Source organism: Neltuma alba, unplaced genomic scaffold, assembly GCF_004799145.2.
Source record: "Neltuma alba isolate B1F8T4 unplaced genomic scaffold, ASM479914v2 tig00001827_pilon, whole genome shotgun sequence".
NCBI lineage: Eukaryota > Viridiplantae > Streptophyta > Magnoliopsida > Fabales > Fabaceae > Neltuma > Neltuma alba.
In genome coordinates, this window is record NW_021632634.1 from 40,897 (window position 1) to 182,394 (window position 141,498).

General features: G+C 33.2%; 12 protein-coding genes across 17 annotated transcripts; 5 read left to right on the forward strand and 7 right to left on the reverse strand.

Moving 5' to 3' along the window:
- Window positions 1–1,721: 1,721 nt before the first annotated feature.
- LOC114712382 (ycf3-interacting protein 1, chloroplastic) lies at window positions 1,722–5,899 on the forward strand. 2 transcript variants are annotated; one of them, XM_028896917.1, is made up of 6 exons: window positions 1,722–2,098; window positions 2,223–2,267; window positions 2,741–2,854; window positions 3,044–3,124; window positions 5,199–5,363; window positions 5,572–5,899. In XM_028896917.1, the coding sequence occupies exons 1-6, from the start codon at window positions 1,841–1,843 to the stop codon at window positions 5,572–5,574; spliced, it is 666 nt and encodes a 221-aa protein (XP_028752750.1). In that variant the 5' UTR covers window positions 1,722–1,840; the 3' UTR covers window positions 5,575–5,899. The 2 variants fall into 2 exon arrangements, with proteins under 2 accessions (XP_028752750.1, XP_028752746.1); XM_028896913.1 differs by having other exon boundaries at window positions 5,729–5,885.
- Window positions 5,900–6,476: 577 nt separating this feature from the next.
- LOC114712314 (uncharacterized) lies at window positions 6,477–7,669 on the forward strand. Its single transcript, XM_028896837.1, has one exon. The coding sequence runs from the start codon at window positions 6,632–6,634 to the stop codon at window positions 7,667–7,669; it is 1,038 nt and encodes a 345-aa protein (XP_028752670.1). The 5' UTR covers window positions 6,477–6,631.
- A 1,104-nt stretch (window positions 7,670–8,773) lies between these two features.
- Window positions 8,774–22,089, reverse strand: LOC114712355 (tubulin-folding cofactor D-like). 2 transcript variants are annotated; one of them, XM_028896876.1, is made up of 17 exons: window positions 21,789–22,089; window positions 21,031–21,578; window positions 20,599–20,701; window positions 20,170–20,346; window positions 19,075–19,263; window positions 17,310–17,426; window positions 17,002–17,106; window positions 15,590–15,760; window positions 15,293–15,508; window positions 14,209–14,407; window positions 13,680–13,885; window positions 13,350–13,571; window positions 12,691–13,266; window positions 12,361–12,606; window positions 10,839–10,883; window positions 9,496–9,681; window positions 8,774–9,288 (listed from the first exon to the last, which is right to left on the reverse strand). In XM_028896876.1, exons 1-17 carry the CDS (start codon window positions 21,996–21,998, stop codon window positions 8,995–8,997), a joined length of 3,810 nt encoding a protein of 1,269 aa, XP_028752709.1. In that variant the 5' UTR covers window positions 21,999–22,089; the 3' UTR covers window positions 8,774–8,994. The 2 variants fall into 2 exon arrangements, with proteins under 2 accessions (XP_028752709.1, XP_028752717.1); XM_028896884.1 differs by lacking the exon at window positions 8,774–9,288 and having other exon boundaries at window positions 9,549–9,635.
- Window positions 22,090–26,135: 4,046 nt separating this feature from the next.
- On the forward strand, window positions 26,136–32,199 carry LOC114712367 (putative RNA polymerase II subunit B1 CTD phosphatase RPAP2 homolog). Its single transcript, XM_028896893.1, has 7 exons — window positions 26,136–26,192; window positions 27,192–27,811; window positions 28,036–28,926; window positions 29,016–29,209; window positions 29,301–29,564; window positions 30,786–30,944; window positions 31,639–32,199. The coding sequence occupies exons 2-7, from the start codon at window positions 27,214–27,216 to the stop codon at window positions 31,741–31,743; spliced, it is 2,211 nt and encodes a 736-aa protein (XP_028752726.1). The 5' UTR covers window positions 26,136–26,192; window positions 27,192–27,213; the 3' UTR covers window positions 31,744–32,199.
- Window positions 32,200–44,666: 12,467 nt separating this feature from the next.
- On the reverse strand, window positions 44,667–47,546 carry LOC114712296 (galactan beta-1,4-galactosyltransferase GALS3). The gene is made up of 2 exons (XM_028896814.1): window positions 46,304–47,546; window positions 44,667–45,215 (listed from the first exon to the last, which is right to left on the reverse strand). Exons 1-2 carry the CDS (start codon window positions 47,494–47,496, stop codon window positions 44,870–44,872), a joined length of 1,539 nt encoding a protein of 512 aa, XP_028752647.1. The 5' UTR covers window positions 47,497–47,546; the 3' UTR covers window positions 44,667–44,869.
- Window positions 47,547–59,703: 12,157 nt separating this feature from the next.
- On the forward strand, window positions 59,704–62,796 carry LOC114712324 (uncharacterized). Its single transcript, XM_028896845.1, has 3 exons — window positions 59,704–59,901; window positions 60,376–60,747; window positions 60,837–62,796. The coding sequence occupies exons 2-3, from the start codon at window positions 60,389–60,391 to the stop codon at window positions 62,794–62,796; spliced, it is 2,319 nt and encodes a 772-aa protein (XP_028752678.1). The 5' UTR covers window positions 59,704–59,901; window positions 60,376–60,388.
- Window positions 62,797–64,452: 1,656 nt separating this feature from the next.
- Window positions 64,453–65,599, reverse strand: LOC114712334 (uncharacterized). The gene is made up of 4 exons (XM_028896854.1): window positions 65,277–65,599; window positions 65,035–65,116; window positions 64,848–64,937; window positions 64,453–64,749 (listed from the first exon to the last, which is right to left on the reverse strand). The coding sequence occupies exons 1-4, from the start codon at window positions 65,516–65,518 to the stop codon at window positions 64,453–64,455; spliced, it is 711 nt and encodes a 236-aa protein (XP_028752687.1). The 5' UTR covers window positions 65,519–65,599.
- Window positions 65,600–82,685: 17,086 nt separating this feature from the next.
- Window positions 82,686–86,431, reverse strand: LOC114712343 (uncharacterized). The gene is made up of 8 exons (XM_028896865.1): window positions 85,698–86,431; window positions 85,424–85,610; window positions 84,774–84,868; window positions 83,972–84,631; window positions 83,373–83,853; window positions 83,139–83,267; window positions 82,917–82,978; window positions 82,686–82,803 (listed from the first exon to the last, which is right to left on the reverse strand). Exons 1-8 carry the CDS (start codon window positions 86,429–86,431, stop codon window positions 82,686–82,688), a joined length of 2,466 nt encoding a protein of 821 aa, XP_028752698.1.
- A 7,527-nt stretch (window positions 86,432–93,958) lies between these two features.
- Window positions 93,959–96,955, forward strand: LOC114712455 (uncharacterized). Its single transcript, XM_028897002.1, has 3 exons — window positions 93,959–94,086; window positions 94,170–94,307; window positions 96,694–96,955. Exons 1-3 carry the CDS (start codon window positions 93,996–93,998, stop codon window positions 96,705–96,707), a joined length of 243 nt encoding a protein of 80 aa, XP_028752835.1. The 5' UTR covers window positions 93,959–93,995; the 3' UTR covers window positions 96,708–96,955.
- Window positions 96,956–98,060: 1,105 nt separating this feature from the next.
- LOC114712350 (LRR receptor-like serine/threonine-protein kinase GSO1) lies at window positions 98,061–101,954 on the reverse strand. Its single transcript, XM_028896871.1, has 2 exons — window positions 98,516–101,954; window positions 98,061–98,426 (listed from the first exon to the last, which is right to left on the reverse strand). Exons 1-2 carry the CDS (start codon window positions 101,952–101,954, stop codon window positions 98,065–98,067), a joined length of 3,801 nt encoding a protein of 1,266 aa, XP_028752704.1. The 3' UTR covers window positions 98,061–98,064.
- Window positions 101,955–119,132: 17,178 nt separating this feature from the next.
- LOC114712463 (peptidyl-prolyl cis-trans isomerase FKBP13, chloroplastic) lies at window positions 119,133–121,004 on the reverse strand. Its single transcript, XM_028897013.1, has 5 exons — window positions 120,588–121,004; window positions 120,386–120,478; window positions 119,740–119,800; window positions 119,586–119,654; window positions 119,133–119,413 (listed from the first exon to the last, which is right to left on the reverse strand). Exons 1-5 carry the CDS (start codon window positions 120,969–120,971, stop codon window positions 119,349–119,351), a joined length of 672 nt encoding a protein of 223 aa, XP_028752846.1. The 5' UTR covers window positions 120,972–121,004; the 3' UTR covers window positions 119,133–119,348.
- Window positions 121,005–132,577: 11,573 nt separating this feature from the next.
- Window positions 132,578–134,665, reverse strand: LOC114712431 (uncharacterized). Of its 4 annotated transcripts, none has more exons than XM_028896991.1 (3): window positions 134,629–134,665; window positions 133,460–133,627; window positions 132,578–132,847 (listed from the first exon to the last, which is right to left on the reverse strand). In XM_028896991.1, exons 2-3 carry the CDS (start codon window positions 133,625–133,627, stop codon window positions 132,650–132,652), a joined length of 366 nt encoding a protein of 121 aa, XP_028752824.1. In that variant the 5' UTR covers window positions 134,629–134,665; the 3' UTR covers window positions 132,578–132,649. The 4 variants fall into 4 exon arrangements, with proteins under 4 accessions (XP_028752824.1, XP_028752808.1, XP_028752802.1 ...); XM_028896975.1 differs by having other exon boundaries at window positions 133,460–134,405; window positions 134,629–134,664; XM_028896969.1 differs by having other exon boundaries at window positions 134,650–134,663.
- Window positions 134,666–141,498: the final 6,833 nt, after the last annotated feature.

Sequence of the window (141,498 nt, forward strand, 5' to 3'; positions counted from 1 at the left end):
AGACTCATAACATTAAAATATTTGTGAATATCAAATTTATCAATTTTGACTCATCTATTGTAAAAGGAATGTACTAAAAATATTTTTTTATGTGCATCTAGCACCATAAAATATTTTTTGGTGCATCTAGCATCTCAAAAGATTTTTTTAGGTGCATCCAGCACCCAAAAATATTTTTTAGTGCATCTAACACCTAAGTAAAAAAATACTTCAAGGTGCTAGGCCCTCGTAAAAAATACTTCAAGGTGTTGGATGCACCACAAAATACTTTAGAATGCTGGTTGCACTTGAGAAAATACTTTGAGGTGTTGGATACACTTTAACCCTTCTAATAATCCAATGCATATGATTGCAGAGGATAGTTTAAAGAGATCAATACACATTTGTCACAAATAATTCATTCAACTCATTTTTTTAATATCCCCAAATTAATTATCTATTTCTTATATTAAGGATTGGAGGCAGTATATTGATATCCAAAATTTACTTTTTATTTACTAAAAGATATAATACTTATTTTTCAAATAAGAATATAAATATGTTGGTTGAAAAAAAAAAGAATATAAATATGTATCGTTTCACCTCATTGTTTGCGTTTCATCCTCTGATCCTATTTATAGGATAGAGGGATAAAGTTTTCTTCGTCCCATTTATAAGTAATTTCATTAAAATTTTAACATGAATCTACTATTTTGTTTTTTATTTATTATAGCATAGATAATTATTTTTTTAAAAAAAGATGCATAGTGTTAAATAGGAATGAAGTTGAAAAGTTGTTATATTTTAATAGAGAGTTAATACAATTTAAGTTTTTACTTGATCTGTGTAAAATATATTGGAAGTGCTTTATAGAAAAAATCAAAAGAGTATTAGTTAAAATTAGTTAAAAATAATAAGTAAGTTAAAAATATACTTTTACTTATAAATATATCCTTGTAATAAATAAAAAATAGTGAAAAAGAATGTGTTAGAAAATGTGATAAGAGATAGTATAACAAATGAGAGAGAATAAATAGTTAATAGCAAAATGAAAAAATTATGACAAATTCAAATTAAAACTTATAAAATAAATACTATTTTTTAAAATTTGAAGTCTATAAATAGGAGTGGATGGAGTACCTTTCAATAGTTTCTTATTTGTATTTAATTTACATAAACCTCAAATTTTGGCAATATACATGAGCCCCGGCTAGTTGGGGGAAAAAAAACCTCAGCCAGTAAAATGCCTGAATTGCTGGCCAAAAAAAGGTAAAATGCTTGGATTACCTCATGATTGACGTTAACAATGCACCTTAAATTTATAACAAACTCAAGCATAAAATATATATTTCACAAATTATTTAACAAGATAAACTCGTAATGAAAAAATAGGATAAATTTGAAAATTTTTCATTATTCAAAATTTAAAAAATCCATATAAATATATAAAAGATGAAATTTAAAAAAACTTGGGACAATGACAAAAAATGAAGTTGAAATTTTATAAACACCAAATAAGGAATGCCCAACAAAAATTTGTTATCATTTACAAATTCAGATTTATCAATATCAAATAAAATTACAATACCAAACCTAATTTAGGATTTGTAATTTTCAGTTTCTTTTCTTGTTATTCTCTGTTAAAAAAATTATTTATCTTTAATATCTTAGTTTACTGGGAGCATATTATTTTTTGAGCCAAGAGGCCAAGATAAGATGGGGGCTAATGGCTGTGCAGCCGGGTGATACCTCAGATGTGTAGATGGTTGAGTATTAGATTATCGAATCTTTTTTGAGAAATTGGTGACGGAAGAAGCAGGAACCAACCGAAGATGATAGTAGCAGGCAAACATTCTTAGACATGGCATCCCAATTGTTGCCGCTTTCGCTTTCTTTCTCGTCTTCGTCTTCTCGTCTTCCAGCGTTCCTCCACCGTACTCCGTTTCGCAATGGAGCATTCCCAAGGCACAGCCTTGCCGTCCGCTATCGCCAACGCTCATCCACCCTTGTTGTGCCCCTTGTGGGCAAGGAAGACACTGAACTGCGCGTCTCGTCTGAGCAGGATGAGGATGCCGACCCAACCCCTGAAGACCTTCAATACATCGACCGAATCAAAACGGTATGTATACATCTTATCATATTGTGAATTCTGAAATTTGTTCTCCCTCTACTACTAATCCTTCTGTGATCGATCTTTCAAATCGCTTCCCGCTTCTTAATTGCATTTCCGTGCGCGCTTGTAGGTGCTGGAGCTACTGAGGAAAAACAGGGACATGCTCTTCGGTGAGGTACTTCAACTTGTTTTGTTCCTTTAGCTTCATGCTGTAACCATTTTGAACAATTTTCTTTGTTTCGGTTGCTAAGGAAGCATCTTAACTTGGGAGTAGTGAGTGGGAAAAGGGGCAGGGGAATGGATAGAGGCTTCTATCATGTGTGCTGCCTCTTGATTGGCTTAGATTCTCATTACTTTATGGCTTAATTACTTATGATTTGCACGTGTCTTGAGTAAAGACGAGATGAAATGGGAGAACAAAAGAATTTAATTTTAAAATATAAAAGATATAGTCTAAGAAGCTTTTATTTCCATCATGTTCCTTCAGAGGAGGGCCTCAGTTTTCCCACGTTTTTTGGTCGATTATGCTGTTTCGGCCTGTTTTTTTACTCCAAACTTTATTTTTGCTTACTACCCATTGCGCCCCAAATTATATAGTCTTTATGACCTTGCCGATAATGATCCAGCGATTCTTTTTGCTATATATAGGTTAAATTAACAATAATGATTGAGGACCCCAGAGAAGTTGAGAGAAGAAGATTGCTTGGCATTGAAGATCCTGATGCCCCAACAAGGGATGATCTAGTTGCTGTTCTGGAAGAAGTAAGTTTGGCCTTCTATGGCTATGCTATGTCCAACTATGAAACCGGACTTGTAGATCTGCTTTCTACTGGAAGTAATTGTGTTAAACCACCTTGACACCATTGATTAACACATTGTTACTAGTATGGTCATAATTTTATTTACTTGACTTCTCCGTAAGGTTTAATAGTGTGACCATTTATTTGGTAGGTGAACGAAGGAAAAATCCCAAAGGATAAAGCTGCTCTCAAGATGCTAGCTGAGGAATTAAATTCATGGCCTAATTTAGAGGTTTGCTGACACTTCCTTTTCTTGGACACAAGGCATGCTTAAACTGAAACAAGTGATAATAGCCACTCCAAAATGTCCTGTGAAATGGAGGTGGTTAATGTTTCCAATGTCTTTTAAAATACTACTTTCGGTCTTTAATATAAAAGCTAGTTTGACATTCAATTTAGTCTTAAATATAAGATCCCAATCTACTTTGTCTCTTATATTTATCTATTTTTTCCAAATAGTCTTTATAATAGATACACATGTTAAATGTTCTATCAAATGGTAATTCTAGCTAATACACATAATTAGTAAGGATATTATAGGGAAGATAATATCTATTTATTACAAATAACTAACTTAACAAATTTTTTAATATATTCAAATTAGTTAACTAGCTCTTATATTAAGGATTGGAGGTAGTACATCGGTACAACAGTTTTTTAAATGATGGAAATTGGGTCCCTACCAAATAAAACCTTCTCAAGATACCAACGCCCGTGTATCTTAATATGGCCTCATAGTCACCGACATTGCTACCTTACCTTGATAGCATAGATATTTCTTTCTAGTATTGCAATTGAGTTGAGATTTGAGAACTGTGTTGAATTGGCATGAGTTATATCTGAAGTCTCAAGAGTCAAGTTTCCTTGGTCGGTCTCATTTTTCATTCTTCTTTCTATGTGCGAACTGCGAAGGCCTTTTGAACATTTTCTATTTTACAATTTTAACAACCCCCTATAAAAGCCTTAGCCTAGCATGACCATTTAAATTTTCTTGGCTTTTTCTTGCTCAGGCATTCTAATAAATGAACTTAGAATTAATCATCTTATCACCTGCTTTACTGTAGTATCCTCTCCCCTGAATCAAGGATTCCAGTGATAATGTAAACCGTATACCGTTCAAAAGGGAAATTGAGCTCCTACCCAATGGTCTTGTATAAACATCAAGCAAGTTAACAAAATCAGATGGAAAAAAAAAAAATTCAATGAATCATGTTGTCTTAATGTTACTACGTAAAACTCTTTAAGTGAATTGAAGACACTACTTTTCCAAATCAAGCTTAAAGGATCTGGAAGCAGCAGAATGAGGCAAGAGCTAAACTTGGGAGATGAGGATGGCAAGGTGTCCCCCCGTTTTTAGGGTTGCTGGTCCACCCATTTGCACCTTTTTTGGTATGTGTTTTGAAGCATGGCCTGTATGTGGGTTTTTTTTTTTGGCCAGAAAGCCTGTATGTGGGTTTACTCTCGCAGTCAATGTGAGTTTTTCATGGTTAATTAAGTTTACTGCCACTGTATTGAGCAGCCGCATCATTCTCTCCTCACTCATTAGGTTTAGCAGAAAAATACCTAGGCAACAGGCCTGCCCACGTAGCGAAGGATCTAGGAGAATCTAATATAGGTTGAACGTTATAGAATCGTGACAGAAAGCAGCGACTAAGTCCTAGGCTGAATAAAATAATAAAAAGAATAAAAATAATTAAATGACATATAGGCCCATGTTACGTTCGGCGACTTCCAGCAGTTAGACCACCCATGAAAGAGCCAAACTTGGGAGACGATGGTGGCAAGGCTGCCCTAAAGTCCTTAAAAGCATTTAGTCCACCCATTTGCACTTTTCCCAGCATGTTTCTTTGGCATGGTCATGGCCTGTTTGTCGGGTTACTTGTACAGCCAATTTCTCTTTTGTGTTTCCAGCCTAGTCAACATTATGAAGAAATTAAGTTGAGAATGTGGCGTGTTTAATTTGCACTTTGCAGTAAAAAAAGTCGGTTTGCCATAACCAATTACAATACTTTATTTAAAAGAAAAAAAAGAAAAAAAGAAAAAGTGGCCACGTTACCAAACTAATTTAGATGTAGAAAACACATGCTTGCTGGGTCTCTTGCTTGTACTTTTAGATATGTCAGTATGTTGAATCAGATGCCTCTCAAATGATGTAACTACTCGTGAAATACATATTTGCGGCTATCATATATAGGTGACTGACTTGGAATTATAAAGATAATTCTTCCTCAGGTTTCTTATTCAATTGATGTTAATTAGTAATTAGTAATTACTGTATTTTTCCCTGTGGGGAAAAAAATGTCTAGGTCGAAGCCCCAAAGGCAAAGCCCGGCAAATCCCTGTATGCAAGAGCGACTGACACGGGAATCAATCCTAAAGAGGCTGCAAAGAGACTGAATATTGATTGGGATTCAGCTGCTGAAATTGAAGAGACTACGGGAAGTGATGACGCAGAAGTGCCCCCTGCTGTGGTCAGTTTCTAGTCTTCCTCCAATATATTTTGCTATTCTTCTGTTTGCCTGACCTCTGTCATAAACTATAATTGGTGTGGGTTACAATGCTGTGTGTATAGATTCATGTAACGTTTAGTGCAAACATAGATTTGTTTAAAATTTGCAGTTAATTCTACACTCCATGATTGTTCCTTCACAATATATTGTTTGACTTATGAACATGCAGTAATTAATGGGAGGACACAAGACTTTCTGGGCTATGAACAGTCCAAATATGTTGGTGCACCATAAGGAGTTCCTAGATGTCATTATTAAGTGTAGAATCATTTTCTTTTCCCCAAAGAATTTGAGCTTTTCTGCTGAGGAGGTTCTTTATCCTGCAGGGTTATGGAGCGCTATATTTGGTGACGGCTTTTCCCATAATTATAGGAATATCTGTAGTTTTGATTTTGTTTTACAACTCTCTCCAGTAGGAATTGTTAATTCAATGTACGAACACGAGTTGTTATCAATGGAAATCATCAGCGTATCTTATGTCCACGTTTGGGTATTTCTATTTGATGCCGGCCACTTCATATTTTATCTTTGGCATTATTTTTCTCTATGGACGTCTTCATCATTATTTTATCATGTGCATGCGCTGCCCATTATTACTATATTCGAGTTGTTGTTCACTAGCTAATAAAGATTGACTATGTGTGTTAACCAAAGATATTTTCCTTAAACAATAAGAAATTTCGTTTTTTTTATATTTTGAATTAGAAAAGAAGGTACTAACGGCTTGATGTTATTAGAATTAAACCAACATTCTTCTATTTATGAGAGTTTTCATGTTATTAGATACGAAAAAAATTCCTCGTCCCCTTTCTTTACAAAGAGATGCAAAGAACTAATAAGAATCCTCAATTTAAATAATGCATAAGGATACTGCCACTTGCAACATTTATTTGAACAGTTTTTATTACTTCATACATTATTATAACTAATTAACATTTTTATTTTTATTTTTCCTAGGAACAGTCTCATAGATTCCTTTTTGTTATTCTATATAGGGGAATAATACTTACATTTATAGTTCTTTAACAAAGAGTTGTTATTTATGAGTCGTCAGTGAAGGCATCGTTGGGACAAAGTCATATTATGATTAGACATATTTTAGAGATAGGAACATGATCACCACGATTAATTGAGACGTGCATGGACGTGCTTTGCACGCACTTCCCTTTCTCCTTCTCTTCTCTATAAATAGTGTTGCAGCCGCCTTTCTTCTCCCAAACTCCATTCCCATGGCGCCACAGATTTCTGATGCAACCATTCCTATCATCAGAAAGCACGCCACCATACTCACAACTGAGGATCATCTTCTTCATCATTCTGCTATAACCATGATCAAAGAAAGCCTGCAAAAACAAGAGAAGCAGATTGCAGTGGATCCTTTGTCCCTGAAACAGCAACAAGTAGCTACTTCTCCACCACCATTACAGCCTCCGAAGTCCAAGTTCTTGAGCATCAGCCAACCGAATTCTGCAGCCTCTTCGCCGCGCTTTGCCTCCGTTCTTTCCAAGAAGAAATCCAATGTTGATAGCCCAGAATCCCCCCCATGCCCTGCAGAATCTTGCTTACAGAAGAGCAAGTCGTGTGGTGAAGGAAGAGCATGCCCACCCTCAGATGAGTTTGATCTTTGGTCCGTAATTAAACACGATACCACCAATATTCATCACCATGGAAGCTTCACGAAACCTGAAGCCATGAAAGACAGTCCGCCGAGAAGTAGTAGTGCTATTACTCGCAAGAACATTGATCCTCCTCCTCCTGCAGATAAAGGATTCAAATGCAGTTGTCTGTACATTCCAGGATTTGGAAAGGCTAAGCTAGTGAGACCTAAAAAGGAAGAATCACATTCTTTGAGTATTGATGGTGTAATATCAAGAACAGTTTCTTTGGAGAAGTTTGAATGTGGCTCCTGGGCTCCATCACCCAGGGCCATAAACCCAGTACTGGATCAGGTGGAAGGAAACGACTCTCTTAGTTCCTATTTCGATCTGCCGTCGGAGTTGATCAGATGTGGCGCCGGCGGCGAGGATGCGCATTCGCCGGTTGCGGCAGCTTTCGTGTTCGATAATAAGGACATCAAAGGAGTGCTCAAGAATGGTACCGCGAGAGGAAACGGCGGCGGCAGAAAGTCAGATGCGTCGCCTCGCCATGTTCGATTTTCGACTCCGTCTTCTCCGGTTTCTCCTGCATCGTCGTGCGTTACTCCTCGATTGCGAAAGGCAAGAGAAGAATTTAACGCCTTTTTGGAAGCCCAAAGTACCGCATCGTGAGAAGAATAATGATAATAATGAAGATCACTTTAGTTTGAGGGTCAAGTCAGATATTTTGGTCAGAGATTTAAGAATTCGTACGTACATTATGGTTTTTGCTAGTGGTACTGGTGGATTGATAGCTCATTAGCTCTACAATGTAAAGCCTTGTTTTTCTTGGCTTCTCCATTTGATTTGAGGCGTGCGTAAGGCAATTTTTGAATTGCAAGCTGTTTTGTTCTCTCTCTCTCTCTCTCTCTCTAGTTTGGTTTGAATTATATGCAATTAAGGGATTACTTTATTATCAACTCATCTCATACTATTTATAAGCCGTTTTCACAATATTTTATATAGATCATAAAAAATCATAAATTTCATTAACTTCATATTAAAATTCAATATTTTTTTAATTTTATTCCTATTTAATATATATTATATCCTATAAAAATAAAGTCAATATAATAATAAATGAATAATCAAAATATATACTGTATCTGCCTTACAAATAGGATAAAATTCTTTCTTAAATAGGAATAGAAGAGTTTTTTTTTTTTTCAATATTGGATGGCATGGTTATTTTGCAATTTCAGAGTTATGTGTTATTTTACTTTCTATTTCATTCTTCATTTTTCACATATACGCACTATATTAGAGGAAATACCGAATGCGGAAGAGGCTTCACTTTGTGTAACCAGTTATTGATCTCTGCTCCCCGTACATATCGCTTGACCCTTGTCCTGAATAGAAGTGTGGGGCTCTTCTTGGTTGGCCATTTATCCCCCCCACTAGAGTGCAAAGTCCTAGTATACGATGTTAGGCAGTACTTACCTAGGTTTTCTGCCCCCCCCCCCCCCCAAAAAAAAAAAAGAAAAAAGAAAAAGAAAAACCCCCGCCCCCACTCCCTCTTTTTGTTAACTTGTAAGGTTTTATCAGGAAAATAAAAAAAAAACAAAGCACTAGACATTTGTTGTAGGGCTCTGAATTCTAAACATTATTCTCATGCCCATCTTGGCTTTCTGATCATTGTTTAGTTTCTTGAGCGATGCATAGCGAATAATTTGATTTATGTTCTAAATTGTAAACTTTGTTCTGTTTTTCATTCACGTTCAAAGCATCCAGATTCAATAGAGTTTAACTCTGCTTTTTCAAAGTAAATTCATGAGAAGTTAAAAACTATTTTGATCCAATGAAAATATAGCTACTCTTGAAGGTCATGACGGGTTTACACAACAAACAGAGAAGGAAACAAAATTGTTGGCATTTGTCAACTGTAAATACTAATGATCAAACCCTAGCAAGCAACAATGTACACACAAAAACACACTTGGTGGTATATATCACAAAAATCAGAAGCCAGATGAATCAACCAAGGAAGAATACGAAGCATTTTCATCCAAATCTACCTGCTTCTTGTTGCTGCTTTTACTCGATGCTCCATCACCACTACTCTTGCTTACTGGCCCCACATCCAAACCTAAGAAGTCACACAACTCTATTCTTTTATGTTTTGCAGTATCCATGTCACCGTCCCAGCAAGTCTCAGAAACAACTTCAAGAGCTTTCTCTATCTTGTCTTCTCCCACAAGACTCTCATTTTGTAGGAGGACAAGGTAAACTTGTTCCGCTGAAGCTTTTCGAATCTGCCTCGACCAAGAAAAAAAAAAATGGTGAGCAAGAAATCTTACTATCTATCTACCTTGGCTTTCTAAGCAAATCTGCTACGAGATTTTTTAACTGTTTTTGGTAGAAAAAGAGAGTAATATTAACCTTAACATGTAACAAAGTACAACAACAGTATATAACTTAGACCCATAAAAGGCCATATTAAATGAATGTTTGAAAATTACCTTGGGAAACCGATGACCAAGAAAGGTCAGAAGATGAGAAAACGCCCGAGTATTGATCGGGTCTGGCACTGAAGCCACATAACCAAGTAATGCAATACCAGCATATAACTTAGAGAAATCCTTTGATCCCTTTAATTCAACTGCTAACGAATCCAAAACGCCAGCACAAAAAGTTGTCATGTAAGCCTGGAAACAAAATCTTACACTTGAATAAAATCTCACTAAAAATTTGTCAAGGTGAAAAAATTCAATAATAGAGCCTCAAGCTTTCAGCAGTTTTTACTAAACAGTATAAATGACTCATGATTCCTTTTGTACATTAAGTTAAATAAAAAAGCCTGGTCCTCTTAAATCACGCTCAAAAATACTTGAATCTCACAAAATTAGCATTAAACCCATTTAAGAGAATAGCATATATTATCCATGAGCATTAATGAGAAAAGCAAGGCAAAACAAAAACAAAATCCCCCTTAGAATCCACCTCCCCTTCCAAGCACAACTCCAGCCCCGGTCTACATAATTTGATCTTGAAAAGAAGCTTTATTATTAATCAGTTCTACGATATTAAAGATTACTTAAACATTTGTAAAAGAACACGACAATACTGATTATCATAGGGAACCAGCGTGAAGTATTCCTTCCTTTGGACAATGCAAAATTCATTACTGACAAAGATAACACAAGATGCTGCCAAAATTAGTGGTCAGGACCTGGCATGTTATGGGCTTAATATCTCTGGATTCGTTAGAAACCTTAAAGTGCCTTTGGGTTCTGGATACGTTTCCAGCTTTCATTCTCTATTTTTCATTTTTTAAAATCTAACTTCATGTGCGAGTTTCCAATATTTTAAAATAATTGTCATATGAATCTAAAAACTTGTTGGTCTCCATTTTCAATTTGAAAAACCTTAAATGACAATGCATTTACTTATTTTCAGTTTGACCATCAGTAGATGATCAGAGTCACAAGGTTGAAGTGTAATGGGAGTGAATTTCTTGTAAAATTACCTAAATTACACGTTTTGTTAAGTGGAAACATGGAAATCTTTTGGACATTTCCGTTTCCATTTTTCAACAAGCTTATCCCATTTTTAAAATCATGCATGTTTTATGTTTCAAGTGAAAATGAAAGCAGGAAAGGAAAAAACCAAATGGACTTCAATTTTCATCTTCCTTTCTCTTCACAAATTCTATCCCATTAATTAACGCACAAGCTGCGACAAACACATGGAGATATGAAGAATTACTTAACCATCAAGGGTAATCCGTAGAGACAAAAGATGGACAAAGGATTTTATAGCTCCAACCAGCATGATAGACTGAAAACAGGAAAGCCAAACTAACCTCCAAATTAAGGAATATCTTTTTGCTGAACAGGATCTCAATGGTCTGAAATGCAGAAAATTATCAATATATCAGGACTTTAAAGTGAATGCTCGAAGCAATCGCATTGAAGAAGAACGCAGCAGATGCTCATTATATAGTTAGAGTTCTGATTTATTGTAGAAGAAAGTTAGGGTTCTGGTTCTACTAGTTTCACAAAGTCTGACTATAATTATTCGCCTAAAAGAATGCCTGAGACCCAGCTTATCATTAACTTCATTCTAAAATTCCAAATCCCTAAACTCACCCAAAAAGGCATAGAAAACCAATTCTAGAACTTTAGCATCTATGTTGCAATCTAAATTTTGAATTTTTGCAAGTCAAGAGCAACCTACAAACATCCCAGTGTAAAACCCACTAATTAATACAACATTTAGGACTAAAAGTGAACCATAAAAGGTATTATCTTATAAGTTTTTCTGGGGACAAGATATCCAGGCTTTATCCCAAGAATATGATTTTCACCTACTAACAACAAAAAGAATGACAATACGCCAGGCCAGAGTGTAGCCTAGGAGAATAAATTTAAGCAATAAAAAACATTATTTTCCATCCAGAACGAGTCATCAGCAAAAGATGAAAAAGTAATATAGAAAAAATAAAATCTTTTTTAATGTTGATGATGTTGTGATTCACAGCAATTAATAGACAAATGAAGAGGAAGGCTTGATAAACAGGGACATGACAAACATGAAGGTGAATAACGAAAGCTTCCATCTGCTATTCTAATATCATTGAAGAAAAGCATAAACACACAAAACAGTGATAAATTACAAGACTGACATCCTGATCTATAGAGAAAGAAACCAAATATTATCATCTATGAGGATAATAGTATCCATGATCATTAAGCACTATGTAATACTTAAATATAGTTTTGATAGGTTTTTAATATCAAACCTCAAGCTGAAAATTAACCAGCTAAGAGTCAATCACCAGAAGAATTTTAATTGGCATTGCCTTGCAGCCGAATAAATTTCACGTACAACTTCTAAATTCAACAGTTTTATGAACTCATAAGGGACTTGCAATGAACTTTTAAAAGAATTCAAAGAACCACAATTTGCAGAAAGACCGTTGAACAATCACTAAGTTGTTCAATAAACCACAATTTGTAGTATGACCTCAACCAGTCAACAAATTTACATAAACTAACAACTGCTTGCATAAGAGCAAAATCCAACTATAATGGGCTCAAGCAACAGACAACAAATGACAAACATTGATCAGGCCATCCGAAATTCAAACTTCAACAATTAATAGAACTTTAAAACACTGAAAGGACTTCTAGACCCTTACTCTCCTCGAGCAACACATTTTCAAGATTTTTCTATTGGAAAACTTGTTACACAGAACCAAACAGCAGAGTACCTACTATCATAATTTTTGGAACCAAATGCCTGAACAACCAGCCAATTTCTCATTCATGAATCAGTGTAACTGAAAGCTACATGAAAATAAAAGCTTGATGAAAGCTAATTACCTTCAGAGTGGGTATTATAACCCTGTCATGTTTCTTGTATTGTTGAAGAATCCACAGAATGTCACCAGAAAACATGCACTCCCTGGTTATTGACCCTTGTAGATAATCTAACAGTGCGGAGAGTGACACCCTCTTCAAAGAATCTTGTAACCCACCTATTGATATAACTAAACCTGATAGCAAATGTCTACTATAACAACCAACTTGAAGCAACTGTACAAAGCGCGGATATGAGTAGGTGGGGACCTGCAAGGAAACAATTCATCTTTCAATGAAGAAAAAAGCTATTCTACCCGTCTCATGAATTGATAAAACAATCTCATCACTAACCATCCATTTCGCATCTGCTTCTTTAGGAACAATTTCTTCAAGCTTATCCCTAAAAGGAATATGAGGAATATAAACCATCTGGTTGTACAAAATTCTGTAAAGAACATTTGCAGCTGCTTCTCTTAGCTTATCCATCTTCTCCACAGCTTGCTTAACAATTCCTCCAATCAAACAGGTAGCAAGGTTTTCATCAAACAATGGAAAATATTGATTGTTCTTGACAATGTCATTAGTTAACTGCTGCTTTACAGATTCAGTAGAAGTTTTTCCTGGTCTTGCGCTCAAACAAGCCAAGTCTCTCTTACAGAGCATGTATGTACATTTCTCAAGTCCATCTAATGCAGCCTCACGAACCCAAGAGCCCACATCACCTCTGTTATCAACAGAATAGTCATCTAGAGCTTTAAACAAAGTCATCATCACTTCATTCTTTATCAAAAGAAACAGAGAGAAGTCCCCCTCCTCCATGAGAGAGGTAACAGAATCTGTTCTTCCCTTAATTAATGTTTCACATACAGCTACAAGCCCTTTAACAGCATTTACACGTGCTTCAGCATCCCTATCTTCAGGTTTTTCCTGCATTAAAACAAAATCATTTTAACAGCCATCTAACTAACATAACAACATAATATGTAAAATCAGTAGCAGTGAAAATGCACCTCAATCGTACAGCAGCTACAGAGCTTCAAAAGCACATTTCTCCACCTACTGGCTAAAAATTTGAATGGCAAAACACCTATTGCCAGAGCAGATCCTCTTCTTGCAGCAACATTTGGATCATTCAACATATTGAGGTACTTTGATATAACATCACCCATGACTTTATCATCAACAAGCAGATATGCTTGGACAAAGTATTTCAGGGCCTTAACAGCAGCATTCTGTTCATCAAAACACAATTTTGATTCAGGGCCTTAAATGGAATATCCCAATGAAATAAAGAAAGAAATAAACAGATATATATAACTCTTGTTTTAAAAGAATGAAACCTGTATCTGAGAGTTAGGATGTCTCAAGTTCTCATTCAGGGTGTCAAGCAAGCTTTTTTTTATCTTTTCTGTTAATGTTATGTTAAATACAGAGATGCATTCAATGAACCGAGAAACAGCTGCCCGCATTATCTCCCCTCCTTTTCCACGATAAAGTCGTGCTTTCTCAATCGATGGAACTACACCAGCAAGGGTTTTCTGCTTATCTGTCATGAAGAGTTCAAAGCGTTGAGGTCTGTCAACATGTTTTGAAATTAGTTACCTAACAGAAGATGAAAATTCTAGGATAACTGATAATGGAAGTATGAAAATGCAAAGAACATATGAATGTTATAAGGATTCCTCAATAGAAAGAGTAAGAGATTAATCATGAGATCATCCATTAAGGAGTCATCATTAACTGAAATTTATAGATTAAGATTTTGTAATCACATCTATATGTAAGATTTCTATTTTGCTTATTTAAAAGAAATATGATTTGCATCTATTAAGAATAGTTGGATCATAAGTTTAAAGAAGAATGTGTGACCTGAGGAAAGAGTGTAATTGCATTTATGTAGTGCTAAAACAACTTCACCGGTTGCTAATGTTGCACCATGGCGCATGCACAGATCAGATGAAAGAGTGCAAGGAATTAACTTTTCCATGACCACATTTGCGAAATACTCAGGATCATATTTTACGAGAGAAGAAAGGGCCTCCGCGGCAAGTTCTCGCAATCCTTTATCCTGAATATATAATTCCAAAAAGTATTACTAAAAAGTACCACTCAAGAAAATTGAGCAAACAGAGACACCAATAACAAAGTTCCTGGTGCTGTGGAAACAGTAAGAAGGACAACAATGCGACCTTAATTTAGTCCTTAGGATATACTGTTTAAACTTACAATTCAGACTAGCAAAAACAAACAATAAACTAGTAAAATTGCATATCAAGATATTATTCATTTTCAGCTGCTAGAAGTAAAAGAAACCACTTTAGAGGAGAAGAAGTACTAATAGGAGGTAGAAATAACACTGGTCACATGACTCCAGACCTGAATAAAATCATATTAGCAACAAACATGCATATAAATATTCGCAATATCATTATTAGACAAAAACCAATTTTGGACATCACATGCACAAACAACCAAAGATTTTCATATGACAAAACCAACGAGGAGGGGGAGGGGGAGCCAGTTCACATACTTAGGAAAAGGAGAAATAAAAAAAAACAAATTAAGGAAATTAGAATATTTCATGTCTTCAGCAAATCCTGATAAAACTGAAGTTATATAGAAGCCTGAGTATTCCTTCAATAATGCTGAGATATCCGTACAACATCATTTTTGCGGTTGGTTTCTTGGGCTTATCCCGTCTCAACTTTGAGATGTCACTGATTCCTTTGCACCACAAAGTGCAGCTCAGCAAAAGGATCAGGCTAGATTGATTTATAGCTTTTCTTAGCAAGCAAACAATAATGCAGAGGCTATGTTTAAAAAGTGAGCACAATGTTTGGCAGATAAAGTTTCATTTTGTAGAAAAAGAAACTAAACACTCCATCAACACTTAATAAAGATATAGCTAAGAAAAAACTAGAGAGAGAGAAGGAGAGATTAAATTTGAGCATACCCAGTGACAGATTTTTCTATCAAGTAGGTCATCCACGAATGGGAAAAGATATCCTTCGAACTTAGCAATGAAGACAGCAACATCAAGATAAGAGTTTACTCGGGAAGCAAGTGAAAAATAATCTGCAGTATTAACTATGTCAATGCCATGCGGATAATTCCCTTGCCTTCCAACATTCTCCTGAAAAGCAGCTGCTGCTGCTCTTCTGCAGTTAACCTAAGCATCATTAGCAAATCTACTCAGATGACAATTCATGCATTTAGCATTTAAAAATAACTCATTTGATGGAAAGGGCACCTCACGGTCATAGCATGCCACTGTTAGGAGGTGGGGGGCAAGTTGTTCTAAGATATTTTTCATTTCCTCATGATAATATGCCCGTCCAAATGCCCAACACACATACGCAGCAGCATCACGTACATGAGATCCAACACTATGTGGACCCCTACGAACATCATAATGTAGGGCCTGTACAGTAATTTTGCGCATTATTTCCATCAGTTCATAGCAGGTATATCTGAAAGAAGCACTCAACTTCAGTTTGCATTTAGCAATGTCAATAATATTAATAGAAATCAATGTCCTCTCTCAAAAATGATTTATTAGACCTTCTTTTTGGTTAATGATACAACACAAACAATAAGAAGGCTATCAACAACCAACTCATTAAATAAATTTTTACTAAAAGATCCCATTCGAAGACATTCTTTTTAGTTAATGATAAAGAAAAAGAGGTTTTGTAAAGAGAGGAAATCACACCAAATAGGAAGATAGTAAATCCTCACAACAACCAGTACTGACGCAATGTAAAATCATATGAAAGTCATAAAAAGGATTAGAGCTCCTATGTTGAGACAAATGGTATTAAAGCACACGTATCACCCACCATGAATCCTAACCCCAATTTCCCTTTAAAAAAGTAAATATAGAATTTCAGATAAATAGGCTCTAAATACTTCTTATCACATTGGGGGGGGGGGGAGCACATATACATGAACAAAATCTACAAACTAACCACAAGATCCTGTGAAAACAGCAACAGGATAAAAGGAAATAAAAGCAGAATAAAATCAAGAAAGATCAAGAGCAGAAAACAGGATATAAGGCTTAAATTTGAAAAATAAGATAACAGAACTAAAGGCTAATAAACCCAGAAATATATTAAGAATTATTCAGGATAACAACAATTAAAAAAAAAAAAAGAAGAGAAATTCCAGGTCATGGATTCTGATTGATTAGATTTACCTCCAGGAACACCAAAGTTTAGTTCCATTCACATTTTTTCTGTTTTCCACGCCACAAAAACCACTAGCTTCCAACAAAGAGCCACAGACATGAGTAACCCCTCCCATTGTTCATCAGATTACTCAAGTTATGAGCACAAAATCTTCAATATCAGGTTTAGTATCAATATAAATACTGGCAACGACATCAACAATCTAGGACCATGTCCAATCTATTTTCATTTTCATCATATCTTCCTCTCCCATGATAATATGCACCATTTTTCCCCCCTTTAGGCACCATATGCACTAGTTATTTACTGGGCAAGTTGCCATCTATTCAAGCTTCTAAATCTTGGACCTCTGGGTAAAACATGATCATGTGTTTTGACAAATAAAAAAATTATAAGCAGCTAATGCAATTTAAAATAACAAATCAAATATCTCTGCACTTAAGCATATCCTCGTAGCAAACAGGAATACCACCTTCACAATGAAAGGAACAACTTTGGAAAGACAAGCAGGCAAGAGGAGGCCTCTACGAGCAAGTTCAGCCAAAGCTAGACAACCTCCATGCCATGAACCATCACCCTGGGGAAAAAATTTACTTGTGAGCAGCAGCAGAAGAAGCAGTGCCTCGTCAAATTTGATAGTGACATTCAGCCAAGCGCTCATAGTGATGTTGGATTCATATAGAGTACATCCATACAGAGATAAATGTAAATGGGAACCATTTAACTACCATGACTAGCATAGGAACGGTCAGCAAAGGAGGGTCAACCGTCAATGCATACCTCACCAGGTGAAAACAACTCAGAAACAGATGATAAAACGTCCTCAGCAAGAGAAGATGTCAACCGTGAAGTTATGCGACCTATGCCTTTTGCTGCAGACCAACGGACAACAGTATCCTGAAATCCAGCAGTAACAAGTGATAAAAAAAAAAAAAATTAATCAGACACTAAAACACAGTGAAAATATAAAAAGCTTAAGTTGCTATTAGATGCAAATCCATGTGAAGCTTATGGTTGTCTTTTGAAAGTCACCAGAAGATACCAGATAAAGAGAAGCTATTTCTAAACAGCAGTATGCCACCAGTAATGTTTTGTGTTTAGATCAGTACACACCTCATACACACCAACTTCAAATAAACAAACAACAAGGGAGGAAAAGAAGTCAATGATAGATAAAATTAAGTAAAACTGCCAGTTACTACAATAAGTTCATCATGCAGGATTTTCTGTTCTCTTGTCTAACTAAATTATTTGCATAATTAGATCCATTGACGTAAATGCATAAGCTGTCAAGCAAGAGATCATTAGTTATTGCTTTAAAGCACTATAATGAAGACTAAGATAGTAAACGATGTCTAAGTTTCACATAGAGTAGTATAAAATACTCTATCACATATTTTAAGTAGGGCACTTTTCCTGCCTCAATAGCTAGCTTTTGAAAGAGAATCCCCCACCTCACTTGGATGCCCATCAACTGTAATCAAAGCTAGTGTCAACAACTCAAGAAGGGACTGCCGAAGGAGGGTTCGAACTGGTGATAGAGTCAAGTATGTGTCGCCAAGCAAAGTGTCACAAAGCTTAGCCATTGGGATCTTGTCTCTCCCAAGGTGGGCCAATTGATATAAATCTAAGAACTAAGTCATTGACCATTAAGTAGCGTGGGAATGCTACATGGGGTGCTTAAATGACTAGTGCTCTCATCCCAGTATCTAACATATGGGAAAAGGTTCCCTACCATACCTGGGTGCCCATCATACAACATCATGGGTAAGCTTACAGGTAAATTGATAAAGTGCATTATTAAATACATTATCTTCAACTAAAAACTAAAAACTTCTTTAACTAAAATATAAGAATTATAAGAAAAGAAATAAGGATCAAACCACAACATCATGTCAATTGAACGCTAGCATGATTTGTAGTGTTAACCCTAAGAGATGAGGTTTGCTAAGCAAGGGACCAAGAATTATTTTGATAACTTGAGCATAGGCTTCAATAAGTAAATTACACTCCCATCATACCTCTAACATCTTAATCCTTTCAAGATTATTGATTTGTTGACATAATATCAGAAGGAGTTAGAACTTGCGCCCTCAATGTCCTTAGTAGATGAAATTTTCGCAACAGCTATGCCAGGCATGTGCCTTATCCACATGCAGCCCTCAATGTCCTAAGTAGATGAAATTTTAGCAACAGCTATGCTGGGCTTGTGCCTTATCCACATCAAGCTCAAAAGGACCATACTGTTTGCAGATCAATGGCACATAATCTGCAAAGATGCATGCGTTTTCTTCTTCTTCTTTTTTTCTTTTGAATACATCAACCATGTTCATGAATGGCTTATACGAAAAATAACATTAATATAGTTAATCCAACTTCCAATAAGATACATGGTTTATACAAAATATTTTCCAAAAGGCTTACTTTCAAAGAAATCACCATTGGCTTACTTCTAGACAACACCAGACTTCTCCCCATCTTAGCAAATTTTAGCATGAAAGAGAAAAACAAAATTATCAATAAGAATCTCACCCTTTGGACATACCATATCCCTCAAACCAGATAGCAACATCTCAATGATCTCCTCAACAATTTCTGGAACATCCATGTCTTCTTCATCTTGTGCCACATCTATAGCTTGGGTTATGTTAGAGGAGCCATCATTCACAACATAATTGCCCTGGTCAATTTGACCGGTTTTATTCAAAGCAACATTTATAGAGGTGCTTCTTCCCTGCATGATAGGCATACAGTTAAAACTAGAAAATGGTGCCAATCAATTAGCTCCTAGAAAAGTCTTCAGCAAAAGAATGAAATGGACTAGAACTTTTTTTTTTTAAAAAAAAGAAAGATAAATAATATTAAAATACCAAAAATTATATTTGTAAGAGGGGAAAAAAATCATCAGAGAAGTTGAAACCATTGGAACAGGTATAAGAATGAACTCTGGAGTACATATCAACGAGACCATTGCCTTTTGTGGGAGGATCATACAACTTCATTCTAATAATTTAAATATTTAAATAATAAACAACAGTGCTGACATCCTTGCAAAGAAAGCATAAGTCAAATGCAACTGGACTCATCTGGTCCGCCCTCCTGAGTATTGCAGGAGCCTTCTGCTGAATGATTTAACTTATTAGTGCTTAGTTTTTTAGTTTGGATTTGTTGTAACCTTTTGTTCTTTCCTTCAAGCTTAGCACTTGCCTTCTTATCCAAAAATAAATAATAACAATAACAACAACAACAATAATAAACAGTTAATTGGATCTGTTTCTGTATTTTTATTATTTTTAACATGACAAAAAAGCAATTCATTCCTAGTAGCTGCTTCATTTTTTAATGGGACAAATCTAAGATCTAAGTATCAACCTCATAAAGTCTGGCTCCAAATAATGAATTCGTTGAATCCATAGCAAGGTGTAGAATTTGAGTTCCACATCAGAAGCATTGCCATTTTGACTTGGTGTTACAGAGACTTTGTGCTCTCCAACATCATGAGCTATCTTTTTGGGCAAGCTCTCCCAAAGTTTCTTATCAAAATCCCCTAGTCTAAACATCCATTTTTGCCAGTTACAGAACTACATATAGCTGATAAGATGTGAGATCACATCAAAGATTGTAAAAGAAAAAGACTGACCACATAACGCCATGAAGGCAAACGATGAGGAAGGGCAGTAAGCCCAATTCGCTGAGTTAGCTTCATCAGATACTTGCGAAGCAAAGGACTTCGTGCTGCAGTTGAGGACTTGTATAGTGTCGAAGTGTCATTCCAAACAACAGGAATTACATCAAGCAAGAGTTTACGACTACCAGCCTGCATACAAATAGATGCCGCAAGAGGTAGAAGAGATGATGTTAACAGAGCAATTTTCCAAATGACCACTTTCATAAAAGCAAAACTAAATATCCTAGATAGCCAATCTTTCTATTGGTTAGATGCATATCATGAAACTTTTCCCCACATCCGTACCTAAAAGAAAGAGAATCCATTTGCGTGAATATTTATAACCAAAACAAGGAAAATATTTGCATCTGAGAGTGTAGATGAAAATAACGAAAACAGAACCTTAAAAATGGTGGCCAGTGATTCAACAGCACCAAGTAATTGGAAGTGATGAAAGACATCCTCCGTGACAGAAGACAACACTTCATGTGTCCACTCAACAAACCTGAAGACATCAGAAAAACTAGTTTATGCAGAAACCGAAATGATTCTTTTTTTTATTAAACAAAAAACAAAAAAAAAGAAAAGAAACTGAAATGATTCTTCACTCTATATCATTATTCAACCAGCAAGGGAAAGGGCCTTTGCTTTCCAACCCGAGAGCCTGTTCTGTATCTTTTCCTATACGCATTTATAAGTATCCTTGGTAACTCTGTTGTGAAGCAGTGGAACACCAAGGTACATGCCAAGATGGTCGGTGCATTGAAATTCCAGGCTATTGCATATGAAAGACACTCTATATCATTATTAGTAAAGAAACAAAGTTCTACATACCTGGTAAAAGCCTTGGTCATATCTGGACGTGTTAGAAGCCTAGAGAGCACTAGTCCAGCCATAGTGCGCATAGGCCCCGCAGTTGAGAGGTAATCCTTACAAAACCCTAAAATTCTCAACACAAGAGGGGCGAGCTCAAGATCGTTGAGCTTGGTATTGTTGGCAATACTGGTGTCCACAGTGGAGATGTCAAAAGGAACTAATACAAGTATATAAAGCCACAACAGCATCACACATTTAGCTTCCATCTCTCCTGTGCTTTCCTGCCTCAATGATGTTGCTGAACTCGTGTGATGACACTTCTCCAACAGAGCTACGGCGAGTTCTAGATCAGAAACTTGATGAGGGAAAAACTTGATCACAGTCTTGTATCCACAAACTGTAACTAATGAATAGATAATGATGCATATTGGCTTGGTTATTTCAAGAATTTCATCTGAATCTACACCAAGTTCAATTGTTCTAGAACGAACAATGTACATCAATGGGGAAACAATGCTTTCCAGGTAAGGTTCTAGAAGCTGACCCTGCTCCTGATACTTATCCAACTGCATATAGAGAGAAAGACTTTCTCAAAAATGAAGCATGCATTTCACAAACAGAAAAGTGCATAGGCCAGAAACCCCAGACCCAAAGGCCCATAGTCATCACAAACAGGTTTAATGTTTCCCTCTTCACATTTAATTAATAAAGACAAAACCACTGAACAAAATTAAAACATAACAAAAAGCACAAGGAGAGAAGGAGAGTAGGAGTACAATGGATCGGATTTTGTGAACTGAAGAAGGGTCAGAGACTTGGCCATTTGAAACAATGTCGTCGAGAATGGACTTGACTAGGTTCCATTCTTGAAGGAAGTACTTCTGCAGCACCCTGTCCTTGGAATCATACTCATCCTCCTCTTGATTTACGGTAACAAACGATTCCTCCTCCTTCTTCACTGTCTCTTCTTCAGCTACTGCCGCCATGAACTTGATTCAGTTCCCGCCTGTGTCGATGAAACGAGGCCTTCCCAGAGTCGATGATCTTTACAGGGATCCGGAAATTCAAATTTGTAGATTTTTTTTTTTTCCTATTTCTTTCTGAGATCCATTGATTTGTTTTTTTTTTTTTTGAATGCATATTTTTTTAATTTTCATTCAGCCTGTTTTCTACTTATTATTCAATTAAAAATCATTTTTTAATATTATTATTCTGATTCTTAATATAAAAATTTATTTAATTTTTATTTTAATTTTAAATATAAAATATCAGTCTTTTTTATATTTATTTTATTAAAATTTTTTGTAAAAAAATAATTTTAGTCGATATATTATATTAATAAAAATATTTTTAAAAAATAATACATATTTATTATAACTAATTTTTTAATCTATTTAAATTAGTTAATTTGTTTTTATATTAGCGAATAAAGATAGAGAAAAAATTAATACCTACCTAAACTTTTATATTTGATATATTTTTTGTTTTTTTCCTGCCAACTATATATTTTTTCTAATAAATTCAATTTACGCCCTCACTTATTTCATTTTTAAAAATTGATGGTATCAACTATATATATGAAAAGAAAAAGAAAAAATTCTTAAAAATAACTGTTAGATTTTAAAATTTTAAATCAATATTAATTAGTATGCTTATAAAAAATAACTACATTTAAAAAAATAAATATTTTTTATTTAAAATTTTAAATTTAATAATTCTTTTGTTTTTTTGGGGATTTTCCCAAAAAGTATCCGTGTCATGTTACTGGCCCAGAAAAAAAGAAACCGTATCCTATGTCAAAAACTGATAAATAGGCAAACTAATTTGCGTTCCCCTCGGTTTGCCGTTTTAGCTTCGCATCTCCGCCCTCAGTCGTGTCCTCATCGACATCTCCTCCTCCAGTTGCCGCCGTCGACACCTGCTCTTCCAGCCGCCGCTGCCGCCTTCTTTTAGGCAAGTGTCTGTTCTTCATTCTTGTTCTTCATCTTATGCCTTCATTAGGTCCTTCCTCTAAGTGTTGATAAATTATGTAGTCTGATTTTGAAACTTGTATATGCAAAGTTGTGATTTTTGGTGTGATGAAATTATCAAATGAGGTTTCGGACGAAGCTCCTTGTAGACTGAAGTAGTCATTTTGACATTTTCTATTGCCCCAATTTGGCTTTTGATCAATCATATGACATTTTCAAACTGGCTGAGCAATTCTTCTCCTTAAATCCAAAAGGCAACGAAAATCACTTTGCTATGGTATCGTTTATCTCAGTGTTAGTCCTCTACAAAAATTCTGCTCGATACGAAAGAATGCTTCCCCCACTGTTTTCCTTCCCTCTTGCGTTCGAGCATCTGTGGCCTGCATCACTCCTATTGGCGGCTCTCGGAATTTGCTGAATTTCTGCACAGTACACTCCAATCCCGTTCAATCATCGCTCTTGCCTCCACGATAAGCCTGACATCCTGGTGTGGTTGGGACGGCAGAATACCATTCAGGGGGAGTCAACGAGTTTAAGTCTCCGCTGACCTACTGCCTCCGCGGCCCTTCCTCCTTCGTCGTCCGCTCCCCTCCCTTTGTCGGTCGTTTTCTTCAGAGTCCAGCATTCGTATCTTATAGGTATGCAATTCGGTTTGTGGTTTTCATTTTTTCTGAAGATTCTTCTGATGATGATTTCTTGCTTGCTCAATGTTCAATAGTAAATGCAGAATCTGCTGATACAATCTGCTTAAGTGATCTAAATCAGTTATTCTCATCTCTCTTCACTGTTAGAACCGCAAACCAATGGAACAAGTATACCAAAGATTCGAATTAATCTGTGTTTCACCCCGGGCTTACTTGAACGCTTTAAAACTGAGAAGGACCCTCAACTTTTCTTTTCTTTTTTCGGTTGGAGAAGGTCTCTAAACTTTTTTTTTTTAAAGCTGAAGAGAAGGACTCTAAACTTAAAAGGCAAGAAAAGTTACAGTTTTAAACGGATAGGATTGGAAGAAATTAGCGGCCATGATTCTTTCTCATTTCATTAATTTATTTAACATTATAAAACCGTCAGATTCATCTAACCATTGTGCGGCTACGGCGGTATTGATAGAGCCTAGTCTTTGATTATTACACCAAAGTGGTCGGTTTCCAATTCTACTCAGAGCCCCATATAGACCTAATGCAAGGCAGAGAATTAAGTTGAGAAAGGAGAGCTTCCTGTACATGGACAAGACGAACCAGAGGGACTGAGGGAGATGTGGCGGAGCTGAGGCAATCAGTAAATTTAAGCTGTAGTTAAGGCAATCGACCAAGATACCAGCAGCGAACGGCCATTACACGATCCTTCATCCTCGTTCATTGGTAGCAAACAAATTATGGTCCTCTCTGGTTTCTTGTTTCGGAAAATTGTTTTTAATTTTTGAGATCAAGAAAAGAATATTTTATTAAAAAAAGAACATTTTCCCCTCCGTTCTTTGGCCTTCTGTTTCTGGCTTTGGTTAATTGATTCAACTCGTTTCTCTGTTTATTTCTGAACTGATGCTTTCACCTTCCTCCCTGTTCGGCTATAAATTCATCAAATTTTGCTTGGATCCAACGGAGCAGCTCGTACGACTTAAAAACCAGAGTGTCCCCACACTGTGGGTCGTGGGGGACACACCAGTTGATTTTAACATATTCTTTATCAAGTTTTCCTGTAAATTTATAGATGTGGCTCATGAATAGTCTCAATTGGCTTCCATAATTGCTGAAGCCCTATGTGAATAAAATGATGCAAGTTTACCTCTTTTGAGCTATTTGGAAAGGTTGATTTGTCTGTGCTGTCAGTCTTGGTACTTGGAAGCTGAACTTTGTTGGTGCCCTGAACTTGTTGTGAGCTTTACTTTCCATTTTTTAATATATTTCCGTGCATCTTGCCATTGGACCTTTCAATTGTTTGTGCTAAACGAACTGTGTTTTGGAGCTAGCTTATTTTCTTTTACTCGCACATTAAGTATAGTAAATATTGAAGAACTATATTGGGCCACAACTGGAGTGTATATAATTTTTGTCCATGGATAGCGCGCGCTCAGCTCACTGAATGAAAAGAAACAATCTCTTGTGACTTTAACGTGATACATTTTGACTTTTGGATTTTTTGCTAAGTTAGCTGGTTATATTGTGATGTCGTAATTGCTAGATGGGTCATAAACAAAACAATTGGATTTTTTGTGAAGTTAATTGTAGCCCCTTCTCTCATCTCTCTCTAAGCTGTTTTCCGAATTGTGTCAGTTCCCTTGCCCTCTAAGTGAAGATGTATTTTTTTGCAAATCGTAATTGGTAGTGATCCTTACCTGACAGGTTATGTTAATTGCCACTCATTTGGATGAGAAACATGGTTGATTGCTACTCTTACGCTAAAGATTATGTTTATTGTTATTCATTTGCTTGAGATATTGTTGTTAAGAGATATACCCTAGAATTGTTAGATCGCTTCTAAACCATCTATTTGTTTGAGAAGATGTCCGTTTGAGAAATTTCATATTTTATTATCTAGTGGATGTGAGGTGACATTTGGCAGTAGAACGTAGTGGCTTTGCAAGTCTGTTCTGTGTGGTAAGATTAGTCCAAATACAAAGTGTTAGGACCATCTTTTGAAACCTAGGAAGATACATGAAAAAGGGAAATACTTTTTATTGGAAGAAGTTTGACTTGCTATTTTGAAGAAAGTAGAGAATAGGGAAGCTATATGACTGCTATAGTCAAAGTCTATGAGTTGGGGGCTGTGAAAGTCACCTTTTGAGTCTATAAATCTTCCATTTGGTTTAGCAGGAAAGGCAGAGAACTTTTGAAGTGGGGTTTTGGCCCTTTGGGTGGAGAGTGCCAACCTCTCAAAAGCTTGGCAAACCTGTTATATTTACATGTCATTGTGTTGTGTCTTGTTCTGTTTATTGTTGATTTGTAATCCCTATTTAGGTTTTCGCTTATGTATCTTAGTGTAAGAATCATCCTTTCCCTTGTAATCAAACCTGTTTATCCAGTAACAGCAAGTTTTCCCCTCTCTCTTTGTTGTTTCCCACTCTCGTTTGTTGTTTATTTCTGCTTTTCAGTCTTGTTATCATCCTGTTTAGGAGAGGGAGAGGGTCATGACACTAAGCAAGTAGATGGAATAAACAAAACAAGAAAGTCTAAACCTTATTGGACTTGGTTTTCCGGGTTCAGAAGTCAAAGCGTAAGTGTTACAGATTTAGATGGGAATTTGAAATAAATCTTTTGTCTGTTGCTTTATGATGCCTCACTGTTTTAAATTTTTTTTTGTTTTATGAACTCGGGTGAATTTGGGTCTGACATTAGTCTTTGGTCCATTGCTTCATCCTTCTTTTTGATCCTGTCTTTTTAGGTATGTATGGACAGGTGGTTTTCATAATAGGATTGTTGAATTTCATGTGATCTCTGTTGAATTTAGTTTGACACTTGACCTTTGATGTATTATAAACATCTATGGTGAAACCACCACCACATGAATTTGAGACAACCATCTCTAGCACCAGACAAACCCTTAGTATCCATTTATGAATGGATTTATTGTTCTTCATCAGTTTAGTTTATCTGTGGATTTTGGCTCCATTGGTCTTTGTTTGGATTCCAAGGACATGGAGGGAAAAGGGGATTGGAATGCAAACAATTCAACTGTAAGAGAACGGGTTTCAATGTTGGGGTTTCTGTTGGATGCAAGCATTGTTTCTTCTGTACTTGTGGTTTTGTATATATGTTTTAAATTTCAATGATTTAATTGAAAACACGCAAAGGAACATTGACGTAAAAACCTTGATCTCTTTTTTTTTTTTTTTTTTGGCAACTCACATTTTCATTCTCATGTTGCTTGTCAGACATTTAAGAGAGGCATTCTGGCACATCCAACTTCTAGTTAAAGTTTCCTTATTTATTTAGTATAGTTTTGGTTTTTACTAAGTTATTGAAACTATGCAAGCTAATGTAAAATTGTTGCTTATGCTAGGTGTGAAATAGAATTCTTAAATAGTAACTAAGAGCTTGTTTTGTTTTGTTTCTTTATGTATTCCTCAACCATCATTTTCCTATTTGAAAGTTAGCTGTAATTTTGATTGATTATGATGTAGTACCATGTTTTACTTAACCATTACTCTGGAGTTTAGGCCAAGAATGTGATGGGCAAAGTAACCTAATCATGTGCTCTCTCTTTATTTTGCAGTTCCAGAAATTTGCTCTTCAAGATGGCCAAGGACCAACCAGCATCTGTGAAAGATGCAGTTTTTAAATTGCAACTATTTCTTCTTGAAGGCATTCAAAATGAAAACCAGTTGTTTGCAGCAGGATCTTTGATGTCAATGAGTGATTATGAAGATGTGGTAACTGAACGATACATAACAGACATTTGTGGTTATCCACTCTGCTCTAATCCTTTGCCATCTGAATCCGATCGCCCTCGGAAGGGTAGATATAGAATTTCTTTGAAGGAGCATAAGGTTTATGATCTACATGAGACATACAAGTATTGTTCTTCCAGTTGTGTCATTAATAGTAAATCCTTTGCCGGGAGCTTGCAAGACAAGAGGTGCTCGGTTTTAGACACACAGAAACTTAATGAAATTCTTAGGTTGTTTGGCAATATGGATGTGGAACCAGACAAAAAAGTTGGAAAGCCTGAAGAATTAGGTTTGTCTGGCTTGACAATTCAGGAAAAAACAGAAACTAGCACTAGAGATGTGTCTCTGGAGCAGTGGATTGGTCCATCAAATGCTATTGAAGGCTATGTCCCAAAACAAAGAGATGGTGATTCTAAGGGTTCCTCTCGGATGAATATTAAAAAAGGTGAGAATTTCATGGCATTTTTGGTTTAGATGTATAATTAGTCAGATGCATATGCTTTTTCTTGCTATTGTCTTACATGTAATCTGTCCAATTTTAAGCTAGTGGGTTAGCATACAACTTTAGAGCTGGGGATCTAATTGTTGCTATGTTTATGAAGTGGATGAATGGAATCACTAATTTCTATTTTCGTTTATGAGAAAGTGAGCTTTGATTGTGCATTGCAGGGTCTAAAGCCAGTCATGGCAAGTTAGGTGGCAGTAAAAATCTGATTATCGATCAGATGGATTTCACCAGCACTCTAATTGCGCAAGATGAGTATAATGTATCTAAATTGCCGTTGGATCTGAAAGAGACAAATTCAGATTTTAAAGTTAAACCGTCAAAAATGAATCACCAAAATCTAGAAGAGCAAATAGAAAGTCTGAAATCATCATCTCATACTTTGAAGATTAATTCTGAGAGGAAATTGGAGCAGCCAACAGGAGTCAGTAATAAAATTGTGAGGAACAGTGATCATGAAATTCAGGAGCTGTCTTCATCATTTAAAAGTGGTGTTCATATAAGTATGTCAGATGCAGAGAAGGAACTAAATGCCAGGGAAAGCATCATATCATCCGAACAAATGCCCAAATCTTCTATTGAAAGATTAGGCAAAAGTGGTGTTGATAACCACAATCTCATATCAGAAAGACAATGCGAAGTGGAACAGAATGAGTCTCAGGAGAAATCACTGCAACTAAATGGGAAAAAGAGTGTAGTTGCCACTCATGGCAACACTTCTGCTTCCAAATTAAATGCTGGAGATGCTGAAGAGAAACTTGTAGAGAAGGAAACTGGGTTGAGCAAGAATAAACTCAAGTCTGCTCTTAAAACATCTGGCGAGAAGAAACTTAGTCGTTCTGTTACCTGGGCTGATAAGAAAATGGACACTTCTGGGAGTAAGAGTCTTTGTGAGGTTAAGGAAATGAGCGATGTAAAAGAATCTTTGGTAGGTAGTACATATGTTGATGATGATGAAGCTATTTTGCGTCATGCCTCAGCAGAAGCTTGTGCAGTTGCTTTGAGCCAGGCATCAGAAGCAGTTGCATCTGGAGGATCTGATATTGCTGAGGCTGGTAATTTCTGTTTTCCTTTTTAGGTTTCTAGTTAGACTTTACTGCTCATTTTTTACAGGTTTCTTGACTTTTTCCTAAATCTTGTTTAGTTTCTGAAGCTGGTATAATTATATTGCCAAGCCCTCAAGATCCTGGTGAAGAGCAGACTGTAGAAGAAGTTGATTCAAGAGAAAAGGATCTAGTTTCTCTGAAATGGCCTAGAAAGCCTGGAATTTCAGATAATGATTTGTTTGACTTGGAAGATTCATGGTATGACCCGCCACCAGAGGGGTTCAGTTTGACTGTAAGTACTGTGAACATTTCTGCAAGTTGTTTGCATTTTCAAGACATGCTTTTATGTGTAAAGTGGTTAATGCTTTGTTAACTTCTTCCAGTTGTCACCTTTTGCAATGATGTGGAATGCTTTATTTTCATGGATAACATCATCTTCTCTAGCATTCATCTATGGAAGGGATGAAAGCTCACATGAAGAATATCTAACAGTTAATGGGCGAGAATATCCCTGTAAAGTTATCTTAGCTGATGGTCGGTCATCTGAAATAAAACAGGCTCTTGCTAGTTGTCTTGCTCGAGCTTTACCTGGACTCGTTGCTGATCTCAGGTTGCCAACACCGATATCTACCTTGGAGAAAGGGATGGTATGATATAGGAGTTATGTGATTTTTGTTCTGGATTATGATTTGTCATTGTTGAGTCAAAAAATGAAACTTGGAACAGAGGATAGTTGTTGCTTAGTCATTCCTCATGGCTTAATTTATGGAGATATATAATTCACTGCCTTTTATAAGGGCCAGCATATACTATAATTGAATGCTGATTCGGTGATAAAGTAAACCCTCCTTCATATTTAGTATGACATGAATATCATTATTGTTTATGGAAAATGGTGAATGTGGGACAGAAAAGAGCTTGCTTTTTGGGAATCGTGAAGAATTCTAAGGTTCCCAAATTACTTTATTCTATAAAAGGGACAAAATGTGTTTGTTTGGAATTAGGGTCGGGTGACTTGATGTGGGTTTAAGGCCATGGATGACAGTTTCTGCTGTCAGGTTACTGGAATCCCACAGCAGTGATGCATTATTTGGTTTTTATAAGGATAGGCTTTAGGCCTGTACTATGTAGAGTTGAGGAAAATATTGTGATTGTAGTTTAGTTGTTGTAATTTGGGATAGGGTGTAGATGGGAACTTGGCAATGAAAAGTTGGTTTGGTTTTGGGATTTTGTTTTTTTTTTCCGCAAGTTTGATTAGGAATTTATTTCCTATTTGCAGTAGGGTTGTTTGCGATCAAGTTTTGGATTTCATGTCCTAGTGGAATAAAGAGTTACTTGCAATGCCTATGGAATGCTGATGTCTTATGGGATCTTAGCCTTCTTACAGAATTGATTGATTGATCAATAAATTCAGCCCCTTTTCCTTTATTTTGCTTCTTTGTAGTGTCAACTGGATCATAGTTTATTATAGTTTGCTTTAGAGGATAAAAATACTCTGTTTTGGGTGAGCAATATAAAAGTTAAACATCGTGTGAGAGCTCAGAAATTATGCAAAAATCACTGATTATAAACTTAAACCGTCAGAGTCCTGTCAGGATTGCAACAACTCTTTGGCCACTTATGGATGGTATGTTGAAGATAAGGGTTGCAATGTCTCTAGTTATTGCTTGTCAACTCGTGTATTCATTGAATTAGAGCTATATACATTAAAGATGAAGTGTTGTATCTTGCTTAGTGAGTGAATAACTTAAAACTATAAATCTTTATGGTGCTTGAAAATGAGATTTAGTCAGTCGCAACACTTTGAATCAGCTGCATTACTTTTTTGTGGATGGGCTATATTTGATTGTGTCCTCATCACCACTTAGGAACGCTTGCTGGATACTATGTCATTTATGGATGCACTTCCAGCATTCAGAATGAGACAATGGCAAGTGGTTGGTCTTCTGTTCATTGAAGCATTGTCTGTTTGTAAAATACCTGCTCTTATCCCGTACATCACAGATAGGAGGATCTTTCTTCCCAAGGTAAGACCCCTTGTATAACATCTGCGTTGCTTCCATTTTCTACTTCATTCAATGTTCTCCGCTCGCATGCTGGAAGTTTCTTTTTGAAAAAAAATTATCTAGCTCATTTTTTACACTGGAAAAATTATAAAGGTAGTGGGTATTTGGATAAAGCTATGGCGATATATTCTTAGCCCTATGGCCATCGCCACAAACAGAGATTATAGCTTGTGCCTGTGACACTGGGCCCATTTGGATTGGCTTATAAGTAGTTTTTTAATCATGATTTATGGAATTATGAGAGAAGGAGTTTTGTCTTAGTTTACATGAAACATGCTTATTAGTGTTTTTGAACACTATCACAGATAGGCCCATTGAAAGTACCTGCCTACCAAGTTGATTTTGTCTTCTAATTATATTTCATCTTTTTTTTTTTTTAATTTGAGCATTGTTTGAAAGCTTCTTGCTGAGAAAAATTAAGGCCCTATTTGGATGATGATAATAGAAAAAAAAAAAAAGAAAATGTTCTCATAAATATCAACCAAAAAACGTCTAAAAATATTCTCTTCCATTTTTGTTCTCCATTCTAAAATATACTGAAGGTTAAATTGTATATTTTTGTTGAGTATTATCTCATAATTGAGGGCAAACCTCATTTATGTGACTTCTATGTAACTTCTTTGTTAACTATTATCTTGTTGACTTGAGGAAACAGGTGTTAGATGGATCCCACATAGGTGTGGAAGAGTATGATTGCTTGAAAGATCTCATAATACCACTTGGTCGAGTACCTCGTTTTTCTACTCAAAGCGGAGCCTGACATGGATTGTCAATCACCTTTGGACTGTTTGATTTTTTGAGCCTCTCCGTGGAAAAATTTGGTAGTGTTTGACTGTCTGATGCCCTATGGTTCAGGCAAAGAGAAAAATGGAAGCTGTTGATCTGTGATAGAATGCTCTGTAGATGTGATTTAAAGCTCCATGTAATGACATATTGGAAGAATAGAACGATCAAATGTTAACCCTGAATGAAAATTCACAAAAGAAAAAGGAAACAAAAAAAAAAAGAGGTGTTAGCTACCTTGCCGAAAAAGGTGGCATCTGTTGGTTTTTTAATTGAGTTATATGTATGATTTACATTAAGTGGTTCTGCATTCTCTAGGTTTCGAATAATACTGAATTACAAGGCCGGAAATGCTTAGAAGTTGAACGTCTGAAATGGATTTGTCCATTAATGATGTTTTTACTGTTACAAAAATAAATACTTTTAACAGTGATGACAAATGTATCATAATAGTTATCTAAAATGCCGTGCTTTTGCATGCCAAGTCATTGTACTACTTAATATAAGAGTTAGTTAACTAATTTGAGTAGATTAAAAAAATTAGTTAAATTAGTTTGTAATAAATAGATATTGTCTTTCTTAAAATGTTTTTACTAATCATTTAATAAAACATTTAATATGTACAAGAAAAAAATAAATAAATATAAAAGATAAAATAGATTGGGATTTTATATTTAAAAGTAAATTAAAAGTCAAACAAATTTTTATATTAAAGGTTAGAGTTAGTATGTTATATAGTCACTGAGAAGTCATTCCCATGTCATGAGTAGTGTGCCTCTACCCTTTGGCATTTCACAGCACGAGGCCTCAGATATAGCTATTTTCATTCCCGAAAGAACTACAACATTTTCAGTTAAAACAGTAGTTTATTTGCAGGCCATGTTAAAAATTATTTCGTTTTTCTAATTAAATCTAAGATTTTAAATTTTGACTATACATAGACTAATAGTTAAATATCCATGCTCTCGAAAGAAATTAATTCATGAAAAAAGCAAGAATAATGCTTCTTTGTTTTTAGCCCAAAGGAAAGTTTGTTTGGAATATAGAATTTGAAAGTTTCGTTAAAGTTTGAAAGCAATACAATAACAACCACTCACCACTAATTGAACCCCAACAACCATTATCTCTTCACTTCAATTATTATTACTATTATTGTAATTAACATTATTATCGTATTTGTGGGTTCCAAAGAATATATTGAGTTGTTCCCACAATATCAGTACATTTTTTTTTGCCAGAATATCAGTATATATTATTAATTGCAACGCAACAAGCAAATTATTATATGCACTAGATTTGATTTTATTCATGCCAAATTGGGTTAATTATACTTTATATATTAGTATTTTTTGTCAAAAAGATACAACACCGAATTTAGAAAAGGATAATGCTCTTCCCAATATAGTTATATACTTATACCTTTATATGGATTTATTTAATTTGTTGGACCTTCTAAGTTCTCTTAAAACTTCGACTATATCAATCAATTTCTTTTTTAAAAAAATCGGATATAATTCTTCTGAACTTTCTATTATATATAGATAATCCTTTTAAATCTTGAGAATTTATAATGAATTTCTTAAACTCTTACATTTATATAAATAGCTCCTTTACTAGCCATTTTGTTCACAACTTATGTGCATATATTCTAAAATTTAAAGGACTTATATGCATATAACTCAAAGTTTGAAAGGATTATGTATACATAAAATATAATTCATAGTGTTATATAAGCAATGGTTAGGGTTAAGTTGAGTTTGTTTATTAAATATTGAGTTCTTCCCCTTGATCCAAAAATTATCCGCAAAATTAGACTAATATTATTAATTAATAAGATTAATCTCAATAAGTTTTCTATGTCACTTCACTGATTGCTATTTTTGCTATAGTAATTTCCGAAGACAATGTGTCCATTGTACAATTAACACAAACTCAACTCTTCCCGTTATATTTTCATCAACCTTGTTCATTAATGAACATGCAAATTAATTATCTCCTTGATATTATTTTCTCAATCCCTCAAGTTGCCGTGTGCCTACCAATTTTTTTTAAAAAAATCCATCAATATTTTAAAAAAAATAAACCATAGTCTCTTCATAGCCACCCTTGATGATGCTGCACTTTGCATGACCCGAAAGTTTGTCTGTATTTTTAAAAGATGATAATTATTTAATTAATTTGCTAAAAAACACAGATGTTGACCCATATGTTCCTAACAACAGAACACAAGAAATTCAATAATACGGTTCTTCTATTTATAATGATATAATTATTGAATAGAAAAAAGTTGATGTTCATGCTGATATACTGCAAGAATTGGTGTATTATTGAATTAGGAACTTGAAAGGCATCAGATTCTGCAATTTGCAAATAAGAACAATATTTGGCCTTAATTATTAATCAAAGTGTTATATTCTAATATTGGTATAATAGCTAATTTTTTTTATATGCCAGGTTGCATAAAATTCTGTATGCATGACCGATTATGTTTCAATATGTCATTTCTTTGTAATATAAAACTAAACCGTGGTATTCGTATTTTGTTCAGAATTTGAAATGGATTACATTATTTATATTTTTGTGAAAATTTTAACATTTTGAAGGATTTTATACAATATATTTATGAATTGATCATTTATAAGGATTTAAAATTTAGTATAATAAATGATCATGCGTAAATGATTATTTAATATATATATATATATATATATATATATCGTGTGTGTAGTATTGTTAGATCATAACTAAACATTTGACGCGCATAATAAAATTTATGTAAAAATAAAATTCATTTTAAGCTATTTATTCTATAATATCAATAAATAAATAAATAGTTGTCTTTTTCTATTAATAATAGGGTAAGTCATGATGAAACTAAAAGATATATCTTTAATATATGATCTAATTAGAAGGTTAATTTTGACCCTAAATATAAAATTTATTTCTCATATTTATCAATTCTTTTCTAAATTGTCCCTATTAAATAATTAAATACCACAATAATACTTATTACTCAATAATAATACACTTTTATATTTTATAAAGCAAGTGAGTATTTATTACTCATTAATTCCACACATACATCAATTCTACCATTTTATATTTTTAATAAAATAATTTTTAAAAAAATTTAAATGAATATTTTCATACAAATACCCATTCAAGGTGATTGGATTTTTTACTTCGGAAGAATAGCATAATAACATATTAATCATATGATCTATTTTCTTTGTGGCTAGAAAAACATAATTTTTTATTTATATTTTACCCAATCAAATAGAAAAACAAAAAAAAATTGATTCTTTTTTTTTTTTGATAAACAGGGAAATTAAAACTGAACAATGAAACAGAAGCAAAACAATAAACTAAGTTACACCCTCTCTTGCTAACCAAAAATAAAAAAATAAAAGAAGTTGGATTGAGAAAATTTTCAACGATGCTGGATTGGAACATCCAAGGCGACTTAGCCAGGGTCTAAATTTTTTTGAAATGTCAGCTTTTCAAAGAAGTTTTAACTAGGAGTATTTTTTGAAACATATGTCATATTTATTATTATTACCTAACTTAACTAACTTTTTTAATTTAATTAAGGTAGTTAAATAGGCCGTGTTTTAAGGAATGGAGGAGCATATGATTAGGTTTAACAAGCTAATTATATTGTTTATAATTTATATACATATAACTATTATATTATACCAGATAAATTAATACTTAACTAATGTGTGTAAAAATTTATAACATCTATCTATAGATAATACAGTGATACGTCTAGGGCCTGGCCTGGGTTGTAAATTGGGGTGGCAATCAATATTAAGACAAAATGGGGACATGTATTTAATTTAGGTTAAATAAATTGAGGTGTGCTTTTGTTATTAGATTAAGTTTTTGACACGATGGCTACTACTTCGTTCTTAGGGATTAGTACCAGAGTTTGCACGGGTTTGAATCTTATCTCTGTAAAAAAAAAAAAAAAAACAGCTTTGAGGATGAAACTTCTTTGAGAAGAAGAGAATGATACGTATTGAGGTTTGGTATTAGAGTTTGTATGAGTTTGAATCCCAAAAATTAATGTAGACTGAATGCCTGTGTCTAATTTGGGTTAAAGAAATTTTGAAATGGTTTTTTGATAATCCTAAGTATTTTAAATTTAGATTGCTCGTTACTATTAAGAAAAATTTAAGATGCTAAATGCATATGAAATTAGTTTAAAACATTAAGTGTCACTGAAAAATATTTAAATATTGGATACAATTTAATCATATCGCATTTAATTAAATTTGGCATGAAGTGTGAACTTTAAAATATTTTGGGAAAAAAAAACTGCACAGAATTATGAAAGTACAAAACTAAAATGCACGGATATTTAAAAAAAAAGAAATAAATTGGAAATGTATAACACAAAAGTTCATAATGATAAGTAGGTTTATACTTATCCCAATTTAAAGGTGTTCTAATGGCAACTAATCTGGCTCAACATCTGAATAAAATAAAAAGGAGAAAATAAAAAAAGTGAGATACTCCTCCGGTCCTTATTATAAGACCACATTTGACTTTTTATTTGGTCCTAATTATAAGATCCCAATCCATTTTTTCTCTTATATTTATGCATTTTTTTCCAAGATAATCCTTCTAATAATGATAGTTTTAGTCAATATACTTAATTAGTAAGGATATTTTAGGAATGACAACACTTATTTATTATAAATAACCAACTTAACTTACTTCCTTAATCTCCTCAAATAAGTCAATTGGGTCTTATAATTAGGACCGGAGGAGTATATATTTTTTCATGATACTTTATTAGTTTCTAATAATTCATTTAGCTTTTTTTCCCCAATAATTGACAATTTATAACTCACCCAAAACTTATTTAGTTGCTATAACCAAGCTGCTAAAAATCAAACTGGTCATTAGACTAGTTGATAATAATTAAAAATGTAATTTAGATAAAAATATTTATGTTTGGTTATGAATAATATTTTAACATTTTAAGTAGCATAAATTTCTTTTACCTTTATTTTGTGTCTCATCCTCATATAAAAACTAAATTTATCAGTAATTGAAAGTCAAATAATACAACTTTGGTTAACACTCAGCTCAATCTCCCAAAAGAAAAATATACCTTGCATCACCAAGTCTATAAAACAAAACACGTGAGAGATGTGGGGCACAAAACTTTCGTCTTTATTATCCAATAATATTTGATCATTAATATTCTTTTAATAATAATTGAAAACTGTTCTATCAAATAGAAATTGTAATATTTCAATTTCGATACCTAAGACTCCAAAATTTCAGGGGAAAAAAAAGTGATATCCTATTAGGTATTTTAAAAATATAGTTAACTAACAAAAATGTTTCTTGTATCAAAAAGTTTATGAATAAGTTGTGAATTGATAATGACAACTGTTAAACAACAAATGACAAAAAAATATATTAATAATAACGAATTATTTATGAATAAATTGTAAACTGACACTAACAAATATTAAACAATTAATAACAAAAAATATATCGACAAAGACAAATTTAATAGCTTTTTTTAAAATCTAATACAAAGACATTTTAGTTATTTGACTACATTTATAAAATACCAAATCATTAGATCAAGCACCACTATCTCTTCTAGAATTTTGAACTTTTATGTACTTGAATTAAAATATTACGATTTTTAATTTTTTTTATGGTATTTTTTCTAATTGTAGCTCTAATTCATGCGTGATTTTTATTTGTCAAAGTTTGCCAGCCCAATCTTATGACTTGACTACTTACTTGACAGCTGCTGCCCAATGGGGATTAGGAGCCATTTCTTTCTTCTTTTCATTTTTTTTTTAAAGGAACCATTTCTTTCTTTGTCTTCATGTTCTTTGTCTTTGTCTCTCTTTTTTTCCCCTCTTTTCTTTTTTTTCCCCCCTTCTGTATTAATTTTTGCTTCTTTTCACTTTGTTTGTTTGTACAGCTTGCATTGCAAGTCGCCGGAGTTATTAATAAATAATCTTTTTTGCATTTTTAGAATAATTATATATATGTATGTATGAAAGGAAGCATACATTAGATAACATTTAAGAAATTAAATATCATTTTCAGTGTTAGTAAATGGTATAAATTATTTAGCACTCATCGCTGGTAAAAAAATTATTTAATACTCATCTGCCTTAATTATAAAAATTAAATGACCTGTTCGTTTGGATTTTAAACATCCTAATTTACTTTATTTATTGTATTTGTTTTTTTTTTTTCAATCATAGGACCTATATTGTTCTATTTTTTAGAAAAGTAAAATTTTTATATTGTTTCTGAAAAAATAAGAATATCATACAAAACTAACATATATTTTATATAAATAACTAAGTTAATTAGTTTTTTAATTCATGTAAATCAATTAACGAGCTGTTATATTAAGAATAAATTAGTATTAAGATTGATAATTGGGTATTGATTGACATTGATATCTCAAAAATAAAACTTCATATATCCCAATCAAGATATAAAAAAGGATAAAGTTAGTTCATTCTGTGTAAAAAGTTATATGCATCCTCTTTTTTTTTTTTTTGCTTTATTAATTCTCTAGAACCTTTTAGTTTTTAAAGCTCTTGGACATGCATTGGTGTTAATCGTAATTTCACTTTATAAATATTACTATTACTTAAACGATTTGCATACAATTTACTTTTAGAATATTTGAAATACCAAAAAGTGCATCCTTGGGATGTTCTGAGGGATAATTGCCAAAATAAATAGGATTGTAACTTCATGGTTATTGTAATACATGCGAAGAAATTGATGCCCTTTGTGTCAGTATCACATCAAATGCATATAATTTCTGTATAATAAATCATTAAAAACTAACACTTAAAAATCCAAAACTTATAAAATTACTAATTAAGAATATTAGAAACAACCCTTGACACTCCATAAAATAAAATTACAATAATGAATTTTATAATTTTTGGAATAATTTTTGTGAAGAAGAATAAGTGAATGGTAAAAGAATGAAAAGAGAAATGAAATTTGAATAGAAAACGAGTCATAATTTTAAAAATGATTTTAAGATATATAAAACGAGTGTATAAAAAAAGTTTTATCAAAACTCTTTTTCTAAATATTTCCAGAGGTTACCAAACATAGAGGGAGGCATTATGGAGTGTCGGTTGGTTGTCATTGTGGAAGGGGGCCAGCCCCTGCACCTTTCAAATAAAGCATGCCCAATTCAGTTTCATAATATTTATATTTTCACCAGAATTATAAGCCAACCATATCGTGTGTGTATGATATAAACACACGTAAAAGTGCATATTTAATGTTTTAATTTTATATAAAATGTTAGCTTCGTCTTTTTATTTAATAAAATATTTTTTGATCATTTTAACATTAACACTGTTTTTTTTGTTATAATCATTTAGTTTTGAAAATTAACTTTAATATATTAGTATTTAATAATAATTTATTAAAATTTAAAATTCAATGTCAATATTTTTTAATTAATGATATTAATGTTAAAAGACTTAAAAGATATTTTATAAGGTCAAGCTGCAAATTTATCCTAAAATTTTTACTCAAAAACATTGAGCACCCAAAAGCTTTTTGGAGATAAATTTATTTTGAAAGTTTAAAATCGTACTAAGATTAATTTATATCGTTAACAGACATCAATTTTTTTAACCGTATAGGGTGATATTGCTATAATTTTAAATTTTTAAGGTAAATTTACATCTAAAAAAACTTTCTAGTACTTAATGTTTCTGAGTGAAAACTTCTTAAGCAATTTTACATCTTAATTGTTTATAAAATTAAGAACTAAAACAAGACTTTACATAAAGTTAAAGAATTAAATGCCTACTTTTTGTTTATGTGTTTTATTTTATTTTTTGCACCATTTTTATCTTTTTCTAATATATTTCATTTCATAAACTTTTATCAGACTAAATATGTGTTACATGAATATTCTTTCTCATCTATTTCTCCTTTTGACTTAGGTTGATATCAATACTAAAGAGTGCATCAAAATAAGCATAAAGAAATATAATTGAGCCGAATATGTTGTGTGACTGTGCGAGCAAGACTCAAAATTTTGTTCGTTGCTTACTAAAATAATAAGCGTCTGCAATTCTACTTGTCCCTTCATAATGATAATATTTCTGAAAAAGTGAAAATATAAAAAAAAGAAAAAAAAAAAAAAAGGGGATGCTCTTCTGTCAAAAGAAAGGGGATACGCTTCTTATAGTTGTATCTATGTAATAAAAATAATTGAAATAGCAAGCGTAAAGAGAGAGAATAGAAAGTGGAGTATTTCAATAATTAAAAATTAAAAAACTACTAGTGGTAGTTTATTTAATTAATACCGATCACAATATAAACTATAGTAATAAATCCATGAGTGCGGGCGAAAAAGAGAAAGAAAAAGCCATGCGCCCTACGTCCATGACAAATAATGAAAAATATTTTCCTTTAAAAATACGTAAAGCTTTGCAAATTAGATTAAAGTTTTTTTTTTAAAAAAAAAAAACGTGTACACCGACAATTGTGTAAGGAATCTTTGAGGATATAGTGATATAATTTTAAACTACTGCTTACAGTAATTAATATAAAAACTAACTAACTATTTTGAATTGATTAAAAAAAATTGTTAATTTACTGATTTGTAATAAATAGGTATTATTTTCCCTTAAATACATTTATTACTTATATATATTAGTTAGAACTATTATTTGATAAAACTTTTAACATGTATCATTATTACAATGACTATTTTGAAAAAAAAAAGATAAATATAAAAACAAAGTAGATTGAAGTCTTATATTTAAGACTAACTTGAAAATTAAACTAACTCTTATATAAAAAGTTAAAAAAACCGTCAGTCAATTTCCTATAAATTGTTAATTATGTACATATGAACAATCTCATGGTAAATAAATTTATTAATTAATGTAGAGAAAATTGGTTAAAAGTCCTTCTTTAACAAATTAATTGAGAAATGGGACCTAAAATAAATTTAAAGGTGTGGGCCTCTCAAATGCTAATAAGTGTAGTAGAAAAAAGACTATATTACCCTAATGGATGATAATTGCATATGACGGATCCTCACTTACATATCAAAAATCCTAATTGCATATGGAAGATACCTAGTTGTATATGGGGCCTTATTACATATTATGGATTCTAATTACATATGACGGTCCTCACTTGCATATCATGGATTCTAATTACATATGGTATTTTATTGCATATCACGAATCATAATTGCATATTGTTGATCCAAACTTGCATATTGATAATTCTAATCGCATGTTATGGATACCTAGTTGCATGTGATATCTTATTGCATATCACGGATCCTAATTGCATATAATTTATCCCAAGTTATTTATTGATGATTCTAATTGCATATGTGGATACCTAGTTGTATATGAGACTTTATTGCATATCATGGATCCTAATTGCATATTGCTGATACTTAGTTACATATGAGACTTTATTGCGTATCATAGATCCTAATTGCATATCATTGATCCAAGTTTGCATATTGTTGACTCTAATTGCATATATGCTACTATTTAATTACGTAAACAAATTCGTTTGTGACTCAAACAAATTCTTATCTACAACTACTAATTGCATATGAATGATTCCTTTTCTATCATGTTAACTTATAGATAAGAATTTGTTTGTGAGTACTGCACAAAAGAATTTGTTTATGAAAATAATAATATATATACAATTAGAATAAATAATATGCAAATTTGGATCAATGATATGCAATTAGGGTCCATGATATGCAATAAAGTCTCATATGGCATCCTCAATATACAATTAGAATCAGGCATATGCAATTTTGGATCAGCAATATGCAATTAGAATATGTAATATACAATAAGATCTTATATGCAATTAGGCACCCACATATGTAATTAGAATCACTAATATGCAACTTTGGATCAATTATATACAATTAGGATCCGTGATATGTAATAAGATATCATATGCAACTAGATATCCATAATATGCAATTAGAATTAGCAATATGCAAGCTTGGATCAGCGATATGCAATTAGAATTCATGATATGCAATAAGATCTCATATGTAACTAGTCTCCATCATATGCAATTAGAATCCATACCATACAAGTGATATGCAATAGCATCCGTCAGGACAAAATTGTCTTTTTCCTACCACACTTACTGATATTTGAGGGGCTCACATCTTTATATTTATTGTAGGTCTCATTCCTCAATTAATTTGTTAAAGAGGGACTTTTAACTAATTGTCACTGTATGGATAAAAATTAAATTATTGTTCATTAATGATTTTTTTTGGAAAAAAAAAGCCAGTAAATTTTAGTATACGCAAAGATGCGGATGTGTTGAGGAGTGAACAAAGCACATGCATTTAAAAAAACTTATTTGATGAGAAATGGGAAATGCTTGTCTTAGAACACACGCTTCCCTGCTTTGCGGGATTCGCTACGAAGGAATCTCACAGATACTAAACTTGCCTTTTTTTTCCACATTTATTTATTCATTTATTATGATTTAACCAATGAAGGACAATAATCTTACTTTGACCACACACATTCACATGCGGTATCATTTCCATACATGAACGGATGTGCCATCTGGATCTTTTTTGGCTCAATTTCTAGAGCAATTGTTGTAAATATAAAATAATAGTAAATTTCAAGCACCTTAGTTTTTTTTTTTTTGGGGAGGATAGCGTTAAGCACTCTAGTTTTAATATTATAAAAAAAAAAAGCACTTTTCCGGATAAATGAAAGATGGATTATATTTGGAAGCTGACTGGAGTGAAGACAAACTTTATGCTTGAAGGAATAGTAGCAGAAATAATTTGTAAATTATGTAATGATAGAGTTGTGATATTAACAAGTGAAGGTTGTGTGTGTTTTTCAAAGTGATATTAATGTAAATAATGTGTTTGAGGCAGAATTAATGAGCAAAGCACACCGTGAAAATGAATTTAATTCGTAATGTAACACTTGTTTTTGCATGTAGATATTAATCTTTATAGACTCCAAAATATTAGTACTCATCCAGACGAGTTAAAGAAGGCATTCTTAATAATTAGGACCATCTCATAATCTCATTCTTTATTGATCTAATTCTCTTCTAACTCATTTTGCAAAAATTTGAAGCCATTTTGAGACGGGATTTAAAAGTTATTTCGTTCATTTTTCGAAGCAAAATTCCAAGCATAAATCAACATGATTTTTGTCCTAACCTGCGTAACACACACTCCTAATAGTGATCCCAGTTTCTAAACATGGAGTAGTTAATTGAACTGAATATACAAATAATGGATGGATTTGTAGAAAGCAGGGAAGATAGGACAGAATTATGAAAGGGAGCTTGTAGCCTGTATATATATTTATATATATATACTACTTCCGGTCCTTAATATAAGACTCTATTTGATTTTTATTTTGGTCTTAAATATAAGATCCCAATCCATTTTGTCTCTCATATTTATATATTTTTTTCAAAGTAGCCCTTCTAATAATGATAGTTCTAGTCAATACATTTGATTAGTAAGGATATTTTAAGAAAGACAACACCTATTTAGGACAAATAACTAACTCAACTTACTTTTTTAATATCTTTAAATTAATTAATTAGCTCTTATAATTAGAACCGGAGATAGTACATATGAATAAAGTAGGGAAAGGGAGCATGATGAACTGGAAACAGTAGAGAATTAATAGGCAAAAAATAAAAATGATTCGGTGCTGGGGTGGAATCATACTGCAGCCATGTGGGGCACTCAGGACTTGTCGTTCTATGAGGCCCCCACATGTGTGTTACTGTTTTCCTTGACTTATCAAGTGTTTGCCATTTTTATCCCTTCTTTGCTCTTTTTAATTCACTCTCCCTTGCTTCCTTCTTCCTCAATCCTCACTTTCCTTCACATATTACTCCGCTCTCTCTATCTCCCTTGTGGGGACTAGGCCGCCACCAACTTCAGCAATTATACATTCCATACTCTTTAACAAGAATCCTATGACTTTGCCTATCATTTCATCCCATCTGGTCAAATTTAAAATTAATAACTAATAATAATAATAGTAAGGGATTGGAACTTAACCCAATCAAGACCTTCTATTTATGCACAAAAAATCACGGCCGCATCAAATTATAACGATTAAATTCACATGGCAACGGCAACTTAACAGTTAATGCAGAAATACATGATTCAAGGATTGAATTGACAAAACCATCATGCACAAGGGCCACCTCATTCTTCGCTATTATTCTTTTATTTTATTTTTTTAAAAAAAAGGAAAATCTCACTTGTGCCTTTCACTTTCATCCTGCTTAAGCATGTCTCATAAACAACTAAAAAAGTTTCATAGTAATCTAATTTAATTTTCATTAACACAAACAAACATGTCAGAAACTTTCAAAACATAGTACTCCTCCGGTCCTTAATATAGGACCCAATTCTTGAGTTGGTTTTGGTCCTAAATATAAGACCCATTTATCATATTTATCAATTTTCTCTAAATTACCCCTATGGATGCTCCATCAACCATAATTAAGTAGAAGATGGAGTTGGGGTATTAAGAAAGATGATCATGGTGTTTTAGGAAAAATGTATCATTTTTCTTATAATTAACTAACTTACCTAACTTCCTTAATCTAATCAAATTGGTTAAATGGGTCTTATATTAAGGACCGGAGGAGTAATACATTTAAGATGGCTGCCGAGTGCCCCCGAGCAGAGCCACAAGATCCCTGGCCACCATCTGGCATGGTCGCACAGCAGAAAGCGATTGCCTGGTCCCCACGCACACACCGACAGCATTATTAAACCGTTCATCTTTATTCATAATAATAATAATTATTATTATTATTATAACTATAATATAATTCTGTTTACAGGCCATAAAATAGAAGAAACCAAAAGAATCATTATTAAAAATAAAACAAGAACATATACCCATCTGAATAATCTATACGCAAGGAGCATGGGGAGGGGGAAAAAACAAAAGATATCATACACAGAATTCCAAATTTAAAAAAGGGAAAAAAGAAGAAAAGGCTCAGAAGGAATTTGTAAAGAAAAGAGATGATGAAGGAGATGAAGAGTAGTGTCATTGGAGAGGCTTCTGTAACCTAGAACCAATCATCTTGGCCTCAAATTTCCTGATGAAACCAGCAAGGTCTCTCATGGTGGTGTCCATCACATAAGGGGTTTTCTCAAATGTGGCATGTGTTGAATTCAGAAGCATTCTGCAAGATTCTCTCTTCTCTGCAATGGTTCCATGATAATGGTAGTACATGATCTTCCCTTCTGTTTTGTGAGTCGTCTTCCCTTGCACATTCTCAGACATGTGAACTCCTGTAGCAAACAGCCTCCGAGGTTGCACTGCGTATTTCCTGTCTCTCCTAATGCCTTTCCTCGCATCTCTGTACACAAATTTCTCAATGCCCCATCTCCTGCATTACCATTCATTCATTCAGATACCCATTTAGTTCAAACCTCAAAAACACCAAATCATTCAGGCTGTTCTGCTGCATTTAACTCAGATTTTTTAATCAAAGCATAACAGTTGATTGTTTGTGATTTTAACTGTAACGTGTTCACTACGAAAGCAAGCACAAAGACAACTCAGGGTGATCTGATACAAAATTTTAGTACATTTTACAACTCATATAACAGTACTGTTTCTTGTCTTGGCGAAAAAGTCAACTTTAATCCTGCGTGGTAATTATAAAACGATGTGATTGGAGGGAGAAAGAAATAGGAAGTGTCGCTCCCCATCATAGGTGAGGTCCACTCCCTGTTCCTTTGTCTCTCTTGCTGTGCCTTGAGACTGAAAAAGCACCCAAAGGAAAAAAAAAAAAAAAAGACAGAAACAGTTACTCGCATCCTGGGAAACTTGCATCCAAACCAAATTATAAAAATTTAGGTTAAAAATTTTAAGAACCATAATTATTGTTCACAATCACATTTACCATCAAATTTTAAGATTTTTCACCAAATGTTTTTCTAGGAAAAAGTAACATTAGTGATCATGGCTAGAAAAATTACTATATGGAATAGTGAATGAGAGGAGGCCCTGCTCAGACATAAGAAGCCAATAAAGATAGAACACAGTTCAAGGCAAGTCCATCTCTCACGGTACGGTGGGAGTGAAACAGAATGTGAATGGGGGCTAATAAATCCAAGCAATACCCACCAAATAATCAAAATCGCTTTCAACCACTCATAACCACTAAAGCAACCCAAGAGCATGGCAACTGATTTTCATTGCCTCAAACTAACGGCCGGAGTGAATGCCCATTAATTCAATGACTTACCACTCTTCAACGTTCATCAATGGAGAAATTCAATAAATCAGAATTCCAAATCGATAGACTTAAATTTATTTGATTAATTTACTGCTTCAGCTCTTCAATTATGAACAGCGATATAGGAAAATGCTTCAACAAACACAAATTACCAGAATAATTAAATAATAAACACCACCAAAGATCCCAGAAACTTTGGTTAATATATTGAAAGAGAAGAGTATTGGTGGTACCTGTACATTCTGCTGGCATCAGCAGAGAGGCAGAGCTTGCTGCTCATGGCCCTTTGTTCAATGGTGAATTGTGAGTATTCAGAAAGCGAAGCGAGGACACTTTTGATGGTACTCTTAGGCGGCACATAAATGTACTCGTCAACGTCAAAGAAGAACATCCACTTAGTCATAAACTTGTATCTGAACAAACAATCATTCACCACCATGAACTGGTTGTGATAATACCCATCAAATCTCTCTTGGTCTCTTATATCCTGCAACGTCACGTAGCCCAGTTCAATCCAGGGCTTCAATACCTCCAACACTTGCTCGTGAATCCCACCGGCATCGTGAATCACGAAATGCGACTTCGGTCCGAAGAACTTGACATGGTAAGCGATCCATTCTCTCACTCTGCGCGGGTTCAAGCCTCCGAATAGCGATGACCCACAATAGAAATAGTCGTACTTAGGCTCCGATGTGAAAATCGAAGCGTCCATGCTTCCTGGAGCCTCCGTTAGAACCTCCATTCTGTCAGTAATATTGAAATTCGTGTCGCCTCCGCCGGATGTGGAAGCGCAGAGGATCAATTTCCCGCCGGAGTTGTCGACATTGACGGGCTGCGAGAAGGTACAGTTCACTATCACGACGGTGTACACGCGACCATAGCCCCAGTCCGGGAGAATCTTGTAAGCGACAGTGGTTATGGGTTTAGCAGAGTCGTCGCGGACCAGAGGAAGCCACTCGCACTCATAAGTGGGCTTGCCATAAAGGTGAAGAGGCTTGGAAGATAAACCCACAACGGCGAAATTGTTGAGACCTCCTCTGTAAGCACTCATGGTGACGAAATTGTAAGCTGCTGAACCGTAGGGCTTGAAAACTCTCTTGATGATTCCATTCTCGAGAACACGTTCCTTCTCTTCGGGAGGAGGTGGAAGGGGAAGAGATGGCGGTGAAGATAGCTTTACAGATTTCTGCGAGGCAGAGGACGAATTAGAGGAAGACGAAGAAGAAGCAGGAGGCACTTGGGAGACACGTGAGATGCAAACGCGGAGATCTGAAGCAGAGATGGTGAAACGAGAAGGGATAAACTGAAGCAGAGTAGCGACCGAACAGAGAAGAAGAAGAGTGATGAGAAGAAGCTTGAGCTCTGCTGTATAGTTACCCAGTACGCCAGGAGGCAGAAGCAGCTTCTTCTCTCTCTCTTTCGCCATTGCCGGTGAAGTGCCGGGAGAAGAGAGAGAGAGAGAGAGAGAGAGACGAGGAAGAAGGAGAAGGGAAGTACCAGTGAGGCAGGCGCTAATCAGGAAAACAGAGACAGTATATATTGACGATATTTCCTTTTGCCTGCCTAGTGTGATTATTGATAATATTTTTTTAAAAAACAAAAAACAGAAAAAGTATAGGACCATAATATATGATGATCATGGTTAATGATTGAGGGTTTAATGGGAAAGTCATAATTAAGGAGCTCAAGTTTATGTTATTAAAAGTTAAGGATCTCAGGTATATCAATCAATGATTAAATTGAGGAGAAAAGACTGAATATTTGTTGAACAAAATCAAGGTTCGGACTTTATAACAGTTATTGTTATTTTTCTTATAAAAAAGGAGCTAATGTTGTTTAAAACCCAATATTATTAGAATATATTACTTCCGGTCTTAATTATAAGAGCTAGTTGACTAATTTGAAGAGATTAAAGAAAGAAGTTAAGTTAGTTATTTGTACTAAATAAGTATTGTCTTTCCTAAAATATCCTTACTAATCAAGTGTATTGACTAGAACTACCATTATTAGAAGGACTATCTTAGAAAAAATTTATAAATATGAGAGACAAAGTGGATTGGAGTTTTATATTTAGAATCAAAATAAAAGTCAAATAAGGTCTTATATTAAAGAGCAGAAATAGTATGATGTGAAATATTAAAAAAAGAGGCTGAAAATTAAAAAAAATATAGGTATTTAAATTTTGTGCTTTTCAGATACGCAGTACAAGTTTTTTTTCCAGTTTGTTGATGAATTTTGGATTAAAAAAGCGGCGCATGTAATCTGATTGGTAAGGAAAAGGAAATAATTTGATTCTGTGTTGTGGTGCATGCCCCCATTACATGTGTGTACACCGGGATTACTAATTAAGATTAAGATTTTACAATAAAAAAGGAAACGAAATCATAAATCTTTAATTTTATTCCATTGCTTTTATTCTGAAAATGCTGTCCATAATCATTTAAATGTTTTTCTTGGGCAAATAATCATTTAAATTCTGATTATTATTATCGTATATTTAATTTTAAGCCAAAGCATATTATTAGTCTTTTAATTTTATGCAAGGTTTTAGTTGGATCTCTTAATTTCAAAAAAATATATTTTTAGTTCTTTAGCTCTAAAATTATTAACAAAAAATAATATTGAGATATTAAATACTGATAAAGAAATTTTAAATACTAATATATTAAGTTTAAATTTTAAAATAATTATGATTATTCAAAAAAATCATTTAAAACTGAAAATTTTAGGATTAAAGGATTTAAAATATACTTTTTAAAGTTAAGAAATCAATTTAAAACCTTATATAGAATTAAAGAATTAAATGTATACTTTACCATTAAATTTAACTTATTTATTGATTTTTGTCTGACAAGAGTTTGTATTTTTTATTTTTTATCTAGTCAAGTAATCATTTAAATTTTTTTAACTACTTAAATTTACTTGTTACGTGATTAACTTCTTTCTGCCAATGTTACATGTAGCATAATAAATATATGTGACCTTTTTAAATTTTAAATAATGTAACCATTTGAATTTATCTTATTTTGTTAAATAATTTGTTGAATATATATTTATAGGTCAGTTTGTTATAAATTTAAGATGCATTGTTAATGTCAGTGATGGGGTAATTCAAGCATGTTACTAATTGAGGTTTTATGTCAATCAAATATAATAAAAAAACCATTAAAAAATACCTTAAAAAATACCTTAAAATAATACAATATACAACGTGAACAATACGACTTATTTTTAAATATAAATAACAGAATACACAAGTCAATTATCAGTTTTCTCCTTCAAAGATATTAATCTCAATTCAGCATCCTATATCAACTTTTAGTAATTTAGTTTTAAAAATTTTAAAAATAAAATGATATTTAAATGCCAATTTAAAAGTAAATTATATTTAAAGGAAGAGGACTATATACCAAAAAAAAAAAACATTGGGCTTCATCAGTATTTGATTCAAGGAATAAAAAACTAAATACATGTAAATTATATTCATGACGGAAAAATCCACAAGGCTATGGGGTATGATGGGAGGTTTTTTTTTTTCTCAAGAAATTATAATTAAAATGAAAATTGAGAATGATTAAAATTGGATTCTAAGAATCTGTTTGGTAGTAAAAAAATCCTGGATAAAATTTTATTTGTTTGTATGCCTTTAAATACTAAAAGACTAAAATACCCCTTTTAAAAAAGGGGCAATAACAAAACAAACATCTCGGATGAATATTTTTAATACAAAAAAAGCAAGAATCTCATGGCATTTTTGGTTTAGGTGCACCGTTAGTTGGATGCATATGCTGTGTTTTACACGTAATCAGTCCAATTTTAGGCAAATGGGTAAACATACAACTTTGGAGCTGGGAATCTAATTGTTTTGTTGCTATGTTTATGAAGTGGATGAATAGAATTATTAATTTCAATTTTTGATTATGAGAAAGTGAGCTAAAGTGAGCCCTGATTGTATATTGCTAAGTGATGGTAAAATTTTAATTACTGATGAAGTTTATCAGCACTATAATTACTTAAGATCATAATACTGTACCTAAGTCGCCATTGGATCTTAAAGAGACAAATTCAAATTTTAAAATCAAACCACCAAAATCTAAAAAATAATTAGAAAATCTAAATTCACAATCTCATATTTTGGAGATTAATTCTGAGAGGAAATTAGATAATATGATAGCAAAGCAACTTTAGAAGGTGCCAATTACTCACTTTTGGGCATAATAACATCAAACTCCTTCCAGTTAGGACATTTCTACAATTAAGTAAAAACTTCATTAACATCAACATAATAAATCCAATTCAAATAAACGCACAACAGTAATTACTTTTTTAACATATCAAAAGAGTTCTTCATTAGACAAAAAGTTAGTCAGTGAGCATAATTTATCTTAAAATATTTATGATTAGTTATTATGAACTCAACTATTCATAAGAGTTGCAAAACAAATAAAAATAGTCCATAAATTAGTTCACAAAAGCAAGAGAAATAATATATGAGCAAAGATCTCATCAAAAGGCAATAAATTTCAAATTGAAATTCTTGATTTGAAACTCCACACCGAAAACTTAGCTTCGTTTTAATGATTTTGATAGTGAAATTTTTTAAAAATAAAAAAATAAAAATATATCTATAATGCATCATATATAAAAATTGTGAACAAAAGAGAATTAGCAAGCAAGCTGTGATACCGCATTTTAGACATACTATATGAAAATAATTTTGAAAATAAATTAGGGAATATGACAACAAAACAACCTTGAAAGGTGCTACTCGCATTTAGGAACAATGATACCAACCTTTCACTCAAGATGATTCTGCAATCAAGTAAGAATTTTACTAATATCAAGATAGTAAATCCAACCCAAATAAATGCACAACAATCGTTACTTCATTTACATATTTGATAAATCATTCGTTGGACTAAAATGTCAGCAACTGTTGAGCATAATTTATTAGGGGTGTTCAAGGCCGATCCGTCCCGGTCGGCCCGTTCCGGTCCCGGTCTTATTGGGACGGGATGAATCCGTCCTGAAATTTTTCGGGACGAGACACGAGACGGGGTCGTCCCGTCCCGGTCCCGTCCCGGTTCCTTTTTTTATTTTTTATTTTTTATTCTATTTATATAATATCATTTTTTTCATATTTTTTTAAGATTTGAGACTATTGTATGGAACTATGGATATATTTATTTAGAGTTTTTATATTTGTTAATGATTTGAGATTATTGATGATTAGAATTTTTAGCAAGTTTTGATTGTGTTAAAAGCTTTTGTTTAGAGTTTTTAATGACTATTATATGTAATATTTTGAGATTTTGTTTAAAAGTGGCCAAACAAATAAAAAAGAAAATAAAAAGATGTTTTTATAAGATTTAAGCTCAAAAAATATAATTAAAAAAATCAGATTTTTTTTTAAAAATTTTAAAAAAAATTTCGGGACGTCCCGATCCCGTCCCGGATCCGTCTCGTCTCAACCGGAACCAGGACAACCCCGGGACTGGCCGGGACACGGGACAGAAAATCTGTCCCGTTATTGTTCACCGGGACAGAACTGGGACGGGCCTGTCCCGGTCCCGATCCATCCCGTGAACAGCCCTATAATTTATATCAACATATTCATGATTAGTTATCATAAATTCAAGAGTTGTAAAACATATAGAAATAGACCATAAACTACTGATTAAGATTAAGATTTTACAATAAAAAAGGAAATGAAATCATAAATCTTTAATTTTATTCCATTGCTTTTATTCTGAAAATGCTGTCCATAATCATTTGAATGTTTTTCTTGGGCAAATAATCATTTAAATCCTGATTATTATTATCCTATATTTACTTTTAAGCCAAAGCATATTATTAGTCTTTTAATTTTATGCAAGATTTTAGTATAATCTTTTAATTTTAAAAAATATATTTTTAGCTCTTTAGCTCTAAAATTATTAACAAAAAATAATATTGAGATATTAAATACTGATAAAAAATTTTAAATACTAATATATTAAGTTTAAATTTTAAAATAATTATGATTATTAAAAAAATTATTTAAAACTGAAGATTTTGGGATTAAAGGATTTAAAATATACTTTTTAAAGTTAAGAAATCAATTTAAAACCTTATATAAAATTTAAAAATTAACTTATTTATTGATTTTTGTCTGACAAGAGTTTGCAGTTTTTATTTTTTATCTAGTCAAGTAATCATTTAATTTTTTTTTTAACTATTTAAATTTACTTGTTACGTGATTAACTTCTTTCGCCCAATGTTACATGTAGCATAATAAATATATGTGACCTTTTTAAATTTTAAATAACGTAACCATTTGAATTTATCTTATTTTGTTAAATAATTTGTTGAATATATATTTATAGGTCACTTTGTTATAAATTTAAGATGCACTGTTAATGTCAGTGATGGGGTAATTCAAGCATTTTACTAATTGAGGTTTTATGTAAATCAAATATAATAAAAAAAACCATTAAAAAATACCTTAAAAATAATACAAAAAGAGAATTTGAGTAGTCCCCCCTTCCCACCGCAAGGGATGAATGCAAATAACGAGGTGAGGATATCAATATACAACATGAATAATACGACTTATATTTAGGATTAATATAAATTTTGATTCTTCAAATTTGGGCCCATTTTGATATTGGTCTCTAAAATTTAAAACCCATTGTATTGGTCCCTCAAATTGTATCCCTTTTTGGCCATTGGTCCCTGATAGCTTTAGGCTGTCAAAATCGTCTGAGTTGGCATCAACTCTGTTAACCTATGATGTGGCATCTGACTTAAAAAGAATAAGGTGGAAAATAGTTTGATAATGTGGATTGCTGACATATACATATAAACAATGGAGGAAAAAATGCTGAGTTGAAAAGAAAACACATGAACAAAGCAATAAAAAAGAGCAAGAACTCGAGAAAAGAAAGGGGAAAAAGGGTTAGGTCAATAGTGAAGTGGACCCACACTTGCCGAAGAACTATGACGTGTCCATCACCAGAGGAATGTGATTTATCGACAGTAGTCAAGGTAAGAAACAGTAACTGTAATTTTAGCGAGTTTTGCTGGTTGAAAAGTGAGAATCTATCGTATATGTTAATGCGTTCTAGTAATAACTTGTGCAATGTGAGAAAACAAAAGTTGATTTTCGCCGAGTTATGCTTGTTAAAGCCATGATAGTGTTTTGGTGAGCTCTGCATGTTTGTTTTTGTTAATTTTTTGTTCAATCGATGTATATTTGAGAGGTGTGGTACATTTGATCTTTACCTATTAAGTCGTTTGATGTTGTCGTTCTTGCGTGCTATGTGTTCAAGTATGCTTTGTTCTCATTTCTTGAATGGAAAGACATTGGTATGATGATTAGATAAATTGTTATTTCATTTGGTTGTATTTTGGAGCATTAACCCATTGCTTTGAGCTTTGACTGTGTTATTGTGAATCAATATGGCTGGGTTTTTTGCTTCGTTGACAATGTTGCTCTATTTTATGCATAATCGATTGGAATGGCGTTGATTCTTTATGTGCTAGGTTGCACTGGTTCATGTGTTTTGTTTTAAATTATTGTTTTACTCTGCAAGTTAAAAATGGATGGGGAGAAAGAGAGAAGTGAGAGTTGTGAAAGTAGTGGAGAGCGAGGGAGTAAAACGAACTCAATGTCTGGGACCTTGAGAACAACAAAGAGGACTAGTTCTTGAATATATATTCAAGAAGACCAAAAATTAGTTCTTGGATATGTATTTGAGAAGATCAGTTCTCAAATATATGTTTGAGAAAACCAATTCTCTAATATATATTAAAAAAAACAGTTCAAAGAAAGGTAATTTTAATGGAGAGATGTTGAAGATAAGTAGAAGATGGGATAGGAAAGGTGCTGCAAAAAATTAAAAACTTATACCAACAACTTACCAAATACCAATCACCCTTCCCTAAAATTGACGGATCTTTGTTGGCTTCATCTGATCTTAAATTTGTTTGTCGGATCTTTCTCCTCAATCACCTTATCTATGGGTATCGGATCTTTCTTGTTGTCACCGATGGCCTTCTCTTCAACCCTAAGTACCTAACCCCTTCCCCTTTTCTTTCTCAACCGCTAATGTGTCAATTTCTTCAGGTAACTTATTTCTCTTACATCTGTACTACATTTTAAAGTGTCCATTTATCTATTTTTTTTTCTTTTTTCCATATAAGATCCACGCACATGCCAACTTCTATGTGCACATCATCAATATAACGGAGTTAGTGCCAACTCAGACGATTTTGGCGGCCTAAAGTTACCAGGGATCAATGACCAGAAACGGATACAATTTGAGGGACCAATACTATGGATTTTAAATTTCAGGGACCAATACCAAAATGGACCCAAATTTAAGGGACCAAAATTTATATTAACCTTTTTAAATATAAATAACAGAATACATAAGTTACTTATCAGTTTTCTCCTATAAAGATATTAATCTCAATTCAGCATCCTATATCAACTTTTACTAATTTAGTTTTAAAAATTTTAAAAATAAAATGATATTTAAATATCAATTTACAAGTAAATTATATTTAAAGGAAGAAGACTACAAACCAAAAAAACTAAACATTGGGCTTGACCTGTATTTGATTCAAGAAATAAAAAGCTAAATACATGTAAATTATATTCATAACAGAAAAATCCACAAGGCTCTCGGGTATGATGGGTGTAACATCCTTATTTTTATCTAGTATTTAATTATATTTATAAATAAATATATTTTAGTATTAAGTTAACAAAAAATTTCGATATAGGCAAATTATTATTATTATTTTAATAATGTTTTTGTGTGTGAGTGTGTGTGTGTGTGTGAATGTGTGTGTGGATGATATTCTAGAAAATTATACCATGGTATAGAAGTCCCACATCGACTAATCTTTAGAGTGAAGGAGTTTGAGGAACTTATATATAGGAGATAGTGGGTAGAGTTTGAAGTGAGAAAATAATTTTCACATATATCTGAGATAGTATCAGAAAAGTGCTAGTTTTGAGTTTCTTAACCGTTGGATCGGACTGAAATTTGGTCAACCCATTTGGAACATACAAATCATTAATTTCAATGGTTAGATCGACATTTTGATCTTCGAGTTACAAATTATTAGATACGTTTTTAACTTTTTTTATATATTTAGCAGATAGAGTCCTAAATAGTAAATTAGCATTTTAAAGTTCGTTCACCGTTAGATTAAGCTATAATTTGGAGGATAGTATCATGATAGATAGGAAATTAAATTCAACAGTCGATTAAGGGTTTAACTTCTGTAGTGAGAATAACCTGGCTCATATTAAATCTATTTATTTAAGTCATTCGAAGAAGAATAAAAGTTATAAATTACGATTTGTCTATTTACGTTATGAATTTGATGATTCTAATAATATAATCTAATAATTAAAGGATACTTAGCAAGAAAAATTTAGGAATCGAGTCTAAATTATATATATTTTCATTCCAAACCTTAAAAAAAGGTCTTTTAGACCAGAATTATGAGTAAAAATTAAAGCTTTTAGAGGAGGAATTAGAGGTTAGAATCTTGTGAGTAGTCTACTCTAATACTATAGAGATAACATTTTAATTTTGCTTGTAGATATAAACTCTATTGTGGTATTTTCGAGGTTAGACTTTGGTTGTATTTGACTGTTAGCTATGACCAGGTAACTAAATTTCTATCTGTTACATGCTCTAGTATGAAGTTGGTGAGCGGCTTTATAACTAATTTTATAAAAGTATATTATGTTTTGTATGAACTATCTTGTGGGATGTTATTTTAAAAAAGATTGGCATAGTTTGTATTGCAAGAAATTAGTGATCATGATTATGATGTGTTATTATGAAATTCGGTTGATTATGCATATAAATATGTCATTTTGAACCCTGTGCATCTATTTTGGGTGGGAAAAGGAGATAATTGGAGTTATTGAGATTCATATACTCGCCACATAGTATTGGTCTCTGTACGGAGCTCTATGGTTGGCCGCTATTATTGTCCCACTAATTCTTCGAGGGACTGTGATACCCCACTAGTTCTTCGAGGAGGGATCCATGGTCCACCAAGTGCTCTGTAGTTTTTGGTTGGTCCACATCACTTGTGTGGTGAGCTTGTTAGAGTTGCTAGTCAAATGGGAAAAACTTAGCTCATGGGTCCAGAACTTAGCTCATGGGTCCAGGTGGCAGAAATAAGGAGGATATAAGGATGGATTTGGGTTCAGGGATTGCATATGACATAGGATGTTCATTGATATTTATATCTTTTAAATAAATGATAAGTATGTTATTTCTTTTGAAATGTATCAATTGCATGAGATTAGTGAAAATATTTGTCTTATATGATCATTATGAGTTTAAATGTTAAACAATGTCTATCAACTATTATTAACTCTGTGTATCCCACCTGACACCTCACTAGCCCATGCTAAGGTGTGTGATAAGTAGGGATTTAGTTACTGAGACATTGTCTCACTCCCGTTGCTTTACTATTTTTGGGAAACAATACGTTAGCAGGATCTTCGAGGAAGACTTCTGAGTCTTAATAGTTGTAGCTGACAATGTAAAGCTTCTGGACCTTATTTTATGTAATCTTTTCGTATATTACCACGCATTAAGACTGCATTCATTTGGAACTTATTTTTTCCTTCTTATATTTTTTATATCGTTTGACTTAATGAACGTATTATATCTTCTATCTTTGATTTATTTTGTCTAGACGTTGGATTAGGGTGCTGGTAGTGGGCCTGAGGCCCTTAGATTGTATGTGATTGAATTCTTGTGGATCCACAATGTGATAATAGCAATTTTCATGAGTTTAGTTGTTGTTAGTATTAACTATATAATCAAATCTGAACTGCTACTATAATTTATTGAGGCGTGTCGTTTTATAACCTTGTTAGCTATGATTACAGATATAAGTTATTCTTTTTCTAACTATGATAACCTTAATTGAGATTGAATGCTTTTCTTATCATGGTTAGTCCTTTTGTGATGTGATCAGTTCTAAATAACCATGATAGGATATGTTTACTAGTTTTATTTCTTTCTATCATGGTTAATTCTAGTTAGTAAGTAGTGAGGTTACAATGGGGTTTTTTTTTTATAAAAGAAATTATAATTAAAATGAAAATTGATAATGAAATAAAATTGGATTACAAGAATCCTGGATAAAATTTTATTCATCTGTATGCCTTTAAATACTAAAAGACTAAAATACCCCTTTTAGAAAAGGGGCAATAACAAAACAAACGCCATCTGGGCAAACCATAAGCATCATAACATCGGCTATGTCCCAACAAAATAAGCTAGTGACTCCAAGGGTTCGTCTCGGATGAATATTTAAAAAAAAAAAAAAAAAAAAAAGGGCAAGAATCTCATGGCATTTTTGGTTTAGGCGCATCATTAGCTAGATGCATATGCTGTGTCTTACACGTAATCAGTCCAATTTTAGGCAAATGGGTAAACAAACAACTTTGGAGCAGGGGATCTGATTGTTTTGTTGCTATGTTTATGAAGTGGATGAATAGAGTTACTAATTTCAATTTTTGATTATGAGAAAGTGAGCTAAAGTGAGCCCTGGTTGTATATTGCAGGATCTAAAAACAGTCATTACATGTCAATAAGTGATGGTAAAATTTTAATTACTGATGAAGTTTATCAGCACTATAATTACTTAAGATCATAATACTGTACCTAAGTCGCCATTGGATCTTAAAGAGACAAATTCAAATTTTAAAATCAAACCACCAAAATCTAAAAAATAATTAGAAAATCTAAATTCACAATCTCATATTTTGGAGATTAATTCTGAGAGAAAATTAGAGAGTATAATAGCAAAGCAACCTTAGAAGGTGCCAATTACTCACTTTTGGGGATAATAACATCAACCTTCCACTCAGGGCACTTCTACAATTAAGTAAAAACTTCATTAACATCAAGATAATAAATGCAATTCAAATAAACGCACAACACTAATCACTCTTTTACATATCAAATGAGTTCTTCATTAGACAAAAAATTAGCTATTGTTGAGCATAATTTACCTCAACATATTTATGATTAGTCGTCATGAACTCAACTATTCATAAGAGTTGCAAAACAAATAAAAATAGTCCATAAATTAGTTCATAAAAGCAAGAAAAACAATATATGAGCAAAGATCTCATCAAAAGGCAATAAATTTCAAATTGAAATTCTTGATTTGAAACTCCACACTGAAAACTTAGCTCCGTTTTAATGATTTTGATAGTGAAATTTTTTAAAAATAAAAAAATAAAAATATATCTATAATGCATCATATATAAAAATTGTGAACAAAAGAGAATTAGCAAGCAAGCTGTGATACCGCATTTTAGACATACTATATGAAAATAAATTTGAAAATAAATTAGGGAATATGACAACAAAACAACCTTGGAAGGTGCTGCTCGTATTTGGGAAAAATGATACCGACCTTTCACTTAAGACGATTATGCAATCAAGAATTTTACTAATATCAAGATAGTAAATCCAACCCAAATAAACGCACAACAATCATTATCTCATTTACGTATTCGATGAGTTATTCGTTGGACTAAAATGTCAGCAACTGTTAAGCATAATTTATATCAAGATATTCATGATTAGTTATCATAAATTCAGAAGTGTAAAACATATAGAAATAGTCCATAAATTAGTTCATAAAAGCAAGAGAAAGTATATAGGCAAAGATCTCATCAAAAAGGTAATAAACTTCAAATTAAAATTCTTGATTTGAAACCCAAAACTGAAAACTTAGCTCTTTTTTTATGATTTGGATGGCAAAACATTTCAAACAGAAAATAAAAGGATTAAAGGTCAAAAATACCCAAAAAAAAAATACCAAAAGTTTATTCATTCCTTGAATTTTTTTTGGGTTCAAATATACCAATACAAATTTAAAAAGAGCTCATAATGTCAATGCTGTTAAAATTAACTAACATCTATTTTTTGTTGTGGGGCCCACGATTTTTTAAAGAAGAAAACCAAAATACACCCAATTAAAAAAATTAAGGATAAAAAACACCCATGAACTTATATTAAAAGTTCACCAAACACCATATGATTTTTTAATGAAAATACTAAAATACATTCAATTTCGAAGGGCTATTACATTAGAGTGTGTTAGAAATTATTAATTATAATAAATTTTTATATTCCCACTATTTATAATTAGAAAAGATTATTAACGTTTCTTAATAATTTTTTTTCTTGATCAGCCAATTTTTTTTTTGATAAAAATCAGCTAATTGTTATAGTTATTATATTGATTGGTATGGGTAAAAATATTTTAATAACATAAATATTATACATAATAATTAAATATTTTTATAACTTATCGTGTTTTATATTTTAATATCGTTATTACTTATTCCGAAGTGTTTTAACTTTACAGAATTATTAAATAAAGTCAATAAAATAAATATTTACATTTTAATCCTTTGACTAGTATTTATTTATTTTTTAGATTTTATCAATTTAAAAAATTATAATTCAATCTTAAAAAAATTATATGAGGATGCTCTAAAGTTTGATTAAAATAAAGAATCTAGGGAAAATGACAGATAAAGAAGGCTGAAATAATAAAATGCCAGAATGGGAAGCTAAGCAAATGTATTACCAGATAGGGAAGTGTTGCCTGATTTGGGATTATGCAAATGTTGCACAATTACGAAACAGCCCCTCATATGCAAACCGAAAAAGTGACCGGTGGAAGTGTGCAAGTTGTGGCGGGAGCTAGAGGAAAAAGTTGGGAGGGACCACGAACGTGGGAGCATGAACGCGCGAAGCAACAACTGAACGACGGAAGCGAGGTTAGTATCCAGTGACTATATTGTTCGCCTGTGTCTTTTGTCCCTCTCCTTTATGCGCCGGTTGATTTTTCTCTTCCCGTTGGATGGCAATGTCGTCGATGTGGGGATGGTTTTGAGGTGGAGAGGGTGGCGAAGCATGGAGACGGCGTGGGTATATAGAAAGTGTGGGGGGAAGGACGGTGATCAGAGGGTGAATGCACGAGGGAAGGAAAAAACTGAGGGAGAGGGGTTTGATGGCGTCACAAGTGAGTTAGAGTGATTAGTGTCAGATAAATGGACAATGTTGGAGGGAGATTCGAATAATGGAGTGGATTGATTCTGAGAAAATGAAGCATTAGTGTGGACAGGAAAGAAATGATTGTTTTGTTGCAAATTATAAGCATGAATGTGTCAAACCCTAAGTTGGTCGTGTAAGTTGATGATGATGGTATTAAGTCATATAATCATTCGACTTCTGTTATGTTATCAGTGCAGGTAATGAAGATAAATGAATTTCGAAGCTGGGTCATCTTGTGGGAAGGAGCTGTTCTGTTATTTTCATGTGGGGGGGAAATTTGTGACAAATGGTGAAGGTGAAGTGAGATATAATGGAGGTGGCGTGAGGTTAAGAAGCATTAAGGATGGGCTGACACTTGATGAATTGAGGCTAATGATATCTGAGTGGATTGGTGGCGATGGAAGAAATTATGACATTAAGTACACAGTGGCCTTTGATGAGAAGACATTGATTGACCTTCATGACAATGCTGAAATGTATAACCTCTTTCAATACAATGGGAACAGCGGTCATGTGTATGTCGCCGAAAAAAGACAAGTGGGTCCCCAACCAAGGGACAATGTAGAAATGTAAGTGGAAGTTTGTCCTAACTATTTGTTGTCATTTATGAATTTCTTCTTGTCATTTGTGTTAACGAGTCTTGTCATTATGAATGCAGAACAGAGAGATTCATGGGCATGTCACAGCAAACGGAACTGGATGCGTCTCCCATTAGTTTGTGTTGTGATTATGGCTGGCTCAGTGAAGAAAATGCTCGTGAATGTGACAATGATGAAATAAGTGGGCCCCCTAATGTGGATAAATCTATCGGAGCTGAAGATACGGATGGTAGTGAGATGGTTCATGCGGAATGGAGGGGACTTTTAACAGGAGTGGGCCAACGTTTTCCTAGTGCAGATGTATTTCGGGTGTCTGTATACAAGTTTGCACTTGCAAACAAGTTTGTGGCCAAGTATATGAGGAATAGCAAGGAATTCATGTCGATAAGGTGTAAAGTTGAGGGTTGTCCATGGAAGCTATGTGCAAATCATGTGGGGAAGAGTTGTGATGTGCTACGAGTGACGACATTTATAAACCGGCATGTTCATTCTGCCCAAGATAGCTTGGACGTGATGCATAGTGGAAGAGCTAGTTTGAACTCATCAATAATAATTGATGAGATGAGGGATCATGCAGACAAGCGCACTTCTGAGATAAGGAAGAGGTTGAAACGAGAGTATGGGATTGATCTAACATATAAACAGGCTTATAGAGCAAGAGAGAAGTCACTGGAAGACATATATGGCAGGCCTGAACAATCATACATGCTCATACCATGGCTATGCGAAAGGATAAAGGAAACAGATGAAAAATCAGTGGCTGAATGGACTGCTATTGGGAACCGGTTTGAGCGTGTTTTCATTGCCTACGGGGCATGCATTGAGGGTTTCTTGGGTGGCGCGAGGCATATTATGTATGTTGATGGAACTCACTTAAGCGGACCATACAAGGGGACAATGTTGTCAGCTTCAGCTTATGATGCAGATAACGAGCTGCTGCCATTTGCAATTGCAATTGTGAAGGGAGAAACACTAGATGACTGGACGTGGTTTTTCTATATGATAAAAAAAATCCTGGGTTCTGTGGAAGTAACGATTGTATCAGATCGACACAATGCTATCATCGGAGGAGTGGCATCAATCTTTGGGGGTCAAAGGCATGCCTTTTGTTATAGACACATCAAGGAGAATTTTAGTTCAGAAGTTATGAAAATGAATAAGGGGCAAACAAGGACAAATGGCCGATCAAAGGAGGATGCACTATATTTATTGGATAAAATTGCATACGCAAGGACGGATGAGAAATTTGAGGCAGCAATGGATGACATGAGATCCTTTTCTCCAAGGCTATTTGATTGGCTTATTCATCATGGGGATGTAGATAGGTGGGCTAAAAGTAGGTTCCCATATAAAAGATGGGACAATATTACAACCAATATAGCAGAATCATTCAATGCATGGATGGTGAATGAGAGAAAGCATACTGTACCCCAATTGATCTATGAGCACCGAGATAAAGTTGCAAGAAAGCTGCATGCCTCCTATGTGGGTATGACCAAATGGAAGAATTGCGTTGGTCCAAATATAGAGAGTAAGGTGCTGGATATGGTGGCTGGGTCTGACCATATGTATGCTGAAAATTATGGTGGGGGAAGAGTGAAGGTGACAACATCACGTGGAGACCATCGGGTTGATCTTGGACTACACCAATGCAGTTGCAGATCTTGGCAAATGACGGGGATCCCTTGTTCCCATGCTTGTGCTGCCATCAAGATTGTGCACGGCAATGTTTATGATTATATTGATAATTGCTATAAAAAGTCATCACAAGAAAAGATCTATGCTCGCAGTATGATTCCTGTGGTAACAACAGACATGCCTCACCCAAATGACTACTATAGAATAGAAAATGTCAGTGAGCAAGTTTTCTTGCTACCTCCCATGACATCCCGACCACCAGGAAGGCCAAAAGTAAACAGGGATGAATCACAGTTCCAGAACAAACGGATATACCACTGTGGAAGATGCCACCAGCCTAGACACACAAGGAGGAATTGCAGAAATCCTAACCCATCATGAAGTTTCGAGTACAGTGGGGATGGGTCATTTTTTGGTGTACATAGTTGTATGCTCCGCCCTTGTCAACTTTTTTGGGACTGGGGTTGTAGTTAGGAGCTAGGTGGAGACATTTTTTTGTAAGTAAGCTGATAGAAATTTCAGTGATAACGGAGCATTAAGTGTGGCTAGTATCTTAATGTCCACTTGTTGAATACATGAAAGGAAGTTACTGTTATGGGGATGTTAGCTTTTGTTAATGGCGCATTACTTGTTGTCATTTTTAAATTTGTTCTGGTCATTGGCAGTGATGCTATCAGCATAAGCTGACAGCGTGTTGAACTGATGTTGTAAAATCAGACCAGGTTATCCTTGTCATTATGGCTGTCATATTTGCTTCACATGGTGTCATTTTTAAATTTGTTCTGGTCATTGGCAGTGATGCTATCAGCATAAGATGACAGCCGTGTTGAACTGATGTTGTAAAATCAGACCAGGTTATCCTTGTCATTATCGCTATCATATTCGCTTCACATGGTGTCATTTTTAAATTTGTTCTGGTCATTGGCAGTGATGCTATCAGCATAAGCTGACAGCCGTGTTGAACTGATGTTGTAAAATCAGACCAGGTTATCCTTGTCATTATCGCTGTCATATTCGCTTCACATGGTGTCATTTTTAAATTTGTTCTGGTCATTGGCAGTGATGCTATCAGCATAAGCTGACAGCTGTGTTGAACTGATGTTGTAAAATCAGACCAGGTTATCCTTCTCATTATGGCTGTCATATTCGCTTCACATGGTGTCATTTTTAAATTTTCTGGTCATTGGCAGTGATGCTATCAGCATAAGCTGACAGCCGTGTAGAAAAAAATTTATCATTATCGCTGTCATATTCGCTTCACTTCGTATCATTTTCTGTTGGATACCAACAGGATATATTGAAGTAAAATTTAGTGACCTGAACAAAAAATGAAAACCAATAGCACATGTCCAATGGGGTTGTTGTCATCATCTGTTTTTGTGTGGTTAAAACCAGATTCATTCATGTCACTGGGGAATAAATTGGCATCATGGTTCTCAACTATCATACATTTATGGACACCAATCTCTGTTAACCATAACAATACACAGTAAATTTTTGGTCAGCCTACAATGCACATTACATACAGCAATCTAACAGAGGACAAGTGAATTATGACCCTAACATCGAGACACCTAAGACCGACGCCTTTTCTTGGACTTTGTGCTCTTGGTTGGTTGTGGTCGTCGAATAAGGGCCAATGCCTCGTCACGTTTTTCATTCTGTTCATGATTGACCAACCACCATGTCAGGTCACGACGAAAGCCAGCAACTTCTTCCTCTGTGTAGGTAAGGGTCACACCAGGTTCCCATCTTCTCAGCCACATCATGCAGTGCACCCCACAATCCCTCCTGTGGACGCAACAATATCAGCACAGTTAGTTAACACATCTGACATGTGCATTTACCCCACAGAAATCGAATTTGACAAAACTGACAGGTTATTCTGCTGGGGAACTTCTGCAAATATCATGGGAGACATTGGCTTTTTCCCAACCAATCCTGGCTTGACCAAGTCCAGTATAATATTGAGCCTCATCCTCTGCAACAACATTCAGGACCAACATAGAAAGTTTAATGATTTTCCAAGTTCAAAAACTAGGGTAAAGATAATGAGTTTTTTCTTACACAATCATCCACAGCCATTTCCACTGGGTCTTTGATGACAACCTTCTTCTTCTGCTTTCTGTCCTTGGTTCCGAAATGGTTCCTCATGGAGTCTATTACGTGGAAATCCAATGTGCTAGGCTGAATGGCAACGCAAAACCAGTGTTGGCCAACAAGAGCAGGACCAATTATGAAATCACATTCAGCTAAGTTGTAGCCAAGGAACTCAGGAAGAAAGAGCTTCTTATATTTTTGGGCTTTCCAGGTTGGATCATGTGCCATCATGTTCTGCATGACATGAAATTGTTAATCCATTAACAGAGAACAAGTCATTTTCAATTCAATTGCTGTCATTGGTATTTGCATTTGGAATTATGCAACCTCACCATGAAATCAACATCGAAAATGTGCCTCTTCCCTGGCCCCAACTCTGCCTTCATGTCCTCCATCACTGCCTTGCACACCAAATTAAGCACCTACAGAACACAAGTGAAAACGTCATTCTGGTACAATAATCTCACCAAACATTATCAAACATAATCGTGGGTGCAGGGACAGAGCATTCTAAAATACCCTGTTATTTACTCTGTTCACTCCACCCAGGGAAAACAGCTGTTGTCGGTCTATATCTTCATCAAACATTTTGATGACAGTCCTGCAAACATTGTCAGATGTCAGTGACAGAAAGTATGGTGTTGGGGACATCAATACCTGTCATTCCCATGTATGTTATTGTCATTTTCAATCCTATTGCTGTCATTGTCAGGGCACACTGTGTCATTTAAAAACAAAACACTAGCTACGGATATACTTACATATTCCCCTCTTCCTCTCCCTTGGGTCTACGGGATATTAAAGTGAAAAAGATGTCCCTTTCCTCCTTTGGCCTCTTCGTCCTCGGAGCTGCCTTGAATTCTATCCACGGAGATTTAATTGTGGAACTCTTTGCCCTTGTTGACCTCCTAAGGTCAATCGATTTTTCAGGCCCTCCTTCCTCCCCACTGTCACTGCTCACCCATTCTCGATCCAACAGCAAAGGAACATTGGTAGGGGTCATTGTCAGTACATGTGTAGCTTCCTCACCCTCATCATCTGAATCCCGAACCTCCTTATCATCATCTTCGGCCTCCTCAACCACATAATCATGACTGACTTCCATGTCATCATGGTCATCTTCCTCCTCATCAACCACATGACCTCCTTCCCTGTCATCATGGTCATCTTCCTCCTCATCCTCATCGTCGTCATCATCACCTCCATGACCATCACGGTCACCCTCTTCTTCCACCTCCTCAACCATGTAATCATCACTGACTTCCCTGTCATGAAGGTCATGTTGTTCTTCATCCTCATCCTCATCCTCATCCTTCTCATCATCTCCTTTGCTGGTTTCATCCTCATCAAGTTCCTCATCTGCACTTCCCGCTGCAACCTCTCTTGCAATCTCCTCCACCACTCGGTCAACATCATCAGCTTCTTCAGCATCGTTACCAGCTGCATCACCAACTGTTTCAACCCCTTCTTTAGCAGTGGCATTCTCATTCCCCATCCCCTTAACTTTGGCGTTCAATCCAATCTGCAGTTTGAGTAGCTCATCATCAAGAGCCTTCATTAACGTCCTCTGGCTTTCTTCAAGCTTCTTCACAAAACGAGCCCTCAACTCCTTCAATGCCTGCATACACAGTAAATGAAGATATCAAAAAAATTGTTCACTGTTATCAAATGCCAGTATCTCACTGGTCATTTCTAAATAAAGTCTTGTCATCTCAAGTATCAACCTTGCTAATAGACTGACTTAAACTCAGGTCACGTATATTTTCTAAGTTCCCACATACCGGATCTAAAGACTGCAAAATTGGACTGTCCTCATGTCCTGCTGAGTATACCTCGCTGCCACTGCTTCCATGCAATATTCCCATGCTGCTGCCTCTCTCTTTCTCCACCCTCTCCTTTATCTTCTCCTCGGTCCAATATTCAATGGCGCTTGTTGAACCCCGGTCAACAGACAATCCCAGCGGGAAACGCTCAACAAAATACAGCTGCAAAACCAAATAAAGATAGGTCACACTTCTGCAACAATAACAAAAGACAAAAATATAGTGAACCATAAGAAAAATATTGACTTACCAGCAGCAAATAAAGACACCCTCCAACATTGCAGGTTCCTTTCTTCTTCTTCTTTGTCATCTTCACAAAGTCTCCCATTTCCTTCCACAGGTTCTTGATTATGTACGTTGACCAATCATATTTCCCAAACCCATTCATCGTGTGACGCATCACTTTCAACAAACGTATATGTACAGTTGTGCTTGACCCAGGACATAGAAAAGCTCCAACTGTATAAAGCATAAATAGGAACTCAAAATTGTCGCTTTCTTCCCCAGATAATATCCTCTTCAGTATCTGGGTAAATGGAACCTTCCAATAAGTGTCCTTCAACCTCTTGTATTCCGGGTCATCCTCACTAACATCAGATTTCACTTCCTCCCCACTGTCAGGTACACCTAGAAACTCATGCGCATCTTTTGCCTCAATTGCCTGCCCTTGCCCTCTAATGGTCAAAAAATGCGTTGGTGGGTCATAGCATCTCAACAATGACACAAGTAGATCACGTGGAAGTTGCTTCACATTCACATTAAGCAAGTTCCCAAATCCCATCCTCTGAACTTTCTGCCTCAACCGCCTGTTCTTCTTCACATATTCAGCCAATGATAGAAATCCGGGCAATGAGCACCGGGCGTACAAGGGAACATCATACTTCTTCTTCTCACCTTTCTGTGGCTTCGTTTTCCTTGCCCTCTCATTATACCTATCTTTCTCTTCTTCACTCAGGGCCCTCCATGCCTTCCCCACTTCAATTTTTTCTTCTCTTGCGTTTTTACACTTCTCACCTCGTTTTGCCATATACTCCCTTCTGAACAACACAAGCCCACTGTGGACTCCTTTGCTTGTGGACCCTTCCCCTTCTTCCAACACCATCTCGTATAGTTCTGTAAAGTCATCAAGGTACCATCATTAAATCATAATTTTAATACATATACTACACATCTAGTTCTTTCCAGATTCGTTATGGTCATTTCCAATTAATTCATTGTCATTTACAATATGGCCATTACAGAGTGACAGTAAGGATGCTGGTATGAATATGGTCGTTTCCAGTTAATTTATTGTCATTACCAATATGCCCATTACAGACTAACAGTTAGGTCAGTACTATGAATATGGTCATTTCCAATTAATTCATTGTCATTTATAATATGGCCATTACAGAGTGACAGTAAGGATGCCGGTATGAATATGGTCGTTTCCAGTTAATTTATTGTCATTACCAATATGCCCATTACAGACTAACAGTTAGGTCAGTACTATGAATATGGTCATTTCCAATTAATTCATTGTCATTTACAATATGGCCATTACAGAGTGACAGTAAGGATGCTGGTATGAATATGGTCGTTTCCAGTTAACTTATTGTCATTACCAATATGCCCATTACAGACTAACAGTTAGGTCATTACTATGAATATGGTCATTTCCACTTAATTCATTGTCATTACCAACATGGCCATTACAGTCTGACAGTAAGGTCATTAGTATGAATATGGTCATTTCAAGTTCCTTCATAGTCATTTACCAGTTTGGTATTGTCATTTCCAGTTTATTCATATAATCTTTCCACTCATTCAGACAGTAAGGTCATTACTATGAATATGGTCATTTTAGGTTCGATCATAGTCATTTACCAGTATGTTATTGTCATTTCCAGTTGTTCATATAATTTTTCCAGTCAATCAGACAATTTTCCTACTGATTTCAAAACCCATTTTTCCAGTTATCAACTACGTTATTTAAAACAGAATAGCTTGCCACAGCGACTCAGCATAAACCCTTAATCGCCATTCCTGTCATTCACAAACTTCATCGCGTCATATCTAAATATTGCCCGATCATTACTTCCCAGACTCACCTAGAAACGTCGACCACAGCACGAAACTTAAATGCCTGAACTTACCTCACTGAAATGCTGTTGATGCTTGTTAACTGCAATGGTGAATCACCGTGCGCCAACCTTCGTCTTTCCACACAATCAGTCAGACGCGACCACGTTCGCCCTTCGAACAGCACGCCCTTCCACTTCCAACTCCTCTGCTCTCTTACGCACACACTATTTCGGGGTCCTCAACTGTCCAGCTTGCCGGCGTTTTTAGGGCAACAATGGGGATGGTGGAAGCGAGAAACCAGGAAGCACGACGGTCAGTGCACGAGTGTTCGCGCGCGCCTTCTCTCTCTCCACTTTCAAACGCTGACTGACAGGGGTTGTTTCGTAATTGTGCAACATTTGCATAATCCCAAATCAAGCAACACTTCCCTATCTGGTGTTACATTTGCTTAGCTTCCCATTCTGGCATTTTATTATTTCAGCCTTCTTTATCTGTCATTTTCCCAAGAATCTAATCCATTTTATAAGAGGATAGACTTTTTTCTTGAAAGACAAATGAACTGAACAAACCATTGACAGTTTAGAGGGAGATGTTAGTTTCTTTTCTTTTCTTTTTTTTAAATTAACTGGGGGTATTTTATTATTTTCACTAAAAATAGCGTGGGTCCCACTATCAAAAGTGACGTGAAAAAAATTAAGTAAACTATTAGATTTGATAATATAAATGGGAAGATAAACACACAACTCTATATGCCGATGATACAAACAACTTATTTTCAAAAGATACTTATAATATCTACTTAAAAAAAGATTGGGGATATAAATAACTTATTGTTGAAGTTAAACTTTTTTTACACAAGTTATTTTAATTATAAAAATTTATTATGATTAATAATATCTAACACACTCTAATACAATAGCCCTTCTAGATTCAGGTTATTTGGATACTTTCATTAAAATTATATGGTGTTTGATGAACTTTTGATATATAAGTTCATAAGTATTCTTTATTCTTAACTTTTTATTTTAATTGGGGGTATTTTGATACTTTTATTAAAAAAATCATGGGTTCCACAACCAAAAAAAAAAAAAAAGGAGGCAAGTTAAGTTTAATGGCACTGGCATACTTGAGCTCTTTTTAAATTTAAATTGGTAAATTTGAACCCAAAAAAGTTTACGATGTTTGATGAATTTTTGATATATTTTCATCGATTTATGGGGTGTTTGGGAAGCTATAAAAGTGCTTCTCAAAAGCATTTTTTTACAAATCGAGACAAACTCCTCCAAATATTTATTTCGTATATTGTAAAATCACTTTTAAAATTAAGATTTCATTTCTATTCAAACACTCCCTTAACCCATAACCCAAAAGGAAATATATCATAGTACATCATATGTAAGGAAAAAAAAAAAGAAAAGAAAAAAATTGTACACGGAGGAGACTAGGTGAGTAGACACTACTACCACATTTTAGATATACCATTTATCTAAATCTGAAATACATATGAAAAAAATTATAAAAGGAAATTAGGGAATATGACAACAAAACAACGTTAGAAGGTGCTACTTGATTTTGGGGATAATGACATCAATCTTCTACTCAGGACGTTTCTGCAATCAGGTAAGAATTTTATTGATAGCAATATAGTAAATCCAAAAATTCAAATAAACACACAACAACAATCACCTCTTTTATATGTTGGAAGAGTTTTTTGTTAGACAAAAAAATCAGTCATTGTTGAGTATCATTTATCTTAACATATTCATGATTAGTTGCTATGAACACAGATATTCCATTTATGGGAGTTGCAAAACAGATAGAAATAGTATAAATTAGTTCATAAAAACAAGAGAAGCAATATACAGGCAAAGATCTCACCAAAAGGCTATAAATTTCAAACTGAAATTCTTGATTACTAAATCCCAAATCAGATTTGATAACAATACTTTGATAATTCTTAACAATACTAAATTTGCAAATACAACATATTTTTGTCAGAATTCTTTATTTGAGATATAGCAATTTCAAAATTTTTTGTGAATTTTAATAAAAAATAAATGTTGGATGTCAATATAGTATAACATAAATAATAGAATACATAAGGTAGTTATCAATTTTTTCCTTTAAAGATATATCAATCTCAATTCAGCATTCTAAATCAGCTTTTAGTAATTTATTTTTCAAAATTTTAAAAACAAAGTGAAATTTAAATGTCAATTTAAAAGTAAATTGTATTTAAAGAAAGAAGACTACATACGAAAAAAAACCAAACAGTGAGCTTAACCCGTATTTGATTCAAGAAATAAAGGAAAAAAACTAAATACACGTATATTATATTCATGGCAGAAAAATACAAAAGGCTATCGGGCATGATGGGAGATTTTTCTAAAAAAAAAAAATTACAGTTAAAATAAAAATTGGGTTATAAGAATATGTTTAGTAGTAAATGGAATCTTTACAAATTTTTATTTTTTATGTATTTAAATATTAAAAAGACTAAAACACCTTTTTAGAAAAAAAGTATAAAAAAAAAACGAGGAGAAGATTATTCTATGGGAAATGATTATTAGGGTATTTAAAAACAGCTTCTCAATCATGCTTTCTGAAATATGGGATAAATTATGTAAGAAGGATTTTGTATTAGTTTATGTAAAAATGCTTATATTAAGCAATTCTAAATAAATGCCTAATCAAATTCCGGCCATTTTACTAGAATTGCATTTCTTGATAATTCAGATATTACCATACTAAACATGTTTGTTAGAATTCTGTTTCTAATTCTGCTTTCTTATCTAGAATTCTAGTTCTTACATACTATTTTATTTATCTCTTTTTATAAGTAACAACTACTATTTTTCTCTTGTCGTTAAATATAAACAATATTTGCAAGTTGTCTCAAATTTTTATGACAAGTTTTCTATTTTACCCCCATTAATTACTTATTTTAATGCTCAATATATTTATTATCTCAATTCCCAAATTATCATTTCTCTCTCTTATGATTCTTTTCATTATCATAATTTTTTTATTATCGCTCTTATACTCTTTCTCTTATAAATAAAGATATTTTAGAGAAATTTTTTTTACTTTTTATCTATTTATTATTTTTAATTAACTTTTTATCTATATAATGAAATCTAAAAGGAAAAATTACAAATAAAAACCCTCAAATATGTAAAATTCTAATTTGAGACTTTGATTAGAAAATACTCCCTCCGTTCCTTATTATAAGAGACAAATAACTAAATTACGTTGATCAAAAAAACAGTTAAAATTAGTTAAGGACAATTAATGTGTAAAAAGTATAATGTTTTTTCCAACAATGCCCCTATTAATAAGGAGAGAGAGTATGAGAGAGAACAATTAAATTATTAAAAGAAAGAGAAGTGGGAGAGAAAGAGAGTATGAGTTGGAAACAAAATAAATAGGGGTAAAATAGGAAATCAATACAAAAAAATAGAGACAACTTTTAAGTGTCTCTTATATATAGGAATATGCCATAAGCATCAAATGTCTCTTATAATAAGGAACGGAGGGAGTAGCAAATAAGGACCCGTTCCCACTTGTACAAATATGAAATATGAGTGAAATGTCTGAAATGCCCCTCAGTCAAATGATAAGTTGACTATAAGAAATGACAAATTTACTTTAGTGAATGATAATTTCAGGAGACCAAATCACAATTTAGCTGAGGATATACTAAATGACGAGTTGACTATAGGAAATGACAAGTTCACTTTAGCGAATGACAATTTCAGTAGATTAAATCACAATTTGACTGAGAGGCATTTCAGACATTTTATCCACATTTTAATTTGTAAAAATGGGACCGAATCCTTATTTACTATTTTTCAAATTTAAAGTCTCAAATTGTAATTTTATATATTTAGAAGTCTTTATTTATAATTTTTCCAATCTAAAATTATTTATAAGAAGAAACGAGGGGAGCACCAAAGAGGGACCATAAGAGAAACAAACAGAGATGATTGATGGATGGGAATGGGATAGCGACTGAGCAAAGCGGGTAAGGGCGCTGAAAGCGGAGATAAATGAAAGGGAATATTAGGACCGTAAAAAATGATGGAAGGAGATCCAAAGTCATAGTAATGAGAGCCATGCCAGCTTGAAAGATAAAGATATATATATGTGAGTGTGTGTGGGTCCTTTTTTTTTGTTTTGCCCCCCTCCCCTTGCTTTTTGGCCTTAATCTTCCATAAACAAAATGCTAATCATCAATAATAAAAATATAATTATATTTTTTTACGTATTTAAAAAAGAGTAGGAATAGAATAATGTTGAGTCGGTGGGCGCAGCAGAACTTGTTACCGTTGGAGTGATGTTGATGCCCAATTTGGCGTTCTCTTCCTCTCTCATTCTCATCTCCTTATCATTTCTTCTATCCGCCGTCACGCCCATTCCCCAGACTCATCTTTTTCCTTAGCAACTTTCCAAAATAACCCCTTCGTTATTTTTTTCCCCCAACAAAAGAACCCCGTCAGCTTCAAGCACAAATTTTATCATATTTATTAATATATCAATAATTATCAATAATATTTTATTCAATCTTCACCTCAGCTCTTCTGTAGTTTATCAATTTTTCACCCCTGAAAAACAATTTATATAACATATACATATAGTCCGATTACTTATGATTCATGAAAAAATGATTCAAAAATTGCAAAAATAATTATAATGTCAGAATAAATTATTATTATCCTAAAGATATCTAATTTTTCACTTTGTTATATAATTTAACATGTTTAAAAATTATAAAAAATAAAAAATTGAAATTATCAATTGGCAAAAAAGAAATAAAAAGAAATGCTACGAATTTTCCTAAATTTGGGGAGGTAGGGTGGGGTGGAGGCTGTTAAGGTGTTCCTGGTTGGCACAACAGAGGGGACTGGAGTCTTGCAGCGTCAAAGGCCGTGCCGAATATCCTGCGGGAGGGACCCTGAGAATCAATCATGCATCCACCCACTCTTCTCACTGTGCCACGTGCCCCCACACCTCACATGTTTTCTTCATGATTACCCTCTCTGTCTCTTTCTGACTTTATCTTTTTCGTTTTTTAGTCGGTAAAAACCAAAAAGAGTCATGCCAAGTTTTTGGGGAAATTAATTTTATTTGTTGGCAAAAGAATATAATACTCCTCCGATTTTTAATAGGGAAAATCACAATTAAATCTATCTAAAATAATAAAATTTCAATTAAGACTTATACTTTTAACGAATTCTTAATTAGACTAAGAGGCCTTATTACGGATTTTCAAATGTTGCTAGAAGACCGGAATGCCTCTTTGTAATCAAAAAGGAAAATTGAATGTAGGTGTAAATCTAATTTTAGTTTTAATTATTCTAGTAGATTTACTAATGAGGACATGGTCTTTCTTAGATTTTATCTCAAAGGTGTGTTTTGTAATTGTGAACCTTATGTCAACTTTAGAATTTATAGCCTTTTATTTTTTTATATAATAAAAATTTGATATTGAATAAATGTTGAAGACCGGAAAATTGAAGATGAATTAATGAGTCTCATTGTAAGTTGTGAAATAATAAAATTAATTTTGATAGATATTCAAGAATTCCATGAATATTTGATTTGGTCTTTTTCTCACACAAAAAAAAAAATCTTTGATCTTGTTAATCTTTTACATTTGAAATCGTAAAATTTTTATTAGTTTCCATATTTTTGCAATTCTATAGATATCTAGAAATTATGTATTTTTTTATCTTGAATTTTTAATTATTTTTTATGGGCTATAATCGTTATTTTTCTTTTTTTGTTTTTTATATGATAATGTTTTTGGCCAAATTTTCATGTGATAATGTTTAAAGAAAAAAACATGTTAGCTAAATTCAATTAAAAGAATTAAAACTAAAATTAGGCTTTTTAATTATGAAGGACATTTTGGTCTTTTAGCAACATTTAGAAATCTCCAGTTAGGCCTCTTGGCCTAATTAAGAATTTGTTAAAAGTGTAGGTTTAAATTAGAATTTTTCTATTTCAAATGGATTTAATTAGAATTTTTTCTTTTTAACATAAAGTCTATTTAATTAATTTGATTAGAATATTCTCTCTCTTTCACACTTTTTCTTTTTCGTTTTTTTAGTCGGTAAAAACTAAAAACCCGTCTCGCAAAATATTTTTTGGGAAATTAATTTTATTTGTTGGCAAAAAAATATGGTACTATTAATTTTATTCTCCCCCGGCCACGTCATTATTCTTTATTCATGAATTTTCCTGAACTTTCCACCAGATCCGTCTTTCAATTCCCTCGTTAAACAGGAAAGTTTCATAACTAAGGAGTAGACACGTGGAGAAAGATTATAATTAAGATGATACGCAGTTTCATCCTTTAAAAAAAAAAAAATCAGTTTAAATTTTAGAAAACATATTTGTTAGGAAGGTTTTAATTTTAATACTCTCTATCTGATAGAGATTAGTCTTAAACCCAAAATTATTTGAGGATACCCTAAGTTACACAAAAATAAATAAATAAATAAATAAAGAGAGAGAGCTCAACAAAATTACTAAATAATTAATATTATTTTTGGTCTTAAAATTTGATCTCATTTTAATTTTAGCTTATGAAATTTGAAACCAATTCCTAAAATTTAATTTCATTTTGTTTTTTAATCCTAAAATTTAAAACAATTAGTTTTGATTCCTGAAATGTAACCTCATTTTGGGTTTTGGTTCTCATTTCAAGAACCAAAAACTTTGACCAAACACAAAATGAAATCAAACTTTAGAAATCAAAATGAGTGATTTAAGAATTTCAGGAGCCAAAATTAAAACGATATCGAATATTATAAATTAAAATAATATTAACCTGGTTTTACTAAGTTAGGAATTGAAACCCCAACACCTCCTCAGGGATTCTGGTCTGTCCACCCAAAGTCTCGCTTTGAACCGAGTTTTTTAGAAATCGAATCTAATAGCATCATGACCTATTTCACTTTTAATAGTCATAACTTGCTTCGTCTACACAAAAAAAAAAAAATTATATTAACTTATGGATTTTATATTTTGCGTAGTATTTCTGAAAGGAGAGAGAGGACAGAAAGATAGAGATCGAGGATGGTGAGAAGCGAATAAACTCACGTACGTAGTGTCATCGTCCCTGGAGTTTATATATAGATATATATATATATATATATATCCGATTATTTTTAACGTTATCACGATTGAGAGATAAACATGAAATACACTACCTCCGATACTTGATATAAAAGTTGGTTTAATATTCAATTTGATTTTAAATATAAGATCATAATTTATTTTATTTGCCATGTTTATCTATTTTTCTTAAGATAATTATTATAGTAATTACATATGTTAAATGTTTTATCAAATGACAGTTTTAGTTAATACGCATGATTATTGAGGGCATTTAAAAAATACAATACTTATTTATTTTTAAATAACTAACTTAACTAATTTTTTAAAATTTAATCAAATTATTCAACTAATTTTGTATTAAAAATCAGAATATAAAATAGAGAGTTTGACTACCTGCCTCCTTTCAACACCATGACATCACTGCCAAAAGAAGTTAAAGGAATTATAAGAGAATTTTGGCTCCAAAAAAATTTAGGGATTAGTAATATACATACGGTGGTATAATATAATATACTCCCTCCGTTCCTTATTATAAGAGATAAATAACCGAAGCACGTTGATCAAAAAAATAGTTAAAATTAGTTAAGAACAATTAATGTGTAAAAAGTATAATTTTTTTCCTAAAAATACCCTCATTAATAAGGAGAGAGAGCATGAGAGAGAATAATTAAATTATTAAAAGAAAGAGAAGTGGGAGGGAGAGAGAGAGTGTGAGTTGGAGATAATAAATATGGGTAAAATAGGAAATCAACACAAAAAAGTAGAGACAACTTTTAAGTGTCTCTTATATATAGGAACATGCTATAAGCATTAAATGTCTCTTATAATAAGAAACTGAGGGAGTAATATATAATGGGCGATTTATTTTTTTAAAAAAAGTTCTCCAGCAAAAATATTTAGAATATTGTACTATTTGACTACAAATTCTCGGCAATTCCTGGGCCTCTAGAATTTAATTTCTTAATATGAAAACGGTCGGCTTGGATACGTAATGAGTTTACCACTCTGTGTTTGTCCTGCGCAGGTTTTTCCTTTTACTGCGTGTTGGGCCGAGTACATTTCGTGGAGGCCACATCGTAAAATCATGTGGCTCCTTTCACTCTCATTTAATGTCGGCAATGTCATGGGTTTTTCTTGTCCACATCCTGAATAAATAGTTATTAAAATAATGAATATAAATGCTAGCTTCCCTCAGATAATCTAGTAGAAATAAAATAATCATAATTATTTTATTAAAAAAAATCTTGAAAACCCAATTTTTTTTTTTGAAAAAATAAGTGATAATTAGAACTTTAGCCTAAGCTCTAGACTATAGTAGACAATAGGCATACAACAAAAGGGGAATATGAGGTATGGCATGAACTGTTTGCATCTACCTTTTGACTCTTTAGAGAGCACATTTCAAAAATAAATTTGATATTTTTTTCCATCAAAAGCAAGATTCTATAATATTTTCTCCTTAACATTATCCTAACATTTTAAGTAATATATATATATATATATGTATATGTACATGTATGTAATTCGGGTGGTTGGATCCAATGAGATATAAAGAGAAGTTGTTCGCAATTGACTTTACAATCTTTCGCCTCCTTGCTTTGTGTCTTTTGACAGGAAACGATTGTATGCAAGTATCTCTATTTTTCAAAAGGAAAAAGAAAAAGAGGAAGAAATATACATAACAAAAAGTAAAGCCCTAGGTGAATCTTGATTTACAGTTTTCTTTTGTCTTTTTTGTTAAGCCTATAGACTCGGAGACTGTCTGTAAAAGTATTTATCGATTGCCCATCAATAAGGTTTTTATATCAATAATGAGATTTGAACTCATGGTTTTGTGAATTATAAGTTGACTTCTTATTAACTAGACCAACTCTTGTTAGCTTTGTGTCTTTTTATTTTATTCACTTGTAATATTTGACAAACACAAATATATACTGGATTAAGGACCAGTAATTTGATTTAGATGAACAAAAAAATTAAAATCTGCAATGGATATACCTTGTTGAAATTTGCCAACCCACCAAATCAGACCTTTGATATTAGACTGAGGACTGGGGCCCAACATTTGATAATCTGGGTCAAGGCCCTAACTTGAATTCACAAAATTCAACTCATTTTTTGTTTTTTTGTTTTGCTAAGTACAGACAATTCTGTTCAAGAATTTATTAGACATTAAATGTAAGTATCCTTCTAAGGAGTATTTGAACCTTAGCTCTTTCTGCAAAACCCAACCTCATTGTTTATTAGAATAAAAATAACATTTTATTCTAATTTGCTTGTTTCTCTCTTACAAATTCTGGGCTTCTAGAATCTAATTTCTTAATAAGTTGAGCACTGTGTGTGTTTGGCTTGGGCAGGTTTTACTCTTTTTCGGCGTGTTGGGCCGAGTACTTCTCGTGGAGGCCACAATCATGTGGCTACTTTCATTTATTTGTACTCTCGTTTAATGTTGTCAATGTCATGAGTTTTTTTCCTGTCAATCATCATGAATAAATAGTTATTAAAAAAATATAACTAAATAATTAAAATATAAAAATACAATAATTTTGTTTAAATATATTTCAGATACAAACAATTGAAATTAAAAGTGAAATAAACAATTGTTAGAGTTTAGTTAAAAGCGTAAAAATGTTAAATTTAGAGAATCAACTTTTGAACTTGACAATCTGCCTGTTTGGATGGGTGTTTTGTGGGCCAAAATGATGTTTAAGTAGTGGATAAAGCCGATTAGTCATGTAAGGGTGTTTGGGACAGCTTTTGGAAGATCCCACTTCAACTCCAAATCACTGATTAGACCGTGCGTTTTAATAAGTTACAAGAGAGGAGCTTTTTAAAATTGCATTGTGCTTATACTGGACTGTTGGAAAATTATTTTCTTGTCAGATATATTTTTATTCCTGCCTTTCCTCATTTATTCCTGCCTCTTCTCATTTATTCTTGCCTTTCCTCATTTAAATTCATTGTAGTATGTCAATTCATTTTTTTTTATCATGTTTCACTTTATATTTAAAAATATTTTTTATGATTTCTCTACAGTTTTCAAATTTATTTCGCTCATTAAATTTTACTTCTTCATTATATTATCTTAATTCTTTTTTTTTCATGCTTCATATGATATTTACAATATTTTTTATGATTTTAATGAAGTTTAAAATTTAATTTACTCATTCAATTTGACTTCTTTATATTAAATTATTTTAATTTCATTGTATTATGCAAGGAAAAAAAAACCGGACCGGACCGGCCGGTTCAACCGGAAAACCGGTGAACCGGTCTGCAGTCCGGTCTGGTTTGGATGGTGAACCGGAGGTTTAATGAACCGGTAAAAAACGGTTTAACCGGGAAAAAACCGGTATTAAACGGGTAACCCGGTTCAGTGGGTTACCCGGTTTGTTTTTTTTGCCTTTCAGAATCCCAAAACGGCACCGTTTTATTTTTTTAAAAAAAAAGCTCTTCTTCTCTTTTCCTCCGGTCGAGTAACTCACTAACTCGAATTCCCTCATTTCCCTTCCTCTCCTTTGCGCAGCGCCGGCTCTTCCCTCCCAAGCCAAAATCGCCTCCTCCGAGATCCCTGTTCCCTGGCGTCGTTGGCTGCAGAGGTCCTTGTTCGGCCGTTCCCCAACATCGCGGTCGCCTTCGCCTCGTCTTGCTTCAGCTTCACCACTCGCATTCGCAGAAGGCAGAATCGCAGAACCGAAAGTCAAGTCGCAGGCCTCCACCTCGCAGTCGCATCCCATGTCTGAGGCTCTAAGCTCGCAAGTCTCCCTCGCTCACCACCTCCTGCTTGGCCTTCACTATTAGCATTCGCAGAAGGCAGAATCGAAACTCCAAAGTCGCAGGTCTCCCTCAAATCCCGATCAGCGTTGTCCCTTCGGTGCATTGAGTTGTGGGTAAGCTCGAAAATTTTCCCTTTCAGCTAGGTTGTGTTGTTAGGATTAAAGAGCTGCCTTTGTTTGTTCTTTCTCTCTGGTTGTCGAAAGGTTTGGGAAGGGAGAAGATAAAAATTTTCCATTTGATTTCTGAACATTTGAAGTAGGAGAAGAAAGTAGTTGATGAATTTTTTTTTTGCTGAAATAATATAGATTTTGTTTCCTTTGGAGATTAGATGAAATTGATTCTGGATATGTAAAGTATAAATACTCTTAGCTTGAAACCGAAGAATATACAAATTTGTCTGTTTCAACTTTCAAATATTGATTAGTACTCTTCTGGTCAAGAAAAATATATTGATTAATAATCAATATGATATTTTTAATATTATGAATTAAATTATATTATTTTAATATGACCGGTCCGACCCCGGTCTGACCACGGTCTGACCAGTAACCCTTAACCCACTGTCTTGACCGGTTTAATCTCCGGTCCGGTTTTTTGTTCCTTGGTATTATGTAAAATCATTTTTTTAACTATGTTTCATTATTTATTAAAACTCATACCCATTTTGGTAATTTCACAACCAAACTTACTTTTACTCAATTATAATCGAAACAACCTTTTATCAATATCACTTTTGCAAACTAATTTTTCTAAACTCTAATCCAAATATAATTCAACTTATCTAATTGAATTTTTATCCAACTTTACTTTTTTAAAAGTTACTTTTCTAATCGTTAATGCAAACGAACCCAATATTACTCCCTTCATTAAGTGAGCTAAAAACGACATCTTGTTTTAAGCAGTTTTATGTCATGTGAAATAAGTGTATGAAAGGAAAAATCTCAAAAACATGCCTCTTGAATTTTAAAATTTTAAATCAATCTTGTTTATTATATTTTAATAGTAATTGATCACACTGGCAAAACAAATGACATTATGGTTTTTGTAATAATTCTTAATTTGGGATTTTGACATGACCTTTATTTTTAATTTTTTTCTCTACAAAAAAAAATTTATTTTATAAAATACAAAAACACTTAATTTAAATGCTCCCAGCCCCAAACCAATGCGTGTTGTCTGGTGCAACTTCTGTAAATAGGAATTTTCATTAATTCAATTAGAGCAACAATTTGGAATTTTAAATTTATTTTATTTTCACTCACACCCATTCAATTTATTTTTTAATTTTTAAGACAAAATATATAATGAATATAAATTCTAGCTTCCCTCAGATAATCTAGTAGAAATAAAATAATCATAATTATTTTATTAAAAAATCTGGAAAACCCAATTTTTTTTTTTTTAAAAAGTAAGTGATTATTAGAACTTTAACTTAAGCTCTAGACTATAGTAGACGATACTAGGCATACAACAAAAGAAGAACATGAGGTATGGCACAAACTATTTGCATCTACCTTTTGACTCTTTAGAGAGCACATTTCAACAATAAATTTGATATTTTCTTCATCAAAAACAAGATTCTATAATATTCTCTCTTTAATATTATCCTAACATTTTAAATAATATATATGTATATGTACATATATGTAACTGGGGTGGTTGGATCCAATGAGATATAAAGAGAAGTTGTTCGCAATTAACTTTACAATCTTTCGCCTCCTAGCTTTGTGTCTTTTGACAGGAAACGATTGTATGCAAGTATCTCTATTTTTCAAAAGGAAAAAGAAAAAGAGGAAGAAACATAGATAACAAAAAGTAAAGCCCTCGGTGAATCTTGATTTACATTTTTCTACTTTTTTTTTTGGGTTAAACCTATATGTTTAGATAGTGCTTATAGAAGTATTTATAGATTACCCATCAATGAGGTTCTCATATCTGTAGTGAGATTTAAACTCATAATTTTGTGAGTAATGAACTGATTTCTTATCAATTAGACTAACTTTTATTGGTTTTTTGCTTTTTATTTTATTCACTTGCAATATTTCACAAACACAGATATATTCTGGATTACGGACCAGTAAGTTTGATTTAAACAAAAAAAAACCAATTTAAAATCTGCAATGGATATACTTTGTTTGAAATCTGCCGATCCACCAAATTAGACCCTAGGTATTATACTGAGGACTGGGGCCCAATATTTGATAATCTGGGTCACGGCCCTAACTAAAATCCATAAAAGTGAACTCGTCTTTTTTTGGTTTTTTCTTCTTCTTTGGTTTAAAGATTTATTGGACACTAAACGTAGACATGTTTCTTAGGGGCATTTGAATCTTGTTGTAAAGGATCTGTCTCTTCTGTTAAGCCCAACCTTACTGTTTATTACAATAAAAGTAAGGTTTTATTCTAATTTGTTTGTTTCTCTCTTACGGAACATTGGGAAAAATCTCTTATTGAGAATTTTATCCATGAGAAGAGTCTTAATTAGAGTAATGATATATAAAAATTTATTAAGTTCTTTTTTAAAATAAAATTTTTAATAGGGACTTTTTCCCAACCTTTTTTTTTTCTTATTCTGGTTAAACTTTTGTCTTGAACCATCGTGTATTTATATTTTGAATTCCTCTAACAATTGCATGCATTTCATTTAATGATACCATTGAAACAATTTATGTGATGAAAAGCTCACAGTCATATATAAATGTCTAATTTTTTTTTTTAAAAGTCTTATGAGGCATCTTTCATGATAAAAGTTTAAAGGCAAATATTATTTCATTCTCATATCTTTTCTATTAAATTAACATGTTACGATGATGCACATCATTAAGCAAAAAAGATGGTAGATGACCTTTTTTCCTTCACAGTTTGCTTAGTGTAATACTACCTCTTGTTCTAATTATAAAACTTTATTTATAATGTAAAAAAAAGTCATATAATAAGAACCTCCGTAGTATATATTATTCTACAATTTTTGATAAAATGTGTAAAATATTTGATAATTTTTCCCAAATAATATAGAATAACTCCCAAGGAGTCTTTTCTTTTCATTTGAATCCTTGGACTTTAAAGATGGGGAAAACTATATATATTCCGATTGGGGCAGGAGAAACTAGACAGTAAACTGACTCAAACCTAATCATATTGGGCTAGCTAAAGCATAAAAGAGTATAAGTTAGTGGTTTCACCCAACAGAAAACCATAAAGAAAAGAGATGAAGAAAAAAGTTACATTGAAAAATGGAAAGCTAATATAACGCACCAAGACATTGTTGAATATGCATTTCTCCTAGAAAAACTTGAACCAATTAGTTTTACAAAAAAGTATATGCATGTGAATTATTGACTTCAAATTTGTGCCTTCATCATTATGAATGATAATTGATATCTATGCATCCACATAAACTCTCACAACATCAGCTATGGGAGCTCGACATATTGGACACTTGCCGCTGTTCCATTGCAACTCATTTGCACACTTCATACACGTACACATGTGCCCACATCTGCAAATCAAATCACCATCACATTCAACTTCATTCACATCATTATACATATTGAATTCTATATTATAAGGCAGATATTATATAGACACACACACACACACACACACACGTACCTGTATAAAAGTGAGTCGACTTTCTTCTCATAGCAGATACAACAATTGCCTTTCTTTGGTGGCTTCTGATCATTGCTCTTCCTCTTCTTCTTCTTTTCTCTAAGTGCTGTCATGTTCATTATTATTTCATTAGGTTCATATATACTGCTGACATAATATAGTTCATATATGTAAAAGAATATATACAGATATGTATGTATATTTGCGCGAACCTGTGTTAACATCGCGTTTCATTGATTTTTGTAGCATCATCTGCATATCTATGCAGGTCTTTAGTGATTTTCTAATCTCAGCCATTTCTCTGTATAGTTGCTCCATTTGCCCTCTCATATCACATATCAGATCCATTTCCTAACAATGCCATAGATAGTAATCTTAGATATTACTTATCTCCTTCGTTTTTAGCGAAGTATGTACTGTAGTGAGATGATAAGCTAAAATGATACGAGGACTCACCACTGAATGAGGATTAATGCACTGGCGAGTAGGAGATTGAGAAGGCTGTGTTGAAGATGATGTAGTAGACTCATCAACTCTGTCTTCAGAATCATCACTGGCAGCTTCGTTGTCTCTATAGCTCCATGATGACATATTTGGAGAAGAGGAAATAAGATTATTTGTTGACGATGATGATTGACTGCCATCATCACTGGTTTCATTATAACCTCCATTGTTATTACTCAACATCTCTTCTTCTTCCTCCTCCTCCTCCTCCTCCTCCTTTTGTACCTCTTCTTGTTTTTCAGCTTCTTCTAGGTTATGACCACGGCGCTGTATATGTTGTTCCGAAAATGACACTAGTTGGCCCATTCTTCCTCCATTGTCTTCATCATCTTCTTGGCTACTGATAAAATGTGTTTGTGAACCTATGTGGTATTCCATCAATTTGTCCATTCTCTCTCTGAAGTCACTTGAAAGGAAAGTTGAAACTGTTCTTCTGAACACAAATTCATATTTACTCAAAATCAATATAATATGCTCAATTTACAATGTAAGTATCTTCACTACTGTGATAATATTTTAAATCACCAAAAAAGGAAAAGTTTCATACGTACCGTTCAAGAAGTTGACGTATCTCTCTTTTATCAGAAGAAGCAGTGTCAAGCATCTCCTTGTACCAGGCTTGCCTACGATCTTCCCAGTAGCTTCTGGGGCGAGCAATAGGACTGATCCAATCATAATAATGTTCGTCGTCATCATTACGGTCATCATCATCAACATCATCATAATCTTCCCCTTCATCACTTGCATGTTCATCTTGATCTTCAGTATTCGTTATTGTTCCATTATCCACATAATTGATTTCGGTTTCAGCACTATGATCCTGCTTTACCTCTGCCAGCTCTGCTTCTTCTTTTGTCTCATGATTTGCATCTGATTCAACCATATAGCAAGTTCTTGTCTCGCCAACTTCATGTGATGCAATATTGTTCTGAGCCTCCAAGCATACTGTTTCTGAACTTGCACTGACTTCTTCTTCTTCTGGTTTATGAGCACATGCTTCTGTGTGATCATATGCATCGTCATCATTGTCATTTTGGCAGCCATTTGTCATGTTGACCTCCGGGTCTGACCCGATCGGGTTCGACCTGTGCTCGCCAATGGGGTTATGAACAGGAATAGGGCTTTCGGGTTGATTAAGGTGGGTATTTCTTGAATTATCTATTTCTGGCTGAGTTGTACTTCCTTGTTTTACTTCTACATTAAATCTTTCCCTGCATTTTATTGGTACATTTTTAACAATTATGCCAAATATGACACAGAATGATGATTAATATATATGTGTGTGTGTGTGTCTTGTTTTGACATTAAGAAGCGGCGAAAAAATAAGATTTCTGTGTCAAATAATTATCATACCTTAGGTGCATAATTGTGGACCCTTTTGGTTGTCTCTTCTTTTCATATGTTGTTGATTCATGGTGTCGTTTTAATAATCTAAGCCGCAAGAGTGACTGCAAAGAATTAATGCAATTTTCTATAAGCAAACAAATGAATAATGAGGAGATAATTTATACAAGTAGATATATAATAGAGAAATGACTAGCTTTTGAATACTTATTTGTCTTGTCTTCTTATTTATATAGCAAATTACAACTTCATGTTCTATGTAAAACCCTAGTTATGGACAAGTGTAGGACAAGATAAAATTAGAAAAAATTACTTTAAAAATATTAAACTTTTAAGAAATGGATCTATATATAGGAGTAAGTGATAGCTTCCCTCCTCCTTATGTTACTTCCCTAGTTTTGTTAATGAGTTCAAGATGAAGACAAAAATACCAAACAATCAAAATGAGATATTAATAAAACTATGAAAAAAAATTGCTAGCAGCACCTCACATTCCCATCTTAAGATCCCTTTAACTATTGATAAAAAAGAAACAAGCATATTATAACTTCTCTGCAATAAAGATTAAGCAATTAATTATCAACAAGTTGTAACTACACACACACACACACACACACATCATCACAAGTCATGAACTCATTCCTGTCTAGTTACTCTACCTGAATACGACCTCGACCTCTTTGTGAAAAGTTGGAAACAGGTGCAAGCTGAGCCAAATTATTGAGCTCTCCATGTCTGTCACGTTCCATCTGCATAAGCAAATCTGTGAGTGCTCGACGGCCTCGGAAGCGAGGCGAACTCGCCACATGATGAAGCACCACGCTTGTGTGTTGTCCTTGTTGATCTCTACTTGATGACAAACATGACGATCCCATCATCATCATATTATTATTATTATTTGAATTAGAATTATTATTACTTTGTTGATCTTGCCCATATTTATTCTCCTTCAATCTCTTGATGATATCTGCCACTTTTGGGGTTGAACATGATGATGCAGCTTCGTTTGTATCAGTACTTGTTGGTCCTACCCAATCTGAGTACAATGATGATGATGATGATTCATCCATGAGTTCTCCAACATCTGATGACCCAAGCGATGATGTCCTGCTTGTTGTATTGCACTTTAGTGGTTGGTGGTTCAGGTTATTCAACCTCTTTTCCCATATTTGAACAAGAGACGAAGCTCCACGATTATTCAATGTTGTTTCTGATAATGACGATAATGACGAAGCTGAAGAAGAATTACCCAGATTCTCCAAAAGTTCAGCTTCTGTCTCAATTGTTGATACCATTTCTTTAGCTTTTCTTGCAGCCCATCGATCCAGAATTTGTGATTGCCTATTAGGGTCGTTGTTGTTGTTCTCATTCGACGAGGATAAGGATTCATCTTCTTTTTCCTTCTTCGTCAATCCTACGTTGCTGTTCTTAGCATCATTATTCACGTTGCTGTTATTCATGTTCTTAACAACGTCAATTCGTGCTGCTACATGATGATCTCCGACCACAAAGCTGCTTCTGTCATTATCGTTCTGGTGGAAAGTTGTTCCTTGTGATGAAGAAACTCGAGAAGTACTTTCCCTGCATCTCTCACGATGATGATTATATTTTCTCAGAACACAACCAAAAGGCGATGTTAGAGCAATTTCAACCTGGGACGACGCCATTAATGAAGGAATATCTTCTCTTCTCTTCTCTGCTATATATTACTGCAAATCAAAATGGCGGGATTGGCTGGGCAGAGGAACAAACCAAAATCATGGTGAGATTGAAAACATGCGGCGATGAAGCCAACCTCACAAAAGGCATAACCAAAGACGCATGTGTCTTAAATTTCTGAAACTAGAGGAGGAGATGGAGAGTACATAGATCGTCGATCATTGAACAAAAATAGAGGACAGACATTATTAATTAAGGATGTCCCAGTCGTCAATGTTATATCATTACCTCATTTTTGGTTTCTCTCACTGCCTATATTTAGAACTCTTTGTGCCTTCAAGATATATGTGATTTAATTAATTAAACAGAGAAAAAGGTTTTTTCGCGTCGCTATAATTAGAAGGGACGCTTTGTTTCATTGGAGTATGGCATGCAGAGACGAAGAGGGAAAGAAGCGATAGGTTTTTAGATAACTGCATACAAATATCTCAATCACCCAACGTCCCAACAATAATATGAGAGAATAAGGATTTTGTTACACACAAGATGACTTGCATTTTGGGTTCAGGTTCTTTTGTTTAGGAATGTTGTTTTTCCTGCCAAAAAAAAAAAACTTACAATTAAAACTTCTAATAGGGATTTGCGTTTTTTTTCGTGTGTTACCAACTACTTTAGGTTTAAGTGGGTACCTTAGACCTCAAATATAAACAAGTGTTCTTTTCAATTAAGTATAATATACTCCTCCGGCTAAGTTAATTCTAGTCCTAAATATAAGACATATTTCTCATTTTTATCAATTTTTTCTAAATCACCTTTATGAATACTTTCTCAACCATAATCAAAGAAATGAGAGAGGAAGAATATTAAGAAAGATGATTATGATATTTTAAAAAAAACATGTCATATTTCTTATAATTAACTAACTTATCTAACTTCTTTAATATAATCAAATCAGTTAAAAAAGCCTTATATTAAGAACGGGAGGAGTAACTCATTTATGAGACCCCCGCGGGCCTGTTCAATCTATAACAAAATGTGTTTAGTTGATTATTTAAAATAAAATTGTTATGGAAAAAAAGAAATAATATATTAAGAATTAATGTAATAAAAAGTAAAATAATATGGTCTATTCATTCTACTTTTATCTAATGTGATAGATTTATGTATGTTTCACAGAGCAAAAGAATTTATTTTTTACAGAATGTGTAGATAATACTTGGATAAATTTTGATCAACGTGGTATAATATTGGAAAACTGAATAATCGATAGAGGGTTTGGTGGCTATCTTTTAGAGTTAGGGCTAAGAGAGGGACAATTATGGATGTATATATTTAGATTTTTTCTCAATAACAGTATTCAAGAAAAATTATATTAAGTTATATGTTATGAATATAATAATATCTTTGTGGATGTCTATATATCTCCCATTATCTCCTATAATCTCTAATATCTCCTATTATCTCTGTATCCCACAATTATATCATATTATTATGTAATCTGTAGATTCTATCAAAGGTATAAAGCTGTGCCTATAAATAGAGGCCATGTATAATGTATTGAGTACACTTGAATAAAATAAGAAATACATATATATTTTATATATATTTGATTATTGTTATCTTATTAAATGGCTAGAAGCCATTTCATTTGAATTTTTTATTTTTTGACCAGAAGTGTTATATATTTAATTTTTCTTTATCTTATTAAATGATTAGTTGCTATATAACTTTGATTTTATATCTTATGGCCAGAAGCCATATATATTTGAATTTTTTTATCTCATTAAAAAGCTAGAAGCCGTATAATTTGTATTTTTTATTTTATGGCCAGAAGTCATATATATTTAATTTATCTTTATTTATATACATCATGTTAAATTTCCTATTTTATAGCCAGAAGTCATATATATTTATATATAATTTTTCTATATCTTCTTAAATGACTCGCATCCATATAACTTTGATGTTCTATCTTATAACTAGAAGTCATAAAGATTTAATTTTTTTATTTTATTAATTGGCTAAAAGCCATATAACATCAAATTTTTATCTTATGGTTAGAAACCATATATCTTTAATTTTTTTATTTTGAAATTAAATAGCTAGATGCCATATATCTTTATTTTCTTTATTAAATGGCTTGAAGTCATATAGTTTTGATTATGAGAAGGATCATTATATGGTTTGTTTATAAAAGAAAAATTATGACAATTAGAATTATAAATAATGTAGCCTAGAAAACTAATGACTATATAGTAAAGGATGTATTAGTAAAAGAGTTTACATTTTTCTCTTTATTTCATGTTACATTTAATTAATTTAAAATTTAAGTTTTATTCTTATCTTATTCTCATATATTCTTCACATTCAATTTGATATTTATCAATATTATAATTTTCTATTACTAAATGGCCATTAACCATTACACTTATGTTATTGAATGACATGAAAATAATAACTTATGATGTTTTTAAAGCCCCGAAGACTTATAGTTCAAATATTAAGGGACACAGATGATTTTTAAAATATATATTTACTATATAGAGTCTTGAAGACTACTAACTTATAAATAGCTCTGAAGGCTTATGATTTAAATCTTCATAACTATATAGTTTGATTTTAGTCTTTGTAGATCTTCTCAAATTTTTGTTGGATTTATAATTTTATGAATAAGTTTTGAAGCATTACATAATATACACAAAGAAGTGAAGTTTTTGAATAACGAATATCCATAAAATTTTATGTTTTGAAAAAAAAATGTATTTCATACTTTGAAAAAGCATAACTAGAAGTAAAGTATATCATATAGTGAAAAATTAATATATGTTAGTTCCTAAACAACTATATATGTTATAATATTTGTTTATCAAAGGGTTTTAAGGTGATAGCGCAATTGGATTGAAATTTATTATTATATCTGAATTAGGAAGCATTTAGATTTTCAAGTTAAATATATATTATTAGCTTACTATATTCACTCTATTTGAAATATAGAAATAAGAGAAATATATTTATATGACTCACACTTAAGGGGGAGATTGTTGAAATACAAGTGTGAATTATGTTGGATGAAATTTGTTATTATTAATATTAATATCATTGTTTATATCTTATATTCTGTTTGAAAAAGGCTCCAGAAGAGTCAATAGCGCTCAACCTTCCATGAGTGCACAGGTTTTTACCATTAGGTAAAAGATGAAAAATAACGCTCTAGAAGAGTTATATAATGATTCATTATCCTGAAGATAAAATCTATAATTGATAGCATGTTCCTTATGAAATATTAATGTGAAAAATGAATAATATAACATGGTAACAATAAGTTTACTAATAATTGAGAATAATTTTATAATAAACAAGAAGTTTATACATTTATAGTTTGGCATGACCGGTCAGATCATTCCAGATCATAATGATGCAAAATATCATGAAAAATGTGCATTGTCATTTATTAAAGAACTAGAAGATTCTTTAAAAATGATATATAATTCAAGAATTTTTATGTGTTGTTTGTTCTCAAAAGAACTAAATAAGAGAACATTGCTAGCTATGCTCAAAATCAGATCCGTGCAGATTTATAATATATCAACTTTATATATGGGCCCATTTAGATATCATGTGGACTAAAGTAACATTGTATAAATGAAAGATGCATTTATAAAATGGTCACAGGTATTTATGATCAACTTGCAACCTGAAGTTTGCAAATATGTTTAGAGAATTACATGGAGTACATAAGTTCTTGATTATGCAATCAATATGATTCTTGTTGAGATTGCTAGTGATTGTTCCTCACGTTGCTAATGATTATATGCTTAGTAATAGCCTCCATAAGTAGTTATATCAGAGTTTATGAGAACAAAATTCCCATTTGAGTGTTGGGATGATTGATTTTCTATACTTTTGCACATAAATGCATCAAGCCAATAATGTATTATGAATTCTCCCATTATAATTGACTTTTGGTCAGGATCCAGACATTTTTCATCTTAGAACATGTAATATCTATTATTTCACTATAATAATGCACATAGATGGATATTAAAAGTAAGTTGGGATCACTGTTGGATAAGAATCTCCTTATTCTTGTTTGTCTCTAAATGAAGTAAAATAATGTTTCTAAAGGAGATTTATGGATTTGAGAGACCTACATTACATGTTCCCAATATGAGGGGGAGAAAATGTATAGCTGGAAAAGAAAACACATAGAATGCATTTTCACTATCAAATGTAGATCCTCAAATATAGTAGTATGAACTAGAAGTTCATAAAGTATTGCATTCGTAAAACATTACTAATATCTGCCAGATGCAATTACTGACCCATGTGAGAATTCTTAATTCTTATATTCTGGCTAAAAATGCTCCCATTCTTAAAGACATGCTAAAAGCATGATATTATGATCGGTTCCAAAAGAAAAAAAAAAGGAGCAAATGATCATCATGATCATACTAAGGAGGCATGAATTGCAAAAGAGGTTAATACATAACTCTTTGACCCCTGAAGAAGTTTAAGTGTCTGAAAGCAATAAAGAGATCTCAACATATTATGTCATAAAAGAAAATGGGACTGATAAAGGAATAAAATTGTCGACAACAATTTGATTGATGATATCATATGATCAAATGAGGATCTTATATATAAATATGTTATGAAATATTGACAGAAAAATGATTGGCCAATAGAAAAGAAAAGACGCAACATTATAACAGGAGATTTGTGTATTTCTAACCCAAGTACCTGAAGTGTAATGGGCATTTGTACAAGAAAAGAGAAATACAATCTTGTGGTGAATTAAAATTTTTATGTATCTTATCAATTTGGCAGTTTGATAATATATAAAAGTATCTCTTATGCGTCTAGAAAATACAGTGACTCACTATGTAATAAAATTATATGTGAATCCTAGAAGGATTCAAATCCTTATATAAATATAAACGATCCAATATATGAATAGATATGGATCATAAAGTATTACGTCATAAAAGAAAATGAGACTGATAAAGGAATAAAATTGTCGACAACAATTTGATTGATGATATCATATGATCAAATGAGGATCTTATATATAAATATGTTATGAAATATTGACAGAAAAATGATTGGCCAATAGAAAAGAAAAGACGCAACATTATAACAGGAGATTTGTGTATTTCTAACCCAAGTACCTGAAGTGTAATGGGCATTTGTACAAGAAAAGAGAAATACAATCTTGTGGTGAATTAAAATTTTTATGTATCTTATTAATCTGGCAGTTTGATAATATATAAAAATATCTCTTATACGTCTAGAAAATACAGTGACTCACTATGTAGTAAAATTATATGTGAATCCTAGAAGGATTCAAATCCTTATATAAATATAAACGATCCAATATATGAATAGATATGGATCATAATGTATGAAAATCCTTGAAGGATTTAAGTTTCTAGAAGCATACAATTATGTTCTCAAGGACACTATTCAAGTAAGTCTCTATATGAGACATATGTGGTTAATATTGACTGAAGGAATGATGTAAACATATTCCAACTTGTTTGTTTGTGAAAAGATTCAAAATGAGTTTATTATCAGCATTATTTATGATGATAGTATCAAAACTCCTGATGAGTTTTCAAAAGTTGCGAATTACTTAAAGAAAAAGTTTGAAATGAAAGCTTTCGGAAGAATACATATGGATAAGTTACATCCATTATGTGGATAAGCAACATCCATTATATGTTTCGGTAGTTGCAAGATCTTTAGATATGGACTAAAGATCAATTTAGACCTCTAGAAGGTAATGAATAAACACTTGGTCCAGAAGTACCATATTTCACTGAAGCATTTATATATCCATCTAGCTATACAGAATTTGAGCTATCATTTGCTGATTAGCATGATATAGTTCTTTATCAACAAGAAGATGTTGGAATGAAGTTAAAAATATTCTTCATTACTTTAAAGATACCGTGGAGGTAATATTATTTTATCTGAAAGTATCCAAAACTAAGCTTAATGGCTATATAGATAAAGTATTCTTGTTTGATCCTCATGTCAAGAGATCATAGTATGATCCATGTGTGGATAAGCCATAAAAGGACTATTCGTCTCATGATTTTCAGAAGATCATGAAATTCATATTTTACGTTTTTATCTCATTACAATATTTGGAAGGGTTGTTCGTTATATTAGACTTTGTAGGCTCGAAGATGTCAACTGATATTGCCAAAAGGGGAAATTGATACATGCTGTACTCTTTTTTTTCTTATCTATGGTTTTGTCCCACTGGGTTTTCCTAGCAAGGTTTTTAATGAGGCAGCATTGCATAGTGTATCAATAAATGATGCATTCTTTTTCTTTCGCTAGGTTTTTGTCTCACAGGGTTTTTCTTAGTTGAAGCTTTTTAACGAGGCACATTCATATATATTAGACGTCCAAGGGGGAGTGTTATGAATATAATAATATCTTTGTGGATGTCCATATATCTCCTATTATCTCCTACATCTCCTATAATTTCTAATATCTCATATTATTTCTGTATCCCACAATTATCTCATATTATTATGTAATCTGTAGATTTTATCAAAGGTGTAAAGTTGTACCTATAAATAGAGGCCATGTATAATGTATTGAGCACATTTGAATAGAATAAGAAATACTCTCTCTTCTTGATCCTCTCTTCCTCTATATAATTATTCTCTCTATTTCTTCTTTATTTGTAACATTATCAAAATAAATATAATTTTAGTTGATTTTTTTGAGTGTAGTAGTTGAAGGCTTAAATAAAATAATATTGACAATCACTTTGAAATCTAGTAACATAAAAATTCTTTTTATAAATAAAAAAGTCACAAGTTCAGTTTTACTTATAATTTTAATTTAGTACTACCTCCGATCCTTAATATAAGACCTTGTTTGATTTTTATTTTGGTTCTAAATATAAGACCACAATCCACTTTGTCTATCATATTTATGTTTTTTTCCCAAGATAGTCCTTCTAATAATAATAATTCTAAGTAATACACTTAATTAGTAAGGATATTTTAGGAAAGACAACACCTATTTATTATAAATAACTAACTTAACTTCTTTTCTTAATCTCTTCAAATTAGTCAACTAACTCTTATAATTAAAACCGGAGGTAGTATCTTCTAGCCAAAATAGAAAAAAAGAAAAAAAAATTTAAGTGAGTACCTGTCCCTATAATTTTAAAAAAATAAGGTTGAATTGAAGTTTTATAATAATAAAATGGAATGTGGAATTATATATAATAGGCCAAAACAAAAGAGTATATAATCGTTATAATAGCCATGGGAAAGTTTCCTGAAAATGAACAAAGTTTCCTTTGCTTGATTTTGAGTCATAGTAAAAGTCGATTAAATTTTTTTTGGCCAGAATAAAAAATTATTTTGATAATTAAAAATGAATTTGAAAAATTGATGATGGATAATAAAAATTTAAGGAGTTAAAATGAAATTTGTAAGAATAAAAATAAAATGAAACATTTGGTGAAGGCCATGAAAAAGGGAACCCGAAATTAAATTAGGAATAGGAACAACCAAACGAGCGAGTGGGCGTGAGACGGAAGTCATGGCATTGGGTGCGACGGCGATCGGAATGTTGCTGGGTTTGGGTACGCAGATGTACTCCAACGCCCTCCGTAAGCTCCCTTACATGCGACGTAAGTCTCCAGTTTCCGCCCCGATTTCTTTTTGATTCTCCGGAATACTGTTTCTTTCTCTCATTCTCTCTTCCTTACTATAGATCCGTGGGAGCATGTCTTGGGAATGGGGTTGGGTGCTGTTTTTGTTAATCAGCTTGTGAAATGGGATGCTCAACTCCAACAAGACCTCGACAAGATGCTCGAGAAGGCCAAAGCCGCAAACGAGCGCCGTTATGTTGGTTAGCTTCCTCCTTCTATTGGACCCTTTTGCCTTGTCGCTCTGCATTTGATCTTATTGCATCAAGTTTGGTTCCTTGTTTCTTGAATTTTCTTCCTTTCTGATTTTTTCCCCTCTCTTGCTTTCTGATTAGTGCATCTTTTTTGTGCCTTTAATTTGTGGGGGTTATACTTGTTATATTGGATTTGGGGCAGGAGGCACTGATGCTCTGGATAGTCTAACCGTTCTTTTTTCTTAGATGGTTGTGTTCTCTGTCTTCGGCTGAGAGGGTGAAGTTATATTTGCAATGACCATGAGATGTGTAGTTTTGCTGTTTCGGTTGCTCCTAAATTTCTTTAATGGTTGAAAATCTTAGATGAGAAGAGGATGACATAATGAGAAATAATCTAAAGGCTGAATTATTCCATCATTTATGTAGTTATAATCCACTTGTATATCATCCCAGTAAGATGGTATTTTACTTGAATTACTCTTTAATGTAAGAAAAAGTCGAGGAATTTGATTCTTCTAAGTGCATTAGTGGATTGGATGCTGAGATATTAAGGTGTGCTTTCACATACGTGACAGATTGACTCAGTAAAATCAAGCTAGTGATTTAAATGCGGCGATGCTTCTGTGAAATTTCTGTACGAGAGTTGTCAATTATTATTGGCCAGGCTCAGTAAATCTGCAGACTAGTGTTTCTGCAAGTGATTTATTTAAGGAGAAATTTCATTCTTTTCACACTTTTGTAACTGTATCTGAATACTTCTTGCATGTTTAGATGCATTCTCTAGTTGCTATTGTTTTATCAGTGATACAAGGGGTTGTGGTAATATTTTAGTTAAGTTCCATCAGATCAAATATATACCCTTATACTTGTTGATTGAAAGCACTTAAATCCTGTGAAAAGAAATAAGGAAAGTGAGTTTGAAGTTCTTCGTCCTCCTCACAACATATATTAATCATTAAAAATTTTGAAACCATTGAAGTCTTGACTGTTTTTAGTGCTTTGTTTTTGAATTTTGATGCTTGTCAAATATATTCCTTAATATTTTGGTTCTTTCTGTTTCATGTTATATTTTTCAAGCTTTCTTGTGGGGCTTGACTACCATTTTCTGCCCCCTTTTGACATTACAATAGGCATTTCTCGATGAAAGAATTGAAGGAAAAAAAAGAAAAAGAAAAAAAAAAGTGGTGCAATGCCAGTTTGGGAGTCCCTGACTTTCGTGATCTTTTCGGTGCTCAAACTTTGAATTGCTGGGTGACCAATTCTTGCAATTTCTTAACTTGGAATCTGGTGATTTTTCAACTGGGACTCTTGTGGTTTCTCACTCTTCTACGAGGGAACAATTTGTTCTTGATAAGATAATTTGGAATTCTAGGACTCCCTCAGAGGTCAAATCTTGTATTTGGACAACAATAACAAAAGATCAAACCCTTGATATGTTGTAGGTTTGATTACCCAATCTGGTTGTTTCTTCTGATACATGTAGGTGAAGATTTAGCTAGAAAACTCCATTTATTCCTCCATTTTTTTAGCTGTTAGTTACGGGTGGAATCAACTTTGCTATTTTTTTTAAGTGACGACAGGATACATCCTAGTAATTGGAACTGTTCTTTGATTTATATGGTCCGGTAGCATCAAGCAACCCTAAAATTTGTGGCAATTTATGGTTACTGGGTTTCTTCAAGAGTACATCTTCACCCGCAATTGTGTTGAGATATGATTGTGTGTACAGCTTCCTTTTAGTGCACATGCTCTTTTATGAGGGCACCACTTTATCTTGGTGCAAATAGATTGCATGCACTCTAATAGGCCTTAGAAAGCTTCGAATATTGTGTTCTATTTTGAGCCTATCTCTTGTAATTTCTGATTGTAATATCTCATCTTTCAGCTAGATGTAAAATTTTCTAGTACTTTTGAAATGTTTATCCTTATTTGAACTTTGGTATGAATCTACTCTATTAGGAATACCTTACTGTGCTTCCCAGCTTCTGCAAATAATCTATGACAAAAAGGAATGCTAAATCTTGGTCTAATAAGAAGAGCGTAGTATAGTATTTCCTTTTTGAGAAAAATATACGCTGGTAATCAAGTATGTATAGTTCTGTCAACTGGTTAATAGCTCCCCTCCTTTATTTAATTGTTTCATTTATCTGTAATATAACATTGCAGAGGAAGAATAGCTCATACAAATTCTGTGTATTATTTCCTTGACGTAGTTTACGATGGATTACTAGTCATTTGAATCCTGAAGTTACCTATGAGCTATATTACTTCTATGATATGGTTGATTATTAGAAAACGGATAACCTGAATTACTATTCATTTGAATTCTGAAGTTACATATGAGCCATCATGTCTCCTTGTTATGTATTATCGATGTGGGTATGTTACATTGCAGATGATGATGATTAAGAGCATCTCTTCAAGGGCGGCATTACTTCTGTCATGAGAATCTTGTGGTAAATTGTCGTTATAATCAAATGCTTTGGTGTTTTTAGTGTGGTTGTATCGTACTTGTGAGGCTGTTATAACTTGCTGATGAACCAGTTTTGAGCACAAGGTCAGCGACTCATAATGTTCAATGGCTATCATTGTAGCTTCATTAATAATTTATAGATTCAGTCCACTTACTTTCTCAGATTCTCAATTGAGTTCTTTAATTTTAATATCAAATATGATATTCATAGTTAAGAAAAGGGATTTTTAATCATCTTTGTAAGTTATATATCTCTAGATATTTAAATTTTCAAGGGAATTGTAAAATATTTTATAAAAATCTAATCATCATTATAATAGATTAGATGGAATCAAAATGACTGACATGATCGGTTCAATATCTATGAAGAAAATTTATTGGATTCATAATTTTGAAATTAGACATTCTGTTACAGATTGAATAAAATCATATTGTCAATTGCTGTGAAGAGGAAAAAAACTCGTTAAAAAGATGTAAACTAATTCTCAACTTATAATTTCATAATAGAGGTACAATATGTAACAACATTTTTTGGCCTACCAATGGGTAACATTGTATTTATTAATTAAATATTATATATTTACTCTGGCCAAAAAAATTATATAAAAAATTTGCATGTGATGTGATGTTTGAGCGGTGGGGTGGTATGGGCAGCAACGCTTTGGAACTGAGGCAATTTTTCCGAATTTCAAGGCCAGCTTTGTGGAAGCATTGAGTTAGCTCTATTTTAGCGACTCTGAAACATGCAATCGTTGAATTTAACGTTATAATAATAATAATATTCATATAACAAAATAATAATCGGTGAGTTGGCCCGATGTTGTTGGATCACTTTTTGAATATTCTTTATTCTCAAATATTAACACATTAAATTTAATTTTAAAAAATAATAATGGTGTCAAAAAAATATCATTTGAAACTAAACATATTAGGGTCTCAAAACTGAAAAGAATAAACTGAAAACTAATGTAAAATTAGAAAATTTTATACATTGGCCGATAATTTAATCAAAATTTGTTGTGTTTCCTATAAAACGTAATTTTATTTTATTGGAGAACACCATAAATGCTTAAGAAAATGGAAAGTGCATTGTATCATTGTATAGAGTATAGAAATTCAAATGTTGAAATTACTCAATTCTTGGAAGGCTCACAATTAATTCAAAGGCACACAGCCAAACCTTTTGGCTTGAAGTTAGAAGTACTACTTCACAAGTCACAACAAACAAATATTGCTTTCGCCTACACAAAAGTCATCACTTGTGAATAATTAGCCCAGCAAAAAAAAAAAATGTCACTCGTGGCGATTCATATTCATCTTGTCAAAGTCAAGCACTCTGTTGCTGAACACATGAAGCAGAAGATCACAGACTTGGCGCGAAGACGGTCTCTCGTGCGGCGTCGTTTTGGTGCAGTGCAAGGCAACCTCAAGAACTTGGAATGCTGCAAACTGTTGTGCTGGCGCCAGAGTCTTCAGCTGAGGATCAATCAATTCCTCAGAATGCATCTCAATGTTCATTTCAACCCATCTCACCATATCCATATCTCCTCCAAATGCTTCATCCGTTGGCATCTTCCCACTCACCAGTTCCATCAACACTATCCCCATACTGTACACATCACTCTTCTCTGTTGCCTTCAGTGAGTATGCACACTCTGAAACCAACAAAATTCATCATGGGTGTGTTAAAAATTGAGACAAGTTTGTCTTTAGGATCAGAAAAATAAAAGAGTTTGGTTAGTACCTGGAGCAATGTAGCCGTAGGAGCCAGCAAACCAAGAATTAGATTCAGTGTTGGAGTTGTCAATGTTGAGTTCTTTTGCCAATCCAAAATCTCCCAAGTGAGCATCCATTTTGGAATCTAACAACACATTGCTGGATTTGATGTCTCTGTGGATGATCTTTGGGACACAGTCATGATGCAGGTACTCCACTCCTCTGGCTAATCCTACTGCAATTTTGAACCTAGCTTCCCAATCAAGGCATCGTCTGGTCTTTTCTGGTTTCCCATGCAACCAATCCCACACACTCCCATTCTCCATGAACTCATATATCAGCAGATTCCATCCTTCTCCTTTGCTCTTGTTGCTGCAATAACCCATCAGCTTCACTAGATGTCTGTGCCTGATCCTCCCCAGCGTCTTCACTTCTCTCACAAAGCTCTTGTTCTGCATAAAGTCATCTTTTCTTGAAATTCTCTTCACTGCCACTGTATCTCCTGATGGCAATTCTGCTCTGTAGATTGTCCCGGATCCTCCCGAACCAATTATGAACTCGTCGCTTAGATTTTCAGTGGCCTCCATGATGTCCTCCCACCTTATCTCTCGCTTTGCAGCTGTATTATACCGGAAGAGTGGTCTTCGTTGCCCTTGTGATGATGAAGAGGAGTAAATATAGTTCACTTGGCTGCCTTTTCTGAGAAATTCATGCTTGCTCTTCATGAACATTCTTACTGCAAGTATTGCTAGTGCAACTGCTGCTAATGTTGAAAGAGCCGAGATTATCACTGCTGATGTTTTACTCAGGCCTAACAGGTGATTGCCGGAGCCATCCGTATTGCAATGTTTAAGAGGGCTTCCACAAAGATGTGAATTACCTTCAAAAGCCTTAGGCGGCCAATGGGAAAATTGATCATCTAACTCACCTTCAAGGTTATTGTAGGAAAGATTAAGCTTTCCCAAGCTGCTCATTTCACCAACTTCAAGAGGGACTTGTCCTGTGAGTTGATTGTGAGAAAGATCAAGCTCTTCCAACTTTGCCAGTGTCCCGAGCATATGTGGGATTTCACCAGAGAGATTGTTGTAACTGAGGTCTAACATACTTTGGAGATTCTGCAGCATTCCAAGCTCACTTGGAATCTCACCATTAAAGCTGTTCCTGGACATTCTCAGCTCATAAAGCTTGCTTAACTTACCTATGGCCGGAGGGACTGGTCCGGAGAAGTTATTTTGCTCGACATTGAGGATGTTGAGGGATGTGAGATTACCTATGTCATCAGGAATACTTCCATTAAGAGAGTTGCTGTTCACGGAGAGAACTAGCAATTTAGTACATGTAAACAGCTCTGTTGGAAGAATCCCAGAAAACTTATTAAAGGAGAGCTTAAGCTCTCCCAACTGAGGCAAGCTTCCAAGCCAGGATGGAATTGGCCCAGACAGCATATTATTGTTCAGATCTATATGAGCTAGCTTCTTGCACAAGGAAATCTCTGCTGGTATTGATCCAGTGAGAGAATTTTCAGACAGGTCTAACAAAGAAAGCTCTTCAATTTTCCCCAATGTCCTTGGTATTTCACCAGAAAGGTTGTTCCTTCCTAATCTTAGCCTCTCAAGAGAAGGTGAATTTCCCAGCTGGGGTGGAATTTCACCATCAAATGCATTGTTAGTGACATCAAAAGAAAGAAAATTCCGGGAGCGACATAATGCTGATAAACTACCATTCAATCTGTTCTTTGAAATATTCACCCTTGTCAGATTCTTCAGATTTATCAGTTGGAGAGGGAGATTGCCCTCAAGTGAATTGTTATACAGCATGAGTTGCTCCAAATCATTCATTAATCCAAACGTTGAAGGAATCCCACCTGAGAGATAATTGTCTGCTAAATCAACAATAGTTAGCTTATGACAGTTACCCAAAGTGGCTGGAATCTCCCCCACAAGCTCGTTCTGTCTGAGATGAAGGAAATTCAAGTCTCTGAGCCTTCCAATAGTGATGGGAATTTCCCCAGAAAACTTGTTTCCGAAGAAATCAATCATCTGCAAGCTTGAACAATTACCAATCTCCATGGGAATCTCCCCTGATAATTGATTATCATATAGATACAGTATTTCCAACTTTCCCAGCATCCCAACCTCTCTTGGGAGAGCACCCTGTAAATTGTTGTGGAACAATGCAAGTGTCTGCATGTTACTGAGATTTCCTATGAAAGGAGAGATTGAGCCAACCAAGCTGTTGTTATTGAGTAACAAATCAGTTAACCCAGTCATTTGATAAAGTTCAACGGGTATTGATCCATTTAAGGAATTGTTTGACAAATCAAGTTGTTTCAGGGATTGGCACTGGATTAACTCACTGGGAATCTCTCCAGACAGTGCAGTATCCGACAACATCAAATGCTCCAAACTAGTCAAGTTGGAACATATGCTTCTTGGGATGGTCCCTGAGAGATGATTCCCAGACAGAACCATGTACTCTAGCTGACCCATGTTTCCAAGTTCTTCAGGAATCCCACCAACAAGCTTGTTGAGGGACAAGTCCAGATTTTGAAGATTACCCAGTTGAGCTAGAGACGATGGAATACGACCCTCGAGTTGGTTGCCCATGAGATTCAAATAAGTGAGCTGACTCAGATTCCCCAGTTCACTCGGAATCTCCCCTGTTATACTGTTGTTCGCGAGGTTGAGAAGCTGAAGATTCTCAAGGCCAACAAGTTCAGTCGGAAGAGTCCCATTGAGTCCGTTGTTTGCAGCAGTGAAAACAGTGAGATTCGAACAGTTTCCCAACTCGGGCGGAATCGGACCTGTGAGTTCATTCTCTTGTAAAATAAGATTCTCTAGCTGATTGAGTCGTCCGAGTTGCGATGGAATAGACCCAGTGAGACTACTAGAGGCCAGGCCAAGAGTCACGAGACTAACTAAATTGCCAAAAGACGAAGGAATGGGACCTGTCAATGGGTTGTCCCCGATCCTCATGACTTGGAGACTCGCGAGCGAGCCGAGCTCAGCTGGGATGTGACCAGTGAGTTGGTTAGAGAAGAGAAGCAGATACTCCAAAGAAGAGAGGTTCGACAGAGCAGGTGGGATGGGACCAGTAAGGCGGTTAGAAGAAAGATCAAGTTGGAGCAGGTCACGTAAGAGACCGAGTGAGGAAGAGATTGACCCAGTGAGTGACGAGTCAGAAAGATTAAGTCCCACCAACGTAGCCGAACGATCCATGGAGTTCAATCCACAAGTAACCCCTCTCCAGCTACAGTAATCAGTGTTGTTCTCAGACCAATCAGCCAAAACATTTTCTGGGTCTTCAATGAACGACTTCTTCACCTCCAAGAGCAACCTCAACGTGGAAGATGAATCACCATCTGAGTCTGACTTGCCATGACAGAGAAGAAGCAAAACAGAAGAGAACCATAAGAAGAAGAGTAACAGCATTCCAAGAGATGGAACGATCCTCGCTGGTACAGCCATTTGAGTGAAGTGATGAAGCTAGCTAGCTACAGAATCCAGAACACTCGCAGGAAGTTGACAAAAAGAGTGTTGAAATGCTAGTAACAGGGACAAGTGCTGAGGATAGCAAGTGTAGAATAATACGGGAGACGACGCGTCATGTGATTGTGAGGGTTAAAGTGAAGAAGAGTGAAACTGCATGGTGGTACTGGTGTGTGATTAGTGGGAATGAGGTGCATGGCGTGCGTTGGGGATGACGAAGGGGTTGGTATTTGGTGGGGAGAGAAATTAATGAAGGAAGAAAGGGTGGAAGGTGAGTGGGAAACGAGAGAGGTGTGTCAGAGAAGGGAAACGAAGGCGATTAATGAGACTTGCAGAGATAGAAGAAAGAGAAGGTGATACTGATGATATACGTAATCATATTCATACGTTAGTTGGGACTTGGGAGAGTCAAAATGGGGAAAGGAGTGTTAAGATTAAAGAGCATGGGAAATATAAGAAGAAGAAGAAGTCAAAGCAAGCAAATGAATGAAGATAGAGAGAGAGAGAGAGTGAAGAGAGAGAAGATATACAGTGGTTGGGCGACTCAGCAATGAAGAGTTGGTATGGGTGTACAGTGAGTAATTGTATTATTTCATTTTAGTGTCGTAGCTCAACACGAATGCGATCACCATAAATAAAGAGAGCAGTTCAGTTTCCCTCTTTGTTTCTTCTTTCTTCAATTTCCTATCCTAGTTTTACATACATTCTTCGTTCATGAGCACTATTTGCTATAGTACCATGGCTATACAATATGATAGATTTATATGTCAACAACAAAAAATTTCAAATTTAGAACAATTGTTTGTGTATGATTTAATTTCAATTAGAAAAATGTTCCATGCCATTGACATTAATCAGAGGTAAAATAATAAATTATCTACTTGATTTCTTTAATTTTTTATGAAATTAAGTTCAATAATCAACTTTTAAATGTTAAAGTGAGATGACCATATATACAATTCCCAAAACCTGTGTTTGATATTGCCCTCTGCCATAGTATTTTGTTAACATATCATATGGAACATTTGCAGCTGAACATTTAGTTGTTCCAAATGTTGTATTTTAATTCAATTATGGGGTAGCTAGTTTAAGATATTGAAAATATAATTTTAAAAAAATATATATTTTTAAATAGTTTTTTTACTTCATGATTTTATTAATATAGAAGTAGGGGCTAGTTGTACTTTGCAAGCCTTTCAAAGCTAATAGAGACCCCACAAAGCATATTCTTCTTCTTGTTTACCCCGGGGGGGGGGGGGGGACCAACAAAAGTCATATTCATTTGCATAAGGCAACTTAGAAGAACCATTGTCATCAACACAGGTTAACCAAAAGTAGCAGATTTAAAAAATAAAAAAAAAAGTGAAAATTTAGCTTCATTAACCTTCTATAATTCTTTTATGCCAGAATTAACCTTCTATAATTATAATATCTGAAGGAAAAACAATATAAACAAATAAAAATAAGTATGACATTATTTTTCCCTATATATTAACTTTTCTAAGAAATTAAATCTTACATTATTTTAAAATTAGATTTTTATCTTGAAAAACTTTTGAATTCACCTTGTAATTTGAACGCTGATAATCAAGAAAGAAAAACAGATATAATATAATTGAGATTGTAAGAAACGCAAGGTATATAGCATTATACTTTAATTAATTTGATATGAATGTTTATTGGTTTGAGCCACCAAATCGCAGTGTCGTTTTGCAGCGTTTCGTCTTTATAATTGGATTGGTTGTATATATAATTGTGTCTGACCCTTTTGCCTACTCCAAAAGGTTTGCTTTTTCATAATGTTCCTGTTAAGTTGTCCTAATCAATAAAATTAGCATACTTAATTAATCTTCCTTAATTCATCTGTTTTGCTCATCCTCATGCAAATCCAAAGCTACTCAACCATCTTTACTTATTAATACTTTTTGCGTTAAATAAGTCAAATCACTTGCTTTTTATCTTATAATTGCTTTTGTTTAATTGTTTGTCAACAACTACTTTTTACGTCTACTCTGTTCTTGATTAATTTATACAAATATAAATTCAATAAAATCGTTTAATAAAATGGCAATAAAAGTTTAGCAACAAGAATTAACTAAATTAAAAAAAATATTTTAAAACTATACAAATTTAAACATTAATCTTCCTACATATATGATTTTCAATTGTCAATCTCCCTAAAAGTTTAAATGTGTGAAATCATAAACAAAATTAATCCTTAACATACTAAATAAAAAATCCTAAACATATCACCTTGTGTGTGTGTATTATGATCACACAATTTTATTATTAAATTGTCAATTTTGAATTTTGATCCCTGATGGCTTATCCTTAAAAGCCTATAAATAATACAAGAAATTATGAAGAAAGGGTTCACCAATAAAATTTGTATATTCTTACAGCTATGATTCATTTTATAATCTACGATTCACCCGTGACAGATCACAATTATATATTCTCTTGACTTATCCCTGCTAAGCCACATTTTATAGCATTGATTAATTATGTTAATAATTGTTTAAGGGACAAAAAGATTCCATAAATAGTGCGAGTATATATTTGATGATGTATTACATATTTACATTTATGAATGTGGCCAAATTTGGGCGATGCATGATTGCTTCTTCACGTATTTGTGTTTGACTTACTCATTAATTGACACACAATAAACCAACAAATTTATTCTGGATGCTCTTTCCAACCGAATATGACAAATATATATAATATAACATAATTTAATATAATGTGTGTCCTTCTTAAAAAATATTGGAAAAATGACAGTAAAATATCATGTGAATTTCAAAAAGACAAATAAGGCACATAAATAAGCAAAATGATAAAGAAGGCATCAGGTATCAATTTGGAATTTTGATTTTTGGCTTAAAGACCGAATTGCCCTTATTATGTTTGAAAACTGAGGAGACAGAGAAAGGTAGAAACCGCCTCCTCTCGGCGAAAGCAATCCCCCCACTCGGCAAAAGAGAAACTGCCCCCACTTGGCGAAACCAATCCACCTACTCGGTGAAACTAATCCCTCCCCTCAGCGAAACCGAATCCCCCTACTCGACGAAACTAATCCCTCCACTCAACGAAACCGAACCCCCCACTCCACGAAACTAAATCCAAGCTCCTCCAGTCACTGAAAAAGGTTCTCCGATTTGCAAGGGGATTTGCAAACTATTCTCAGGAAATGTAAAGCTGTCTGATTTTCAAGTATTGTTAAATCATTTGCCCAGAATGTTACTACACGTATAATGAGATTTATAACTCGCGAAGTGAATTTGACCACTTCTTCGAGGGGTTTGACAACTTGTTTTGAGGGGTAGGGCAACTTTTCTCTACAAAAATATAATTCCATGTTGAATTTGACAGAACACATAGTGGGGTTTACAACTTTTACAGTGAGTGTTACTATATTTTCAATGGGATTTGTAACCTTTTGTGAGGGGTTGGCCAATGTTTCTGTCAAAAACAAAACAATTCCATGCTAAATTTTACAAAACACATAGTAGGAATAACAACTTTCATAGTGAGATTTACTACTTCTTCAATGGGTTTTGCAACCTTTTGTGAGGGGGTGGGCAACTTTTCTGTCAAAAACAAAACAATTCCACGTTGAATTTTACAAAACACATAGTGGGAATAACAACTTTCACAGTGAGATTTACTACTTTTTCAACGGGTTTTGCAACATTTTGTGAGGGGCTGGGCAATGTTTCTATAAAAAACAAAACAATTCTACACTGAATTTTACAAAATACATATTGGGAATAACAAATTTCACAGTGATGTTTACTACTTCTTCAATGGGCTTTGCAACCTTTTGTGAGGGACGGGGTAAATTCTCTATAAAAAACAATACAATTTCACACTGAATTTTACAAAACACATAGTGGTATTTACAACTTTCATAGTGAGAGTTACTACTTTGTGTAATGTAATGCACCATTCACGAAACAATATTTGCCAAAAACCAGCAGCCATATAACAGCAAATACATTACATATATTCAAATGACTGCACCTGAAGTATATCAAAGTAAATATTGAACCATTAACTTTCATACTAACTACATGTGTAATGGAATGTACTATTCACATAACAGTATTTACCAAAAACCAGTAGCCATATGATGGCAGATACATTACATATATTCAAATGACTGCACTCTACTCTTGCGACGGTTACCAATTTCACCGACAGCACTTTACTCCTGCGACGGCGGCAATGTGATTTCAGAGAACCTTTTTCGATGATTGGAGGAGCTTGGATTTAGTTTCGCCGAGTGGGAGGATTGGTTTCTCCGAGTGGGGGGGTTCGGTTTCACTAGCCGAGTGGAGGGATTGCTTTCGCCGAGTGGGGGGATTGCTTTCGCTAGGAGGAGGTGATTTCTCCCTTTCTCCATCTCCTCAGTTTTCAAATATAATAAGGGCAATTCGGTCATTAGGCCAAAAATCAAAATTCCAGATTGGTACCCAATGCTTTATTTCTCATTTTGCTTATTCAGGTGCCTTATTTGTCTTTTTGAAATTCACATGGTATTTTACTGTCATTTTTCCAAAAATATTTTGATGGTTTGACCCTCCATATTAATATGTTAAATCCCATTAAATATTATATCATCGTATTTTTGGCATAAAGTGGATAAGAAAATTGACATTGAATAGAATATTCTAAAGTGAAATAATATCCCTCTAAAACGGTGCCTATCATGAAAACTTTTCAAATACTATCTCTAGTACTTAATATTAGAATTCATTTGACTTTTATTTTTATTCTAAATATAAGATTCCAATTCACTTTATCTCTTATATTTATGTATTTTTTTAAAGATAGTTATTATAATAATGGTAGTTATATCCAATACACATGACTAATAAAAATATTTTAAGAAAGACAACACATATTTATTACAAATAACTAACTTAAATAAATTTTTTTATTTATTCAAATTAGTCAACTACCTTCTTTATTAAGGATAGGAGCTAGTATCTATTTCACTTTTTTTTTTTTTAGCTAAGGCAATCTTATTCAAGGTTTCTCATTTCTATTTCACTTTTATTTTCATAAAAGAAACAATTATTTATGACCACTCAATACAAATTGGCTTATTCTCACAAAATGCGTTGAACTCTATTATGTGGGTTTGGGCCCATATAGTCTATGGCCGTAACAAGGCTAAGGGCCATATAGATAAAGAAAGGCCTAGCTTCATAAAACAATAAGATCAATGAAGAATTGCCTCACCAATGGCAGAGAAATTAGTGAGAGTTGGCAAGAGAGTTCATCTGTAATCACCAATTAAAAAGTGAGGCCCAAGACCAACAGGATTGGATCTAGCGGAAGGAGCTAGTCTTCCACAATATATTGAACCAAGGTTCGAATTCTCGCTGGGAGAAGTGCCCACATTTAGTACCTGATAGTACTTCGACCAGGATTACCTCCAATAAAAAAATACCTATGCTTATCCAAACCAAAAAAAAGTGAGGCTAAAAAGTATTTTTTTTGCACACCCAACTATTAAATATTTGCATTTATGTTTCAAAATGCAAATATTTAATAATTCAGATAACTTCACATTTTTTAAAAATAAATTCTCATTAAGTTGGAAAAGATAAATACTTACTCTAAAGGTTCCTTTATCATGAAGCATATAATCCTTATAAATTTTTTTTAATAATTTCGTTAAAAAATAAGCTTGCATTAAATGAGCATTATTGATAATTTTATGAAACGCTAATTGTATCATATTTCGTATGATTTTTTTTTTAAAAAAATTGATTTCTAAAGTTCTAGTTATCATTAATATGTCAAGACTTGTAACCCAAGTTACACCAAATATCTCCCTTAAGGTTTTACCACTCTATTCTCTATTATAAATCACTTCACTTTTAGCTCTTTTCAATTATCAATGAATGATTGTAAATTTGTAAGTCACTAAATATCTCTTAAATTGATAAAATTTGTCAATGCTATTCTTATTAATTTTTTTTTCCTTTTCTACCTTTCAAATCACTCTCATCTTTTTTCCCCAACAAAAATTAAGTAAGTGTGAAATAAAAATAATAATAATTAATAACCTTTCAAGTGACTTGTATATATACTTGCGACCAAACTTTTTTCATAGAAGTGATTTATAATAGGCATCAAAATGATATTCAGTGTAAGGTTGTGAGATAATATGATAAGTGTGAGAGTGATGATAAGAGAAATTATCATTAACATAAGCAATAGATTATGATAAATTCAAAATTAGTTGTAAATTTTTTTTCTAAACAAAGAAACTAAAAAGCAAAATGAAGAATTGAGAATTGTAATAAATTTCCAGCTGTAGAATGAATGATTGGGGGTGGGGTTGGGGGGGGGGGGGAAGGAAATTGGGGAAGGGGTTGTTTCAGTAAGATCACATCGGTCTTCTTTGAAAAGTGGGGACAGTCTCTGAATTGAAGTCCCCATTATATATAATCCAAAACAAAATAAAGATTTGTTTACTTTTTGTTTGTAAGTTATTCTGAGCAATCGGCATTTAAAAATTCACTCAGATGGTACCCTCTTTGAAAACAAAATTATATAGTTTAGGAGAAGCTAGCCCATTTGGTGCATGGGGCGCGGTAATGTAAGGAGGAAACTTATAAAAGAAAACTTCAATAATTCATCACCAAAAAGTGATTAATAATGATTGTCCTAGTAATAATAATCTGTGGCAGGTTTTGTTTTATATTTTGAAAAGAGATATTTTACCGTTTCAAAGCTCCATGCATGAAGATTTATATATTTTTAGAGAAGCTAGCCGTAAATTTTAGAGGGTGTTTGGAATTAAGAAAAAGCACTTTTCAAAAATAATTTTCATACAGATCGAGACAAAACCCTTCACATACTTATTTCGTATATCATAAAATTACTTTTAAAATCATGATTTGGTTTTTATCCAAATAACTTCTTAATCCATTGTAAAACGACTACTTGTAAACAGTGGTTGTTTTTTATTTGTTACGGTTTTCTTCACTATTAATCTAAACAGATATTATTTTCAAATTATCGGTTGGCATTTTATTTAAAATGAGTGCTTACTTTCTAAATATAGAAATTAAATAATTAATTTATAGATATTAAAATCAGTTAAATTAATTATTCACTTACTGAATGACTATTTTCTACAGATATGTGAACAAATAATTAATTGAGAAGAATACAAGAAATTATACGTACGTAGAACTAGAACATGCATGCACGTTTTGATTACTAGATTTCTTAGAATTTTAATTTAGCAGCTAAGATGGTTAAATAATTAGTTTTAGTCGATTATTAGACAGCTGCATGGTGACGTAAATGACATTTTTTTACGGTATAACAAGAGTGCAATATAATAGAATATATAAATATAAAGCAGTGAAAATGTTTGTCATTTGATTTATTCATTGGAACGAACTTTAATGTGACATTTGCCGCTTTCATGCGTACCACGCTGCGAATATAATGCAGGCAACAGGGATATCCCCACCTTAAAAGGGAGAAATGACCACTCCATGAGTGCCCTTTTTGGCTCCCTAGTCTCTCTCCCACTTCAAAGTAATTTATGAGTAATGGCAAAAACTAAGGAAACCGAATGAATCAAAAAAAGCAAGAAGCAGTCAACTTTGAGGAATGAAGAAAGAAAGCTGTGAAACCCACTTTAATACATTTACTTTTCTCAAAGCATAAACACATATATTCTGAAAAGGCCATCCCCTGTGAGCTTTTTTATTAGTGAGACTATATATATATTGGCCGGGATTGATTTAATTTGTTAGATAGAAAAGTGAAGAGTTAAGTAAGTAGGTAGTACGTTTATAAAGTGGTGAGAGATGACAAGACAATGTAGCTAGGCTCCTTCGGCTTGTAACAACTAAAAGTGAAGGCTACATCATGTCTCCTTGCCGAAAGGAAGCCACCTGCCTGCTGGTTAATTACTTTTTTATTTCTCTAATTTTCTCTTCAATTCATCAATGTGCCATTTCATTACATAGAGAATGTTCTAATTAATTTATGTCACGTACGTAAAGTTACGTTGTCTTTTTGGGGAATATAATATTTATTCAAACTACACTCATAGGCATTGCATTTGAGGTCCTATTTGGAGGTGTTTAGGTAACGCTAAAAGTATTCTGAGTAAGTACTTCTTGCAAATTGATATAAACTTTTTCATATATTTACATTATATTGTAAAAGCACTTTTAAAATTATAGTTTTGTTTCTACTCGAACACTTTTTATTCAGAAATAGCAATACATATGAACTGACATACAATGCAATTGTTGAGAATGAAGAAGATATTGTGCTTGCATACAGGCGTGTCAAAAGGAAAAAGTCCCATATTAAAAAAAATCATCTCATTTACCATGCAGGTATGTGTGAGTGTGACTTATGAGCTAATAATGTCTCGCATCGGTTAATTTTTAAGAAATTCAAGTGACTTCTACCTATGAATAGGAAACGTTTGGTGCGCGCCAAAACGCACCAAACTTGAGTTTTTGAGTTCTTCCTTTTCTTTTCATCTATTCTCTTGCTCAGCTGCATTATACTACTTTCGGTCCTTAATATAAGATCTTATTTGACTTTTATTTTGGTTCTAAATATAAGACCCCAGTCTACTTTGTCTCTCATATTTATGTATATTTTTTCCAAAATAGCTCTTCTAACAATGATAGTTCTCGTCAATATACTTGATTAGTGAGGATATTTGAGGAAAAACAACACCTATTTATGACAAATAACTAATTCAACTTACTTCCTTAATCTCTTCAAATTAGTCAACTGGCTCTTATAATTAGAACCGAAGGTAGTATATTTTTACTTTTCTGCTCTCTGTTTCTTGCAAGAAGAGTTGGTTTAATTCTCAGGAGTTGCTGCATTAATTATTGTTGTGTGGCAGAATAATAAGGACAATGTCCTTGGGTACAACTTGAACCAAATATATCTTTGCATGGCAACCCCAATAGAAGAGAGAAATAATGATAATTTTGAAACTTTGATGATTATTAGTCAACAAATCGTAGAACACACAAGCCCCAAACTCTTAAGATTACACATGAGGTGAGAACATATGTTAGCTTTCTTTTTTTAAATGAGGATTAAATTTAACACTCTTTCACACTTTCAACACATTGATAAATAGAACCTCAACTAAGTGAGATGAGTTTAATTAATCCCCTCTAACAAAATTGCATGGTTCGAGTCGTGCCCATTTTCAACTTCAATGAATTAACCTAATAGGTAGCTAGCTACCCTTCAAGTATTTATTATTACATGGTTTAGAGAAGAGGGTGATTAATTATACAGCTTGCTGGGAGAGTGGACATACATGTGAATATGCTTAGGTCGACCCCAGAAAATACCTAGGTACGAGAAATCAAATGAAGACCATACAAAAACACACACACACACACATATTGATGTTTTTTGGTTGGGAGCTCGCTAGGCATATGAAGACATTTTATTCAGGATTCCCAATCAATAAAGCTGCTAACAAACACAAACTATTAAGTTACTCATTGTATGTATACGGCCGCCCTAGCTGTGATGAATTGTATTGTCTCGTTAAGGCCAAACAAGCTTAGCCTCTTCTCACTTCATCTTATTATTCATATCATCCCATCATTTATTAGTAAATACGTACGGACAGAGAGAGAGAGAGAGAGAGAGAGAGAGAGAGAGACTGAAACACAAACGTACGTACAGAAGGAAGGAAAGAGACAAAGAAGATAGAAGAAGAGACCCAAAAGCTTTCAGCCCCATCTCGTAACTTTGCTTCAGTTTTAAAGGAAGAGGACAAGATACAAATGGCGATGGAGGCTATTTTGGGAAATTGGATCTCTCCGATACTGACGCTTCTTCAAACCCTGCTTTGGATGCCTCCTTCGTTTTTAACTTTTTCACGCAAAGCAAAGCCTGTAGATTTCTCGCCTTTTACTTTCTTTCATTCTAGCCACTCACACGTTATTTATTCACTTCAATAATCTTTATGGATTATTAATTAATATTAAAATCGAATAATCAATAATAAATCATCTCTCTCTTTACCATTTTATTTGGTGAAATCATATTATTCCTTCTCTCCTCTTTGACAAAAAAAGAATATCCCTCTCCTCTATGGATATTTAAATTCTTTTAGTTTTGAAGCATAAACAAATTCAGGTACTTATCTTAAACTATGCAATGAATTAATTACTTTCACCTTAATACATACACACACACACACACACCCCAATAATGAAAGTATATGAAATGCATGCATAACCTAGCTGATCTAACTCCAGCTTCGGAATTAAGGGTTTTGAATAGATCAATCAACTTAAATTTTATTTTATTTTTACTCTCCTTAATGATCCTGAAATGATGTTATTTCGAGTTTAGAAAAATAAGAGCTCATCATATTTGTGATTTAATAACTCCATTTAACTAGATTATGTAGGATTTATATATGAACATAAACTAATACTTTCTGGTGTTTATATATTTTAATTTGATCTTGAATTGATCTCAATTTGAACTATTGAATCTAAACTACTCCTCCGATCCTTAATATAAAACCTATTTAACTAATTTGATTGGAATAAAGAAGTTAGGTAAATTAGTTAATTATAAGAAATGTGACACGTTTTTCCTAAAATACCATAATCATCTTTCTTAATACCCCATCTTTCTCTTCTATTTGATTATGGTTGAGGGAGTATTCATAAGGATAATTTAGAGAAAATTGATAAATATGAGAAGGTCTTTTATTTAGGATCAAAACCAACTCAACAATTGGGTCCTATGTACGTTAAAGACTGGAGGAGTATTATATCTCATCAATTGATTCAATCACTGGTTAATTTTTAGTACCTTATGAACAAGAAACTAATATGATGTATAATTCTTGATCAAAAAAGAAGATATAAATTGAAACAAAAAAACAATTTTCGTTTTTAAAAAATGATAAAAGTAAAAACACGAGAAAGAAGGTACAATGTAAATTTGGTTGGGAGGGTAAGTAGGGTCCAGAAATGAAGAGCGTAAGATATAGTAGTGGTGGTCATCAACGAAAGTCGCAGCGTCCTACATTACGAGAAGTTTGAATCATTATGTCCCTAACCTTTTCTTTTTTCTCATCAGTCAGCTGACTTCACTTTTCCCCTCAAAATCACACTCTTATCCTTTCTTATTTTCTTATATTTTCGTTAATAATTTTTATTTTTATTTTATGAACTTTGCATTTCAGTAACTAACTGTCCCCAGCATCTTCACAAAAACAAAAAAACAAAAAACAAAGTGTCCTCAACAAGGTTTCATCTTTGGCTTTTTCCTTTTAACCTTCCAAGTGATAACATCTTTTATATATATACACTTTTCGTCAACAATGACCGTTCATTGGATTAGAAAAGTTCTATGATACATAATTACTTAGCTCTATATGTAGTATTGTATCGCACTGTCTTGCCTAGTGAGATTGAATATTAATTGACAACTAACCTTATTAATTTAAAGTAATTAAATTTGACTAACTAGATTTAGTTAGTTATGAAGTTGCATTACCTAATTCAGATGTCATTAAATTTAAAGATACTACTCCTCTGCTAAGAGAGGAAATATTGATTTTGATTCTATTTATAAGTCACATTATTATACAGGAGTAAAATTAAAAAGCTATGTGATTCTGAAATTTAGGATTTTTCTTAATTTCAGTAAAGCATATTGAAAGTGACTTATAAATAAAATTAAAGACAGCTTCTTAAAGGTATTATTTTTCAGTTGAAGCGAGACGTGTATGTTTTTCTGTCTTTCGGCCAGAGATGTGTATGGTTCAATGAAAGGAATCTTCTCCCCTACAAGGAGGTGTAGACCAAGGGAAAAGTAGATAGAATTTCAACGTTGGAAGTTAATATATTGTTTGATATGACTTGGCCAAAAAGAAGTTAATTTGTACTCGGACACGTAATTTTTCTCAATAATTTATATAGAAGGATACAAAATAAAAATTAAAAAAAAAATGCGGCCGGCCGGCTAGTATTGGAGTTGTCTTTCGTAATTCAAATCTTAATTAACGAAACACAAACACACACACACATTGAAAATAAAAAAAAATTTATATAAAAAATATTATTTTCATGGAACCCATCTGCGTTTTACTGAAAGGACTTTTCTCATAAAAAATATTATTTTCATCTTATATCTTTCAATATAATTGCGCATTAATATTAATTCCTAGTCGGACATGCAGCCTGTCCCACTGCGTGATGGGAAGAAAATTAGGGAGAAAATTAAAGAATAATAATGAAAATTCTCTAAAATGGTAAATTTTTTTAACTATTTTTAAAATTTTTCTTTCCTACTATTTCCTTCATTATTTTTCTTATAATTTCCTTTTCCTTCCACCATCCAAACATGGTCATAGTTTCAGTCAATAGTTTTTTTTTTAAAAAAAAAAAAACTAGCAGCAGCAAGGACAATGGAAGGACTGCCACGAGAGAGAAATTATAGGAAAAACGAAGGGCATCCTAAAATGAAAATTGAATAAAACTTAATTTCATTAAATTATTACTCTGTTTCTTATTATAGGTCACTTGTATCCCAAATTTACAAATCAAGAAATACATTAAATTAACTAATTTTTTTTTACATTTACGCTTATTAAAAGTTGAGAGAGAGAGAGGGATGGGACAGATTGCATAGAAAATGAAAAGTTAAGAGAGAGAGATTGAGAAGGAGAGGAACGTATTTCGAGATTGAGAGGGACAAGAACGTATTTCCAGGAGCTATTATTTGGGGTTTAAATTAATTAATTTTTTATTAAATTAATAGAGATAAAATTGGAAAAGGATCATTAATTATACTACAAACGATTTATATTTTGAAATAAACTTTTAGGATACAAATGACTTATAATAAAGTACATAGTGCTAATTTTAATGGTAATTAATAATCATTACTGCTAATTGGTTGGTTGCTTTTTCCATGGTCCTTTCATGTCATTCAACCTTCTTCATCGGAATGCTCATAATCAAATAGCCCAAATATGAGTGCAAAAAGAAGCGGCAAGCCAGGGCCAAACACATAATTGACACAAAAGTTAAAAAAATAATGATGACCATATCTCAAAAGAAGTAAGCTTCAGCTGCACATAAGAGAATGATCAACATAATCATGCAATATCTCATATCCACATGATCCTCATCTTCAAATGATTGCCAATTCTTTCACAACAACAATAATTATATATATAATTAAATACACTGTACTCATCATATATTTTAGATAATTAAGCCTCCAACACCCCCCCCAATATGGTAAAAAAAAAATCGGGAAAAAAAACCCAGATAAACGAGATCATAAAGAGTAGGCCAAAAAAGAGAAAAAGAAAACCCTAGAAATTACAAACCCAACTGTAAGAAGAATTCAATACAGACATATATCATATATGATTTTCTTGGTAATTTGTGGGACTCTGAAGGGTCGTCTTCTACACAAAGGGCTAAAAGGTCACCTGTTTGAAATAGGGTTTGGACCACTTGGGACTTCATGTTCACTGTCGTTGAAGCTTATTGTCCGGTGCGAAGACGTCAGAACAGGAGAGCGACGTCGTTTTTGGCGTTGATGAGGTGGAGCATGAAGGGTGTTGCAGTTGCAGGGATTATCGGGTGGAGGAGAAGAAGAAGGAGAAGGAGGTGGAGGCATAATGTTAGAGGAAGAGTGAAGAAGAAGGAGAGAGCGAGAGGTAGAGAAAGAAAAGAAGAGGAAGAAGAGAGAGAAGAAGAAGAGGAGGGTGATGGAGTGAGGAGAAGAAGAAGCCGCCATGCATGAAATAAGAAGGAAGGAAGAATCATGCAGAGAGAGGGAGGTGGGTAGCTAGGGTTAAGAGAGAGATCAAATTGTTTAATGGCTGATGAAAGCTAAGTCGGGGAGAGAGAGAGAAGAGTGGGGAAGAAGATACCTTGCAGGGTTTGTTATAAGGGAAAAGGAAGTTCAAATTAGAAAGCTGGGTTAGAGAGAGAGAGAGAGGAAAAGCAGGAAAGCAGAAAATGGCGGAGTGGCTCTTTAACCATGTCTGGCGCCAGGTGCATAGCTTTATCAAGTATATGTTCTGTCGTCATGCCGGTGAAAATATGTACAATAAAATCTTGTGTTCCTCACATTTAATTTATACAAAATTAATTTTGGGAATTTCTCATTGGCAGAATGACAGAAAAAAAGTTAAAAATTACAAATCCCAAATGAGATTTGGTAACACAACTTTATTTGATATTGATAAGTTTGAATTTACAAATGACATCAAATTTTTGTTGATATTCCTTGTTTAGCATTTATAAAATTCCAGTTTTTTTTTTTGTTATTGTGCCTTTTCCATTTCCGTAATTTATTTTTTTAATAAAGAATGTATTACACGGTTTATTATCAATTTTGTTGAATTATTAACAAGCCCAAAAAAATGGATATTTGCAAAAATGCAACCATTCTCATGTAATCTACTATGAAAATTTTTGAATATGTCAGTTCTTAACCACTTAACCAAGAAGCTGGCCAAAAAAGAAAAGAAGAAAAACACTCAACCAAGAAAAATTAATTTCTTCATTTAAATAGTCTTAGAATTGAATAAGTTTTCACAAAAACTCAGGTGGAAATTGCAATGAGGCCATTTCTGAAAAAATGCAATATCAGATGCTCCAAAAACTCATGCAAACTGACACATGTTTATGACTTCAAAATTTCTTTTACAACATGACTAACATTTACTATTAGAGGAAGCAGTATGTTTTACTTGCAAAATTTTTTATGAATGCATATTTAAATTGTTATTTTTAGGTAAAAATTTAAAAAATAATTTAGCTGCAAATTAAAAATGAAGAAATTAATGAGCAGAAACGATCACATGAAACATTATATGAAGACAAAATTGTCCTTACGGAGCATGAAGAGAGAGAGAGATATATATATATATATATATATCTCATATGGTTTTCACGGAAGTTTATGATTAGAGTATGCTAATATGAATATTTGTAAATGTCGAAAGAAATTTTTTTAAATGAGGATAAATTTAAATTTTTTTATCATTTTAATGTATTCCTTTATATAAGAGAATAAATTACAAATAAATAATAATAATAATAATAATAATAATAATAATAATAATAATAATAATAATAATAATAATAATAATAATAATAATAATATTATTATTATTATTCATTGTACCTTCTCCTGAAAATTCGAACTCGCAGTCTCGTAACCCTTAAAGTGTTTGGTAGGATTTATTGAAAAATATTGGAGAAAGAGATGCATGAGAAAGAGGGAGAAAGGAGGAGACAGAGGCCACCTAACACAAATAGCATTTTCTGGAATTTTGCCATGCTCACGGACACGCTCCCTGCAGCCCACCTAACAACCATCTCTTACAATTATACTATCTCACTGTCACTCCTCCGTTAACATATATATATATATAGTACTGCCATTGCATGATCTGTATTAACTTTTTTTTTTTTTTTTTGGGACCTTTGCAGCATTGGCAACTGAGGTTAAACTCTGTCCGCAGTAACACTTACATGAACTTGTAACACTCTCAAAATCTTTCCCATCATCTTCATATCGTTCAGTTTTTACTAGAATCAGAGTCTGATATCACTTGTTAAGCTCGAATAGCATCCCGAAAGATGAGAGGGCTCGGAGGTGCACACAAGTGGACATGACACCACATCTTAATCCATCCAAATTAAATCAAAATTTTAAGATATTGAATATATTTTTGTTTATAATTTTATACATTTTTTCTAACTCAATTCTATTTGATATGAGTTTCTCTTCACACCAAGCCAAACTCATTGGTATTAAACATTATAAAGATATACTCCTCCGGTCCTTAATATAAGACTTAATTCTTAAGTTAGTTTTGGTCCTTATAAGACCCATTTCTCATACTTATCAATTTTCTTTAAATTACCCCTATGGATACTCCCTCAACCATAATCAAGTAGAAGAGGGAGAGTGAATATTAAGAAAGATGATTATGATGTTTTAGAAAAAATGTGTCACTTTTCTTATAATTAACTAACTTACTTAACTTTCTTAATCTAATCAAATTAGTTAAATGAGTCTTATATTAAGGATTGGACGAGTATTTCTTTGATCCTATTTATAAGAAACTTCTAGCATATTTTACATATACTAAGGAAAAACCTTATACTGTATTAATTTTTTAAAAATATAACAATTTTTCAACTTTACTGCTATTTAACATGTATACATTTTAAAAGAAATTATCTATAATATAATAAATAAAGGATAAACTAGCACTTTCATAAAAAAATTTAATGAAGTCACTTATAGATAAAAGTGATCTAAAATTTTTTTTTGGTTGGGTTTATAAATAGGATGAGAGAAGTGTATTATCTAAAAGATTCGCATACGGAGACTCTTATCGTTGATCATTATATGAAATTATAGACCCGCCGGATTTATGACGTTATGACAATTGACCCCAACTCAAAGTGTCTTTTTTAGTGCGTTTTTCTTTTATTTTTGGCCCGAGTCAAAGATTTCAGTCTTCAATCATTTCTTCTGCTTTATCCATAGTTATCCACATCAGTCATAATCACCGAAGTTGGAGGAGACAATAGCGGTGAAAAAAAGAAAAAACTTGCAAGAGAAGTTAAACTCTTTTAATTACCATTTTTTCCGCCTAATGAATCACACATTATGTAACCTAATTGAGCCTTAAAAAATGGATTCGGTCTAATTTAACTTTGATCTACAGAGCGTTATCAACATTTTTTTTGACGTCCAGAACAAATTTCAAGATGGGTCAGAAATTAAACTTTTTTTAATAAAAAAAAAACCAAGTATTTGCACTAGCTTATACAATCAATCACCAATGATCATATGGAATACTTTCTCCGGTCCTAATTATAAGACCTAATTGACTAATTTGAGGAGATTAAAAAAAAAGTTAAATTAGTTATTTGTAATAAATAGGTGTTATTTTTCCTAAAATATCCTTAGTAATCAAGTGTATTAGTTAGAACTATTATTGTTAAAAGGACTATCTTGAAAAAAACACATAAATATAAGAGACAAAATGGATTGGAGTCTTATATTTAAGACCAAAATAAAAATTAAATGAGGTATTATATTAAGGAATGTAGGTAGTATTAAATAAGCCTGGAGTTTATTTTTTGATTACTATTAGATTTACTTGAGCTTACAAGCAACAAAATTAATACAATGCAAAGGTCGCTGCCTTTATATGAGAAATCAAGAGTTGAAATAAAATTTAATAAAAGCTCATTATAATTTAAAATACAAGTGAGAGAAAGGCAAAAAAAGAGAAGATTTTTGTAGCAAATCGGATGACTAAGCAAATCAGGCCTTGCTTATGAACTCCACGTCAAATAACAGGGTCGAATCAGGAGGGATGATGCATGAACCTACGTCACACAAATTAAAGTACTTTTCAGATATTATTTCCAATTAATTCAGATTAAAAATCTCCAATAAAAACTATAATGTGATGATGCAGAACAAGTCATAATGGATATAATGAATACAAAGAACCTGATGTAAATATCTATAGAGAAAGAGGAAAGGAAGTGGACTTGCCTCCTCTACAACCAGCACCTCTTGAGCCGTATGCAAGTTCTGGAGGAATTTTCAATGTTCGTTTGCCTCCTACACATACACAAACACAAATCATAAAATGGGTAATTGAAAAGTGAAAACCTTAGAAACTGAAGTTCAAACGTCGAAATAGTACCTGTAAGCATGGGAGGTATTCCTTCGCCTCCTAATATCCCTTCATCCCATCCTTTGATCACCTGTTCGTTCACATTCATCATTCATCAGTATTAAATCTTTGTTCAAAATCCCCAATTTCAATCACCAATTCCCAGGATTCCACTTCATAACTCATACTCAGCTTCTGTGATCAAAATCTTAGAATACAGAACATGGACATGTGATAAGCCCAAATGAAGAGCCTAATCCAAAAAACTAGCTTATTAGGAGGAAAAATCCTTTGAACTTTTAAACTTTATATTACTTGTGAGATTCTTCAATATGGGACTCATAATAGAACAGGAGAGCCCAACTCTAAAAGATTAGCCTGTTAGGATGAAAAACCTCTTAAACTTATAAACCCCGCAGTGCTTGTGAGATTCTCCAACGTGGGACTCATTAGAGGAAATCCTCTGACTTACAACCCCGCAAATAATTTGGTGGTGCATTATGATATGTTCTGTTCCATTGAAAACAGTAGGATGGAACAATGACATCAACATATTAGTATATGACTTCAATTTGTATTGATATATTCCTTTTTTTTTTCTGTATTTTGTTCATGAACGAACTATATTAGAAAACCCAATTAAAATATGAATTTACTCGATTATTAGAATAGATACCTCCCCAACGCCAACGCGAAATGTAAGAGGCTTGCCACGATTATAGCTGCTGTCGAAAATCTTCCCATTCTCCAATTTCCCAACATAATGAGCCTACCCAAACAAGAAACCACGTCGTTTTCAATTTTGCTGTAATTCATTGTAAACCCGAAGGAATAATGTGATTAGAAAACAGTAAGACCTAAATCATATTACAGATTACCTTAATGAGCTGCCCCTTAGCTGCTTGAGGACCATTTCCCACAACTTTATCACAGAAGGCGATGCCTGAAGCAGCCACTGTTAGTTCGCACGGAGCTGCTGATTCGGCCGCCACCGTGGCTTGTGGCAGCGAGTGAAGCGCAACATTGCAAAGGCCGAATCCGAAGGCAAGACCTATTATAGCCTCTCTTCGCTTGAAGTTATCGTCTGGGGTTTGCAAGGTTACTGAGGGATGATTTCCCGAGAATGGGACGAAATTGGATGGTTTTGTTGGAGAATCATTGTTTTGAATTCGAGAGAGGAAGCAGCTGGTACTGAATTTGGGTTTAGATCGGAAGCAAGTAGAGGCGGGAGATAGAGGAGAAGAATATGGCAACGTAATCATTTCCAGAAAAACAGAGCAAGCCTGTGCTTGGCTGCCGGGGATTATTCGTTTAGGACTCTGGACTTTGTGGTGGACGTTGCTTCTCCACGTACAATACTATCATAAGCTCTTTGGGTTGGGCCGCTTATTTCACACTGAGCCTGCATTTGATGCCCAGGATAATATGCAGCCAAAAGATTTACAAATGAAAAGCAGGGCAATTAGTCTAGTAGGAAAAAACTAAACCCTTATAATATGAAAAACTAAGGTTTAAATTTTTACTGAGAGAGATGTCTATGTTTAGTACTTTTTTTTTGCTAAAACATAGGTATCCTCCTCCCAACAGGGATTCGAACATTAATTTGTCACGTTGTGAGAGCCTAGCCTCTTCCACTAGATCCAACTCCCGTTGGTGTCTATGTTTGGTACTTGATAGTATATCGTATAAGATTGCATTCAATAGAAGTATATCTGGGCTTAGGAAAAAGGGGGGATTCTTGGGTCCAAATCCAATGCTCTTTCCAAAATATATAACCTACCATGAAGCAGAATTGGCTTGATTATCAAAAATTCTAATTAAGCATATGGGGAGAAACAGGGGTAGAGTTGTTAGTAAATTTTGGTGCAGAGGAAACAACTTCCAGAAGAGGACGCTAGCTACGTTGCTTGTGTTTCAGTTACATCAACAGTTCCTTCATTTCATATTAAAGACCCTTGAGGGCAAGGGTTCTTAAAAGGAGAGGCAATAATGTATAATTGTCAAATATTAAATATAAGGGTTAAAGGGTGGCTTACTAATGCTATGAGCCTCCTGGGGTTCGTTCTTAGTTAGTTCGTTAATTAGAAGGATTATTATTTTGGGACTGCAAGCTGGACTGCCTGCCCACATAAATGAGAGGTAGTCATCATTTTATCATGTTTTTCAATTCCCCCCCAAAAAAAAAAAAAGAACAGAAGAAGAAGAATGGGGTATCTGTATCCAGTACTCCTCTAATCCTTAATATAAGATCTATTTAACTAAATTGATTAGATTAAGAAAGTTAGGTAAATTAGTTGATTATAAGAAAAGTGACACATTTTTCCTAAAACATTATAATAATCTTTCTTAATACCCCCTCTTCCTCTTCTACTTGATTATGGTTGATGAAATATCTATAGGAGTAATTTAGAGAAAATTAATAAATATGAGAAATGAGTCTTATATTTAGAACCAAAATCAACTCAAGAATTGGATCCTATATTAAGGATTGGAGGAGTACAATCACAATATTACATCATGCAATGACCTCAATCTTTGTCCCATTAAAAATTAATAATAAAACAATTTAACCTTAAATTAATATAAGAGAAAATTACACACAGGACCTAAGCAACATAATTTATTAATCTAAGGTCAATACCGCTATTATGATCCATATGCTTTACTAGCTATTTACCCTGACCTATATATAAAAGCAGGAAAGGAAAAAATGGTTTGCGATGCTAAAATGAAAACATCCTTTCTTACTTTTTTATTGAAAATATTCTAACCTTGATCCTTATGGGAAAAATATCAATCCGTCTGCTTGATTGTGAAGGGAAATATGTGGTTGTTAAGTATTACTCTCATAGAACTGGCCAAGAAATAGCAAGTGTCAAGAAGGCTTTTCAGAAAACTATATTCAACAAGCCAACCTCAAAAGATTGGCCTTATGTGAGCATAAGGTGGCAGATGGCACTTGGAGAGCAATACATCAATCCTGATTCATATCACATTCTCATTTTATTATCAGTCATATGGCAATCAAATTTTAAGCAATTTCATCAGTACAAATTCTCAAGAGACAAGAGTTGGGAGTATCAAGTTAATGCTATTCAATGCGCCAATCAAGGCTGTTTTGTAAGACAATAAAGCCTTAATGTACGTACGTATATACACAGTTAGGAACGAGAAAAGAGCCTTAGCGAAAGACTAATAGCATCAAAAAAGCCCTGCGTGACTACTGTGGCCAAGATAATCTCATTTTCATCCTCGTCTTCATCATTAGAATATTTCGAAGGTAAAATAAAACTAACTGTTAATGTTGGAATAAACATTTATAAGATTTAAACTCTTAGCATTCTGCTAAAAACACAATATCTTTAAGAGTGACGTGATTAATACTAAAAGAAATCAACGCGGGACAAGTTCCAATTCAAATGGAAAGAGCAAGGAACAACGTAAACAAACTCATTTGAGCTAGAACCAACCAGAAGAGGATTCTATAGAATATTTCAAACTCCAAGTCAATCCTTCCATCATCCACAAATTAATCGTACCCCGTGTACAACAAATCATAGCTAGTTTATTATCATACACATCAAGGTGTGCACATGCAATTGAAAGATTATCGCCCAAGCTCACCGGAGTTCGTATCAATGCAAAATCTTCTCTTGCCATATCAAAAGAAACAATACCAATACAACCATCCAATACCCTACTGTTGGATTTTGGGCTTAGATTCGCCCTTGTTGTGCCGGATTATTTGACCGGGTATAAAGAGAATATACTAGTCAAATATCCAAATGATATTGTGATATGTTTGACTTAGTCAAGCACTCTGAATCATATCCAATTGGTTACAATATAAATCTGATTAGTTTATATTAAATTAATTAATTTATAGTGTAGATTAAATATATATTAAGTATATATATTTAGAATTAATTGTGATTGATTCTGGATTTGAATTCAAATATCATGATATTATGGGATAAGAATATATTTATATATTCTATCTCAGATTTTATTTGATGGGCTCAATGGATATTTTGGCTATCCAAAATACTCCTGACAAAAGCTATAAATAGAGGTTTCCTCCCATCAGTTCAAATCACTCCAGTAGTTGAGCTTTCCTACTATCTCTCTCTTATTTCTTTCTTGTAAGCACTTAAAAGCTTAGGCATGAACGACCCGACTTGAGGTCCGACACAGTACGTTTTCAATCCGTTGTCTATTTATTCTAACACCTACCAAAGTTGGACGTGTGGAATTTGCCCCTCCCATCTTCTAGGTCGATCAATTGCTAACCCAAAAATAGTTCCATATATCGATCGAGATGTTTGGAGAAGCAAGTGCCACATCCTCTAAGTTCCTGACACACTCAATTTCCCTCCATCATCTCGTGCGTGATGAATAGATTTCCACTCGTCTGACTTGGTTACACCGTAACGCTCTGCGCAAATTCTTACTAGCTTGTAATCCTTTACAATTCCGAGGTACCCAAGCCCGAAATTCTTTTTTTTTTTAAAAAGACTTTGAAAATTATTCATAGGAACCTGCCTCCCCTCTTGAATAGTTGAATGCCACAGTTAAAAAGAGGTTGAGATGGAAAATCTACAGAGATGATTTCAAGCCAGAGCAAGCCATTGCAGGAAGAACATACATAGTGAAACAATGGAAGAGGAATCATCAATTAAAAGATGGTTAAGTGCACGGACTTGCATATCACAGTCAAGTAAATGTAACCTTGAGGGGCCTATTTTTTTTTTGTTTTTTTTTATAGCAAAAACGGTCAATTTTATTAATAACAAAAAAAAAAGGTTACAAAAACAAATAGCCAACTAAGGCCAAAAAAAAAAAAAAGCACTGGCGAAAACACCTAAGCTTACAACATACCACACCAAAAAAACTCACCAAAACGATACAAACTAGCAAGAGAGCTTAAGCAAAACAAGAAAACAAGAGAGCGGCTCCTATCCTGTCCTCAACATCAGTGAAAGAGTAAGCGAGATCCATCTGCATCAAATGCCAAAGAAAAAAAAAAATCACCATTCTAAGGGAAGCGTAGAAAGAACAATTTCTTGAATGGATTGTGTCACGTTTACAGGATCCTATACATAGGCGGTGTACAATAACCTGTGATGGACATGAAAAGAGGATGAAATCTAGCCGTTTAATAGAAGGCAACAGGTTTATGAGAAATACCAACCTACTCCTAAAGAGCACCAATTCATCAATACTCTATTCACTAAGAATGTTTGAACTAGTGTTATTTTAATCCCCCATGTCGGCCGACTAATTTTCACTATTTTTTTGTTTTTAAAAATAAAAATTATTTCAATATTTTTCTTAATCAAAATATATTTTGACTAAGCATTTTCCCCGCAACGTGCTGAGTTCTGATTTCGATTTAAAGAAAGAAAATTCACACACACCCTTGGTGCAAGTAGAACGCGCTACATGGGAGAGTCCTCCCAACCTAACGCATGGCAACACTATACTCTTTTTATTATGGAAAAATATTTCCTCTGTTTGAAAAGTGAAAAGTATAAAAACTAAATCTAAATAACTTCTCATTTTCGCGATTTAGTTAGCCATTTGCGGTTTTTGTGGGGGTTGGAAAATAAAACCTATAATTTTTAATTTCCTCATGAATTTATTTGAGATATTTTAAATTCAATTCTGACTATTTTGTTTCGCACATGTTGAATTTAGCTTCAATTCTAATTATCAGATGAATGTGCTAACATTTTAAAATCGAATTCAAATTTCAAATTATCTTATTTGCCGTACTTTGAATTAAAATTTTAAAATAAAATAAAATAAATTGCAAGCGGTTCCCACAATTCATATTTCATTATGATAGCTTCCTTATGCATATTTGAAATTCATAATTAGGAATTGAAAAATCTGAAATATATCAGGGTTGCTGGCCAAATCAAGGTCAACTAGATATTAAACCGGTGATAATTAAAATAATATAATTTAATTAAAATATGTAAAAATAATCATATTTTTATTATAAAAAATATCTTAATAAAAAATAGTATTCAAAAGTATTCTATCAAACAATAAAGATAACACACATATTATATATATTATAATAATTGAACAAGGAACAGAGGAGAAAAATAAAAATAAAGGAACGTCCGCTTCCCTCCTGTTCTTTTGGATCTAATATAGTAACCACTTTTGAAGTTTTTGTTGTAGGATCTCCACTCTAATCCTTATTTTATTGTTGATTATTATTCTTTTTTTGGGTTAATATAATTTTTGGTCCTTCAAGTTTGCCTTTATTTTGGTTTTAGTCTATCAAATTTGAAACCATAAGTTTTAGTCCCTTAATGGGCAAAATGGTTCAAGTTTTATTGGGTTGTGGAGACTAATATTATAAATGAAAAAGAAATTTGAGGGACCAAAACCTATGATTTGAAATTTAAAAGACTAAAACCAAAATGAAAGCAAACTTGAGAGATAAAATTTATAGTAACCCTTGAGAGAATGAACGACGCTGTTGCAAGGATGAGTTTAAACAGTTGTTAAATCTACATATGAGCGTTGCTTCCAACGTATTTATTAATTGTTAGGACTAACGAATTCTCAAGACACGGAAGCATCAGGTCAATACTCAAGGCTCTTTTATAAGACAAGACCTTACATATAAACAGTTAGAAACGGGAAAACAAAGAACCTCAGCAAAAGACTAGTTGCATCAAATTAAACAACATTATTATTAATACTAAAAGAAATCAGCTCCAGTTCAAATGGAAGGAAAGAGCAAGGAACAATATTGTAAACAAACTCACTCATTTGAGCTATGAAAGACCACATATAAATATGGAAATGAAAGAATCACACCCACCTGGCCGGCCTTCTGTTCGGCCTGGCTTTAGTCTTTTGAGTAGCCAAGTGGCACAATACTTTCACAATGACTGACAATATCTGAACAATCTGCAAGGCGACTGTGTATGGTAATAACCCTCTCCAGGACAAAACTATGGATATTAATGAAAGATAGAGTAGTAGTGGTGGTGGTAGTAGATACTTGTGTTTCTTCTTCCTGCTCATTAATGTTCTTGCATACAAGTTTATTCTTATTCCAAATACCGCATGGATAACACAAGCCACTGGAAGGGCATTGTATAGAGTATTTCAAGTTCCAACTCAATCCCTCCTCCATCACCCACAAATTAATCGTGCTTCCCAGTATGCGACAAATCATGGCAAGTTTATTATCATCATACGCATGAAGGAATGCGTATGACCTTCCAATAGAGTGGGTCACCGGAGTTCGTATCAATCCAAACTCTTCTTTTGCCATATCAAATGAAGCAATCACAATACAATGATCACCCCTCCAGTTGGGCGACGTCATGAGGAACTCCTCCCACCTCCCCTCATCCAGCTCACCCACTAGCCAAAAAATAGATCCACCAACCCAGACGGTTCTGCCCCAAAGCGCCACACCCTCTAAGTTTCTACACTCAATTTGCCTCCATGATCTGGTGTGTAATGAATAGATTTCTGCTCGGTGGGAATTAGAACCCTTGTCGGCACAGATTCTCACTAGCTTGTAATCTTTTACAATTCCAAGGTACCCAAGTCCGACGTAAGAAAAACTCCTATAATCCGTAGCAACCTGCCTCACCTTTTGAATAGTTGGATTCCACAGTAAAATAGAGTCTAGCAAAGGACTATGTGTAGGGGTGATTCTAATGCAGAGCAGGCCGTTGCAGGAATTAATTAGTGAAACCGTGGAAGAGGAATAATCAAATAAAGGATGGCTAAGCACACGGACTTGCATATCACAGTCAATTAAATGTAGCTTTGATTGGCCTGTTCTGTTATAGTCACAGAAAATAAGGGAAGGGTTATAATAAAGAGTTGATGAGTAGTGATCATCGTGTTCAGATGAGGCGGCCTCGATAAAATGTTTCCAATTCTTGCACACAAGTTTACATCGGATTAGAATTTTTACTGGCAGTCGCATAAGAATCTCTAAGATGATATCTTGGCTAAGAAACGGCAAGTGATCGCCATGCATCATTATTTCCCTTTGTGAGGAAGAACAATCTCTCGGAATAGCTCTAGGCACATAGATCTCCCATGCTCATCTTGGGATGGATTGATTCTGGGATCCTAGACATTGATGATGTGCATGTAGTAACCTGTGATGGACCTGAAAAAGAGGATGAAATTTAGGCGTTTCAATAGGAGGCAATAGTTATATACTTATATGAGAAATACTTGCATGCTCCTAACAACACCAACTCATCTGTGGTCTATCCAACAATTAAGAATGTTCCAACTCACGTTATTTTAATCCCCCATGTCAGCTTACTAAATTATTTGAATATTTTTGTTAAACTATACTTTGAATGAGCCTTTCCCCGCAGCAACGTGCTGGCTTGTGGTTTTAATTTAAAGGAAGAAAATTCACTGTTCTGCTTTTAAAAAAATAGAAAAAAAATGAAATTATTAAAAATTCAATCTATTTATTTATTATCTATTACCATCAATCATCAATATTTTCATAAACGTCGTGGCTTCACAATGAGCGGGCCACGTGCTGTGCTTTTATTGGCTTGGTTTGTTTGATGTCATCACATAAGCTTGTGTTTATTTTTTATTTTTTGGAGTGATCTCATCCGGTATACTAGATAAACCATCTTTCAGATATGTCAATGGCCAGACTAATCTAGATTTGCTAATTGTAGACATTTTGAAGGGTAAGATATAGCTGGTCAGGGATTTAACTAAGCTTGTGTTTAATTATTGGCTCCTTGTGTTTTGCCCTTTTGCTTCCATTTACTCTTTCTGATATGAACTTTGGGATGAGTTATTTGTTAAGGATAACTCTATTTTGCATTTGAAGAGCTTGCTTATTCAATGCGGAATCGTTTCACTTCCCTAGGATGCTTGCAGGTGATTGGTGCTATTGGGTTCATGATCGAGGGCTAGAAATTCCATAAAGGATGTTGATCACAAGTGGGTTGCTATAATTGAGCTTCTAGCATTGGTGTATATTCTGTTTGTTCTGTCATATTAATTTTTGTATCTTTTTTTGCAGCCCAAGGCATAAATCTTAAGCACTTGCAAAGGAAATGATCATATATCTCAAATTATAGGAAATGAGAGGAAAGAAAATTTTAAACCTCAAAATCGGCTATGATAATAAAGATGAATGTGTTCGACTCACTATTAGGATGGAAAAGATGTTTCACCACTTTGCTTTCTTCTTCGTGAAGCTTCTCTTTCTCATATAGAGCTCAAGAAAGAAGACATAAGAAATCCATTCTTCTCAATTTTCAGCGTTATGTGTCTTTGTTATCAAGAACATATAAGTGTGTGCTCACCTTTTTTATTAATGCAATCAGATTCTTTTGAGATACAATGGAATTAGCAAGTTTGAAGCGATTTTTTTGGTAATATTTTCTCTTCTATAAGAACTGGGTGTTGTTTTTCTAAAACTCTATTATGAATCTCATCATCATAAATCTTGATAACTCTCCATTTTCTTCCTTTGGCTGCGTATTTACTTTGAGATATCAAATAAAAAATAAAATATTTTAGATTTAAACTTGAAATTATTTTACTTTAGATATTTTTGTTAGAATATTGCTTACAATTTTTTTAAATTTTAATTACACATTAAGATTATTTTATCTTAGTTTTTTTTATTTTTTTCTATTTCCATGATTTAAAGCTTGTAATATGGGGGAACTAAAACCAATCGGAATTTTTTTATCGGCAAAAATATCCGCTTACTAGAAATAATATTGTTTGAGCCACTACTAAATATTAACTGCGAGTATCTCTTTTAACAAATATTAAAAACAATCTAAATTAAAGCTGGTACTTTTACTGCTACTTCGTGGCGGCACCACAAACCAAACAAGTCAACGTGTTTTATCTATTATTTTAACGAATGATTTTGTACCTTTTGAAAATGATGGCCAAAAACTACTTTTTTTCATGCAAACTACCTATTCCTTTGTTTTTCATATTTTATTTTCCACATTTTGAATTTGAATTCAATTTTAATTATCAAATAAATATAATAACGTTTTAAAATTGAATTTAAATTTAAACTTGGGATACTTAATATGTAAATCTTTATAGTTTCAACTAATTTTTAATTTAGATTCTTATTATTTTTTTTTTTTTTTAGATTATTATATTTTCATTTGTTTTTAATTAGGTTCATGTAGATTTTTTTTTTTTTTTATTAGGCCCCCGTAGTTCCACATTGTTTTTAATTAGGTCCCTCAGAATTTTTATTCTTTATTCTATGAATTCCACTAATATTATTTTATAAAAATAAAATATAACTAATTATAATATTATATATATAGCAATATTATACAAATAATAAATTATTATTATAATTTTATTGAGATGTTCTTTTAAATTTTCTATTTAAAATACATATGTATCTTATCTATTTTTACAATAATAAAATCCGAATGATAATTAAAAAATTTTAAAAAACAAAATATACTTGTAATTAATTCATTATTAGTTATTCAAATTAATTACTAGTTATTAATTCTATTAATATTTTATATTTAAATATTTATTATTAAATTTTACATTTCGACATATTTATTTAATTAATTTTAAAATAAATAAAAAATATACAAAGACCTTATTAAAATCAATTGTAATTATAAGGACTGATAAAAAAAAAAAGCAAGGGCCTAATTAAAAATATATAAAAATATAAGGAACTAATTAAAAATTGGTTGAAACTATAATGATTTACAAATTAATTGTCCCTTTAAATTTCAAATTATTTGATTTCACACATTTTTATGGGATCAGAGACAAATAATTGAATCACAAAAATGTGACAAAACTTGGGGGCAAGAATCACTAAACCAGTCAAGTTGGCCTCAAATCAATCAAAACTGGTAAAAACAACCAGCAATGAAAATCGTAGGTCTCCTTGATGGGCGAGGACCTCACACGCTTGTAGAACATATTTCGAAATTCACATTTTTAGGTAGCATGGCTAATACATATGTTTTATTATTTACCCTGACCTATAAATAAAAAAAAATTGTTTGTGATGTTAAAATGAAAGCATCCCCTTCTTGCTTTTTTAATTGAAAGTATCCTAACTTTGATCCTCTATCATCATAGGACAGTCAAAAACAACCTCACATGTAACCAAAATTATAAAGTATCAAATTTAAGAAGAACGTTATGGAATTTAAGAAAGAACATAAAAGACAGAGAAGAACAGAAGAGTATCGAAAGAAAAGAGAAACTGAGAATAAGATAGAATTCAAAGGAAATCTGAATATAGTTCACTAATGATCAACCAATCAACAGTTACAAATGATGTAGGGAGTCCTTATTTATAGCTGCACATCTCTATCTACTCCCATGACAGCTAGTTTAGATAGACATCAATCATAACAACTCATAACTACTAACGGTCTATGACCAACTAGCTACTTCACATGTACTTTGCATAACAATGCCCCCTCAGAACAACCCTTGCCCTCAAAGGTCAATGATTTGGAAATCTGGAAATTGTTTTTGCAGATTAAACAAAGAAATCCAGGTTGCTTCTTCATCTGGAAGCCCTCTCCACTGAACCAGAACTACCGTAATTGTCCTCTTTTTCTTCCTTCCAATTCTCTTGCTCAATATATTCTCAGGATAAGGAATAGTAGAGGTAGCTAGCTACTCAACAAGAGGGAGTCTTTGCTTAACAGTTGGGTCAGGACAGAATTTAAGCAAAGAAACATGGAAAGTTGAGTGACGCGAGACTCAGCATTATGATCTGTTCACCCATAACTGACAAATATACATGCTAAAAGGCTTTGTCGCTTTTTCCATAAGAGAATAAATTATATCAAGAAAAAAAGACATATAAAGCACCTGCAGGACGAAATCTCCTCTAACCCTCTTAATTAGAAACAAAAACAGATAAGAATGAAAAATAGAAACATGATCGTGCAGCCTATGAACCTATCATGCATTGTTTCCACAAAATCAAGTAGTGTCCAGGTCTAACATTTGTAGAAGCTTATTGTAGAAATGATGCTACTTATTCAAATTATAAATGGACACTAAAATTTTATAGTGCATGTCTTAGTCATGTCTCAAGTCTGAGCCAATCCCATATACATCAGCCCCTTAACCATCTAATAAAGTGAGCCTCTTCAAAAAGCCACACCAAGAGAGAACGCAAAAGATTTTCCATCGCACAGGGGATCTAAAGACAACCAAACACCTCAAAAATTACCAGTATTTCATTCCAAACAAAAGTTCCATGTCACAGCAAAAGCCATGCATTGCCAGAATGTCATCCCCTCCTTTTCTATCCAAAACTTTTGAACCATATGTGCATTGTCCACTGGGAGGCAATATACTATAAAACAATCTCAAGTACAAGACATGATTCTCACACTTGATGATCACATCACCCAGTTGAACAGGATGCAAGATGCGTGTTTTTATTTCAGAAAGGTTCGAAGCTCATTTATGAATGACAATATACTTAGCATAAAAAATATCTACAGGAAAATAAAGGGTAAAAACATTGCATTCAATAAAAAATTCATTTCAAGTTGCCTTCCAAAATAAAATTGCGAAACCAGAGAACATAGCATGGCGTGAAGCTACTTGAATGTTAACCATATTCTACTTATCAACCTTCTAAAAAACATTGAAATAACAAGTTATGTTGTCTTCACAAGGATCAAAACACTTTCCCGAAATCATAATAGTCATCAGATTTTCTACAGAAACATGCCAAATACGTAACTCTTATACTAACAACATGATAAATAATGAGTATGTGATTCTTACAACTTAGAATCACATATAAAAGTGTATAAGGGTCTTATATTTAGGACCCAAAGAATATTTTATTAGAGCTACCTATATAGCTTAGTTCATTGAGTCCCTTGGCATGTACACATGTAATGATGATAAGAAACCTTCAGGAGGACTTTGGTTTGGACGGAAGATTCACTGCTTTTGCCTGCACGGAGGAGGGTTTTGAAAACCAAGTGGTATACAGAAACTGCTTATGAGCACCTACATGGTTGCATATGAGTCGAACCTTCTGCCTCTCTCTCATCCATCTCAATACGATCTTCATATGCCTCTTGCACCTCAAATCTTTCAATCCTACTTCCTAAACACAGTGATACCATCCATCATTATGTATTCTTATAGAAAAGCAACTACACCCAAAAAAAAAAAAAAAAAAGTCATATACAAAGCAACCATCAATCATCACTTCTGCTACTTTTTCAGAATTTTCTTCTCTTAGGAGGATGCCCATCAATTGTATTTTTCTTCTCTCTTCATAAAGTTCTTTTGTCATCAATGTAATTGACATGAGGACAAGATGAAAGTGATTCTTTTTTTGGGAACTAGAAATTCATTTCGTCCCCTGGGTTTCATTCATCTTACCCTAGGCTGAAAATTCTTCCACAGCCTAATTACTTTGTAAGATAACATAAAGTCCATTGCAAATGCAATGTTAGGGAACGATTTATTAAGCCAAAATCAGGGTATCCTTCTTATGATCACCAATCAAGCAACAGTTGATAATAAGAAAATGCAATGAGTGTGCCAAGCCAAAAAAATTTCAACTGGATAATTACGGGCCTCAGTGATACTCAGCATGTGTCTGACTTCAAGAGATAGCCTTGCAGGAAAAAAGCACATAGAGTTGAATTTTATGACTACTTCAGAAACTAAATGGAAGTATCAAAAAGAGACAATATGTTCAGATGCTAACCTTGACATGTTCCCACGTCTCTGCAATGGTGAGAGGGCCATGCTCCTTCACAATATCAAAGAGAACCCTAGTGATCGTTTGTGCATGCTCTGGTGGAGTTTTGAGTTCTATAGGTTTCGCCTTTGGCTTTGATGTCTTAGCAGCATACCTAATCACTGTCCCAAACATCTACCAAGAAATGACAAAAAGTTTCACATGAGAAAATTTTTTACGCTCATACCATATTTTGGAGGCTGAGATTTTCCTGAAATGAAGACTAACTGAAATATCCCCATAGAATTATAAGATGGAAAAGTGAAAAAAAGTACTCAATAATATTACACACACATAGGCCAAGGTACCGGAAACTCAAATAGGCTTCCTATCAGAAGGATCAGGACCTAGTTTAGAGAGCATAGTGAAAAATGGGGACCAACTTATACCAACACTTCAGCTTTGTTTTTAATTTTTATTTTATTTTATTGTTTTCCCACAAAGAACAAGAAACTTGTTAGCAATTGATGAAATGGTCAAAACCAACTCCATTGATTCTCTCATAAACATGATAGCCAATGAGCAAGACAGAAAAATTTAGTTGAATATTAATTGGCATCCTTTTGGAACTAGAAGTTACATTATACATGCACACAACATAACCGAAGGAAATTAATGAAACATGTCAAGATAAGTTAAGTACTGAAGGAGTTCGCAGACTACAAATTAGTTGAGACTCAAACAAATCCGTCCATATGCTAGTGAGGCTCGAAGAACTATGAAGAACATAGATGCATATGCGTGTTCGCGCGCGCGCCAAAGAAAACTCAGAAATAGACTTTACTACTTACCAGTGAAATGAGAGAAGTTCAACACATCAAACCTAAATTGCAATCCAAAATAAAATCGGGAAACCAGAGAACAAAGCACGACGTGCAGCTACTTGAATGTTAACCATATTCTACTTATCAACCTGTGAAGAAAAATTGAAATAACATGTATTTACGTTATCTTCACAAGGATCCAAACAATTTCTCGAAAACATACCGCAAAAGAAGGAGGAAACTGAAAGCAAGGAGGAGCTCATCATTCAAAAACAAATAATGCATAAACAAACGCCAAATGGTTCAGAGCAAACGGAGAATACATGAATTGAAATTTAAGAAGAAAATTGATAGAGCAATACGAGGACGTACAGTTGAACCCGATGCAGAAACCTTGAACAAGACTGCAAAAGGATCATCGAATCGAAACCAGATGGGGGTGTTCCAGTGAGGTACGGAGGAGAGCTCAGAACGAAAGTTTAATTAGCGGCGGGAACCCCCCCCCAATCTGCATCTGTTTATAAAAATCAGATTTGTTAAATATGAATTTTATTAAGCATCCGGTTCTAATTATAAGAGTTAGTTGACTAATTTAAGAAAATTAAAAAAATAAGTTAAGTTAGTTATTTGTAATAAATAAGTATTATTTTTCTTAAAATATCATTACTAATTAAATATATTGATTAGAAATATCATTATTAAAAGGGCTACTTTGAAGGGAAAAAGCATAAATATTAGAGACAAAATGGATTGAGGTCTTATATTTAGGACCAAAATAAAAATCAAATAAGGTCTTATATTAAAGACAGGAGGTATTATTTCATATTATATATATTAGATGACCATTTTAAAAAAAGTTATTGAAATGAAATTATTAAAAATGAAGAAATTTAATTTATTAATGATCCTAATAGTATTATTCACCGCATTGGCAACTAAAAAAGTAACTTAGGAGAACTTATTATCGAAATCCAATTCAAGTCAAGATGTCCTGTAATTACTAAAAGGTGAGCCTAAACACTACTAGGGGTATTTGGATAAATACCAAACTATAATTTTAAAAGTATTTTACAGTATACGAAGTAAATATGTGAAAGAGTTTGTCTTAATTTGTGAAAAGATACTTTTTAAAGCACTTTTACCACTTGCCAAACACCCCCTAAATTTCATAACTCCAACTTTCCTATTGAGATGCAGCTTGAGCACCCAAACAGCATCCAAACATCCTAAGATGAGCATGGCCAAAACCTTTGGACCTTTAGACAATTAAGATCTAATTTGAATGTTCTAGATTTTTTTAATTAATTATTTTTATATAATAAAAATATTTTTAAAAAAAGTGATAGTTAATAAATCGTTTTTCATTTAAATATTATATTTATTAATATAATATTTTTAAAAAATAAAAAAGATAAAAATTAAACCTGAACTACCTAAATCTCATTTTAACTGTCTAGATAAGATTAGCTTTAAGTGCTCATCTTTAAAACAAGTATATAAACGCATTCTGGCTGGGAACTGAATGCGTCTTCTAATATAGGCGCCTTTTTGTTCGCTATTTTTTTTCCTAAAAAATATTATTTAGTAATATATAATTAAAATTTAAAAATCACAACCCATACTTTTTAGCCAAAAAAGTTAGGATCATATATCGCTTCGGGAAACATGGGCATTGAAAATCTTAAAAGCCCGTAGGTTCCCAATTTTGAAGGGTAAATAGGGCTATCAAGCTTAGCCCTTGGAGCGAGGATTGGGCAAACTTAAATCAAAGGGAAAATGACAATAAAATACCACTTGAATTCTAAAAGGACAAATAAGGGACCTGAATAAGCAAAATGACAAATAAGGCACTGGGTACCAATCTGGAATTCATATTTTCGGCCAAAAGACCAAAACGCCCTGATGAATGCGGGAAGACTGAAAGCTGAAAGTGAGAGAAAGGAGAGAGGAAGACCGACGCTGATGAAATGCGGGAAGAAAGAAAGAAGAATGTTGGAAATGCTATTATCTTACTCCTTCGCATCACCATTCTGTAGAGATTGTTGATTTTGGTTGGGGAAAGAGGATTTGTAGTGAGAGAGGGAGTGAACTGAAGCGGAAATCAGCAAGCAATTACGTAACGTAACTGCTGTGATATGCTTGCTGGTTTTTGGTAAATCCCATACGTGAATGGTAAATTTCACTATACATGTAGTTAATTATGAATTTTACAAAATACATATTGTGATTTATAACTTTGTAGTGAAAGTGACTACTTTGTTAATGGGTTTGCAACCTGTTTTCAGGAGATAAACAACTTGTTTGTAAAAAACTAATAAAAGTGACAACTTTTGTAGTCACGTTGAATTAACTGGTTGCAAAAGCCATTTAAGAAGTGGTCATTTTCACTATAAAAGTTGTAAATATCACTGTGTATTTTGTAAAATTCAGCGTCAAATTTTATTGATTTTTAGAAACAAGTTGCTCATCCCCTGAAAAGAGGTTGCAAAACTCATTTAAGAAGTGGTAATTTTCACTACAAAAGTTGTAAATATCACTGTGTGTTTTGTAAAATTCAGCATGGAATTTTATTGGTTTTAGAAACAAGTTGCTCATCCCCTGAAAAGAGGTTGCAAAACTCATTTAAGAAGTGGTCATTTTCACTATAAAAGTTGTAAATATCACTGTGTGTTTTGTAAAATTCAGTATCAATTTTATTGATATTTTAGAAACAAGTTGCTCATCTCCTGAAAAGAGGTTGCAAAACTCATTTAAGAAGTGGTAATTTTCACTACAAAAGTTGTAAAATCACTGTGTGTTTTGTAAAATTCAGCATGGAATTTATTGGTTTTTAGAAACAAGTTGCTCATCCCCTGAAAAAGAGGTTGCAAAACTCATTTAAGAAGTGGTAATTTTCACTACAAAAGTTGTAAATATCACTCTATGTTTTGTAAAATTCAGCATGGAATTTTATTGGTTTTTAGAAACAAGTTGCCAATTCCTTAAAAAGAGGTTGCAAAACTCATTTAGAAGTGGTAATTTTCACTACGAAAGTTGTAAATCTCACTATGTGTTTTGTCAAATTTAGTAGGAAATTTTATTAGTTTTTAGAAACAAGCTGCCCATCCCTGAAAACAAGTTACAAAACCCATTGAATAAGTGGTCATTTTTACTACGGAAGTTGTAAATCCCACTATACGTTTTGTCAAATTTAGCGTGAAATTTTATTAGTTTTTACAAACAAGTTGTTTATCTCCTGAAAACAGGTTGCAAAACCCATTAACAAAGTAGTCACTTTCACTACAAAAGTTGTAAATCACAATATGTATTTTGTAAAATTCATAATTAACTACATGTATAGTGAAATTTACCATTCACGTAATGGGATTTACCAAAAACCAGCAGGCATATGACAGCAGTTACGTTATGTAATTGCTTGCTGATTTCCGCTTCGGTTCTACTCCTCTCTCACTACAAATCTTCTTTCCCACAACCAAAATCAACAATCTCTACAGAATGGTGATGCGAAAGAGTCAGATAATAACATTTCCAACATTTTTCTTTCCTTCTTCCCGTATTTCATCAGCGTCGGTCTTCCTCTCTCCTTTCTCTCACTGCGTCGATTTTCCTCTCTCCTTTCTCTCACTTTCAGCTTTCGGTCTTCCCGCATTCATCAGGGCGTTTTGGTCTTTTGGTCGAAAATATTAATTCCAGATTGGTTCCCAGTGACCTCCTTGTCATTTTGCTTATTCATGTCCCTTATTTGTCCTTTTAGAATTCAAGTGGTATTTTATTGTCATTTTCCCTAAATCAAAATACCATTCGCTTCTTCTGGCAGCTAATTCAACAATGTCTGCCCATTATTGACATAATAAGCTCTATACGAAATACTGACATGAATAGAAAAAAGACGGTTTGAATACTATCTACTAACATTACCAAAAACATTGCTACAATACTTTTTCGAGAAGGTTTTATTGAAAACATGAGAAAACACAGGGAGAACAGTAATTTCTAGTCTGCATGGTCTAATTATTGATTCTTAGGGGTGTGTTTGATGATGAAACCAAACCGTGGTTTAGAAAAGTGATTTTGGAGATAGATTCTGGAAAGAATAGGTTTTATGAAAAGTGATTTTAAGAAATGAGAGTGTTTGGATAGTTGTTATCAGAAGCACTTTTTATAATAACAAATTACTAAAAAAAAAAGACATAAGTTAATATGATAATTACAGAAAAATAGATTTTATGATATATTTTAATTTGAAGGAATAAAATTGTTAATAATATATTTTTTTATTAACATAATTAATAATACATAAGATAATATAATTAATAAATAATATATGTATATATATTTATAAAATATAAGATTAAATATGTTTATAAAAATATTATAAAAAAAATAACAAGATACATTCCTATAAGCTCTTACACTCTCCTTTTTTCTCCAAAAGCAAAAATTTTTTTGCTTTTTCCAAAATCATGGTTTTGGTTTTTGGATGGGTGTTTGGGTGATTTATTCCCCAAACCATGGTTTGGAGTGTCACCCAAACACAGCCTTAAAAGTTCTATAATAAAATTATGTTGGTCACTGATACAATTCCCTATCCATGATTCTGCTCTGTACTGAAAGAATTTTACTGGAATATAGGAAGAATCCCTGAATAAGTAGAAAGAAAAAGAAAAGAATACGTCAATTTTTGAATGGTTAGCTTTTGTACAAAATAACAAATTTGGCCAAATATTTTATATATTAATAATATTTTTATTTATATTGAAAAGTTAAAATATGCTGTCAAAATATATATAAGAGTGAAAAATAGTAAGACTAAAAATTATGTTTTAATAAGACAGCATAATTTCTCATGCCCTTTTACTCTAAATGAAATTATTTATTACAAATAATTGAACATATTATTTACTCCTCCTATCCTTAATATAAGACCCATTTAACTAATTTGATTAGATTAAGGAAGTTAGGTAAGTTAGTTAATTATAAGAAATGTGACACGTTTTTCCTAAAATACTATAATCATCTTTCTTAATAACCACTTTTTCTTTTCTACTTGATTATGGTTGAAGGGGTATCCATAAGGATAATTTAGAAAAAATTAATAAATATGAGAAATAGGTCTTATATTAGGACCAAAACCAACTCAACAATTAGGGTTCTATATTAAGGACAGAGAAGTATCATTTATTTAGTTGATAAAACGTGTAACATGTGTGCCAGCCAAGCACTCTTTCTCCATCGGTGATTGACACACAATCTTCTCAACTAATTGATTGAAATTAAGAAATTTAGTTAAATTACGTACTACCTCCGGTCCTAATTATAAGAGCCAGTTGACTAATTTGAAAAGATTAAGGAAATAAGTTGAGTTAGTTATTTGTTCTAAATAGGTGTCGTATCCTTGCTAATCAAGTGTATTAACTAGAATTATAATTATTAGAAGGACTATCTTGGAAAAAATTGAGTAAATATGAGAGGCAAAGTGATTAGGGTCTTATATTTAGGATCAAACTAAAAGTCAAACAGGGTCTTATATTAAGGACGGAAGTGAAGTATATTTATAATTTATATATGTGGCACATTTGTGTTACTCTTCTACAGTGAACGACCTTTTGTTTGAAAATTGAGCATTAACTAACTTTCAATAGTTTAATTTCTAGTTCTTGTTTCAAATGAATCTGATATAATTATTTTACACATATAAATATTTTTAATGTGAAAACCGCTCTCATATTTTAATTCACCTGGCGCTAACACAGGTGCATATGAAACTCAAATACTATTAACCAGTGATTTGATAGAATACATTCAATTCAAGTGGCAAAAAAAACTAATGATTTGGCAAATATTGTATAGGAAATCAGTAAGCAAAACAGCTTACACAAATGATCCCCAAAAAAAAAAAAGAGCTTACACAAATATGTAATTTTGGAGATTTAAACATAATAGTGAATGAAGAAGATAACATTCCATTTCCGCTTCAGCACGAAGGTGGGAGGGAGGATGCCCAAGTTGAAACACTCAAACCGTACCTATACCATACTTTTTCTTTTGGTTTGTTGCGCATAGTTATTCCTTCATTAGATGCAATTCTATTCAAAATACTTTTAGTATTAAATATGTTCATCTCAATATTGGTTTTCTATGTTACGAGGGATTTTTTTTTTTTTTGTTGTTGGATTCATCTCCCATTAGTGTGCCTGTATTACATTGTTCACCTTCTGAATTCCTTTTCCACCAAAACTGAACTTCACTCTTATTCCTAAAGTTACACATTACAGCTTATTACTAAGATTTCTACCTCAGGTGCAAAAACTTCGCTAGTGGCCGGAAATATACTACTATCTCCGGTTCTAATTATAAGAGCCAGTTGACTAATTTGAGGAGATTAAGGGAGTAAGTTAAGTTAGTTATTTGTCCTAAATAGGTGTTGTCTTTCCTAAAATATCCTTACTAATCAAGTGTATAAATTAAAACTATAATTATTAGAAGGATTATCTTGGAAACAATTGAGTAAATATGAGAGACAAAATGGATTGGGGTCTTATAATTAGGACGAAACTAAAAGTCAAACGGGGTCTTATAATAAGGACCGGAGGTAGTAATTCTCAAACAAAAGAAAGATATCAATATTGACTAATTATGACTGGAGCATCACTCAATCCGTTTACAGAGGAAACTTTATCATAACATTAATGGAAATACCAAAACATAATCTTTGGACAAAAGAATAATCAAATAGAGAAAGAAAACAAGAATACCAACCTAAGCAAAAACTCAACGTCAAGAAATTAGTTGTCAACACTATCAAATATGTTAACTTAAAAAACTTTTCCACCCTTTTTTTAACCAAAAAGCTTATGACTATTCAAAAACTACATTATTATAATAAATAATTTTTTAGTTTTTTCATAGTTTGAAATAAATAGATGTCATATGGACAAGTTTTTTCGCATTCCTGACCAATGAAATTGAATAGTGAATAAAATAAACATTTTTAGACTTATAAAAAAAAATATTATATTAAAGCAAAGAATCTTGAATCCGTTTGAAAAAATTTAAATTTGCGCGGACGGTATACAGTTAATAGAGCTAGCATTGGAGAAGGTAGGAATTTCGTTAACAGTGCGTTTTTTTGTTTTAATATATAATCGGGCAAGTTACAAATTGACAAAAGAAGCTAAGCTAAGAGGCTTAGACAACATCACGTCTGCTGAAGGTGATTTCTACATCCAGGATGCGGTTCCA

Excerpts from the sequence above, each read along its gene's own strand:
- LOC114712382 (XM_028896913.1), top strand. The coding sequence starts at position 1,841 with ATGGCATCCCAATTGTTGCCGCTTTCGCTTTCTTTCTCGTCTTCGTCT. Across the intron at positions 3,125-5,198 it reads ATTCATGGCCTAATTTAGAG|GTCGAAGCCCCAAAGGCAAA; the intron begins GTTTGCTGACAC and ends AAAAATGTCTAG. Across the intron at positions 5,364-5,728 it reads CAGAAGTGCCCCCTGCTGTG|GGTTATGGAGCGCTATATTT; the intron begins GTCAGTTTCTAG and ends TTTATCCTGCAG.
- LOC114712314 (XM_028896837.1), top strand. The coding sequence starts at position 6,632 with ATGGCGCCACAGATTTCTGATGCAACCATTCCTATCATCAGAAAGCAC.
- LOC114712355 (XM_028896876.1), bottom strand. The coding sequence starts at position 21,998 with ATGGCGGCAGTAGCTGAAGAAGAGACAGTGAAGAAGGAGGAGGAATCG. Across the intron at positions 14,408-15,292 it reads ATAGAAAAATCTGTCACTGG|GATAAAGGATTGCGAGAACT; the intron begins GTATGCTCAAAT and ends TTATATATTCAG. Across the intron at positions 10,884-12,360 it reads TTATAATACCCACTCTGAAG|ACCATTGAGATCCTGTTCAG; the intron begins GTAATTAGCTTT and ends TCTGCATTTCAG.
- LOC114712367 (XM_028896893.1), top strand. The coding sequence starts at position 27,214 with ATGGCCAAGGACCAACCAGCATCTGTGAAAGATGCAGTTTTTAAATTG. Across the intron at positions 27,812-28,035 it reads TCGGATGAATATTAAAAAAG|GGTCTAAAGCCAGTCATGGC; the intron begins GTGAGAATTTCA and ends TGTGCATTGCAG. Across the intron at positions 28,927-29,015 it reads ATCTGATATTGCTGAGGCTG|TTTCTGAAGCTGGTATAATT; the intron begins GTAATTTCTGTT and ends AATCTTGTTTAG.
- LOC114712296 (XM_028896814.1), bottom strand. The coding sequence starts at position 47,496 with ATGGCGAAAGAGAGAGAGAAGAAGCTGCTTCTGCCTCCTGGCGTACTG. Across the intron at positions 45,216-46,303 it reads GATGCCAGCAGAATGTACAG|GAGATGGGGCATTGAGAAAT; the intron begins GTACCACCAATA and ends ATGGTAATGCAG.
- LOC114712324 (XM_028896845.1), top strand. The coding sequence starts at position 60,389 with ATGAATTTCGAAGCTGGGTCATCTTGTGGGAAGGAGCTGTTCTGTTAT. Across the intron at positions 60,748-60,836 it reads CCAAGGGACAATGTAGAAAT|AACAGAGAGATTCATGGGCA; the intron begins GTAAGTGGAAGT and ends TTATGAATGCAG.
- LOC114712334 (XM_028896854.1), bottom strand. The coding sequence starts at position 65,518 with ATGACCCCTACCAATGTTCCTTTGCTGTTGGATCGAGAATGGGTGAGC. Across the intron at positions 65,117-65,276 it reads GGAGAGGAAGAGGGGAATAT|GACTGTCATCAAAATGTTTG; the intron begins GTAAGTATATCC and ends CAATGTTTGCAG. Across the intron at positions 64,938-65,034 it reads TGAACAGAGTAAATAACAGG|GTGCTTAATTTGGTGTGCAA; the intron begins GTATTTTAGAAT and ends TGTGTTCTGTAG.
- LOC114712343 (XM_028896865.1), bottom strand. The coding sequence starts at position 86,431 with ATGGCGTCGTCCCAGGTTGAAATTGCTCTAACATCGCCTTTTGGTTGT. Across the intron at positions 84,869-85,423 it reads GAGGTCGAGGTCGTATTCAG|TCACTCTTGCGGCTTAGATT; the intron begins GTAGAGTAACTA and ends AATTCTTTGCAG. Across the intron at positions 82,804-82,916 it reads GTCGACTCACTTTTATACAG|ATGTGGGCACATGTGTACGT; the intron begins GTACGTGTGTGT and ends TTTGATTTGCAG.
- LOC114712455 (XM_028897002.1), top strand. The coding sequence starts at position 93,996 with ATGGCATTGGGTGCGACGGCGATCGGAATGTTGCTGGGTTTGGGTACG. Across the intron at positions 94,087-94,169 it reads TAAGCTCCCTTACATGCGAC|ATCCGTGGGAGCATGTCTTG; the intron begins GTAAGTCTCCAG and ends TCCTTACTATAG.
- LOC114712350 (XM_028896871.1), bottom strand. The coding sequence starts at position 101,954 with ATGGCTGTACCAGCGAGGATCGTTCCATCTCTTGGAATGCTGTTACTC. Across the intron at positions 98,427-98,515 it reads CTACGGCTACATTGCTCCAG|AGTGTGCATACTCACTGAAG; the intron begins GTACTAACCAAA and ends TGTTGGTTTCAG.
- LOC114712463 (XM_028897013.1), bottom strand. The coding sequence starts at position 120,971 with ATGATTACGTTGCCATATTCTTCTCCTCTATCTCCCGCCTCTACTTGC. Across the intron at positions 119,801-120,385 it reads TTCGCGTTGGCGTTGGGGAG|GTGATCAAAGGATGGGATGA; the intron begins GTATCTATTCTA and ends GTGAACGAACAG. Across the intron at positions 119,414-119,585 it reads AGGTGCTGGTTGTAGAGGAG|GTTCATGCATCATCCCTCCT; the intron begins GCAAGTCCACTT and ends TGTGTGACGTAG.
- LOC114712431 (XM_028896991.1), bottom strand. The coding sequence starts at position 133,627 with ATGTTTGGGACAGTGATTAGGTATGCTGCTAAGACATCAAAGCCAAAG. Across the intron at positions 132,848-133,459 it reads AGACGTGGGAACATGTCAAG|GAAGTAGGATTGAAAGATTT; the intron begins GTTAGCATCTGA and ends CACTGTGTTTAG.